Source organism: Ochotona curzoniae, unplaced genomic scaffold (assembly GCF_017591425.1).
Source record: "Ochotona curzoniae isolate NIBS_2020 unplaced genomic scaffold, NIBS_Ocur_1.0 scaffold_4505, whole genome shotgun sequence".
In the NCBI taxonomy this organism is placed as follows: Eukaryota; Metazoa; Chordata; class Mammalia; order Lagomorpha; family Ochotonidae; genus Ochotona; species Ochotona curzoniae.
The window spans coordinates 29823064-29961109 of record NW_024467118.1 but is presented as its reverse complement, the minus strand read 5'-3'; the positions used below and the strand labels follow the sequence as shown (position 1 = coordinate 29961109).

General features: G+C 42.3%; 5 protein-coding genes across 5 annotated transcripts; 2 read left to right on the top strand and 3 right to left on the bottom strand.

Annotated features, from left to right (window-relative positions):
* Positions 1–2931: 2931 nt before the first annotated feature.
* On the bottom strand, positions 2932–7295 carry LOC121146781 (beta-defensin 130B-like). The gene is made up of 2 exons (XM_040966336.1): positions 7238–7295; positions 2932–3113 (listed from the first exon to the last, which is right to left on the bottom strand). Exons 1-2 carry the CDS (start codon positions 7293–7295, stop codon positions 2932–2934), a joined length of 240 nt encoding a protein of 79 aa, XP_040822270.1.
* Positions 7296–15859: 8564 nt separating this feature from the next.
* DEFB109B (defensin beta 109B) lies at positions 15860–19179 on the bottom strand. Its single transcript, XM_040966335.1, has 3 exons — positions 19162–19179; positions 16612–16627; positions 15860–16188 (listed from the first exon to the last, which is right to left on the bottom strand). The coding sequence occupies exons 1-3, from the start codon at positions 19177–19179 to the stop codon at positions 15983–15985; spliced, it is 240 nt and encodes a 79-aa protein (XP_040822269.1). The 3' UTR covers positions 15860–15982.
* A 25505-nt stretch (positions 19180–44684) lies between these two features.
* On the bottom strand, positions 44685–75321 carry SPATA18 (spermatogenesis associated 18). The gene is made up of 13 exons (XM_040966201.1): positions 75235–75321; positions 65355–65460; positions 65119–65234; positions 63622–63722; positions 58281–58376; positions 56465–56671; positions 54871–55195; positions 52806–52964; positions 51848–52023; positions 49826–49949; positions 47952–48035; positions 45130–45175; positions 44685–44849 (listed from the first exon to the last, which is right to left on the bottom strand). Exons 1-13 carry the CDS (start codon positions 75319–75321, stop codon positions 44842–44844), a joined length of 1635 nt encoding a protein of 544 aa, XP_040822135.1. The 3' UTR covers positions 44685–44841.
* A 6222-nt stretch (positions 75322–81543) lies between these two features.
* Positions 81544–95806, top strand: SGCB (sarcoglycan beta). Its single transcript, XM_040966226.1, has 6 exons — positions 81544–81591; positions 87052–87261; positions 90252–90437; positions 91449–91640; positions 91889–92020; positions 94457–95806. Exons 1-6 carry the CDS (start codon positions 81556–81558, stop codon positions 94658–94660), a joined length of 960 nt encoding a protein of 319 aa, XP_040822160.1. The 5' UTR covers positions 81544–81555; the 3' UTR covers positions 94661–95806.
* Positions 95807–100360: 4554 nt separating this feature from the next.
* Positions 100361–125696, top strand: LRRC66 (leucine rich repeat containing 66). Its single transcript, XM_040966334.1, has 4 exons — positions 100361–100844; positions 117683–117852; positions 122831–123020; positions 123916–125696. The coding sequence occupies exons 1-4, from the start codon at positions 100361–100363 to the stop codon at positions 125694–125696; spliced, it is 2625 nt and encodes an 874-aa protein (XP_040822268.1).
* Positions 125697–138046: the final 12350 nt, after the last annotated feature.

Genomic DNA, 138046 nt, shown 5'->3' with positions numbered 1-138046 from the left:
GTCTGTGCACCTGACATGGATATTCATGTAGAAACAACATGTTCATGTCAGTGCACATCAACCTATAGAAAAACTTAAAAACAGAATCCTAGAGAAAATGGATATGAACACATTTTCTTTTTTAAAAAGATTTATTTGTATTAGAAAGTAAGATATACAGAGAAGAGGAGAGACAGAGAGGAAGATCTTCCATCCGATGATTCACTTCCCATGTGAGCTGCAACGGCCGATGCTATGCCGATCCGAAGCCAAGATCCAGGAATTTCCTTCCAGGTCTCCCACATGGGTGCAGGGTCCCAAAGCTTTGGGCTGTCCTCAACTGCTTTCCCAGGCCACAAGCAGGGAGCTGGATGGGAAACAGAGCTGCCGGGATTAGAACTCGTACCCATGTGGGATCTCAGCACACGCAAAGTGAGGACGTTAGACACTGGGCTAACATGCTGGGCCCCAAACACATTTTCTGACAAGTCATGCCTTAAAAGGAAAAAAGCATAGTTGTTAGTTACTATGCCTTTAAATTATGGTTAATAAGTTTGAAAGTCATTTAGCACATGAACTATGTCCAAGAAATTGCCATCATCTGAGATTGTCATGTAGCTTTTCATATATCAAATTTTCTTTTTATTTCTGTTTGTTTCTCTTTTATTTCCCCCACTATTTAAGATGAGCAGTATTGCTTTTTTATAATGTACTTTAGTATGTACTTTATTTTCATATCATTTGGAATATTTGAGATATAAATTATATCAAGACTTTCAGAAAGGTCTGATTTATTTTATACGTTTTTGTATATTTGACATCAAGAAAGTTAAGTCTCACAATATTAACTTTGTGCGCAAGCATTATGTATAGACATGAAAAGTTTGAAACTTCACTGATAAATGAAGAAATACTCTTTTGTGTTTATGTGTTTGTAAAAGATGAGATTTCTTACAATCTCAGCCTTTTGGGCCACTGTGTATGCAATGATGATCCATTATGAATTTTGATTGTCACAAAACAGTTTGTCATGATATTTCAGATGGCCTCACTTACAAAGGTGAACACACAGACACACTGACAGAAGCATGCATTCATGCACTTTTCTATGTTGTTGTTTATTTAGTTTATCCATTCATTTTATTATTTTTGAGACAACATTATTTTTACATTTATTTATTTTTATTGAAAAGGCAGATTTCCAGAAAGAAAATGAGATGGAAAGATCTTTGATCCATTGGTTCACTCCCCAAAGGGTCTTCAATGGCCAGAGCTAAGCTGATCCAAACCCAGAAGCAAGGAGTTTCTCTGCGTCTCCTATACAGGTGCAGGATGCCAAAGATTTGCGCCATCCTCTACTGCTTTCCCGGGTCACAAGCAGGGAGCTGGATAGGATGTGCAGAAGCTGGGACACAAACTGGTGCCCATATACAGGAGGAGGATTAGCAAGTTGAGCTATCACGCTGAGTCTAAATAACATGTTTTTAACTTACATTATAGTGAAAGTGTTAATGCACATATAGATAAAGATTTCAATAAATAAAAGTAAAAAGACTGTAAGTCAACAGAAAAAATGGGCAGAGGCTATAAACAATGAACACATGGAAGTTTGTTCAATTTCACACATAGGAAGGTCATTTTGAAATGGAAATCATTCAGACAGTATTACATAATTCTTAGCAATTTGAAAGCAAAATCTCACAAAGCCCTGTTTTCCTGCAATGTTGATACACACATTTATTTATTCCTTTTCCCCCAGATTTAAAAACAGCTTAGCTTCCACATATGAAGAAGAGCATGTAGTATTTGTCTGACATTTGGTTTTCTGAACTAGTTTTTAAAATATGGTTGTCTTATACCTGAGTGGCTGTCATACCTGAGAGTTTTTGCTTGCAAAAATCTGTGTGTTGTTATTGTCTATTTTACTGTGTATAGTGGTTGATGAAATATTTTATCACGATTTTATATGCTACTCAAGTAAATAGCCCTTTTACAAGGTAAATAAACACCTTAATTTTTTTTTTTCATTTTTTTCCAGGGGCACAGGTTTGATGCCTCAGTTCAGTAACCACTTGAGATGTTCATATCCCATCACAGTGCCTGGCTCCACCTCTTGAGCTCCAGGTTCCTGCTAAGGTGCATCCTGGAAGGCAGCAGGTGCTCATGCACTGTGTTTTCTGCTACCCACGCGAGAGATCCCAACTGAGTTCCTGGTTCCTGTCCATGCCAACATTTGAGATTTCATCTAAGAAATAGAAGATTTCTGTCTCTTCATCTCTCTCTGCCTCTCATTCTCTGTCTATAAACTAAAAGAAAGTAAATTTTAAAATATTTAAAAGCATTTTTTTGTGATTTTAACCTTTCTAGTTTTTGTACTTTTGGTATTTTTATCTTTTTGAAGTTTTAAACATTCAGGATTATGGCATTTGAGAGTATCTTTTGAGAGTAGAGCCCAAATCCATGTGCCTAATTCTCAGGTGCAGAATTAGCAAGGCCATCTGGTTAGTGAATTTTAACCTATATTCTCCAAGGATACCTCCAGAAGTGATGAAAATGACACTTTCTCAGAGACAGATGAGAAGAGGATTGATATTCTACTTCAGACAGTTTGGTATGTCTACTTCAGGCACCACCTGCTATCATTTTACAGTATATTATGTTGCACATCTAAAAATTTTGCCTCTCTCATTTTTCTTACACACTCATCTATTGCATCCCTAACTTTAGAGTGTGAAGTTTTTCTAGTATCTAGTTTGTTCTCTGAGTTCTTGAAAGACCTGCATGTGCATCATGAAGAAATGCCCCCAAGATTTATAACCTGTGGAATTAGAACAATATTTATTTCCAGTTAAGAGACAAAAAAAAAAAAAAAAGAAAACTTAGTTTAGCAGAAGTCTGACTAATTTGTACATGGATTCTGATGTTTGAAGAGAGTTTACAGTCTGTCTCCATCTAATTGGATTTTCCTTTAGGAACTGGTGTTGCATATGGTTCGAATATCCACCATTTCCTGCAACATTTTTTTTCATGGTTACAGATGCCAATGGTGTCTTCCGTGGTGGTACATCCACCATCTTTGCAGAGTCCTTTCAAGTTAAGGCACTGTTTTTGTCCTGGAATAACACCAGTGTTTCCTGCACAGGAAGAGATTTAATAACATCATTAATTCATCATAAAATTACTAGAGGTCTCCTTATATCCATTGGTTCCCAAGAGGATAGTTTCAGGGTAGGAGATGACATTATCTGTTTGGAAGGACCAGACACTGGGACAAAAACAACGCCTTAAGCTACAGGCACTCTGAGCATTGTGGAGGGGCAGGCTGATTTCTAAAATGCTTTTTCAGCTACAGGAGTGTGTTTTACAACATGTGGAGCTGGTGCTTTCACTCAGACTGGGAAGGTGTCTTTGAGATGTTGTGGGAATGGCACAGCACTGATGGTTGTCTGACCCAGTGCCAACAGTGCCTCCATCAAGAAGTGCTTTGTCCTTCCTCTGCTCTGTCTGTGCTGGCATCAGTCCTTAGCATCGGGCCCTTGGTCTCATCTCTACCCCCTTTTAGGGAAAGCCTACCGATGCTCCAGACTGCAGATTTGTGTTATTCAATGGCCATTGTATACAGATGTACAATAGAATTCCCTTCACAGTCCAAAGGTGTTTTCCCTGAGTTTATCTGTATGTATTCGTCGTTCACTTGACCCTGACCAGTTCATAACTAGATGTGAGTGCAACAGGGTGGTTTCCTTGCTCTTCTCTTTCCAGCACAAGCAGGTTCATTGTTTCCACCGTGGACTTCAGGGAATGCTACTGAAGACAGACTTCTGCTTTTGCTTTTACTGGAAGTTAGTTTTCAAACTATCCTTTAATAGACCAACCCTGACTGGCTGCATTGTTGCCTAACTTCTATTCTTTGACTAAACATTTGATATATTTTTTAAATTTTGGCTCTAGATCTTTCTGTTGTTATTGTCATTGTGTGCTTAAATTAGACTCTCACTGTTGCATCTCTACTCTGTAGAAATATGCCATAACCACATACACTGGTACAAACCTTTGGAACTGAGTGTTCATAACCTGTGCAGGGCTGTGTTAGAAGCTTCAGCCCAGTGCAATCAGCTCTTTCATTTGTTATTGAGTCCTTAACCCAGAGTCTGAGCAACAAGAAAATGGCATGCCATTGGAGAAGGATAACACCTTGTAATCCTGCCTCTGTCTTCCCAGGCCTGTACTTGGAGACAAAATGCCTTTCAGGGCAAGAACTGGAGTCTCAGTAGTCAATTGTGGGAAACATTGAGGAAGCAGTACTGTCTCTGCAGAGAACGAGCTTCACGCTCAGCACCATAGCAGGCCTGCAGCCAGGAGCTGTTCTTTCCCCAGTAACTGTCAATGCAGTTAGAGCAACAGCTGGTAAGACGGTCAGGTTTTCCAATGTTAAAACCAAGGTTTATTAGAACTGAAAAATATAATAAGAAGTAGGGTGTAGCAGCAGAGAGGTATCCCGCGGAGAATGAAGTGGAATGTGTTAGTCTGTAACTGTGGAGAACTCATCTCTCCCCTAGCTGAGTAGAGACTCCTAACCATGTAGACTGCAAAAGTCCAGCCTTGCTACCTAGCCCTTGACCTCAGTATCATTCTCTCTACTTGGGAAATGCCTCTCGTGCGAATTCATCTAAGGAGACAATCTCTGAGGAGGAAGTCAGTGTTATAATCTCGTTTACACCGATGTCTGTGTGTACTCTCCCCGCCAAAACACTCGTTCAAGTCAGCAAAATGGTATCAAATGATCTGATTCATGAGGAAAGGTATTTCTAGATAATAATTTACTTTCAGATTTATTGGCACAAGAATAGACTTAAAAAAGCAATAGAAGAAACCAACTTTCCAAGAAATTTCAGAATTTATAATGGCATTTTGTAATAGTTACATATGCGGGGTAATGAGAGAAAAGGTACATATTTAACTATTGCTATTGGGAAAAGATACAGTTTGGGTGTTCACTTATTTAGCTGTGTCCCCATTCTACAGAAGGGAGAAAATAGAACTGCAATTAAATGGAATGTCATGTGGTATTACACCGATTTAATCTCTAACTGGGTATGCCTTCTCAGCATCACAACTCATGGAGTTACTAAACGCTGTGTGGTGGTGGGTAGGATTGGGGTGGAGATAGGTTCTTCTTGAAAATTCAACTAGGGCCTGGCACAGTAGCCTAGTGGCCAAAGTCCTTGCCTTGAACCTGCTGGGATCCCATATGGGTGCCGGTTCTATCCCAGGCGGCCCCATTTCCCATCCAGCTCTCTGCTTGTGGCCTGGGAAAGTAATCGAGAATGCCCCCAAATCTTAGGACCCTACACCCATGTGGGAGACCCAGAAGAGGCTCCTGGTTCCTGCTTTGGATTGATTCAGCTCCAGTCATTGTGGCCGCTTGGGGAGTGAACCATGGACAGAAGATCTTCCTTTCTCTTTCCTCCTCTCTGTGTATCTCACTTTCCAATAAATAAATAAATCTTTATACAAAGAAAATTCAACTAAAAAAATTAAATGGCAACCTTCTTCCCTCTGTATAACACAAAATTCAAGCTTTGTTCACTATGATTGTCTAAGTATTATACTCTCCTCCAAAATCAGGGGTCTAATGAATTAACTGAAGCGTTTTCTCATTCTTACCTCTTTATGCCAATACACTCAGCACAGGCATACACATACACAAATATATATATATCTCCACATATATGTATGAATAATATGGATGAATATTTATATCATAGGTATAGCATGCATTCTTTTTTGAGAGAAACAAGGATATATGAAGATATGTATTTGATCAATGATCCCTTAAAATTTATTTGACTCTTGGGTGATAAACCAATATTTTATATGGTTTCTAAAGAGAAATTTTCTTCATGGAACCAATGTTTGTTTTTATCTGATAGGATTTGCATGATCAGGTATGTAGGCATGGCTTCTCTTATCTAAAATGAAGATAATTTTTCATCATTAACATGACATCCTTTTTGCCTCGTTGTTACTACAAAGAATCCATAGTTGTGTCTTCTGACCAGGGCTGAGAACAAAATGACAATTCCATCAGCTCCTTTGGGAGGAAACAGCTGTATGTCAGGTGGACACCAAGATGCTCATCAATTAGGCCAAGATCAGACAAGAAATAACTTTGTATTTAATAGACTGAGAGATGAACCAAGGTTCAATAGTCACAGACGTTATTTAATGAAATTGAATATCCTACCCTTGACAGCAGAAAAAAGATTTTCTCTCTTTTTACCAGGATCCCAACTATATTTTCTTTTCATTTTCAAACTTCTGAATCATGGGCCCTTCTTAGATTGCAGCTCAGCTTCCAGAAATGCTACTTATGTCCTACTTAGTTTAGGCTTAAAATTTTGCCCTTGAAAAGTCACTTGTATACTTTTTTCCCAAGCTTTCCTGCTACCAAAATTGTATTGGTCTTAAACAACTTGATGTAGTATTTTCTTATAAGCTTTGTCTTATGTGCTTAACTCTTGCTCTTCATGAATATTCCTTACCAATTGACATTGTGAGCTTCCATACCCTGACCAAGCATGAGCCAACAGCTGTCATCCCCATTCTTCCTTTAGGAGAGTGGTCTTCTGGTGATGACTATGAGCTATTTGCCTTGTAGACTATAAATGGTAAGTGGCATCCCAAAGCTTTTAGACCTATTTGTATTTGAACCCCATTCCCTAATCATTTAGCTCTTGGATCCTTTTCTATGTTGAAATTCCTTAAATGGCTTCCTAATTTTGACCTCTAGTTCTAAAGGAGATGACTGAAGTGGATATTTAGCAAAATAGTTAAGGTGTCATTTGGGATGTGCCCATCCCATATTGGATTGCCTAGGCTCACACCTTGGTTATGCCTCAAATTCCAGAATCCTGCTAATACATATCCTGCAATGTAGCAAATGATTGTTCCTGTAATTGTGTCCCTGCTACCTTCATGGAATGCCCAGATTGAGTTTTGGGCTCCAAGCTTTCATCTGTCCAAGCTACAAACTCTTGTAGGCATTCAGGGAATGAACGAGTAGATGGAAGATCTCTGTCTCTCTACCTTCCAAATAAAATATGAAGAATTAATATTTTTAAATAAACAAGATGATTGTCAAACTTCTGAATTCCTAAAGCTATGCACTAGGGTCTGAGTTACAGTGACCAAGGTAGAACTGAGCATCCTAGTAGACCTTTAAGACACCTACCTCTACAATCATGTGCCATCTTACCTTTTGGTATTATAGTCACAAGCAGGAGGAGAACAGAAATGAGGGAAAAGAGTCTCATGGTTGAGTGCTCAGTAGAGTGGAGTATGATTAGGGATGGTAGAGTGGATCTTTTATTTACTTCTGGGGGCCTGGGCTTCCTCTTGGTTAGTGAAGCTTAACAAATAAAGAAATGAAATAGCTTCCGTTGGAATATTCCCAAACCTTGTAGTTTCTAAATTTGGTGACAAATTAACTCAATGAAAGGAAACCAGGTGGCTAACCCTTTCCTTTTTTTCTCTTATACTTTCACCAGAGATCAGTACTGTTAGTTTCCTATTGAACCGGGCCAAAAATTAAAGACATGCTGGTACAGAAAAATGAAGTCCTGGTTATCAAAAATACTCTGACTTGTACGAGTACACTCTCACAATTCAGGATTTTCCACAACAGGGATAAGATAATATAAGATAATTGTCTGGAGCCCATTGATAGATAGAGAATCCATGTTCTCTATTAAGCTATTTCTAAATAAGGAGGCAAATATCACATGTATATAACATTTTTAATGGTGTCTGGAACGCAAATGCACTCCATTTATACTGCAAATTAATGCAAGAGGACTTCAAACATTCCTGAATAAAAGGAGTTAAAAGATAGTACTTTTTTTATTAATTACATTGCATTACGTGACACAGTTTCATAGGCTCTGGGATTCCCCCCATCCCTCCTCTAACCCTCCCCCCATGGTGGATTCCTCCACATTGTTGCAGTAGTACAGTTCAAATTCAGTCAAGATTCTTTCATTGCAAGCATATACCAAGCATAGAGTCCAACATCTTATTGTCCAGATAAATTCAATGGTTTCTTGGGGAGACCATCTCTGGTCTGAAGGCAGAGCTGGCAGAATATCATCCCGATCAATTAAAAGCCACAACATAACATCAATAACAATTTACAACATTACAGAATTAATTGACATGGTATTGAGTAACCAATATGTTAAAAATAAATGCAAGTTCTTAACCACATCCTTGACTAATTCATTGACGTTTCAATTTTAGTTTATATACAACCGGCTTCTATACAACTTAAAATGGCTATAGGGTACTATTCAGCTGTCTCGTGTCTATTTTCATTTTAGTATTTAGGAGTTTATAGTGTTGAAGCATAATTTTGCTGAACTTGACAGATTTTATGATAGTCTAAACTGGGTTATAACTCAAACAAAGCATATGTCAACAGTTGAGGTGCAGAACAGTTTTAGGAGGGGTGTGCAGAGAAAACTTCAATACCTTAGTGAGGAGTAACTGATCCTTGTGTCCTACCTAGTGAGGTATGTGTGAGTCCACGCTGATTATTTCCTGTCTGGTTCTAAGCTTTCCTTGTTGTTCTCTATCTATTCTAATTTTTTGTTGTTTTTTTGGGGGGAGGTGGGGGGCCTACAGAGTGAACCTGATGGTCGTTGCAAGAGAGGATGGGGAGCCAAAGTTGGAACTAAGTAAGAAACAGAGAAAGCTCCTCTCCTGAGTCTTGAAGGAAGTTTATTGTTCTTCTGTTTATGGGGACCGCTCAGGACTCCTGGCTGTTGTTCCAATGACATTAGATCCTGTGAGGAAGGATCTGGGCTTCTTCCATCCCTTGTGGGAATTCCAATAGGGAATGGATGACCTCAGAGTTCTTGGCCTAGGAGGGCACTCCAATTCCCTGTGATCTCTTTGGCAGTTGGGATATAGTCCTTGGTGCCCATACTGATAGTCCTTGGTGAGGATCCGGGAGTCTCCAGGGTTAAGATACAAGCCTCTTCCTGTCCTCCTGTTCCACTCTGAGGTCCCCTCCTTCTCTGTGCATATGACCCACTGTTAAGAGGCTGTCAGGATTGTTCTTGATCCCACTGTATGTCTTTATAGTTTTTGTTAATGTCTAATGCAGATTTGAGTCTGCTGCCTGTAAGTTACCTGTTACAATCTTGATAGATTATACTTAACATCATCCTCACATACTCTAAGTGGAAGATTTCTCTGCTCTCCTGACCCATTGTGGAATAACATAGGATATTAAAAGTATATCAGGCTTTTCAGTTCTTTGATGTAGATCATAAGCAGTCTGTCTCTCATTGGTTACATCACAACATCTTATTGCATGTGATATAGGCCGTTAGAGGGTGTAATAATATTACAATTTACAGATATCATTTTTAGGATTGACGTCATTTCATCTTAAATTAAGGCAAACATGTGGTATCTAACCTTTTGGGATTGCACATTTCCCTTAGCATAATCGTTTCCAATTCGGCCCATTTGGCTACGAAGAAATGCATTTCATTTTTTAAATATTGGAGAGTATTCCATAGAGTAGATGAACGATAGTTTTCTTATCCAGTCTTCTGTTGATGGACATTTTGGCTGCTTCCAAGTTTTTGCAATTATTGATTGTGCTGCTATGAACATTTTTTTACATGGCATTTTCCAGATCTTTTGGCTCTGCTTGCTCCTTAAGATCACTCCCCAGGTGGCTGCAATGGTTGGAGCTGAGCTGACCCAAAGCCAGGAGCCAGGGACTTCTTCCAGGTCTCCCACATGGGTGCAGGATCCTAAGGACTTGGGCCATCCTCCACTGCTTTCCCAGGCTACAAGCAGGGAGCTGGATTGGAAGTGGAACAGCTGAGACACAAATTACAATCCATATGGGATCCAGACACTTAGAAGGTGAGAATTTAGCCTTAGGCTATCACGCCTGAACTTCATTAATTCTTTGGCTTTCATTACAGAGGTAAGGGGATGGGAACTGCAGTTCATATGGATTTCTGGTAAGGATGGAGAGGGTCAGGATGGGAAGGAGGGGTGAGTGAGATGTGTTTGTGGTAATGGGGGAGGGAGAGGGTGCACGATGGTCTCAGATGCCACCTTGGAGGCCTCGGTTGAAGGAGGGGTAGGGACAGCATATCCTTGAAGTGTTACTTGAGCGGTCGTTGTATAAGAGGTGACATATTCCACCTGTCCTCACCAAGGCTTTTCTTTGTTCTGTCTGTATAAGTTCTAAGGTTTATAGCTAGCTAGTCCATGTCTGCTTCCGCCTGTTCACAAGCCTGTAAAATAAAATCCCTCTTCTCCCGTTTCCATATGCAGTTAAAAGAAGCCACATAGCCTCGTCCCTATTTTGCTTAATATTTCTTCTGCCAGTGGCTTACTTAATGGCTTAACAGGCTTAACAGTGTCTTATGTAATGGCTTAAGGTTGTGCAGTAAAGCCACTGGGGACAGCTATCATGCAGACATTTGCTGTGACTTCATCCTAAGCACAATTCTACTACAGTGGTCACTGAGAAATTCCTCATTTCCAGTTGACACTGCTTCAGCATGGTCTCTTCTGTCCACATTCCTACCAACATTCTAATCACCATTGCTTAAACAATTCCTCAGAATGAAATTCAAGATGGCAGTCCAACGCTTGCTTCCTCCTCTGTCAAGAAAGCCCAAAGCTGCTGAGTCTGCAAGTGAGTGTTTGAGCAGGAGGGGCTGAGGCTGTGGCAGCATGGCAGGAGCACTGCGGCTCACCAGTGGCAGCATGGCTGCAAGGAGACAGGAGAAAGGGGAACAAAGAGAGAGGAGGTGTGCGCAAGAGCATGAGCCCATGATAAAATCTCTTCACTCAAGCAGTCCTCCTGAGAAGAATCCAACTACCACAGACTAACAGCTGGACCAGGGAACACTCCCTGCAAAACTTGGGGCTCCTCGACTTCAGAGAAGGAACTTGGCACAATTTCCTCCTGCACCACTTAGGACAGAGACCATGTCAGCGCCTCTCAGGGAGGCAATCTCTTGAGAGGGGACTGCTGTGCTAGAAGACAGAAGCCAAGTGAATCCAAAGACATTCCTAGAAAGGTAGACTAAGTCCCAAGGGTCCAACTGGGCAAAACAGGTCAATGGTGACTTCAGAACTCTAACCCATATACCACTCTGCACTCTACACAATGGCAATACACCATTGGAGCAAGGTAGCTGGCATAGACAACCCCTAGGACTCTGGAAATAAGCAATTTCATCCCTTGAGAATTGGAGAATTGGAGATCATCAAAACCTTGGGACCCTGCACCCACATATGAGACCCGGAGGCTCATGGCTTCTGGCTTCAGATCAGCTCAGGTCTGGTTGTTGAGGCCAACTGGGGAGTGAACCAACAGATGGAAAAATCTTTTTGTATCTCCTGTTTGTATATTTGATTTTCCAATAAAAATAAATATATTTTTTTAAAGAATTGAATGTCATCCTCTTGCCCATTGCCTCTCTTTCCTCAACCACTTGAAAACTGCAGGTTGTGGCTTGGTTCCTGTGCATCTGCCTAGTTTACTTATAGAGGCTTAAAGTTCTCTGCACACCTGGGACAGGTCTCCTGGTGGGACTGGAGGGTGAATCACAGAGTGTGTTGATGCTCCAGATGGTGCACATATCTGGGTGGATGAGCTGAGTTCTCTGACAAGTGAATCAGCTGGTTCAGTTTGGTACAGGAAAAAGCTGGGAAACAGAACACATCAGTTGGCGTCCACATCCATGTCACTCCATCCCCACTTACAGTAATCAGAGATGCTATACGACGCTCATCCTGGGGAATCTGGTCTCTTGCCTCTCCCACAAAGAATGGCCAGAGCTCCCAGTCCACCCAAGTGCATGGCCCAGGAGCTCTGCTGTAAGCCATACAAGCTCCATTTAGCTCTCTAACACCTAGCTTATCTGGACTCACAACTGGGCTCTCTGGGTTGAGTGTAATCCTACACTATAACTTGCTGGGGTCTCTGGCCCAGGATGTTTGTGCCCTGTCCAAGCTCAGTGTAGGGTCAGGGTTTTGAGCTCCAACTCTCTTATGGAAGCTACCAGAGTTTGAGAGCCTCTGTTCCCTTGATACTTGGTCCAAAAGTGGTTGTATCCAACCCAACACAGTGATCAGCACACAAGACAGCTTGCCTTGCTGTTATAAGAGCCAAACTCACTTTCAGAGATCCAGCCACTCTCTCAGACAGTATCTCTTAGGTCCCACTTTCTCTACCCAGAATTCAGGCAACTCACAGCTCTGGATCCAGCCAGCAGTTGGAATCTCTAGGTCCACCAAGTTGCTGGAGCCAGCACTGATTTTGAAATGCCAGTGCCTGACTTGGATGCTGCCTGGGAACCTATGTGCCAGGTATACCCACAGTACCAGCCAGGCCTCCTCCCAACACTTGAGAAGCTCATCAAACTAGGTCCTCCCTTGAGAGATGGCTGGAAATCTGTGCATTAGGAGTCTCCGTGTCGACGCTGAGCCACAGAAATAGCCCAGATTCCCGTTACGGGCACCTTCCACTTTGCAAATAAAAGCATGGGAAGAGAACGCTATAAATATCACCACAGCTAAAGCGGAAACACTCTTCCAAACCAGTATCCAGAAGTACACCCAGAAATAAAGCCTTCAATCAACAGAAAGCATCCCCTAAAAAGGACAGAAGCAAGAGAGCTCATTGATGCTCCCCTTCTCTTCCAGCTCCCACCGGACCCCACTTCAAATTTTTTTGTAGTTAAAAATTTTTGTTGTCCCTTAGTTTACCTTTATACATTTTACAAATTATTTTGCAGGGTTTTTCTTTAGCATTTTGTTGCATTAACTTCAGATATGCACATTACATACACATATTGCATTGTTTTTCCTTGAATAGACACTAGTCATAATGTAGGGAAAGGAAAGTATATTGTCATTTATATGATATGATTCAGTGAGGAAATGCTTATAATACCTACCAGATGATGTAGCATCCACACAAGTTTTATACTCTATATTAACTTCCACAAATAAAGGATGATACTTGCCTTTCTGAGTCTGGTTTATTCATGGTTCATAAGGACATTTAGGTCCATCTAATTGTGTTGCAAATGTCAGAATATCATTCTGTTTCATGACTGAATAACAGCCCTTTATGTGTATAAATTACATTTTCTTTTTGCAAACAGCTGCTGGACATCTGGGTTGGTTCCCGATATTTACTGTTCCGAATTGACCTGCTATAAACATGGGAATGCAAACATCTTCATATGTTGATTTTACTTACTGTGGATATATTTCCAGGAGGGATATAGCTGAGTCATATGATAGATCTATTTTTAGTTTTTCTGAGATGTCTATACAGTTTTCTATAATAGCCGTACCAATTTGCCTTCCTATCAACAATATACCAGTGTACTCTTTTCTCCACAACGTCTCTAGCATTTGCTGTTTTTGATACTTGAATAACAGCCATTCTCACTGGAATGAGGTGACAGCTCACTGTAGTTTGCATTATTGTTGTTGTTTTTATTCTTATTATTTTTCCATGATGGCTAGTGAGCTTGAATATTATTTAATGTGGCTGCTGGGCACTTGTATTGTGTTTATTTAAACACGTATTTATTTGAAAGGCAGAGTTGGAGAGAGGGAGGGGGAGAGACAGGGAGAATCTTCCATCTCTTGGTTCACTTTTCAAATGGCCATGACAACAGGGTTTGGGCCAGGCCAAATCCAGGAGGCAGGAGCTGTATATGGGTTTGCCACGTGGATGCAGGGGCCTAAGGACTTGAGCCACCTCCTGCTGTTTTTCTAGGTACATTAGCAAGAAGCTATCTCAGAAGTAGAACAGCTGGGACTCAAACCACTGCAGGCAGTGGTTTAACCTACTGTTTCATAATACCAGTATTTTTTCCTTTTGAAAAATTTTTGCTCAATCCTTTGCTCATTTCGTAGCTGTATAACTTGCTTTCTTGTTGACTTTCTTCGGTTTCTTACGTATTCTGGATAATAGTCCTTTATTGTTTGTGTGACTTGTAAATATGGTTTCCCATCATGTCAGTTGTCTCTTCATTTTGTTAATTATTTCCTCACTGTGCAGAAGCTAATTAGTCTGACATAGTCCTATTTATTTTTTGCTTTTATGGGTACTTTTAGGGTCACATACAAAAGGTCTTTGTTAGGATATTGTCTTACAATTTCCCCTGCATTTTTTCTTTAGAAACTTGATGACTTCGGGTCTTAAGTTTAGATTCCTTCTTTTTAAAATTTGTTTATTTGAAAGAGGGAGAACAAGAGGGAGGGAGGGAGACATCACTCTGCAAATGGCCCCAAATGGCCAGGGTTGGGTCAAACAGAAGTTAGGACCCAGCAGTTTGTTACAGCTCTCCCTTGTGTGTGTAGCAGGAGCCCAATACTTGGATCACCTTTCTGCTGCTCTTCCCAGGCCATTAGCATGGAGACAGATGGTAATGGAGCAACTGGGAACAGAACCAGTGCCCATATGGGATGCAAATGTCACAGATGGTACTTCTGTTATGTCCTAATACTGGCCCCTTAACTTTAGACTCTTGATCTATTTTGATTTTATTTTTTTGGTAGGGTATAGCTCAAGAATATTGTCTCCAACCTCTGCATGAGTAAATACAATTTTTCCAATATCATTTGTTGGAGAGACTGTACTTTCTCCAGAGAATGAGTTTAGCTTGTTGTTGAAAATTAGTTGGATTAAATGTGTGGATATATTTTTGTGGTTCCTACTGGTATACAAGCCTATATTTGTATGAGAACCTGGCTGCTTTGATTATAACAGCCTTGTAGTATGTCTTGAAATCTCTCATGATTCTTTTGCATTTTATTAAGGTTAATTTAGCTAATTTGAGATCCTTTGTTTATCCATATGGATGTTAGGATTGTTTTTCTAGTTCTGCAAAGAATTTTCTTGGGATTCTGAAGGGGAGTGCAGGAAATTTGTACAATTTTTGGGGGGAAATATGGGCATTTTGATTATATTAATTCTTCCAATGTGTGAATATGAGCGATTTTTCCATCTTTATGCTCCTTCTTTAATATTCTATAATTTTCATAGTAGAAATCTTTCACATCCTTGATTAATTTTTATCAAAGTTATTTAAAATTTTTTTGGAGCTATTGTTTTTTTTTAAAAAAAGATTTATTTTATTCTTATGTGAAAGGCAGATGTACAGAGAAAAGCATAGACGCATCCAAAGAGTTCTTCCAGCTAGTGGTCACTCCTCCAATGATCACAACAGCCAGAACTGAACTTATCTGTAGCCGGGAACTTCTAGGTCTTCCAGTAGATGCGGGGCCCAAAGATTTGAGCAACCCTCCACTGCTTTCCCAGGCCATAAGCAGGGAGTTGAGTTGAAAGTGGAGCAGCCAGGACACCAACTAGCACCCATACAGGATACTGGCATGGCAGACAGGATTTGCCTGCTGTGCCACCATGCTGGCCCCAAAGCTATTGTTAATGGATCTGCCTGAGTGATACCGGGGCTGGTGGTAGCAATAGTTGTGCTTTTATCTTCATGTAGCTACAGTCTTGAATGCTTCCCACTATTCAACTATCTGCTCTGTGTCTGTGTAACTGTATTTTTATACAATTTTATTATCACCACAACTTTTAATGTTAATCTCTTGAGGGTTTGTGAAAATCTGAAAAAAGTTTATTTAAATTCTTGAGATAGCATATCTTTATGTCATCATCAAAGGCTTAACACTCCACTAAGAGTTCAATGAAAGTACAAAGACTATGTTAGAAATCAGTAGGATTTCTTCCTTTAAAGATATTGTTTGATTTTTCAAATGAATCCAGAAATGGCATCTGGGTTGATCTGAAATCAATATTCATTTACTTTTATTGACAATGGAAAAGAGAAACTGATTATGAAGCCAGAAGAGTTTAATATGTATGTTCTAGTGCTAGTTGCAAAGAATTTTTCAATGGGTGTTTTTCTGTGTTTCATTTCAACCTTCCCTTTAAGGGTTCTTGATAATCTGAAAAGATTACTGGCGTTGGAATGGGCATTTGAATCCACCACATCCTACAGCATTTCCACCTTCTTCGGCAGCCACCAATTTCATCTTCTGTTACTTTGCAGCTGTCCCTTCGGCACACGCCAGACAAATTGTAACAATGGTTTTCAGCAGCACCCATGCCACTTCTTACTGCAGAAAAGAGTCAGTAAGAACAAACTGTAAAAACCTTAAACTCTCTTAAGCATGAGAATAGAATAATTCTGGTATGAGCATTTTTATAAGGCAAAAAAGAAAAGAAAAGCAAGAGAAAGCTGCTCCATCACTGACTCTGTGTTCATTCTGTTTCTTCTTTGCCCAACTGACCAAGCACTGACAAACTCTTTTAACTTCCTTACAAATTCTTCCCATGTCTAATTTAGGCTTCAAAAGGAACTTTGGTAAATATCAAACTGAAATAGTAAGGGTGTGGATGATTTATCTGTCCTAAATACAAAGAGTTTTTCATTCCTTTATTTGTTTATTTGGATTTGTGACTCTCCTGCCATTTTCTTTGTACTTTGCATAAAACAATGAAAAATGGCTGAAACTTCTCTGACTTTAAGGGGAACTTACAGTCCTTGTTGAAAACCTAATGACACAAACATGGATGGAGAATTCAGAAAATGTAATTCCTTGGAGCAAAACAATGCAATATCAGCTAAGAGGTTAATACCAGAAATACACAAGAATCCTAGATTGAGTTCTAGTCTGGCCTTGGCCAATCTGTGCCAGGCATTTGAAAGGATGCATAAATTCAACAGGAATTTGAGAAAATAAAGTATTGCGTATTTTTAAATTGCCAAGGGAATATAAAGTGTCACCACCACCAAAAAAAGAAGTGAAAATATGTGAAAAAGCACAGAAGTTAATTAACCCGACTTAGTCACTCCACAATACGTAACTATACGAAGGCATGATGTACCCAATACACATATAAAATTTTTTCTTGATCAGTTAAGTAAACAACTTTTAAAAAAGAATGTTTAACTTATAGTATACTAACACCACAATCAAATGAAAGAGTCTTTTCCCAGGAGACCTTCACTCTACCCCTAGCTAAATGCATAGAGAGAGAGAGAGAGAATGCACTGAAAAAGATAAAAGAATAAACATTTTAGAAGAATTATTAGCCATCTGGATCACTAAGGGGGCTAAATCAAAGCAGCTGCCACATTACATTATGAAATTTCAGATTATCCTCATTTACAAGCTATACATTATCTTGACCCTGTATTTTACTTCACTTTGTTGTTTTTAAAAGGTATTCCTCTTCCAGTGTCCTCTAAGAGCACAGGTCTCATATCAGCTCTTGCTTTTGCTGTTCCATATGGCCACAATGATTTCACAGAAGCATTTGCTTAGCTTTTCATTTTCATCATTCTGATGAGACTCAACTCAAAGACTCATAACATTTTCCATCCATGCTAATCAACACCTTTTCCAGACCAAATAACCTCTTTATTGATTGCTTCCTTTGGCTGTTCAAAAGCGTTTTGTTTGATAGAATCTCATGAGTCTAGTCTTGCTTTGGCTATCTGTGATTTGGGAGTCATAATAAAATCTCATTGCTCAGGATAATGCAACAGAGTTTTCTTCTATGCTTTTGCCACACATTTCAGTCAGAGCTCACAGCGAAGCCCGTAACCCATTTTGCATTCATTTTTGGATATACCAAAAGAGTCCACATTTACTCTTCTATATCTGAACATTCCATCTTCTCAGAATCACATATTGGAGAAATGGTTTGTTCTTCATTGTGTGTTCCTGGCATCTTTGTTGAAAATAAATGGACACTGTCTGTACAGATTCATTTATGAGTTCTCAATTCTGCTCCATTACTCTATGTGTGTGCTTTTATATCAGCACCAGGCTGTTTTGATTACTACAGCTTTGTAGTTGATTGCGGGGGGGCGGGGGGGAGGGTGTAATTCCTGTATGTGTTCTTTTTTTATTTTGTAAATTAGGGATCTTTTGTGACTATATATGACCTAGAGGTGCCTTTTTCTAATTCTGTGAAAAATGCAACTGGAATTTTGATAAGAATTGCATTGAATTTGTAGCTCCTTTTTGTGTGTTTCTTGGAGTTTTTCTTACACATGATGTGTTTTTCTATATATCCACATCTTTTATTTTTTTCACCAACATTTTATATTTTTCAGTGTATGGATATTTGTCCTCTTTTACTAAATTCATTCTTGAGTATTTTTTATAGCTAGTATAAATAAGATTATTCTCTTGGATTGTTTTAAAATTAGAACACTCATATATAACAAAAGTTACTTATTTTTGTACATTGATTTTGCATCTTGCAGCTCTACTAAATTAATTTTTTCTTTCTTTTTAATTATATAAATTCCATTTTTGAAAATTTTTACATATTTGATTAGGGTGTGAAGGGTCAAGGGCTAGAGGAAAGTGGGTGAGACCATTGTTTTCATATTCTCTTTTTTTCCTTCCTGTATCTGAGTAGAGGGGAGGGATAAGGAGAGAAGCCACGCCCAGCCTTTCAACTGTCCCAGAGTCTCCGATGTGGGGCATGCTCTGAGGGTCCTGCTCAAGTGATTTTGATATTCAACAGTTTTGTGTTGCTCCTGATCTTATCACTCCAACCACGATGAAATCTCTCCAGAATCCACTGGCTGACATAGTCTACCTCAGTCTCCATTTGCCCAGGTACTCACTGCCAGCTCTTGGCTAGGGTAGTTGATTGATTTGTTCCGTCCTCCATCCTCTGTTATGGTACCATGTGTCCTCTGCAGGCTCCAGTGTACTGCCATATCCTCCATGTGCACCTGGATATGCTGTCCACTGCTCCATCTAAGCCACTGAGAAGGCCCAGCTCTGACACATACATTCCACAGTCAGACCATTGGAAATTACAGTTTTCTCTACGGTTGGGGTTCTGAGTCCAGCGGTTCAGTTGGGGGGGATTTCCAAAGAAACTTCATCTGAGGTGATCTCAGACCTGATTCTTGTGTGTGCATGTCAATACAGGGTCTGGCACAGTCTGTTGCCCAAATTAGCCTACATGCACACTGTTAGTTGCAATTGCTGGGTAGTTTTCTCCAGCCCTGTCTTTTACATAAACCTATGGGTATTTTAGTCCAGCCCGATCCTACTCACCAAACACTCGAACCCCATGCAAACCAGTGGGAGTTGTAGCCTAATCAGAGTGGCCCACAATAACCCCTATTAGGCCCACCTCCTGCCCTGGTTCCTGTGCTTGCCAGCATGTACAGCAGACTGGTCCTGTCTGTCCCACATCCCATTTAGCTCTCATACATTTCAATGTGCATTGAAGCCCAGTTCAACCCAACCAGCTCCACTATCCAGCCCACACACATGCTGGTTGGTGCCACTCTCTGTCTAGCCACACCCACCGCAGTCCTGGTTCTCATTCTCACCAGTTAGAGTGGCAACCCAAGAGAGAAGGGGCCACTGTTTCTCTACATGGTCCACTCCCAATCCCAGATCTTGCACTCTCCAGGTGGTACTGCAGTTTAGCTCGACAGCTTTCCAACCAAACCTCACCCACTCTGGTTTATGCATGTACCAGTAGGAACAGTCAACCCAGCCTGGCTTTTCCCCAATCCAGCTCACATGCAGGCCAACACGTGTTGTAGTCCTGCCCAACCTGATCTGCCCCCAATTCCAGCTCTCTCACACTCACCAGAGGGAATAATGGCCCAGCAGGGGATCTCTTTGCAACCTCCCCTAATGGATTCGCCCATTTCCCCCCAGGTCTCACATGTGCTGGTTGGATGCTGTGGCCCAATCTGTTATGGCTTGCCTCAGCTCGACATTTGCCAGTGGGTGTTGTAGCCTGACCTAACCTGGCACACCCACAATTCCAGCTCGTGCTGGTGGGGACAACAGCCTAGCCAACCAAGCCAGCTCCCAGTCCTGGCCCTAGTGTGAACTGGCTGGTATTGCAGCCTGATTTGTCCTGACTCACACCCCATTCTGGCTTTCAGATTTGCCAGCGGGTGATATGAACTGGCCCACGCTGGCTTGCCCCCAAATTGAACCAAATGTATATCTGTGGATACCATTACCTGGCTTGGTCTGGACTGCTCCCCAGCTTGGTTCTTAAACTCACCTGCAGAGACTATGTTCTGACAGAGGAGTTGCCCAGGCTCCTCCATCAGAACCTCTCTCAATACCAGATCTTGTGCATCTTACTGGTGAGTCCAAGGGCCAGCTCTATTTAGTCTACCTCTTGTCCTAGTAGAAACAGTGGCCTTCCCTGACTGGCCCAGCCCATCTGGCTGTTACTATGGGTGCTACAGCCTAGCCAAGCCCGGTCCACATCTAGACACAGTTTATGTATGGCTCAGAAGGGACAGAGACCTAGCCCAGCCCATCCTACACCAATCTTGATTCTTATGTGCTTCCAATAGGTGCTGGAGTCTAGCCCAGTCTTGCACATCCCAGACCCAGTCCCTACTTTTGCCAATGGACACTATAGCCATGTCCAGACCAGACCACAGCCCGACTCCAGCTCTTTCACTCACCAGTGGGACCCACAATCCAGCCAGTGTGTTCTCTTAACTCCCCAACCAGACCTGTTCCCAGCCATAGATCTCATGTATGCCAATGCTTTCTCTGACCCAGTTTGGCATAGTCCCTCCCTTCTCTTGGCCTTTGCCTTTGGATGCTGCAGCCTGGCTTGACCCAGCCTGCTCCAAGTCCCAACTCTCACTGATGGATGCTGGGAAACTGGCCCCTTCTCAATCTGCTCTTATCTCTGGCTCATACAACTCAGTAGGTGTGGCAGCCTGGCCTGGCATGACCTGTATTCCATCCTGGTTTCTGCAGTTGCCAGTGGGCTATGGTTTGCTCGGCTTTGCCCAGCCCACCCCCTTTCAAAACCAGCTCACACACTTGCCGACAGATGGAGCTACTCTGCCCAGCTTACCCAACACTGAGGCCTGGACTACATGCTTATCAGCAGGAACTATGACCCACTGGGGGAGTTTCCCACATTTTCCTGGCTTGGGCTATTCCCAGACCCAATGTCATGCATGTCAGCAGGTTCTTGACCCTTACCCAACATGGCTTGTCCCATCTGTGCCATCCTTTGTATGAGCTGGTGCAGCCCAGCCTGCCCCACACCTATGAGGATGTTCATGGATGCCAGGCCTGTGCCACTGTTTGGGAGGCTGAGAGAATCTCCACTTCCTCCCGTCAGAGGAGCTGGAGTCGAGTAGAGTAATGTGGTCTGAGAGCAGGGCAAGGAGGCCAATGCCCATGTCTTCAGACACTAAATGTGGAGCAGCCACTGCCTGAGGCTGGGCAAAGAACAGGAAAGAGAACTATTTAACTGCAGGGGTGTCAACAGGGAGTTAAGGGTACAGGTGCACTAAGAAAACTCGAAGGCACAATAGTCACAACATTCTGTGGGGAGAGAAATGGCGCAACCAGGTCTGTCAAGGAAATCATGAGTTTGATTTTTGATATACTACTTTTCAGAATGCAAGCTCAAGTAGAGCTGCCAATCATGCCACTAGATAATTCCTTAGCAGCGTGGAGTTCAGCAAAGAGGTTCATTTAAAAGGACAAGTCTGGCTGTGAATTCCCAAGAATAGATGTACAGAGAGAAAAGAAGAGAAACAGAAGCTTTGTCCTCTAAAGAGGAGGGGAAAACACAGGGAACTGAGGAAGTATCTCCAGTCAAATATGCTTATAGGCAACTGATGCCATACAAAATCAAATGAAAAAATGTCTGATACATGGGGTGGCCACTGTTGTCCCATGACTGTAATAGGTACAGGAAGGTTGCAAGAAGAAATGACCATTGGATCCAGCACCATAGAGATTAGAGATGACTTTAATGAAGTAAGTCTTAGCAGCAGAGTAGGAGAATGGAGAGAATGCCTAATTAGAATGTGCGGGAGAATGAAAGGAATCGCAGACAATTGCTTTAAGGCATTTTGATGTAAAGTGGAACAAAGCAAATCAGTGAGAGTAGGCATCAGAAGAAAACCAAAAAAATAATTTTGTTCTTAAGATTAGAGAAGTAGGCCTGGCACAGTAGCCTAACAGCTAAAGTCCTCACCTTGCACACTCTGGGATTCCCATATGGGTGCTGGTTCACGTCCCAGCATTTATGCTTCCCCTCCAGCTCCTTGTTGTGGCCTGGGAAAGCAGTGAAGGATGGCACAAAGCTTTGGGACCCTGCATATGTGTGGGAGATTTGGAAGAGGCTCCTGGCTTTGGATCAGCTCAGCTCCAGCCGTTGCGTCCACGTGGGGAACGAATCATTGGACAGAAGATCTTCCTGTCTGTCTCTTCTCCTCTCTGCATATCTGACTTGTCAATAAAAAGAAATAATCCTTAAAAAAAAATTAGAGAAGTAGGGCCTGGCATGATTCAATCTGTTTCTCCTCCTCTCGCAAGGATCAACATCCCATATGGGCACTAATTTGTGCCGCAGCTGCTCCACTTCCCATTCAGCTCCCTGCTTATGGCCTGGGAAAGCAGTTGAGGACAGCCCAAAGCCTTTGGACCCTTCAACCACGTGGGAACCCGGAAGAAGCTCCAGGCTCCTGGCTTTGGATCAGCTCAGTTCCAAACATTGAGGCCACCTGGGGAGTCAACCAATGAATGGGTGATCTTTCTCTCTGTCTTTCCTTCTCTGGAAAACTGTCTTTCCAACATTAAAAAAAATACAACAAATCTTTTAAAAATTAAAATAAAATAGCATATTTTTATGTTGCTGGTAACAATCTAGGAGAAATGAAAATAAATAGTGGACTGCTACAGAGAAGTTCCAACTATACAAGAAAGGATGGAATATAAATAGTATAGAAATTTTAATGTATATGTATTTAAATTTTCTGTAACTCCCTGGAACTTCTGCAGGATGTCAACCTAATATATTCTGAAATGCTTATTCTAAGCATCTTTTTCTGAGCAATATCATCACATCATAAAGTGAACTGATGTTTTAAAATAACATTTTTCTTTGTTAATCTTTATTATACTTGTATTTTATCTCATTTTTCAATATATATTTCTCTATATTTGTGATTTATCAATTGTATCTCTCAACCAGTTTTAGGTTATGCCTATTTTTCTGAAGTCTCAAGTAACAATCTTAGCCCATGAAATTTCACTCAATATTTTTTTGTATCCATAGTTATGTGTTATTCATTCTTGTGCTATGAACCTGTATTATATGTAACCATCTCATTTTTGGTGATTTTACTCAATACTGCTTCACGTAACCAAAGTCCGATTCTCTGTCTAGATCTTGGCTTCAAGTTGCAAGCCATCTGTTGTATATAACCACATCCCATTGTGATTTCTTCTGCAGAGTACGATGTTGTTTGCGTGTGCTTTGACCACTGCCTCAAAAAGGATGATTTCCTTCCAACTGTAACTCCATGTTACAAAGCAACTACTCTTTAACTTTTCATTTATTTCAAATAATCACTCAAATGTTTCAAATCTCATCGTAAGACTCACTCAGCACGGGCCTGTTAATGGGTTTTAATCAAGCTCTTCTGATTAGTGAGTGAATATGGTAACAGAAGTTGCTATAGTATGATACTCAGAAACGTAGCAAACAAATGTTTATGCCCTACCAAGGCACACCAAGATACATAATCAGGATGTGATCTTATTGGGCAGTTTGGTTAATGACAATGGAATGTCCTTTTTTTTTTCCTATGTTTTTCTGTTACAATTTCAATGAGCCTGATATTAAGTTTCTGAACCCATAAGACTTATTCCAAAAACTTGTCCTACCAGCCAGATAGCTTTCCAAACTATGGACCCATATATTTAGCCACCAACTTACCTGGGGGTAGGAGAGTCAAAAAGAGAATTAGAGTGTAGAGAAAGAAATGACATTTCATGGCTGATGGGCCAGTGAAGAGAAGAGGCATTCCCCTGGTTTGGGCAAGATAAATACAAGGCCATTTGTGATGATATTTATGAACTCGTACTTTGTCCTTGACTAATAGAGCCTAACAAAAAAGAGAATAAATTGCTCTCTTACAGGAAATTTTTGTGGACACAAAAGTACATAAATGTAGAGACAGCTTAACGGATGAGAAAGCAGAGAGTTAATGATGTGCATTTCCCCAAGATTCAGAATATGCTTCTTATTATTGCTCTCTTCTGTATTTTCTGTATACACAAGCACCAATCCTGGATCATACTTCATTACATCTCTGTGTTAGGCAATGTTCTTATTGGAACTGAAAAACAATGAAACATTTTATAAGTCTATGGTAGTTAAACAATATGCTACCACAAGACTAATGGGTCACTGAAGAAAATAAAAAATAAAATAATTTTCTCAAAACAAAGGAAAGTAAAAGCAAAGTATCAAAGCTGTAGGATAAGGTAAAGCAATATTAAGAGGGAAGCTGATAGCAATTGAGTTTGTGTTTAAACAGAAATATCTGAAATAAAGTAACTAATCATTCATCTCAAAATAAGAACAAACTAAATCCCAAATTAGCAAAAGATGAGAAATAACATGGTTTGCAGCAGAAAGAAATGAAATTAAAACTAGAAACTATCAATAAAATTTTAAAAATTGGTTTTCTGAGAAAAAGCCAGATAGACATATGTTTAGCTAAACTAAAAAAAAAAAGAAAAGAAAAGAAAAAAACATGTGCATAAATAGAATTAAAGTTGGAAAAGGGGCTATTATAACTGACATCACAGAAATAATAAAGAAGTCTAAGCAGACCTATAATGTGTACAAGACTGAAGCAATAATTAAAAACCTCTCACCAAATAAAAGTTCAGGACCTAGGGGCTCACTAGTGAATTTCACAAAGTATTTAAAGAGGAATTGATTCTAATACTTTTCAAACTATTTCAAAATTTTGGACAGGATGGAACTCGACCAACTTCTTTAACAAGGCTGGATCGATCTATTACCAAAACCAAATAAAGGCACAAAACATAAAGAAAACTGCAGCCCAATATACATAGATGCAAAAATTTCAAGAAAATACTGGCAAACCAAATATAGTGCTACATATAGAAGATTATACGTCATGGTCAAGTGGAATTCAGCCCAGAGATATAAGGGTGATTCAACATCCAGAAATCAGTAAATGCTAAATCACACAAAAAGAATGAAGAACAAAAACTCTGAGTTCATCTCAAAGGATATGAGTCATCTGATTGGGTTCAGCACTCCTTCATGATTAAAAAAAGCCTGCATTAATTAGTTGCACAAGGAAAGTGCCTCAAATTTATAAAGGCTGTAGAATACTAATCAACAACTAGATTGGATTGCTAGAATTGATAAACCAATTCAGCAAAGCCACAGGTTACAAAATCAATATACAAAATAACCTGCTTTCTTTGCCCTACTACCAAATTACATGGGAATTGTGATATAGCAAATATAATGCATTTGCTATTACCCAGAGTGTCTAACATATTAATAATTCTTTTAAAATAAAATTTTATTAGTTTTTATTTTACTTATTTTTATTATTATCATTTTATGATACAGTTCCATAGACCCTGGGATCGCCCTTATCACCTCCCCAATTTCCTACCTCCTCAATGAGTTCCCCTATATATTACTAAAGTATAGTTCTTCATACACAATCATATGTCCATCATTGCTGGCATGGACAATGGCAGAGAGTCCAGCATCCAATTGTCAAGATATAGTAAACAGTTTCAGTGGAAGTCTATCTTTGGAAGTAAAGATGCATACTGCATTGTATCCTCACATCTGGATATGATAGTCTCCATTATACAGTTACTATACATCCCCTTAAGTGAAAAGCCACAAAACAAAATTAACAATAGGAAGAAAAGAAATTAACAACACCATGAAGTTAAATAACATGCTACTGATTTACTAATGTGTTGCTGAAGAAATGAAAAAGAAAATCAAGAACCTTCTTGAAGAAAACGATCCCACTATTTGATCTATGAATCATTGAAGAATTTAACCAGAAGAAAGTGTTTTGAAGAGATGAAACCAACAAAAAACATCAAAATTCACGATATATAGTTTCCACTGATCTTTGTTGGTGAAATGTGTCTCCTGTAGGCAACAAGTAGATGGGTTTTGTTTAACATAAAATTAAAATAGCAAACATTAAAATTTGACTTATTTATTTCAAATCATCTACTTTAAAGACACTATTTATTTATGAATTTGTGAACCAAAGGGAGAGAGGGAGAGAACCTGACTCTGAGAAACAGAAAAAATCCTACCTGACGTTCACTTTGTAGATGCCTACAATGGCTGGGCCTTGGCGAGGGCCAGGGCTGAAGTCAGGAACCCGGAACTAATTGAGATCTACTGTGTTTGTGCCAGAAATACAATAACTTTGACATCATGCCTCCCAGGGTCTGCATTCACAGGAAACTGGAATCAGAAAGCAGAGGTGAGAATTTAATCCAGGAATTTGATGTGGGACATAGGCTCTTAAAAACTTATTTCTTTTGATTGATTGCAAAGACTGGAATTTCAGCACAACTTTAAAGAGTGGTTGCTCAATGGAAATCCTTAATGTTTTCTTCTTACATTTCATCTTCATACCTGGAACATAATGGTTTACAGTGGTCTGAAGTATGTTTTCAGCAAGGCAAGTATATGCACATTACTATTCCAGTGTGAGGTGTGTCACAAAGGTGAGGGAAGCTTGGAAGTCACAATAAAGTAGACAGATTACAGAACATAATTATTGCCAAAATATTTGAAATGAACTGAATAAAATTCTCCATTATTGTATGTAATAATACTAAGTACTATGTAAGAGTAACATCTGCTTATCTGAATAGTAAATGAGAATCCACAGTATTCTAATTTTTTGCTTTATTTACAAAAAGTTTTACTTCATTTATTTTAAAATCAGAATTATTGAGAAGGGGAATCGGCAAGGAAGAGAGAGAGATATCCTGGTGCATTCCACAAATGGCCACACATGCTAGAGCTGGACCAGGCACAAGCTAAAAGCCAGAACCCTGGAACCTGGAACTCCCATTCTGGTCTCCCACACACACATGGCCATCTTCTTAGCATTTGGGCCATCCTCCACTGTTTTCCCAGGCACATTAACAAGAAGTTGGATCAGAAATGAAGTGGCTAGGATTCAAACGATAAGAGATGCTGATATCGCAGATGGCAATTTAACCCAATTTACTACAACACTGGTTCCTACTTTCAATTTTATATTCTTCATGGTTAAGAATGTCCTTGGGGCCCGTTGCAGTAGCCTACCAGCTGAGGTCCTTGCCTTGTACACACTGGGATCCCATGCAGGCACCGGTTCTAATCCCAACAGCCCAACTCCCCATTCAGCTTCCTGCTTGTGTCCGGGGGAAGCAGTGGAGGATGGCCTAAAGCCTTGGGACCCTACACCCATGTGGGAGACCCAGAGGAGGTTCCTGGCTTTGATTTAACGCATGTGGCCTCTTGAGGAGTGAGTCAATGGACAGAAGATCTTCCTCTCTGTCTCTCCTCCTCTCTGTGCATCTCATTTTCCAATAAAAAAAATAAATAAATCTTAAAAAAGAATGTCCTTGAATTATCTTAAAGCTATCTTATTTACATTTTGATGTTTTACTAAATTCTAGTCACATTTCATTGTGATCAAAAGTACATATCTATGCTTTTTTTTTAAGAAGAAGCTGTTGAGGATATTGAGAATAATAAAACAATCAATTCTTTATGTTCTATATCAAATAAAAATGCCATTATGTCTCATATTTCTAGTGTTTAAAGTTGAACTTAAGTCTTCTAACTTTCACCTTGCAAATTGTTGCTTCAAGTCCTCTGTGGTTTGAATGTATGTTTGACCACCTTGGTGGGTTATAAATGATGAAATGTGAAATGGAGTGTGCGTTCTTCTTGGTCCATTATCCACTGGGTACCCAGGCCTGTCATCCTACATGTTTATAGGATGGAGTAGTAACAGCATCAGCAACAGAGAAGTGGAGCCTATCACAGGAGTGTCTAACATTTCAAGTGATCACACTTATTTTTTGAAGCACAGATGTTTTAAGTGAGTCTGTTATAAACTCATTTGTAGTTCCTTTGATAACTTTTTATTTAGTAGATAATACAGTAAAATACAGCAATAAATGTGCAACTAATGGAAAGGATTATGCCAGGCAAAGCCACCATCAGCATTTCTCAGTGACAGTCCTATTAATATTTTGTGTCAGGTATTTCTTTGGGTATTTGTTCTGTGCATTTTATGGTGTTTAGCACTATCCATTCTCTTTACCTGTCAGATGCCAGTATCACATTCCTAGACGAACAACAGAAAACACTTCAGACATTGCTAATTTTGTGTTGGGGTCAACCATCTTTATCTGAAGCCCCTGGTCTACAGAAGCTACATCTTCATCCAAGATTTCTTTTTCTATTCATTTGGACTACTCATTAGGGATTAGGCTGAACTTTAATATGATCGTGTTACAACCAGAAAAAGTTGGGGTAATGACTGTATCAGAATCAGGGTCAAATGGACTCTTCCTTATTATGCAGTAATCTGGGCTCAGATTCTGTACTTTGTACTGTAGGGGAGCATCATGTAGAAGTGTTTTCTGCATGATTAAACCACCCCCAGGTTGTTACCTGTCTCTGTAGTTATGCCAGACCTCAGAGTACAGGACGGTTATGGGGGAGAAAGCAGTGGTGATTCCGGAAGGCCATGTTCTGAGGAATATAGCAAATACTTGTGCGTAAATCATGTCATTGTATTCAAGCTGGGTAAGAAGAAAGTGTAAGCTGTTAGGAGTCAGACAAAGGGCAGGTGTGGAGCAGTGGGTAACTGCCATTTGGGCCTGTATCCCAGTTGAGTCCTAGCTAATCTACTTTGATCAAGCACCGTGTGAGATAGACAGTAGGATGCTCAAGCTTAGCCTCCTGTGACCCAAATGAGAGTGTTTCTCTTTTTATCATTTTGCCTTTCAAGTACATGAAAATAAACAAATAAAAAATATCAAATAAAGGGAATAGCAAAACCTTAACACTGGAAGAGTGCTGATATTTTGTCTTATTTTTTTCAGATTTATTGAGATATGCTTTGCATACACACAGTGACATTTATTCATGAAAATTTGCATACATTTCTATGGCTCGAGTAGTATACACATTCATAAACAATGTATATGATGGTTCTATTCTCTCTAAAATTTTCAAAGCATCTCCAGTAGGAGGTACAGGCAGCATCCTTCATGTTGTTTTCACTATTCTATGATTAAATGGATTATAGGTCAAAAGAATTGCTAGACATTGTTACTATATAGCAGCAGAGATGTGGAGCATAGAAGTAGATTCTCAAGATATTTGAAAAAAAGAACTTGTTGAAACAAGAACAACTGCTAGCAGTTTTTAGGCTTTCAGACATCTTGAGAGATGTATGTAACACCTCACCTCACTTGGTAAACTGACTAAACCTTGGGCTCATAGTGGCCTATCATTGTCAAGGTTGAGATGCTTTGCCTTTATTGCCGTGGCATAATGTGGAGGAGAGAACCCAATAATATCTCATAGAGATAGGAGTGTTTCTCTTGTGTGAGCTCTACAACTCTCCCAAACTGTATTACCTAGGGAGGCCCAGAAGATTCTTCCTTCTTCATTCAATTATTGAAAAACATACTGGTGGGTAGTGCCTACCTCCTTAAGAACCTCTTTGCAGATCAGCAAAGACCATGCTTGAGGCTGTCTCTCTGATTTCAGCAATAACTGAATCTTAGAGCACTGGATCCTAGCGTATTAGAGGGACAGGTAGTTGATTGGAGCCACAAAAGACATTGTGTCCATGAATAATAGAAGGTTTCTACAGGTGATCAGCATAATTTGACCCAATGAGAATTATGGCAATGGCTAATTGATCGAGGAAAGAAATAGGAAAGAAATAGATGGGAAGCATTTTATAGTATGTCTTAACATGGAAGGAAAGCCTTGTGTGGGAAGTCAAAATCATAACTGAGGTCTCCATTGCACAGAGTCACAGCCATTTATCTCATTTCCAGACCTATATTCTTAGTCACAGACTGAAAGACCTTTGATTACCGGAAGTATATCGTGTACTCATTGCTCTAACCAGTCTCCAAATACACCTGCAAACACTTACTAGAGTGACTGTGCACTGGGGAAAAGGAAATGTCCAGACTTTAAGGGGTTAATAAATATTGTCTTTGCATGGTTGGAAATTTCTAGGAACCCAAAGTGGAGTGTAGGCTGTCACTATGGAGGTCATTGTTGGCAGTTGGCAGATGGGTTCTGCTGGGTCCAGATAATCATAAATGATGTGGTGGTTATTCCCTCAGCTCCTAACTATGTGATTGGAATGGATGTGCTAACAATTGGGAGAATCTCAGTTGTTCACTGACCCACATGTCAAGAGCCATTATGGAAGGAGAGCTAAGTTTAGATCCCTCATTCTTCCACTCTATTTCATGACTGTAAAGCAAAACTAACACCAAAGCCCTGAGGGATTTCAGATATTTACACCACAAAAAAGGCCTAAAAGAAGCAGGTGTGAAGACATCAAGTATATTGCCATTTAACTTACCAGCTTGACCAGCACAGAAATCAGATGGACCTTTAACTGTGGACGGTCATAAACATAATCAAGAAATGATTCAGTTCCAGGTGCTACCCCACACATAGAATCTTTACTAAATGAATCTCCACACGTTTCTGGAAATTGGTATGCAGATGTTGACCTAATTCCTGCTTCTCCCTGCAATTCTCAAGTGCTTCTGGAGATTTTAGCTGGAAGGACCAGTGGTGCACTTTCACAATGTTACTTCACAGTTCTGTCAATTTCCTTTCACTTGGTGATAATACTCTCCACAGAGATGGAGATTCTTTGGTACTCCACAAGACATTGCACTCCTCAACAACACTGACAAAGTTTGCTAATTAGATCTATTGGACCAGAAAAAATAATAGACAAGACGTGGGCAAGACACAATATGAGCACTTAATAAGCACTAAAACATACAACAAAATTTAGGATGGGAGCTGAACCACAAATAATCAGCTACTCAATGAAGTTTCTAGAGGTCCCATGGTTACTAACATGATTACTGTCAATACTACACTGTGTCAATTGAGAGGTAATGGAATAACACTGCAGAAGGAAAAGTGTTTGCTCCTTAATGCAGGGTACTTGTCCCCCAGAGTCCTGCAGCATGTGGCCATAGTCCATTCAAGCTACTGCAGAGAAAGAAGCTTCCCAAACATCCAGCTCCTACACACACCTAGGTCTCACTCCATGCAGTGCCTGGAGCACCCACGCCTGTTGGCTGTGGTAGCTTCCTAGTGGATTGTTTCTAATAAGACACCTCCAGATGAACATTTGTTGCTGATCTCCTAGAGGACAGCTAGTCATCCACACCTGGGGACAGAATTCCAAATTACATTGATGCAGTGCCACGGAAATTCTCTGGCCATCTAGTAAGCTATATCTGTACTCTCTTCAAGCAGATCTTAATCTAGGAATTGGGAGTTAGTAGGAAATAAATGTTTTACGTATCTTTTTTGCTATGCTTAGCTATCCAATGTGTTTGGGTTTTTTAAAAATGTAAGCCAGAATGACTTCCATGTTGTCTTTTGTCTCTGTCATATCGATTTAGACTGTGGTTTAATTCTTTTCAAATATTGAAGTAGAGAAGTAGGAACCAGAGAAAATGTAAATAAAACTAGGAGGAAAATAGCAAGCATAAAGGAATATCAAATATTGTGAATCAGTTAATCATTCATTGGTTCATAATTGCAATGTTGAACTATAAGTAATTTGAGAGGTAATTTTGTGCACAATAAAGATGTCTAGTTCAAAGCAAAATAATTGTGAATAAAAGAGAACCAAAAGAAAACTTTCTGCAATGGTGGAACTGAGTATGAATCTGTAAGAAGGAGCAGCATGATAATAAGATAAGAATAGCATTCACTGTGAGGATCTCCATGTACTTGTTTGCTATGATTTGGAAATTATTTATCGCCTTGAACTCATATAGGAGCCAATCTTTGAAGTCTTAGGCAAATGATACTCAGAGATTGGAAATGTAATCCACTTGTGCTGTTTGGAGGTGGCGCTTTGGGGAAATAATCAGGTTAGGTTCGATCATTAGGGTGGATCCCCCATGAGTGAACTGCACTGGCTTTATAAGGAGAGGGAGAGAAACCACACAGTTACACACATGTTCCTGCCCAACTAGGATACATTTCAGGAGCATTTTCACAAGAGCCTGTACAATTGTGTTTGGACTTTGTACCTCCAGAACCGTGAGCCAAAAATCAAACACTTCTTTTTTAAGTAATCCACCTCATGTATTGTGGGATAATAATAGGAGAGTACCTATGACTTGCTGAGCATTTTTCTCTTCCAGACAGATGCTTACTTAACGCAAGGAATAAGAAATATTCATTGCAAAAGTAAATTAAAAGGTTAGTTACTGATCTAACGTCAAGAATAACATTAATAAAAAGTTGGCACTTCAACAAAAGTTGAGTGGGTTGGAATGTGTGTGAGTCTCTGAGATTTTGAGTATGGTGTTTTGAATTCTGAGATTTCATGGTATCCATGTAGCACAAATTAACATATCATTTTGCCAAATCAGAAATTTTGGGCAACAAAAGTCAATTATTGTATCTTTAAATATCCTGATTTGATACTCTGGGATCCACAATTTTACACACAGAACTCTGTCAGTGAAAATCTCTGTACACAAAGCAACTAAAACTGTGTTAAAGTGAAATGAAATGGCAACGTGTGGAAAACATTCAATAGATACTGGAGACAGAATAATATCCACAGTCAAATTTGCCCATATTCTCACTAAGGAAATCTATTAATATGCCACCTTTTATGGCAAAAGGAAGCTGAGGTTGCAGGTGGGGGTATGGCTGCTCATAAACTGAGTTTAAGGCAGGGAAATTATCTTGGACTATCCAGGTTGTGTCCAGTGTGATCACCTGAGTCCTTACAAAATGGAAAAGGAAGGCTGACTGGTAGTGAAGGCTGAGGGATGTGAAATCAGACCACATGCTGCCCTATGGGCTGTTCCTTTATGAGCAGGGAGACCACTGCAATGGCAGAGTGCATCTTGACGACACCATAGGGTAGTAAGTAGTAGTCGTCTCCCCAAAGGCAGATTGTACAATTTCCTCACTTCACCTAAAGTTAAGTTCAACCAAGTGTTCCTGCAGCCAGACAGGAGAATGAGATGTATAAAGAAGCAAACATTAATCAGGCGATAATAAGGAGAAAAAAAAGAGGTTTCAATACGAGCTTTGTGTTTACTAGTTTTGCTTTATTATTTCTTGAGATGGAATTCAAGAGAGGAAAAAAAAAATAGAAAGGAGATAAAGTCCAAACAGAAATAAAGAGAAATATGGGAGAGAGACACACACACAGAGAGAGAAAGAATACGAGAATGAAAATTCATGAAAACTGCAGGCCAGCAGACTTCAGGTCTTGGGCGCACTCTCAATTCTTGGTTGTTTCCCCAGTGGCAGGCAGCAAGGTCTATTATTCAAGCATCTTCCAATGTGGATTTCTGTTTTGATGCAGAACCTCCGGCAAGAGCCATCTGGGCGCTCACAGATTTCCCTCAAGTTGCATCTGACTGCACACAGAAGTGAGTTATTGCAATTGTTTATTAATATCCCTTAAAGGCGGTAGCCTAGTGGCTAAAGTCCTTACCTTGTATGCGCCGGGATCCCATATGGGTGCTGGTTCTAATCCCGGCAGCCCTGCTTTCCATGCAGATCCCTACTTGTGGTCTTGGAAAGCAGTAGAGGCTCTCCCAAAGCCTTGGGACCCTGTACTCACGTAGGAGACCTGGAAGAGGCTCTTGGCTTCAGATCAGCACAACAGCCACTGAGGCTGCTAGGGGAGTGAACCATCGGACAGAAGATCTTCCTTTCTGTCTCTCCTCCTTTCTGTATATCTAACTTTGCAATGAAAATAAATCTTAAAAAAAGAAGAAAGAAAATACTCCTGAAATTTTAATTACATGTAGCTGGAGACAGTGTCAGAAAACATTACTGTGTGAATTTTTTGCTGTTGTTATTTGATTTTTAAAATAATTTTAAGAAGAAGACTTTAAAATCTGATGTTACTCAAAGATTGTATTTTGGGCATTCTTGAAAAAGTCTGACAATATTGGGTGTCATTATGTAACAAGAGGCTGGAGCAGAGTTCATTTACTTCTCTTACTCTTTATTATCTCCTAAACTAATGGCAGAGAATGGTTTTCTTTAACATCATGGCTTTTACTCGTGATTTTCCTAGAGTAAAAGAAAGCTTTTAGAGAAAAATATGTCCTTGATAGATATACAGACAGCAAACAAAGATATGGAATATATTGCATAAACCTAGGAGAGAACTTCCAAAAGTTTATGAAAAAAAAAACTAATTTAAAATACATGTTGATTCGGGGCAAAAAAAAAAAAAATCAAAAGCCAAACATTTTTTACATAGCACATTTTCCATGGACATTTTGAAGGTTCTTCATTTATGTTAGATTATAATTTTATCTTTGAAAATTGGAACTAAACTGTAAATCTAGAAGAGGACTTTTCAAGGAAATTGGGAAGCAGGATTTTTTCTGCAAAAGGGAACAATATTCTTATATTCCATAAGCAAATATGCTGGTGTTTGTTACATCCTCTTGCTTCATTCTCATATTCCTCTGTCTCTGGCACTGGTCTTTGAGGTCGCAGCCTTGCTCTAGGAACCACTTCACACATTAAATGTAACTAGTCAACTACTACATTTGCACAGGCTTCATTTATCCTTGGCTAAATTTGGCTTATTGCATCTAGAAGGGTGAACTGAGATTATTATAACTGGCATGTGGCTGCAATGTGTGCCAAATCGCTCTTGAATCTCCCTCTGTCATGAATCTTGTATCATTGTACTATGCTTATTGATTCCTCGTGTCATCACATTTCTTGATGATGAATTCCTTGTGGGCATGAATAACATCTTATTCTTCTCTGTGCATACACACACTTACGTGAACACACACACAATTACCAGAATTCAGTTCATGCCTTAGTGTGTAATATTCAATAAATATACAATCTAATTACTTCTTCATTCCTTGACATGCTTGCATAGAAATATGCTGTTACTCTCCATTCATGTGTCCTGGAACTAGTTATGTGAGATATTTTGCTACAGGGGACTATGACGAACATTAAATTTTCAAATCAGAAAGTTGTGCTGTAAAATCTTCACATGCTATTGCTCATTTGTAAGAATTCAAGTCGCATTTAAAAGTCTTGACTAACGATCCTTGTACACTACACAATGTGGGCACAGTTATTTCTACCTGCTTTAGAAACAAAAGAGAGTGGCCAGTGCAATTGTTCAATTGTCTAATTCTCGGTCTGCAAACATTGGTATCCCATTTGGCTTCAATTCATGTTCCAGTCACGCCACTTCCCACTCAGCTCCCTGCTTATAGCCTGGAAAAGCAGTAGAGGATGGCCCAAAGCCTTGGGACCCTGTACCCATGTCAGAGTCCCCCAAAAAGCTCCTGTTTTCAGATTGGCTAAACATTGAACAGGATAGTTTATCTAATAACTAACAGGATAGTTTGACTAATCACTTACCAAATGGATGAGAAAACGAGTGGCGGGGATATGAAGTAACTTGCACAAGACACATAATGATCTAGTGAAGGAGGTGACAGGAACAGGCTGAAGTTTGTGTCCAAACTCCATTCTGCTTTCTCCTCCTTCCTCTTCTCTGCACCTTGCACTGCTCTCTCCAGTTTTCCTCCAAAAATAACTGCAATGTCCACCAAAAGACTGAGCATTGTTGCTTGGTAAACTTAAGAGTTTGATGAAAAAAAAAATCTACTAAAAGCACCTAGACTCAGTCAATATGGGCTTTTACTTAGCAAAAATTTTAAAAATTATTCTTCCTTTACAAAACAAGAGAGCATTTTCAAGGTGATCTATGAAATGTTCAATGGATCTCTTACATGTTGGCTCTTTCCAGTGGTGGCTTCATATGCTGGTGTAGCTTAACTGTAGCCTTGGGATATAGCTCCAAATCAGCCTTTCACTCACTCTAAAACCCACGTGCAGTGTCGGAATAATACACAAACATACACTTATCAAAGGAAAGGTGCAGATGAAGACCTTACATCAGCAGCTCACTTTTTGTGCTAAACTTAGGACATCCTTACAGAGCTTGCTCCAATAGTCATATCCCTTGAGGCTTAGTGCCTAGGTTTTCTGCTATCTTTTAAACACATGCTCTTTATCTCATAGCTCTCGCTAAAGATGTATTTCCTTCATCTTGTGGCAGAGTTTGATTTTAGGGACTTACTTTCTCATAGGCTACATGGAGTGACTGACCCATGTGTTCTGTGGAGTTGAGGGTCTCTGTATGTTTCTGTTCTTTGTACACCTGTTTCCTAACAAAGGCCAAAAATACACTGAATTGTCAAAATATCTAATGTACTGAACTGGTATTCAGCTTCAATTCCCTTTCCCATTTCAATCTCTCCATGTTACTCTTTCAATTAGTTTGCCTGAAAAAAAAAAAATTAGAATTTCTTTACATCCTTTCTCTCATCCCTAAACCTGAAAGACTACATACGCATTCATTAGTCCCTCAAAACTCAGGTATAGAAAGTGTCCTTCTACAAAAATAAGTTATAGCAAAAAAAGTAGTTTCTGAAAACATTAGTTTTCCACATTATCGTATGTGCCTATGATCACTGCCCCACTATTCACAACTTTAAGATTCTGAATTCTCAGAAAAAAAAAATAGGTGAAACATTCCAACTGATACAGAGCAATCATTTCTTATTCTTCCAAAGCTTTACACATCCAGGAATTCTAAGAAACATCCTGATCTGTTATGGCTGTCTGGCCACCACTCCAAAGTATGTCTGTGAGGATGACTTATCCGCATGTGATTCACATTTTCATGCTGAATGTAGGAGGAAACTCTATTGCAGGTCATCCTTGATGACTGTGCTTTAGTTCTACAATAGATTAGACACAAAAGGAAAGAGGTACATATAGGGGTTGGGATGGAGCTTTAAAGGCCAAGGCCAAGGGCCAACAGTTTTGAGTGCAATGTGCTGCACATTCCAATTAAATACACTTTTATTGATGTAGTAAAGAAGATATCAAGCACTTGGAAACATCCTGGCCTTCATTCCATATAAATGATACCTGCTATGGAGAAATTACGAGTCAGGTGGCTGCAGTCTCTCAGCCTAGGGGTCTTCTAAGTTTCTCTTTGGCACCCTCTTTCAGGAGCAAGAAATGGCGATCTTGCTTTGAATACTGGATCCCCCACAAGATCTCTGAACAATCTTCCTTCAGTGTTGATGTTGTTACCTGGTAGAACTTGGCTCATGAAGATGAGGACCACAGTTATGAAGGCTGAATAAAGAAGAAAGTTTGGCTTCATTTCCAAGAGACAAAGACTTCCGTCCGGGGTTCTAGTATTAGTGGAATGTCTTGGGATAATAGGTTCCCTTCTGAACCTCATTAGGGGTAGTCATTGTCAGAAGTCTCCTGTATTTGTGGAAGGACTCCGTGGGAAGACTGGGTGTTCAGTTTTGCTGGACGCTCAGTTCTCTTGAAGCATGAAAGTGCACAGTTTTGACCAGCAAACCTTGTTAAATGGGAACATACTCTGCAAAACTTTTGGCAACAGATCAAAGTCAATGAGCCAGTAGACATCTTTATTAAGTTAAAAATAAATTGACTATGTTGAGAAACAGTTGATTTGTTCAGTGACCAGATATTTAGTGAGTGAGTCCTTCAGATAAGCATCCTACTCACTACTAGTCAGAATTCCCAAAGTGCTTTGCTTACAGTATAGTGCTTCTCTCACTGTTTGAATGTGTAAGCTTCTTGCTTGCCAGAATCAGGGGGCATTCTTCAGAGGCAAGGAAGCAACTGAATGGTTATCCATTTATTCCCAAATCCTCTTTAAGTGGAATAACTCAAAAGGAGTTCTGCACTTGAATTCAAAATCCTTAGATGTATTAGCAGTTAGATGTATGGATTTAGGAACATTTTCCTCTTTAAATCTTATTAGTATGTGCACACACAAAAATACACATGAAAAGATATATCCCTCTTTCTGTTATTAACCTACCAAGATTTTAAAGAACCATTTTATTTTTTTTAAATTTATTACATTTTATTATGTGACACAGTTGTAGGTACTGGGATTCCCCCCATCCCTCCCCCACCCCTCCCCCCATGGTGGAATCCTCCACCTTGCTGCATTGCCACAGTTCAAGTTCAGTTGGGGTTCTTTCATTGCAAGCTTATATCAAGCACAGGGACCAGCATCTTATTGTCCAGATAAGTTCAACAGCTTTTTGTGGGGACCACTTTAAAAAAATATTTGAGGGCTCAGCTTGATGGCTCAGTGGCTAAATCCTCTCCTTGCATGCGCTGAGACCCCCATATGGGTGCCAGTTGGTGTCCTGGCTGCTCCACTGCCCATCCTGCTTGTGGCCTGGGAAATGAGGAGAGGACAGCCCAAAGTCTTGGGAACCTAAACCCATGTAGGAGACACAGATGAGGCTCCTAACTCTTGGCTTTGGGTCAGCTCAGCTTTGGCCATTGAGGCCACTTGGGGAGTGAGCCAATGGATGGAAGCACTGTCTCTCTGTCTCCTCTCTGTAAATCTGTCTTCCCAATAAAAGTAAGCAAATCTTTAAAAAGTAGTGAAGAGATCACATTCCTATATGATAATGTGCTCAAAGTAATCAGTCATAAGGAAATGAGAAAGACATAATGAGATCATTTCAAACTCTAAATAGCAAAAGCAGTAAATACTGTTTTGAAAAAAATGTAAAGAGAATACTAACATTGAGAAAGGGAACCCTTGAACACTATTGGTGAGAAAGTAAATTATTGGTGCTAAAACATAACACAATATAGAGGTTGCTGAAACACTAAACAGAACTAATTTGTGGTCCAGCAAAGCAAAGGGAATTGAAATGGGAATTTTTATATCTGCATATCTGCATCTCTTTGTCCACAGCAGTATTTATTCACAGTAGCCAAGATGTAGCAGTAACTTAAATGTCTGAATGGGTAAATAGATCAAAGAAATGCAGTATTTGCCTACAATTGTATCTTATTTCATCTAAAAAGTAACGAAATCCTGTCTTTTGTAAACAGAACTGGATAGCATTATGCTATGTAAAAGAAGAAAAATGAAGATAAAAGCATACTGTGTGGGCTCATTGTTATCTGAAACCTAACATAGTCAAACTCTTAGATTTAGAGCGTGGAATGGTGTTTTCTGAAAGTTCCAGTGTGGAAAAAATTGGTAAGTGTGCTTAAAAGGTACCAAGTTTCAGTTATACAAGATAAATAACATCTGGAGCTCTAGCTAACAGCATAGTACCTATACCTGGAAATACTACATGATTAATAAAATGATTAAAGGGCCAGTGTTGTGCTATAGTTTGTTAAACTATCGTCCATGATGCTAGAATCCCATTTGTGTAGCAGTGGGAGTCTTGACTGCATCACTTCCAGTCCAACTTTCTGTTGATGCGCCAGGAAAGGAACAGAAGATGTTCACATACTTGGGCCCCTGGCACCCACATGAAAGACCCAGCTGGAGTTCCAGGATCCAGGTTTGGCCTGGCGTCATGCTGACATCAGTGCATTGAAGATCTGTCTCTCTCTCTTCTCTCCCTCCCTCCCTCCCTCCCTCCCTCACTATAACTATGTCTTTCAAATACATATTTCAAAAATATCTATTTTAATTGGAAAGGTAGATTTACAGAGAAGGAGAAACAGAAAGAAAGGTCTTTTGTCCACTGGTTTCAGGATCTGAAGCCTGGAGCCAAGAGTTTCTTCCAGGTTTCTCATGTGGATTCAGGGTCCCAAGGCTGTGGGCCAACTTCCACTGCTTTCCCAGGCCACAAACAAGGTGGACAGGAAGCAGAGCAGCCAAGACATGAACCGGTGTTTCCAGTGCTTGCAAGGGGAGGATTAGCTAATTGAGCCATCACATCAGGCCCTCTCTTGACTATTTCTATAACTTCTTTGGAGACAAGTTCATGCAGATTCTTTATCCACTTTTGAATTTATTTGTTTGTTTATTTATTACTGCAGAGTTACACGACAACACTGTATATTTTGGATGTTAACCTCTTATCAGTTCTCTTTTCCCTTGTTCTGGGGAGATTGCATCTTCATTTTATTAACGGTTTAGTGTACAGAAGCTTGCTAGTTGATATAATTATACTTGTTTTTCTTTTGTTTCATATGCTTTGGTGTCATCATCCATGTGGAAACTAAAGTATTTGCTTGGAATAAACCTAGAAGACTGTGAAATGGAGACCTGACAGAGTTTGCACCATGTGAAATACTGATATTTGAAGAATCTTGAAAATTGTAGAACATTATGAAAGAAATATCTGTACATCCTATTACATTCTTAAGAGTAAAAGGCTACATATAAAATATTTACTACCAAACTGCCTTGTATCTCAGTAAGAACTCTTTGGTCAACATGACTCTTGTATTGAGTTGCTTAAGGATTTTTTAAGTTCTTTTTTTTTTTTTCCTAGCAGAGAAACTACATTTAATCACGATCAAATACTTAAATCCTTTTATTAAGTACACTGACATAGCTATCAACATTTCACCCTTGCTATCACACTATTAGTATTTTGTGCCTGGACATTCTTCATAAATTTATTTGAATTTATGGAAAACAGTAATATCAGGGATTAAGTTGTCAATTTTATCTCAATGATGGCTTTTTACAAATATTCCCCAGTTGGACTCTCCCAGACGGAGTGTCCCTCCACTTACTAAGCAACACTGCCACCTTGGGGCTAACTCCATTTATTTCTCAGGGAAACTACTGTCAAACTATAAGGTCCTTGAAAACATTCATGGGGAAATGGAACTGAGAACTAAGTATATTTTGCTGTTAAAATGTTAAAAACAAAACAAAACAAAACTGCAGTTTTTCAGGGTACACATTTTTCATGAATTTTTCATCATCTGGTTAGTTTCCAAAGTTGGAGGTGATTAACAGGCCTCACATTTGCCTAGAGCATCATTTGACAACATCAGCAAATGCTTCTGAAATGCACAGTGAGCCATCAAGTAACACATTCCCATTCTAACTGCAGGCTTGTCACGAGGAGAGCTGGACCAACCATATGACTCTAAATTTATCACCTATGCTAAAAGATAGGAGTAAACAGACAGAATTACAGCACCCTAGTCCCAGCAATCCAATGCCAGAAAGCAGTAGCCAGATGATCTGATTTGTTCAGGGCTACTGAGATCATCTCACACTTGTCCAATTACTATGTTTTAGATCATATTTGCATGCATCATATCAATTGTATCCCTAAAATTATGGCTTGTTATAATGAAATAAGCCAGTACCATACCCATTGATCTCATTCACTGGTTGTCTGCCAGACATAAGAAGGAGATCACCGTCCATTTTGGTAAGCAATGGTCAGGGCTTGGCAGGTATCAAGGCCATGCTGACATCAGTGGGTGGTTTTAGATCCGAAATTGTGTCATTACATTTCATTGTGGAATAAGAAAATGAGATTCTGCTTTACTTCCAGTATTAAGGCCAACACACTTCAGTTCTTTGGCATTTCAATGGTATATTTGGACTTAGATTCCAATAAAAAGCTCCCTGAGGCTGGTGCAGTGGCATAGCCAGCTAATTTTTTGCCATTGGCACTAGCATCTTATACGGGATCCAGTTTGCATTCCAGCTGCTCCACTTCCCAATCCAGTTTCCTGCATAAGGCCTCGGCAAGCAACACCACCTGGGAGACTTGGAAGGAACTCCTGACTCTTGGCTTCGGTTTGGTGCAGCTTTGGTCATTGAAGCCATTTGGGAAGTGAACCAGCATATGGAAGATCTCTCCCTCTCTTTGTTTCTCCTTCTGTCTCTGTAACTCTGACTTTCCAAGTAAAATAAATCTAAAACAAACAAACAAAAAAAAAACCTAGGCAGAGGAACCTATCTAGGCCAGGAAAGAATTGTTCCTGATAATTCTACATTAAAGGCACTACTTAAGTCATATTAAAAAGAAAACTCCCTAACATCTTAGTCTTCATTATAGACATAAAATTTTTCTGAGCAATACCACCAAGAAATCTTCCACTCAGCCCAAACCATAGAATGCTACTAGCAGTCATCTGTCCTGTGAGAAAGTGTATGTGGGCTATCCAAAAATGAGTAAGAGTGGTCTTCAAAGTGCCCTGTTACCTGGAGAGACAGCAGGAGAGGCACACAGCCATGGTATACAAGGTGTCTGTACTATTAAGTATCATCCTCCCTTCTCGCCCTCAACACTCAACAATCTTAGATGAGAGGCACAAAAAATGTGTGTCAAAGGACGGAGTTATTCACCTGCAGGTGCCATTATAGGCTTACTTTCCCTTGTGTACTTCACCATAATATTCATATCCTATTCCCTTTTATAGATTTTATACAAATATTAGCTTCATACAAATTAATGTACTTAAATCATTTTATTGGTGTGTACCATTTTCTCTTTTAAACTTGCTATACTTCTTATTTGAAGCTTCTCACTTTGGAATGCTTTTAAAATTATAAAACAAAAATTGTGGAGTTTTACAAAGAGACCCCATTTCCCCCACACCCAGCATCCCTTATTATTAACGTGTTGAACCCCAAATATTTGTAGCAATCTACAAATCACAGCCAACTTACCCTAACTTCTTACTACAAACTTCCTCTATGATTCCATTTCTTCCGTCAGATTGGCTCTTCACAACAGAATCACAAAAGGATGCAACTGGATGTAACGTTAAACTCATAGAAGGCGGGACAAATCCCGCTGCCTGGCCCTCAGCCAGCCGGCCAGCCGCCATCTTGTGACCGCCTAACATACACGTGGGGTCGTCCGCTCCCCACAGTAGGCATTCCAATATTTGATGAGATTTTAGACATGACCTTTTAACATATAACATACACAACTCAGAGTAACTATTACATAGTTTTAAAACATGCTGAATTTTCCAGAAATGCAATTGCTGTGTAAATCAAGGCAAGACTAAGAATTGCCCATTGCTTCAGAAAGGTCTGGACAGCGTTAATGCTGTGATCTTCCGTTGCCAAAACAATATTCATTGATCTGATTTGTAGTTGGTGATTCTACATGGAGTTATATTAAGGATATATTAAGGATTTTGTACTGAAATGCATTTTTTTTAAAGAATCGCTTTCCTTTTTTTTCTGCTTTAATGTTATAATTATGGTATTCACTGTTGAAATGATACATGCATATAGATTAACTTCAACTTTTATTTCTGGAAATTCAGAGTATTTGAGTATAGGAAGCAGTGAACCTGTGCAGGATTCAGAGAACCAGCAATTTCATCCAACCTGCTCATTTTGCAATGGAACTGGGCTCAAGAGAGGTGAAGTAACTTATCAAGGCTACAAAGCCAACTAACGACCACACTGGGACTAGGAGTTATCCAGGCACCTAGCATGCTCCTTCCGCTCCTTCCACCACTTTACATGGCCTCAAACGGATGAAGACAAACACGTCCAGAAGGAGAAAAATTAAACTCACACCTCTCAGTATGAGTTGTCACCACTAGATTTGAAGGGCAGGGACCAAGTAGGTCCCCATCTTCCTCCCATTTAGGCACAAAATTTTTATAAAAGCTTGTTTGTTTTTCACCTGAAAGGCCTCAGGTGCTGATTTTGGCAATACACTTTTTCAAACTGAGCCATGGCCAAGTCAGGGTTTCACTGCAAGAGGTCTCCAGAGGGAACAGTCATTTGTAAGGCTTGCATGTAAAGCTGGTTTGAAGGTGACAAACAAGGCAGGAACAGCACTTATCTCAGGAAAGCAGCACTTTGTATTCTTATCTAGAATGTGTACTTTTGAGTGCATTTGACAGTGAGCAAATCAAGGGATACATTCTCAAGTTGTAGTCAATAAATGGGCCCCCTCTTGAGTTTAGGGATTTTGGTCAGATAGCCCCTACGAGGTCTGATCTGCAAACAAGTAGGCAAAATAGGTACAGGGCATGTCCCTGACAACTTTGTGTTTAATGCCTGCATTACAACAGTATGAAACATTGCCAGAAAATAAACAGGAAATGATGAGCCTTTGTCTAAAACCTGGCTTCTAATCAAATTACTGCCTCACAACAATGAAGAAGGAAAATTCTCTCAACTGAGTAGCTTCAACATTAAATACTCAACCAAATCAGGCACTCTCTAGAACAGCAAGGCGAGCTAACCAGCATGATTTTCTTTAGTTACCATCTTCTGCATTTAGACTTAATTCGCTGCTATCCACAGAACTTCTCCAATCTTTGAGTAGGGCTATCATCCAAAGCTTAAAAGGGAGTTTAAAAACCCAATATTGGTTTCACAGTAATAGCTGATGCCAACAATTATAACATTTATGGTTAACCTGGGAACTAATTTGTCCTTTCTCCTGGACTCAAAGACTTTCCATGTTTGCTCACAGAATTGCTTTCAAAGAGCCTGGTTAGTTCAGCATAGAAGTCTAGAACCTTCATAATGGATTTTGCTTCAAATGAATATGATCCTAAACACCTATGCAATCATTTTTATGAAATTAATGCAATTTGTATCTATAAAATATAAAATGAAATGCAATGTATCTACAGTTACAAATGCGCTAAGCCAAAGCATTTAACTGTCTCTGTGGAGTGGTACACAGAATTGCCTTTTCACATTAAGGTAAGTGAGGACGGAGGCAGATAAGGCGGGTAGATGGAGACTGCAGATGTTGGTTGTGATGGTGGACTGTGCCAAAGGAGCACATCTGGTGGCTTTAAAACCCTAGGGAGAAAGACACATAGCTCATTATTCTGGCTCCTTCCTTAGATTTTCTTTTGTATACACCTAAAAGAAAGCAGATGCTTGAGCTAGGCTTACAGCCATAAAACCTTACAACTAGAATATTCTCCTACAGATTTACTAAGGAATGACCAGCAAAGGGGGCCCAGGGCTGCAAGGTGTGGGTATGGGGAAAGAATGCTTTTTAAAAAGCAAACATTCATTTGGGTGCACAATGTGAAAACCACAAAAGAACCAGATCCATTGGTACCATCTCACTTACTTGGCAATGTACATCGTATTGGAGAAGGGCTCCGACTTCGAGATAACTGGAAAACACAAAAATGAGATGTGAATGGTGGAGCTCAAGGGATGAATCCTTCTGAAATGTTTTTTCCTAAAGTCTCAGAGGCACTCCAGAACTATGATTTTTTTTCCCCCAGGGTTGACCACAGTGATGTCATCAATGTTCATTAGAGTAAATCGAAACACAGTTTGTTTTGAATCATCTTATTGATAAAAGTTGGTGCAACGGCTTAGGAGCAGCCATATCGAATAAAGTGCTTTGTAGGAAACAATACTTAACTCTTAGAGCTATATCTCTGGTGAATTTATCATAAATTATTCCAGGTGTCCAAAGCTCTGCCCTGTTAAGGTTCCCAGCAGCCAGAAAAGAGCCATTTTTTCAGATCTTGCCTTTACTTTCACCAAGTGAGAAGCCCCACAGGCACTGTCATGTCAGTTAGAGCTCAGAAATAACCAGCTGCCAGTACTGTGCTGGCTCGGGCTTTCAAACCCTTTAGTTAAACAGATGCTGATGAAGATGGAATTTGTTCTGGATGAATTGGGATCTCAAAAATTCCCAAACCAGACCAACCAAAAACACTTGTCTTGGATTTTGCTTGTACCCAGTTTCACTGTGGGGTGAGAATGATGAGATGAGAAAGCTGGCTTACCCTTGAGAAAAAAAAAAATAGAAACTTGTTGGTCCTCTCTTACACAGAAGGAAAGAGAGGCAGAGCGGGCCCAGATAAGTGCAAGGACTGAGCAAGCGACACTGCCACAGACAAGCCTTCCCCTAACAATCCTCACTCAGTGTGCCCCAGGGTTGAGCACATGGAGCCTAACACCACTCTTTCTTCCAGTAGGCCATTTCCTCTCAGAATGGCAAGAACTGTGACTCCCCTAGGATACTGTTCCCAACATTTCTTTTTTATTTATCAGTTTACTAAATATACTATCCTATTTGAAAATTGGGATCATTAAGCTACTATAAGATCTCAAAGAGAAAAAGGACTGTTAAAGGCATGTCTTCCCCACTTCGTTAGTAATTCCCATGCCTTTTCCTCCACTTTAATATGCCTCTCCAATTCCCTGGACCCTAGAAATCCTACCCTTTCTCAAACACTAAATCATACACCAAGGCCCTTCCCGCACTGTCAGACTCAGAAGCAACCTCTGGCTCCTATGCTGGCTACATAGCATTGTGTCACAAGGTGGACTTCATCGTTACTTACAGACTGGACCCCATTCAGTTCATTTCTCTCCTCCTATACTGTCATTCACTCAGGAAAGAGAATCTCTTTTAGTTATTTTTTCATCCTTCCCAAACCCTACCTCCAGCACTTACAGAAGGCATGCTTGAGAAGCAGCACAATGACAGAGCCTATTGAACTCAGTAAGAATGGCTAGTCTTCCTAACCCCAGGACTTTGTTGCTTATCTCAGGTTTTGTTTTGGTGAGGTCTTGCAACTTTATGCAGCTGCGCTGCTGGAGACAATTTTGTAGAAGTTTAGGGTTGCCATACATGGCTCTCCTCCACCTCTCTCTCTTCAACCCAGATGAAGAAATGTTTAAAGAATTTTCAGAAGAGGAACAATGGCTTGTTAGCCTATATAACACCTACATGTCTTGGTCTAGCCAAAAGGCATTGACTAAATATTGGTATTGGAATAAACCAATAGTGATGATTCATAATAATTTGAGGGATATTATTAGAATTAACACATACAGAAATTAATCTTATCTTTTCCTACTATAAAGTTGGGAGAAATGAATTCCTGAAATGTACTTCATAAAGTTCAGACCATCTTCTATGTCAATCAGTGGATTTTTCAAAGCCCTCATAGTGCTTGGAGTGGCAAGATTGACAACGATTCATAACTGTTGCAATATCAAAACCACTTGAGCAAGAACCTCAGCGCATGCCCTACATCCGGGACCTGGGGAGGGTGGGAAATTGGGCGGGCCTTCTCCCTTAAACAACCTCCTTTAAACATGAAGGTAACAATATGGAAAACATACTAGTATTATCCACTTTCATGTAGCCCTTGAACCTTCTTACCCTAATTAACTATGTAAAGAATGTCAAAATAAAATTTTATAAAAAATTAAAAAAAAAAAAGTTCAGACCATCTGAGCAATTTCTCCAAATTTTCACAATAATTTCTACAGAAACCAGGGTCTTGTCCACATTGTGTATTTAGAAGACTATCTGGGCCCACTGCAACGGTTGTGATTAAATCCTTGCCTTGCCCATGCAAGCATTCCATATGGGTGCCAGATCATGTCCCAACTACTCCACTTCCCAGCCAGCTCCATGCTTATGGCCTGGAAAAGCAATAGAGATGGCCCAAAGTCTTGTGACTCCAGACATGGGAGACCTGGAAGTAGTTCCTGGCTCCTGGATTCAGAATGATTCAGCTCCGACTATCATGGCCACTTGGGGAGTGAACCAGCAGATGGAAGATCTTTCTGTCTTTCCTTCTCTCTGTGGATCTGTCTTTCCAATAAAACAGATAATTTTTTAAAAAGGACTATCTGATCTTTAATAGTGCATTCCATCCAAAGACAGAAATAAAATTATAAAATAAATTCTATTATTTTTTTAAAGTAATTTGTGCAAAAACATCTCTATTTCACTCATTCCAGTCTAATGAACTCCTTAGCCCACAGTAGTTTGACCATCATTTGGTGGTTAATGTTATTGCAGAAGGTTCTTTTCTACTTATCAATTCATAATCACTTTCTTATAGGTGACTATTAAAGCAAACAAAATATTGACCTCAGGAAGTTTTGGATAAAAATGATTAGACAGCTATGTACCGTGCTTAGACCAATACGGCTGCGAGGACAGACTGGACTCAAACTCCTGCTTCGACACCGAGTTACAGACCGTACGGAATTCCACTGGAAAAAAAAGAGAGGGCAAGGTAAATGGTCAGGAGTCTGGGGAAGTTCAGATAGCTTAAGGCAACAGGCAGATCCCACGAATGACCAGTTCTACTGATGAGATCATAATACTTGCCCATTCCTGACCAGCTTGTAAGCTCCCTTCCATTCCTAGAACTGCCTAGTATCTGGCAATGACTTAGGGAACTTCACCCATACAATCTCTCCTCCAATGAACTAGAGAATATTAGGTTCCTGGACCTAGTGAAATTGATTCTATGAGTAAGCTGCTAAGAATTTGTGTTTGAGCTTTCAGGCATTGGAGAATGTAAGCTCTGTGTGGCAAGGGATTTTTGTGGGTTTTATTGATTGCAAAAAATTCCTCACCCTTAAACACAGTGCTTGGGTCCTAAGTAATGGCTACACAGATAGGTATCACTGAATAAAATAAATGAAACACAATTTTTGCCCATCTACTCTCAAAAACTCTATGAGCTAAAATCAGATTTGCATAATGAGAGTTTCTTAATGGACAGTGATGGTTGTAAGGGCAAAAAAAATGTTTTGTGAGATCATTCACTATGCAGCACCTGTAATGATCAGAGCTACAAAATCCAATTCTAAGGACTTCATAGGACAGCAATTTTTGTTATGATAGTATTCGCTGGGGATTTTTAAACTGCAAAAATTCTCTGTTGCCATTTTTGAAAAGAAAGGACTCGCCTTCAATGTAAGTGGGCTGAGCTGCCACTCAGCAGCTCCTCCATTCACCCGTTCTAGGGGAACAAGGACAGAAAGCAGCCAGAGTGGCTTTACTCCACACTACAGGACTTCACTTCAGAACTGATTTTTTCTTTCTAGGAAATGTAATCATAAAAATGACACAATACAAACTATAGGGCCAGCATTTTGGAGTAGCAGGTAAAATTGCCTGTTGCAATGATGGCATCCCACAAGGGTGCCAGTTGGAGTACTGGTTATTCTATTTCTTATTCTGCTTCTTGCTAGTGAACCTGGGAAAGCAGCCAAGTGGTTGGGCTCCTTTTTCCACAACCTGGAAGAAGCTTCCAGCTCCTGACTTCCATCTGGCTCAGACCTGTACATTGCAGTCATTTAGGAAGTGACCCAAAAGATGGAGGGTCCCTACCTTTATCTCTCTCTCTTTGTAACCCTGTCTTTCAAATAAAATCAATCTTTAACAATAACAAAAGAGAATTTCCAAGCACTCATTCCACCAATTCCAGCCCCACTCCCCCAGGCACATCAACACACACACAACCACACACACACACACACAACCCTAAAATTCCACTTAAAGACACCTCAACTGTTTAACATTTCTAAAGTATTCCATAACCAATGTATATAAGAAGCAACTTTCAAAGCTGATTGGCTCTTCTCTCTCCATCTTCTCAACCCTCTTTGCCTCCCCCCTCCTCTCCCTATACATCATTCCAAGGAGAGAAAAATGGCACATTCAGTTTCCCAAAACGGAGAATTGGCAGCAAAATTTTGACAAATGGTTTCCCGATAGTAAGTCACTTTTCAATGCTTAGAATTACCAAAAGCCTGTATCCTACAAAGCCACCAATGGAGTTATCACTAGCAGCAAATGATGCAGAATTGTGGGAAAATCAAAGGGGGAAATACTATTATTTCTCAGACCATCTGCTTCCCCTCCTTGGTATGAACTATTATCAAACCAACTCTTTATGAATTTCCTTTATAGAATCTCCGGGTTTATAAATGTTCTCGAACTTGTGAATCAAACACTTGGGTTGAATTGTCACTATGCAAGGCCAGCGTACAAAAGCCCCTCTCCTGGTGACAGCTTCTCCCTTCATGATGACACAGTCGTTCTCCATGAGTGCAGGCCACACATGATACAAAACCAGTGGAGCTGTGAAATCGGAGTCATAGCTGCGGCGGTACCTGGTGCAAAGAGGCAAGCAGTAAGAACGGAAGGGTAGGCCACTGCCATTATGTAGCATGTTGGGGGGGGTGGGGAGCGGACAGGAGACATCATTACATTACACCCAAACCTAGATGAACATGACTGTGGGCCTTCAGAATAGGAACCAGTGGTATTTAAGCCCCAGCATGGACGTTGGGACCAAGGCTATCACTCCAGTTTATTCTTATTTTCAGGATCACAAGAACTACAATTCAGGAAACATCTGGAGACATAAATTATGTGAAGCCTGTAAGATTCCTACCAAATCTCGCACACTATCCCTCTGAACAAAATAAAAGAAACACAGGTGGATAATAAACAAGTAGGTGGACTGGAGACTGGCTCAATGATCATATCTAAAGAGGGAAGAATAATGAGTCAATGGGAATCTGAATGATGACGAGAGCTCCCTCTTAATGCAGTGATGTCAAGTTTATCAATAACTTGTTATAAATGTAGAACATGTGCTCAAAGGTGGGGGCAGATAGCAAAAGAAGAAATTATAACAAATAACAGTACCAAAAAAAACTTCAACACCTCAGTAGGTTGGAACAATAAGCTGGAGCTAATAACAAAAACTCCAGTGTGAACACACTTAAAATCTTGAAGTTGAGTCTAAGAAGTATTTAGCTGCCCAAAATATGACTTAGTCACAGTACAAGTAAGACCATAATAGATTTAAGTTGTACTTAAAATGAGTCAAGAGTGTTATAAAGCAGGAAGTAGGAAAAAAAGATAAGAAGAGAAAGAAAGGAAGGAAGAATGGAAAGAAAGGAGGATAGGGAATGGAAGGAAAAAGAAAGGGAGGAGGGAAAGAGGGAGACAAAGTGAAATGGAGGAACGGAGGGAGGAAGAAAAGGAGAAGGGAAGAGAGAGGGAAGAAAGAAGTAGAAGGCAGGTATTCAGCCTAGCAGTGAAGACACCAGTTTCAAATGTTGTCCCACACTGGAGAAGCTGGGCTTCATTCCCAGCTCAGTTTTGTCTTTGTGCTAATGCAGATCCTGGAGGCAGTGGTGATGGCTCAGGTAACTCAACTGGATAAGCGAAAGTCCAATGTCTGTAAATGTGCAGGCTCCATAAACTAAAACAGGTGAGTGCTTCAGAGTGGCACTGTCTATCCTCCATAAGAGAAAGCAGTAAAGGCAGGAGGATTAAGATAATGTCTTCTTTTAGGTAACCAACAGGATTCATACATTGTCCTAACATCTAGCTCTTCCATGAGTGGATGCATGCTGACAGCAGTGAACAGGGAGAAACCAGAAAGATTAACGACAAGAAAATATGATGCATTACACTGAACCAGAAAGCCCATCATTGTGCTTTATCATCAAGTGTGCAGGGATGCTAGGCGCCCTCCAGCCCATAATTCTATGACCTGAACAGAGACCCAGACTAACACTTCCTGAGTATTAGGAATGCATAAAACCCCAAGATCCTTCTGAAAACCTTCAGTGTCTCTCCCTCTCTCAAGAAGGACCCCCTTCTCCTGCCCTCTTCTGGGAGAAGTCTTCTCTTTCCCTCTTCTTTCCACACTCACCTGATCACTTTCACAAATAAAGCTTCTCTGTCTTAAAAAAAAGTAATAAAATGTGATATACAATTGTATTTACACATAATATTTCTTTATATAAAAAAGGTTTCGAGCAGTTTTGGGGTACTCATTAATTCTTCCCAAAGATGATGTGCTCAATGGCAAATGGCACTAGGAGAGGGCTCTGCCATGTAATGGAGGGGAGCACACTGCAGGGCCTAGCAAGCACATGACATCTATTGCTCTCCCCACTCACAGCTCCTTTCCATAAGCAATGCCCAGAGAATGGAGACAAGACCAGGCACTAATAAGGCATCCCTTAGTGTCTTCTCCAGTGTTTCTTACTTGCAATCATTAAAAATCTCTCCATCTGCCCCAAATGCAATATCCAGAGGTGGTTCTAAAGACTGCATGGCAAACGCGATGCAGCATATCTCCTGGATGAAGTCGCTGAGGAGGCAGAAGTCTACCTCAGGAGGGAATGAAATCTTGGGGTTGACATTCATGGCTCGGATCACATCCTGAAAAACAAGAGATGGCATTGTCTTGTTACCAACTGTTGACAAGATACTCCAGCACCCTAGGGATGTTCTGATTGATGGGGAGAAGGCACATGAGTGAACCCAACATGCGCAACATGCCCAACATGCTCAAAGGAGAAGGATGCTGCCACTCAACAGGACAGAAGAAAACACCAGAGCACCAACACTGGAGGCCAGGGACACGCCTCTAGAAGATCCAGGCAACAAAATCACCTGGGACTTTGTGTATTACTTTCTTTTCTGTTCTGGTTAAGTGGATATGGTATACCAAAACAAAACTCTGATGTGTTCATAGCCCTTAAAAATTACCAAGAATGTGACAAGTATTGCCCTAAGCAAATGACCCGCCCGCTTTCTCTCAATAATTTCACCAGGTAATGACCACAGCTGTTTCCACTTAAAGGTTAGCTTACAAAGGCACAGATAAATTAAGCAAATGTGTGAAGTCACACAGCAGGCATGTGGCAGGGTCAGGATGTGATGCACATTTTCTCAAAATCCTTGCTCTGAAGCACCACGGCATTCTGTCTCCCAGTTTAACTATAGAATAGAACTCCAAGGCTCAGAACTTTTTTCTTCCTGTTAAAATGTCCAAGAAAGAGCCGACAATGACCAGCCCCGCTAGGGAATCGGTTGCTTCTCCTTTCTTGCCTCCCATCACATAGAAACAATACTAAGTACTGCAATGGTTCCTGAGTTCTCAACACCCAGAGGAGACACCAGCAGTGGGAGGAAGCCCTCCCGAGAGATCCCACACTCACGTTCACACTGCTTTGGGAGTCGTAGAGATCAAGATGACAAATGATGTAGTCTGAGACAATATTCTCAAAGTCATTCGACCCCGCGTAGGACGGGGTCAGTGACTTCCGCACACGGATCTTGAAATGTCTGAAAGCCATTTTAGCTACATGGAATGCCTCCTGCGTGTAAAAACACAGCACATTTGTTCAGTGGCAAGAGGTGGGGAAAGAGGTCCAATGCAAGGAATCAGAAAGAATAAAAAATTCAACAACATATTGGTCTCTTGACAACTAAATGAACTTGATCAAAAGTATTTTATTCTAGGAGAAAATACATTTTGAAAAATACATAAACACATCCAGTAGTCCTCCCTTCCCCATGGGTTCAGTTACCTATAGTCAATTGTGGCTCAAAATTCTACTATAGTGCAATGATAAAATATGATTTTAAAACACTGAGAGAGCACATATGAAGAACTTTCTATTGCTTTCTATTGCTATTGTTGTTAATCTCTTGGTGTGTCTCTTTTATAAATTAAGCCTCATTGTTGGTATATATGTGTATACATGAAAGCACGTTACATGCACAGGGCTCAGTGTTTTCAGTGATTTCAGGTGCTCATTGGAACATCACCTTCACAAATAAGGAGACCCCACTGGCTATGACAATTCACACTCACTGATTTCAAGATAACTCACCTCTGCTCTGGTACTTCTGTGTGCAAGTGGTGGGACAGGGCAGAGATTCAAGGAAATAAATCCTCTGCTTGGAAGGCTTCTTATTTCACAAGAAATAAGAGCAACACATTTGTATTTTGTAAATACATAACAAGTCAGGTATGCTTTCTTGCATATATTAACTCCAGAAACTTTCATCCTTTTTATGCAACAGGCATTAGGAAAACTCAACTGTGCCTGAAAGAGCAGAGCTCTGATTTCAGGGTTCTAACCAGTTCAATGAATAATCAATGAGATGGCATAAGGACCTAGGAATGGTGAGCTGCTTTGTCTAAAGACCCAAGTAGGGTCCCGGAACGGTAGTCTAGCAGCTAAAATCCTCATCTTGAAAGTGCCAGGATCCCATATGGGCACCAGTTCTAATCCCAGCAGCCCCGCTTCCCATCCACCTTTCTGCTTGTGGCCTAGGAAAGCAGTCAAGGGCGGCCCAAAGCCATTGGACCCTGTAGCCATGTCGGAGACCCAGAAGAAGCTCCTGGTTCTGGTTCTTGGTTTCGGATGAGCTCAGCTCCAGCCATTGTGATCATTTGGGGAGTGAATCAGCAAATGGAAGTTTTGCTTTGTAAATCAGGATTATATTTGAGTACTTTAAAAAAAAAGTTGGGTTTGTTTTTTTTTTAAATTTATGAGAATGAAAGTGAGCTCTCACCCACTGGTTTATTCACAAATGCCTACAGCTGCCAAAGCCAGGAGCTGGGACCTCAGCCCAAGGCTCAGCCCAAGGGAGCCAACCAGCTGAGCTGTCGGTGCTGCCTCCCTGACATGACTGCAGGAACTAGAGTGGGAATCAAACTCTGGAGTCCTCACTGGTGGGCTAAACTACATCCCTTGGATTCTTAGTTTAGGGTGATGGCCTTAGCGATCACTCTTAAACGGAAGAGTTAACACAACCACAATCATGATTTTCTTTCCCTCTAAGACTTGAAAGAAACCAAGTGATCATTCCTAGCAAAACAAACAAAAACGTCTGTGTGTGTGTGTATGTGTGCGTGTGTGTGTGTGCACACGCACACACGAATGTGCCCACATAAGACAAAAGGTGCAAAGCAATTTCAACTTCATAGACACCCACTGGAGATGGCCATCTGTTTACAGGTCCTTCTTCAACAAATGTCTGGTAAATATAAGTAACGCGTGAAGGAGTGCAGTGTTGTTGACCGTGAAAAATGACTCGTCGCCAAATATTTGCGATAGAAGGAAAGAAGGGAGGCAAAGCAAAGTCAGGGAATCTGTGCTGCTCTCTTCCTTTGGAGACCTCCGGATCTCCCACCACACCGTTGTCCCCTCCACTGCCCCCCAGTGGGTCTGAAGCTCCCGGGGACCAACCGGGCGACAGATGCACACGTACCACGGTGGCGATGTAGATGATTCGCTGCACCATATCCGCTTTGTCGATGCAGCGCCGCAGCAAGCCTTGCGCATCCAGGCGGGCCTGGGAATAGGCATCGCTGAAGCGAGAAAGGAGGGCTGCTTTGCGCGCCACACTGGACAGCTTGGCCCGGTTGGGCGACGGGCTCCTGATTTTGGCGACTGCGGCAGAGGGACTGGCAGACCGGCTGCGACTCTGGCTGCGGCTCTGGCTTCGGCTCTGGCTGCGGCTCTGGCTGCGGCTCTGGATCTGGCTCTGGCTGCGGCTGCGAGCGTTGGGGCTAGGAGACCGGCTCCTGTCCGACCTGTCGGTGAGCAAAAATCAGCCAGAAACCGCCCCCCCACCTCCCTGTGGTTTCTGGATTCGGGTTCTCCTCCCCGCAGAAATAGCAAAGAACCCTGAATTTCAACTGCAAACAAGAATAACTCCGTGGCTGCGTGGTGGCTTAGGATTTGTAAAGTACTTGCACTCATGCAGAACTTCCAGTTAGCCTTTAAACAACTCTGGGAGACTGCTCACTTCACAGAGAGGAGTCAAGGTCAGAGAGGCTCATGGGCTCATCCTGGGGTAACTCAGCTAGCAAGAGCCAGATGTATAGGAGAAACCAGCCTTTAGTACTGCTTACCCTGAGCTCACTGACCAACACTGCACACAAGCACATCCCATGGGCTTTGTAGTTGGTGTAAAATGGAATAGACAGACTGAACAAGGCAAAGCAGATACTTGTTCTCATCCAGTTCCACCACATCACACCAATAGGATCCCTGCAACACATCCCCTCCTTGTGCCTTAGCTTTTACAAACATAACTGTTGTCCTGTTTTGGGGTTTGGGGATGAAGGGCCAGGACAACTAATGCTTACAGAAGCACTTGATGAAAGTTGTACTCTTAAACTAAAAACTATATTTCCACCAAATATGCAAAGTCTATTTGTATTACACCAAGTGCAAAGTAAGTTATCAGACTAGCTGGTTCAAAGGAAAAGTTCCCCTCCACTCCCAACCCCACCCCCAAAAGGGAAATTTTTGCAATGAAACTATGAGATCAAAGACCATGCAAAGCAGAGCAGCGCTGTGCTATGGAGGCAGTCAAGAGCAGGTTGGTTTGGGCAAACTTTCATTAATGCTGTTTGCCAATGCCCACAGTGCAGAGGCCCCTCACAGAAAGGCCAAACAAGGGAAATAGCCTGCCATCAAACAGACGGAGAGAGAACTCCAAGGCCTCGAAAGGAGGTTCCTGCTATGGAACATTATTTCCACATGGGCACCACTTGCTTTGCAGACTCCCACAAGCCTGTTTCAAATGAAAGAACCTCCCTCCTATTTCTCAGCCCACGATTAATAGGTGCCCAAGTACTGGCAACCCAGGAGGTGTCTTCTCTCTCCCTGGGAGAGTCCAGGTGAAGAAAAACAATTCCCTTATGACTCAAACGTCCCATGTTGTTGGGGCCTGGGGTACTATTTTCCTGTTTCTTTTCCTTCCCAGTTCAGACTTTTGCCATTAAGTTGGGGGTGGGGGGAAGGCGGGGTAGAGGGAATGCTTAAATGAGACGATCTGTAAGAATTTGTCAGACCTTCCTTGGAGATTGGCTTTCTCAGCAGACAGCACGGCTATCTCGTCCTTCAGGGTTCGGAGCTGTTTCTCATAGTCAGAAATCACATCTGTGTCCTGCTCTTCTGGGCTCCGCCTGGAGGCCCGTGGTTCAGATTTCCGCTGTTCAGAGCGCCTGGGCTCTGAGCTCCTGTGGCGAGCATCCTCCTGGGCTTGAAGAGATTTAAGCCTGAAGAGGAGAAAGACAGAGAGGGGAGGAGGGGGCAGGATAGAGATGACATAGAGAAAAGAAGAGGTGGTGGAGGAGGAGGAGGAAGGAAAGGAAGGGAAGGGAGGTAAGGAAGAAGCAGCAGTAACAATCACTGTAAGACTTCACACTTGGAAAGCTACTGGCGATGCTTATTGCTACATGTGATGGAAACAGGAACACATTAGCATGGAGGAGAAGTTCCAGGGCCAGGGCGCCACTCCACATGCCTGCACTGGAAAGGAAACTCAGGACGATTCTCTAGTGAAAGCAGAATAACCTTCGGGTCCTATAGTTGTTTCTCACTATCCTGATACTAACTACACACAATTCCAAAAACGTATGCCCTTCAGATCCTAGTCTAGAAGCTAGCCTAAGGCATCATCTCCCAGCCTCACCAACACTTCAGTCCTCTCAGTAAATAGAATACGGAGGAAATGATGATGGAAATGGAACCACATCCACAAGACTAGCTGGAAGTGTGGACTATGAAAATGGTGCAGCACAGAAACAAACAAACAAAAAAAACTCTGCAGCCTCCTCCAGTTACAAGAAGCATGTCCACTGGGTAGGTAGAAATCAAAGCCAAAAGAAGAGAACATGCTGTGATGAAAATAACAGTGATCTAAACAAACTGGAACGGAAGGAAGTAGAATTATAAAATTCACAGCAGAGTTAAAAACTACATCAGAATTGGGCCAGAATAGAACCGATGTCATAAGAAATTAGTAAATGAAATAATCAATGAACCAAATAGAAAGAAAGGAACTAAACCAAGGTGCCTGAGTATTCCTGAAAAAAGTCAGAACTGGAGCAGTGTGTACGTAATATGTGTAAAATATACTTACCATTTGGTTTTTTGGGGGTGGGGGAATGAAATTACTATCAAGGAGTGTTTAAAAGGATCATTGTTTACTTTTTCCTTCTAGCAATTTAGCTTTAGGGAATAAATTAAAATTGAAGATTTTCCCCCAAATTATCCCAAAGCTATTCTCAATGTTGAAAATTAGTATCTAAGTAAATATTCCATGTTTGATAAACAGCCAAGTAATAAAATATAATGGGTTTATTTAAAACTAAGTCTGCAGGACAATTGTCTTACTGAAAATAGGAAAACTACATTTTTTTTTAAACCCCTAGTTGTACACTTATGTACTTTATCTTAAATCTGAGTGAACCTTGGAAAATTCATGGAAAAACTGTATTAAAAAAATACACAAGTTTCGAAAATATTTTGTGCCAGATGCACTATTTATCTTTTAATTCCATTTCCTAAGAACTTTTTGTAGTAGTCTCACATTTTAAAATCTATTTTACTGAGAAGGACTGTTGCATGGTAAGAGCAACTGACACCAGAATTAAGAGAGCTTTCAGATTTCTTTATACTGTGTTGTACTTTCTATAGTACCTAGACACCATTGCTGCCGTAAGAAAAATACATGAAACAGTAATTGAGAATCCTGTCTCTTTTTCTCTTTGTGAGCAGACTCTTTCATATTGTAATAAAGCATCAAAAAAAAAAAAAACCCAAAAAGCTAAGTTCAACAATTAATCAGCAGGCTGCAAAAACCCTGCCAGTTTTTTTCCTTACTGCTTTTTTAGCTGATTTATTTCCTCCTCTGCAGCCAAAAGGGATATGGCCGATCTGTTCTTGGTTTCTTCCAGATTCCTTTCTGTTTCAGTCCGACTGTAAGAGAAATCAGTAACTAAAGACAGATTTTTTTCAAAATTGGCAGTCCTTCTGAATTGGTTCTTTCGAGAATTTTTGGCATGTGATAGAAGCTAAAGATAAATAAGATCAAATTGAAGGCCCCAACATTCAAATTGTATGGCAAATGTTATGGTGGAGTTGTATACCAAACCATGCTTTCATCCTTTGCTCAATGTCAAGCACATGTTATAGAGCTATTACCCTCTAAAAGACTATGACATAATTATTAGTGTTAGAATGTAAGAGAACAAAGAACTATACCATATTCCTCTTTCTTGTCCTCCTAATCTCAATGTACAATTACACCAGATTCCTGGCCTGCCTTTGTCCAGAAACCCTCCATTTTTTTTTTTTTTTTACAATATACCAGTACCTATTGTCATTCATTGTACTGTAGAGCTGCTTTTGACTTCTTCTCACAGGTTTCCTAAACGTTAAAAAAAAAGAAGAAGAAGAAGAAAAATTAGTCACCTACCTGTAGAGAAAGTTCTCCACCCCCGACTACCAAGCATTTGATGTTGCCTGCCTCTGCATTCCTCAATTTTCTGAGCAAAATTCCCTTTTGTCTACATAGGTTGACATTGTTTCAAGGATGCTCCTCACTGTCCGTTAGTTGTACTCAACCATACGCTTTCTTTGGGTCTATCTAAACTTCAGAACAAATGGACATGGAAAGGATGGCATGGATGAAAACCAACAGCCCCTAAGGCAGTTGTCTCAGCTAGCAAACAGAGGCATCGGGGGTCACTAAACGTTTCCTGGCTTCTCTGAGCTGGCCTGCCTAGGAAATCCAGTGCTCCTCATGACTGCTGTCCTGAGGTCGGGAGGCAAGTCACCACCCCCCTCCTCTCCTTCTCTTTGGGTGAAAAAACAGTAGAAGGTAAAACACAGGCATCTTCACCTACAGACGGAGGCAAATTGAGAAGTTCATGGGCTAACAATATCTCTGTCAGTCTGTAGATTCCCAACCAACAGACACAGTGAATTCCACCCAGGTTCTCACCCACCTGTCTGAAGCAAAGCTGTGCCCCCTCGCCCTCAGCTTCATCCACATGCATCTCACTGCATCCACAATGGTTTAATTTATTTTTTTTCTTTATTTTTGACAATCTTTACATAGTTGATTAGGGCACAAAAGGTCAAGGGCTACAGAAAAGTGGGTAAAACTATTGTTTCCACATTATTACTTTTTTTTCTGTATCTGGGGTAAAGGAGGAAGGGTTTTATTTGATTTGTTTCTGCCCCAAGCAGTTCAGACAGTACCTGTCACATGGTAGAGTTTTTTTTTTAATGAAAAGTAAATGCATGGATGAATGAATACAATCAGATGACTAAAGGCTAAAGGAAAACCGAGTAGCAACAGTGTCACAATATGACTACTGGAGGTTGAAAGCAACCGAGCTGGATTTAACTCAAATGTGAACACAATATGACTTTTAAGAAGGAAAAAACCATAGAATATGAAAAAGGAAAGAAAACAGACTGAGCGAGGAAGGGGCCAACAGGAATGAGGAGGAAGTTTAACTTTTCCCCAATACATGCATAAATGTGAGAGCACATGCATGTAAGAAGCAAACACATGTGCCAATGTCACACACCTGGACGCCATGCAGGGAGGAAGATGAAGCACACTCATGTGCCCAGAACTGTGCTTTTAAACCAGGCTAGCCCTTTATTTAAGTGTTTTGCTATAAGCTTATTCACTCACTAAGCAGATCGTTAAGAATTTACGGGGACCACACGTGATGCTCAGTGCTGGCAACACAGCAACAACAACACAGGGACAGAGCATGCTCCCTTCCAGGCGTTCATGGGAACGGAGTAAAAAGATAAGCCTATTTTGATGCAAAAATTTGAAATCAATACATGATTTTGAGTTTGTTTGTTTTTTTCATATTCTCCACTTTCCATGAGGCTCTTGAAGCACCCTCCTACAAAATTCATACAGCAAATTCTTTGGAGCTTCCAGTCTAATTGGGGTGACATCATAAAATTGCAAAAGCAAGTTCAGTTTCTAAAGTTCCCAATGGTGGCAAGTGCTATTTTGAGCAAATTCTACTGCTGTGAAAGAGAATTAAAGGGGACAGGAATTTATGGTGGCCACAGAGAGACTCTGGGAAAGTTGTCATTAAGCTGAAAACTAAAACAGCATAAAGAGCCAGCCACACAAAGAGTGAGCCGAGGAAAGTTCTCTCAGGCCAGTGGAAGAACACGGGCAAAAGCCTCATGGTCAGGAAGGAGACAGTGATGGAGTGAGGGGAGCTGCACAGAATGCAGAGTCCGTGCTAGCCCAGGAAGGACACTGTGAGAGCCCTGAAAAGGAACACAGAAGTTTTCCTCTAGTTATAACAGAATATAAATAGCTTTTAAACTGGGAAGTTAATTGATACAGCAAAAATAAACATGGTTTCTAAGTGGAAAATGGATTGTAGTTGAGCAAGAACAGAAGCAAGAAAGCTGGTTGGAAGGCAACCAGGTCAAGACATTTCAGAACCCCCTTAGGGTAGGGGGTAATGGAATAAAAAGAAAAGGGACAAGTGTGAGGGATGCATCAGAGGTAGATTTAGCTGGATGTTCTAATAGGTTAGATAGAAGAATGAGGAAAAATGAGCTCCAGTCCAGAGGCACCGAATCTGCCAGTCCTTCCTTGTCCGGGGTGTCATCCAGCTAGGGTAGTCCTACCCCTGTCCTTGCTATTATTGGAATTTGTACCTGTGGAACTGAGTCAGAACCTAACCAGTCTCCATAAGGGTAGGCATGGGGTACATCCTTTGGAGGGCCATTCATTCATTCCACAGTAGGTAGTATTGTGGACTTAAGAAACATGCAGGCAGAGGAACAGAGAGCTGACTGCCACAGAATATGAGGAGCAGACTCCTGTCACTTGTGAAGCCATACATTTTAGAAATAGAATAAGAACTATGGGTAGGCTAAAACAAAATTCAAGAATCCAGGAGAAGCTGCAAGCCCTGTCATGTATGCAACTTTCAAATGCTTCTGGGAGTGGGAGGAGTATGGCTAGACAGGGTACACACATAACTGAAAACCCCAATAGGGCAGAAGGCATGCAAGAGGGTACGTGTGTGTTCCCAAAACTGTTCATGCAAATTTTCTGCTTGGATTTATTTTCAAAGATAAAAGCATGCCTGTTTTCATAGTTTCTTGGTCCCTGGTGGTCTTATCTGAATAACAGTGCTGACTATAACAAGATAGGGCAGGGATTATTTCTGTCTCCAGCTAGTGATCAAAGACATCAGGACTCAGCAGCAAGTGGATAGGGTCCCCATCACCTGCAGTGACTGCCCCCAGGAAACCTCCCCAGATGAGGCACAGCTCAGGATCCAACATCAGAAGACACTAGAGCCCAGGTGGAGCCCAAACCAGTAAGAACCAGAGAGCAGAACAAGCCCTAAACCCCTCCCCTTCAGCACCATGGCTGGACACAAGCATCCCACCAGGAGCTGCCCATCTAAGGAAGGATGAGGACATTGGAGACCCCACAGCAGAGCTAAAACAGCACGTCAGGCAAACTCCCACTTGGGATTGGCTTAGCATTTACATGAAGCAACTAGAGTACTCCAAAAGAGATCATGGGGCCGTGAAGTGGCACTTTTAAGGATGTTACTCCCCCAAGTCCAAAAACAACCAGTATGAGTTGAAATGAACTGTAAAACTCAGAGAAATGTGCTTTTCTGCACAGTACAGTTGTAAATTTTGACTGTGGCAGGTAAACAACTCTCCATTGACTATGCAGCTGATTAAAAAATGAATGGGGCCCATTGCGGCAGCTGAGTGGCTGAAGTTCTCGTCTTGCATGCGCCAGGATCCTATATGGTTGCCCATTCATGTCCCAGTGGTCTAACTTCCCATCCAGCTCCCTGCTTGTGTCCTGCAAAAAAACTAAAGAGCAGCTGAAAGCCTCAGGACACTACACCCATATGGGAGACCCTGAAAAAGCTCCTGGCTTCAGATCAGCTCATCTCAGCTCCAGCCACTGCGGCTCTTAGGGAGTGAATCAGCAGACAGATCTTTCTGTCTGTCTCCTTTTCTGTAAACCTGACTTTCCAATGAAAAAAAAATTAACCTTAAATAGAAAAGAAAGATAAATGTGTGTGTGTGTGTGTAGGTGCAAGCACATACAAAAAAATACCAAAATGTTCATAGGGACGAGATGGACAATCTTCAACCTTACAGTTTTATTTATTAGATGCATTTAGAGAAGAACCTTCATGGTACTTTTATAATTAGTCAGAGCTAAATCAAGAGATATTTTCCATTACAGGAAAAAGAAGAAACTGCATCAGAGAACAAGTCAGAATGTCACACACTACTCTGACACAAGCCTTCTCTACTCAGAGTGGACTTCTTTGCTGTCCCAGTCACGTCGGTAGTGGAGCAGTGCTATGGCAGGAGAAACACCTCACTGATGGAATCTCATACATTTGTCTGACTTCTTTAAGTACAAACCCAAAGTCTGCAATTTTATTTGCAGTGATTCCTTAACCTGGCTGCCCTGGCTCACTCTTTCTTCATCTCACAAGGAAAACTCTCTCTGTCTCTTCCATTCTGCCTTTCAAATAAATATATAAATCTCTTTCTTAAAAAGATTTTTTAAAATTTGTATTGCAAAGGCAGACATACAGAGAGAAGGAGATACAGAGAGAAAGATCTTCTATCTGTTGATTCACTCCCCAAGTGGCCACAACGGCCAGAGCTGAGCCAATCTGAAGCCAGGAGCCAGGAGCTTCTTCCAGGTCCCCCACGTGGGTACAGAGTCCCAAGGCTTTGGCCGTCTTCTGCTGCTGTAAGGGAAGTGGAGCAGCTGGAATACAAACCAGTGCTCATATGGGATCCCAGTGGATGCAAGGTGAGAACTTTAGCCACTAAGCTATCGTGCGAGGCCCAATAGATGAATCTTTTCAAAAAAGAAAAGAAACTTCAACTGTCTTTAAGGAAAAAAACATTTTCTCCCAATCGTCAGATTTGCATCTGACCATCCTGTTTGTAAATATGCACTGATGATTGGATTATGGAAAAGTTGCTGCAGAAATGGAGCTGAGGGACCAAGGATCACAATACAGTATAGAAAATTCTGTCCCCAAACCAAAGATTCTCACAGCACACACACACACATTTCATTCCCAAATCTCTACATTTGACATGTAAGGCAAATGAACTGACAACAACACTTTTTGGAAAAGATAACTTGCATTCCTCTTACTCGTCTTGAATCTGAACACGGGTTGTGTTTAATTCATAGTCCAGTTGATAATCTCGATCCCGAGGACCCGAGTCTTTATGCCTCTCCCTATCGAATGTGTCCTGGAAGCACATATCAAGACATAGTCTGGGTTTAGGAAAAGACTTGGCTGAATTCCCAAAACATCAAAACATGCTAAGCAAACACCAGGTATAAAATAGCACATAGTGTATTACAATTACAACCAGTGTAATGCAGATGATGTTATTTTTGATTACATAAATCACAACAGGGGTTGCTCTGGGGAGTGGCATGAGGAATGCTCTGAAGTGATTGGAATGTTTTATATGTCAATGGCGGTATGAATTACATGACTACATGCAGCTGTCAAAATCTGCCAACTTGTGAATTTCATGCTACCTAAGGGTACTTCCAAAAAGTTCATGGGAAAAGAACTTGAAAGGTAAGTTTACATGGGACAGACATTTAGAATAGTGTTTCAGATGCCAGTTAAAATATCCACATTTCACACTAGAATATTTGGGTTGACACCAACTCTAGCTCCTAACTCCAGTTTCTGGCTAATGTTCACTCGGAGGCAACTGTGATGGCTCAAGTATATGGGCTACTGCCATTCATTTGGAGCACCTGGATTGAATTCCAGGCTCCAAACTTCAATCTGGCCCAGGCCTAGCCATTGTGAACATTGTGAAGTAAACCAGCAAATAGTTCACCAGCTGTCAATCTCTCTCCCTCTCTTTGCTTTTCAAATAACTTTTTTTTAAAAATTGATGAGGAGTCATCAAAAAGCTCATGAAAATGCAAATTATGAAAAACTTACACATGGACTTCAAATATTTTGCAGCAAAATAAACTTATCTCTTAATTTTATTTTCCACAAACTTTTACTAGTATGCTGGAATAATTCCTCATTGGAAAACATTGATTCGTGACTACTGGTCTATGGAGTGCTGACTTTCCACGTGTGAAGCCCTATTCACATTGTTTCTCAGACTTACCACTCCTAATATTCCCAGTGACTTTAGGAGATTAGCAAAATCATTGTGTCCATCCAGTGAATAAGGCAACTGAGACATAGAAGGTTAGATACATTCCCAGGGTCACAGAAGAGAGAGTGGCGTTCCGCCCTGTGACCCCCCCAGCAGGAGTCCTCCAGCCACTGCTTCCTAAGGCCCTCTTACTTAGAACTGTCCACTCTAAAAGCCTTCCTTTTAAGAAGGAATGTATGCAGATGCATATTAACATGTGTAATTACAGATACGCATGGTTTTGTTCATAGTAACACTGATACCTTTAAGCAAGGTTTGTGTTTTCTTCTTAGTTTGATCTTCAGCTGTTGGAAAACTCACTCTCTCCACGGACACCATCAGTGTTGATTGTGAAATATGATCCTATACTTCAGTCTACAGGAACTAAGCTTTCTTCCCATTTAGGAAGTTTCAATGAGTTTTATTTCTCTGTTTCAGAGAATCTGGAGTTAGCTTTGTGCACCCTTACCTGTAGAGAGGGCACCTTGCTGTCAACAGGTTTCCCCATGGAAGCAGCAGTGAAGGAAGCCTCCAGCCAAGGCAGAAGGCGGGACTTGATGGTTTCCACACCCTCATTATGTCCTCCTGGAACAGTACACACATCAAGTCAGCAAGGGAAGTTCAGCCTCACCCACTCTGGCAGAGGACACACACACACAAAGAGAAAGGAAGGGAGAACTATATGGAAACCATGGCCATTCTCACCTTCTTGGGCTGCTGTAGTAAGTATCCCAAAGAGTTGTCCCTGGACTTTGGCCACTTGTTCTATGAGCTCAAGGCAGAGGTTTAGATTCTGATCACATGAGTTGTTCTGTGAAGCCAAAATACAAACTATTAGTACAATCCTTCACCTGCGAAGAAGACAACAGCCTTGCTTGACTCAAGGCAGGTCTGGATCAGGTAGGTTACAAGCACAGTGACTACTGTGTGGTCAGCCAAAACCCGTGTCCCTTTGGCCCTGAACACATTCATTATCCCTGGCAGGTAGTTTGGCCATGTAACTGAGTTACAGTGAATGGGTCGGGAAGTGATGTGGCAGCATGACCATGACTGATGAAGAAGAAAGCCTCTTGGGTGATTCTCTTTCTCTCTCATCTTCTGCCACCACAATGTAGAGGACCCAGGGAACACGAGGGAGCCACAGCTTTCTAAGGTTGCCGAATGGACACTTGCATGCAACTTGTTTTTAAATAAAAAAATCTGGTTTGTGTGTGGTGAGCCGCCATTTCTTATAGTGATAGTGATACTCAATGGAATTTTGCAAAAATCCTTCTATAAACAGACTCTAGTAACACAATGAAATTTGTTGCCTAATTTATCTGCTTTATTCTTGTCCTCCAATCATATTTACTTTTTATATTGTATGTGAAAAGAGAACACTATTCCTTAAAAAAAAAAAAAGATTTACTTATTCATTTGAAAGGCAGAGCATCAGAGAGAAGGGCAAAGACAGACTGATCTTCCAGCCACAGATAGGTTTACTCCACAGGTACCTACAACATCCAAGGGCTGCACGGTGAGGATCCAAAACTTGGGCCATCACCTGCTGCCTTTCTGAGTACAATCGTAGAAAACTGAGTCTGAAACAGAGGATCTGGGACTTGAACCAGGAAACAGAAAACCATGCATCACAATGAATGAGTTATTAACAAAGCTCAATGACTCAACTGGCGAATTCCCTGCCTGCAAGTGCCAACATCCCATGTGGGTGTTGACTTATGTCCCCACTGCTCCACGTCCCATCCACTCCCTGCTTATGGCTGGTAAAGTAGTGGAGGATGCCCAAAGCCTTGGGACGCTGCACCCACAGCTCCCATCTTCAGACACACTCAGCTCCAGCTATTGTGGCTAACTGGGGAGTGAATCAGTGGATGGAAGCTCTTTCTCTCTCTCTCTCTCTCTCTCCTTTTCTCCATGAATCTGCCTTTCCAATAAAAATAAATAAATCTAAAAAAAAAAGTTATTCACATAACTTTTATTTAAATGTATAAGGGCTATCTATGCTATATGGCAAAGTAAAAGACATTGACTCCCATGGGTAAGTTTTAGAAGTATTGTCCTCAGGCTTGTGTGAGAATCACTCAGGTGGATGATACAAGCCACACAATTGATCCTTTAAACAGATTATCAATATTGGATTGAAGATGAGTGTGAACTAAGGCAGGAAAATCAAGATATACCATATCATAGGTATAGAATTTAAAACAAACTTCAAACATATACAGTAGCTTCACACAGATTGGAAAGTGAAAGGTAACAATAAAAAGGAATAAAATACTCAAGAATATTGTCACCAGCATTATTAGCATAAAAAACATATGTTCTTTTTTTTCTAAAAGATTTTATTTTTATTGGAAAGGCGGATATACAGAGAAGAGAATCCTCCGTCCGATGGTTCACTCCTCAAGTGAGCACAACGGCCGGCAGGGCCTGAACATATGCTCTTTCAAAGTTGCTAATCCACATGCAGCAGGCGTGGGCTACTATTCCTGACTACGAAAGTCAGGGCGGAAGAAATACTGAGTTTTGTTAGGCACCAAATTCTCTGGCCTGAATGAAGCTATTGTGTCTGTGAGGTTTTCTTATGCTACTACAGATATTTTTGCAACTAAGTTCTCTTGACTCCTGCCCTAACGCATCCTAGAAGCTGGCTCTCCTAACTATGTAAGAAACAAAGGGTGCTTGAATAAGATCAATGAGAGCAGGAGGGAGGAGGGAGGGGCTACCTTGAGAGCTTCTGTAGGCATAGAATCCTTGGGGCTCAATGAGCACATTTGTGAGGCCTGATGAAGGGAAGAACTACATTTTCAGAGGAACCCATAGATGGGAATGTGATGCCATTACCCAACCTGAGGCCACAAGAGGAAGACCAGCAACACAGAAGCCAGCTGGTTCTGCTTGGTTTGCATGGGTTAGTGGTCCCTCAGCAGCATCCACATGGACCCGTCCAAGGTCATCAGGTCAGGAGCTCTGGAACCAGATCTGGGTGTCACCAGGATTGGAAAGGTGGCTGAAGACACAAAACCTGATATGTCCATTGCTGAAGAAATATCAAGAGGATAAGGACTGAGGAAAATTTGGATTTGGCTGACCATGGGGAGGCCTCTAGTGCCCACTCTGGGATCACTGAGAGCAGAAAGTTGTGGGGAGAGGGGGGTTCCACATTTCTCCATACTGCACTGGGTTGGAGGAGCAAATGGGAGTAGAAGAGGCAAGAAAGACAGATTACTTTTTCAGGAAGTTTCATAGTTTGGGGAAAGGAACATAACAACAGCTTTGTCCCTAAAACTGGCCCCCTATTCTGCACCATGGTTGACTTTACTGTAACAACTTACCTCAACAACAAAAATTTCAAATCAAAATACCAAATTTTAGATATAAAAAAAGACTATGTACATTCTCAACAGCTCAGCCAAGTTGCTCTTCAGGTTTCTCAGGTAGAACTTTTGGTGTCATAACCCATAGTTAATATTCTTATTTTATTTCTTTCACTATGTACCCTCCTTAAACAGTGACAGTACTGACATTAACAAGCTTTTCCAAGTGGAAAATAAAGACAAATTAAAAAGCTAACAGTGCCCCTCTTAAAAACAAAATACTCTGCTTTGAATCTTTGGCAGCCACAACTTCGTCATTAGTAACTGGCAGAAAGGAAAAGATAATTGTAAATGTTCAATACACTCTTACCCACACTCTCGGCTCCCTTGCAATTAGGTTGGAGCCAAGAGAAGCTGGTGGAAGTGAATGTTGTGTGCAATTTAAGGGTAATGCAAGTTCTTGACTCTTTCTTCCCTGCTAATCCTCAAGGTCATGTGGCAACATGAAGGCCAAAGACAGTGAGCAACTGCCACCAAGGAGGAGCAGTGCTACCAGACTTTTCCTGGAGGAGAAAAAAAAAGGGGAGGGGGGCTCTACAGAGACACTGACATTTGAGGTTTTAATCATTCCCCTATCTTGGTCTGGCTAGCTCAGAGATAAAGGTCCTAAAAGGAAGGAAACATGTCCTCTGTAGGCTTACTATCCGGATTGAATGCTCAAAAACATAAAAGCGTGTTAACTAAGCAGCAGGGGTGAGGGTGGGCCAAGAGTCTGTTTGAACACACCATGGCAACATATCAGCCTTAACAACCTTCTGTACTGGAAACCAGGCATGTTCTGGCAAAGAGGAAGCTTCTATTCCAACCACAAAGATGTTTCAAAAGCAAACAGGACGCCTCCTTCAGATCTCCCTTCTGTACAGAGATCCTGAATGCACTCAGCACAAGTTTCAGAAATACACCAGAGAATTGTGTATTGTCAGAGAATGTCTTACATTACCACCTTCTTACCATTGCTACTCACAGACTGAATAACAAAAGCTTCTGGGATAGAACGTGCTGGTGTCTGTTATTTATGAAATGTAATCTTCTACCTTGGCAATGGGGTTATCAAGGATATAGTACGATTTCACCCCTTACTACTATAATCATATAGAATACCTACATTTTTAGAATAAAAAATCTCAGAGCATCTCATCCAGGTTAATTCCCTCATCTACAGGACCCTGGGGAGAAACAAAATGACCTCCTTTGGGATCTGCTTATATTGTCAGGTTAATTTCTCTTCTCAAATGAACATCTCTCTAAGGTGTACTTGCATAACCAGAAATCAGTTCTGTATAGAAGGTTATTTGAGCCTCTTGCACAATTGATCAATAAAATCATACAGACATTGTACTAGAAGTTCGGGCATTTGGGACAACATACACTTATGTGAACCTTAATGACCATTCTGAGTCTTTGCTCTTTTTTTTTTTTTTTTTTTTTTTTAGTCTTTGCTCTTATTCACTAAATGAACAGCTACATTACGAGAGGTTGCTTCATGTAATCTCTTTCCTAACATGCTTCTTGTCCCTACAGATCCCAATTTCCCCACTAACCACAGCACACGCACATACACAAGCACATCAGAAGTGATGGGAAAAATATCTGTCAAAAATTACTGAACAATGCACACCATGACGCTTGTAAGTGGCCTTTAACCTACCAGGTAGATGCTCAGTCACTACACTGATTCTGCATTCTTTTAATGACTGAAACAAAATGAACGGGCAATGTTTGCTGTTGTTCTTAGCATGTGTTTCTTGGGGCAGGCTCAAAAAATAGTCTTCCTTGGAAGTTCTTAAAAGTGATTTGGCCAGAAGCAGTCCTTTCTAGGACCTGGAAGGCTGTTGTTTGTTGTTTAAGATTGAAAACCAGCCAACAGAGGTGAGCATTTAGCCTAGAGGTTACAAGCCAGTAAAGATGCCTGCATCCCACTTTGGAGCACTGGGTTGGATTCCCAACCCAGACTCCAGACTCCAGCTTGAGGTTGGTGTGTGGCGTGGGAGAACAGAGTCCCCATCAGCTATGTGAGACAGAGTCCCCATCACCTATGTAAGAAACCTGAATTGTGTGCTGGCTCCAGGATCTGCCTTTGCCCAGCCCTGGCTGTTGCTGCCATTTAGAAAGAACTAGCAAATGAAAGTGCCTTCTTTCTCCATCTCTCAAATTATATACATATATAACACAAATATGTATATATAAGCCAGCAAGTAAACAAAAAAGGCTTTGGGATAAGCAATTACAGTATTCAAGAATTTACTGTCTCTAATATATTGGTGCATATGATGACCTATTCCAAAAACCCTGTGTTAAACATAAGAAATTGAAGATAGTAATAAACACTATAATTTAATGTCTTCTCCATATTTCCAAAGTACTTATGCACTGTGACCATAACATCTCAGATTCAAGTGTGGACTGAACAAAACTAGTACTCATTTATTTTTCCTTCTTCACAATTTCACAGGTGACTCATTAGTACCACAAATCTTGGCAATCTCGGCATTTTTCCTTATTAAGTTGATAACATCCAGCTTTTCATTTAAAGGAAGTAGTTGATAGTTTCTCTTTGGCATATATAAATGGCCAGTCTCACTACTCTCTGGGACCATGATTAAGTAAAATTAGGGATAGTCGAACATTCAAGCACTGCAATAGCATGACAGCTGTCTGACTATCAAGACTGCTCGTACGTGACTCTAAGCAGGCAGTGCCCCAGCACAGATACACCGCACAAAGGGATGAGTCACAGACAACGTAGAACGACATGAGATTTCATCATGCTCTGCAGAACACTGCACAAGTTAAAAAGTATAAATTGGGCCCTGGTGTGATAGCCTAGCCACTAAAGTCCTCTCCTTGCACATGCCGGGATCCCATATGGGTGCTGGTTCTAATCCTGGAGGCCCCGCTTCCCATCCAGCTCCTTGCTTGTGGCCTGGGAAAGCAGTCGAGGACGACCCAAAGCCTTGGGACCCTGCACCTGCATGGGAGACCCAGAAGAAGCTTCTGGCTCCTGGCTTTGGATCAGCTCAGCTTCAGCCATTGCAGCCACTTCGGGAGTGGATCATCAGATGGAAGATCTTCTCCTCCTCTCTGTATATCTGCCATTCCAATAAAAATAAATACATAGTTTTTTAAAAGTATGAACTGCTTATTTCTGGAATTTTCCATTTTTACTTGCAGCATAGGTAACCAAATCTGTTGAATGCAAAACTGTGGTTAATACACAACTACTGTCTAGAATACAATGAAGCAGACCCTATAGCACAGATAAAGACAACAGAGGGGTGTGATGGCAGAATTAAGGCAGAGGTGATGGGAATGGATAAGGAGATTACATGAGCGAGACACAGAAGAAAACTAAGGTTTGAGTGCTAATCCCATATAGCTAATAGGAAGAAAAAATTTATGTCTTAGAATTAATCTAAGTATTTCTCTTCCTTGCAAATAACTTCTTCCCAGGGGGAAGACTGTACTCACATTCCTAACTCTATAGGAACACTATGGCGTTTTCATTTGCTCAAGTTAATTAGAACTAAACCAATGTTGTCACAGAAAAACCAACTTTCCACAGCAAGCATAATTTGTTTTAAATAAGCAAATATGTTCCCTACAGCCAACATTTTAACAAATATTTGCCATAGCGAATATTCTTCATCTATGGTTTCAAGTCCCTGAAACTAAGTTTTTTGAAGTGTTCTGAGAGAGCATTTAGCAATTGATCAGAATTTAAACTAGGCATCACCAGCTTAAGATTCAGGGGAAGTTTGGATGTGCAACTTAGATTTTATGTTAAGAGATTGATAATTACTATCTCATCCTCTCTTTAACTACACAAATAATCTCTGCTAAAAGCACTTCCATCGTTGCACAAATACCCCAAAATGGAACCTGTGGCTTCAAGTTCCAGTGCAATTTTTAAATTATTTTTTACAAATCCATTCATTTTTATTTTATTTGAAATGCAGAGAGGAAAGGAAAGAGACAGAGGACAACCAGGGAGAGAAGGAGAGGGGGGAATTTTCCACCCACTGACTCTCCAAATCTGTAGATGCCGTCAATATTTAGGGTTGGTTCAGACTGAACACAGGAACCATGAGCTCAATCTGGGTCTCCCATGTGGGTGACAGGCATCCCACCATCTGAATCTATTTTTCTATGAGCCTTTATCTACCTCCTTCCAAGGTGCGCACTAGCAGGAAGCTGAATCGGAAACAGAGGAGCTGGGACGCACACCAAGCACTCCAACATGGGGGAGGGTGTCTCAGCCACTGTACTAGATACCCACTACTCAAAGCAATTTTCATAAAGACTGAGTTATGGGTCCTGAGTGAATCCTTTTAACTCTACACTGGATATGAAATTTTTTTTAAGAAGAATTAGTCAAAGAAACTGTGTGGCTTAACTCATTGTTAAGTAGTTGTTGATCATCTACCACTGTCAACTACTGTTCTATAGCACTGAGTAGCACAAGGCAGAAATTTCTGTCCTCTTCAGTTCACATTCCAGTGGAGGGAGTAGGGATTCTGATGAGAAAACAAATTACTGAATAAGTAAAAATTAATAGGTATAAGCATTGGGGCTGGTGTGTTGTAGCAGGTAAAACTCCCACCTGCAATATTGGTGTCCCAAATGGGTACTAATTTGAGTCCTACCTTATTTATACCTGATCCAGCTCCCCGCTAATGGCCTGGGAAAAGCAGCAGGTGACCCAAGTGTTTGGGCCTCTGTTACCCATGACAGAGATCTGAATAAAACTCCTGGATCCCACCTTTGGCATGGCCCAGCCCTGGCTGTTGTGGACATCTGGGGAGTGAACCAGTGGATGAAAGATATCTCTCTCTCTCTCTCTCTCTCTCTCTTTCTCTGTCTCTTTCTGAAAAAAAAAAAAAGTATTTTTTCAAAAAGATTTAGGTATTCTGGAAGAAGGAAAAGGAAACAGTGCATGTCCAGGTATGAGGCTGGGAGACTGTAATTATAAACAGGATGTGCAGGTGGACACCTCTTGGAAGATGACATTTACTTAAAGGCTTAACGGAGGTAAGAAAGCCATGGAGATAACATAATCAATTAAAAGCTTTTAACACAGACTAGCTAAGAGCAAAATGCCCTGAAACAGGAACACGGCTAGCTGGAACTGTGCTGGCCCAAACGGTGGCCACTAACTACACACGGTTCTTTGGGTTCAAATTGAACTGAAGTGAAACTAAAAACTCAGGTCCTCAGTGTGTACTCACCACATCTCAAGCGTCTAACAGGCCCCATCCTGGAACATGCAGGTGCAGAACATTCCCAAACCCAAGAAAAGCTCTGTGGGCAATACTCTCCAGGAACAGCCAGCAGACTAGGCAATGAGATCAGAGGTGATAAAGAGATACAGCCATGCATGACTCTGAAGATACGTGGGGAATCTTTGCCTTTCATGCTGAAACATTGGTCGAAGGTTGAAGGACTCACCTGAGGAGTAAGTTGATCTGATCTGACATGGAGACAACCCTCTCTGAGTTACTATTTTTGTAATAATCTAGACAAAATATGATTGAACAGGGACCTAGTAGTGGAAGTGGTGAAACTTTCCAGCTTCTGTATGGATTTTGAGGTTGGAACAGACATTTGCTGGTGGAAAGGATGCAGAATATGTCACAATGAAGAAAGTCAAATTGGGAAGGCGGTTTGTGTTTGGAGCCTGGGAAAGGCTACACTCGCTTGGACAATGACTGGCTTTTGACTTGATAACAGCACTCCGTACTGAGATTGTCCCATGGGCAATCCGGGAAGTGAAAGCTGGGATGAGAACTGTCTGCAGACAGATGCACTTTATCTGCATCGTGTATGAGGAAGCCTCCTATGTGACAGGGATGACAAAAGCCCCAGAAAAGTGGTGGAGACTGGAAAATGACCGCTAAGTCTGTGGCTGCGCGTGGGCATTCTCCATCTCTGCCAAGCAGTGGTACAAGCTGAAGCCACCGGGAAAGGGTCTCAACAAGAACAGGGCGATGAGAGGTCACCAATATGGGAAACTGGTCAAGTAGGTCCTTGTCCAGTACTTAGGAAGTTTCCAAACAATCACTTATTTTGTTCCAATCAAGTTCTAGTGTCATTTGTGTCAAAGCGACAAACAACATACTCTGTGAAATGCAGGATTTTGTTAGGCCACAGGTCAATACAAACAGGAATACAGATGTATGAGCATGTGTTCTTCTCAACACCCCGAAACCATGTAGAGCAAGTGGGGACTTCAAGTAGTGAGGGGAACTTAATCTTCTGTGATAGAGGTCATGGTTAACCTCACTGAATTATTCTCTTTGGAAATGTTCTTTAGAGGAGACAAAGTGAGGAAATGCCAGACACCAGTAAGGAAGGCTTAGAAGAAAACGGTCACTTGAGAGGGAGACCAGGAAAGTTCCAGCGGGTTCCTGGCAGCTAACAGCCAGAAACATACCCAGGCTCCAAAAACGTGAAGCCTGGAAAGAAACATCCCCCAGTGCAATCGCTGCCATCTCTCAGAAGAGGCTCTGAGACTCAAGGAGGGCAAACAGATCGCCCAGATTGTTCTATAATTGCTCTGGGCAGAACCAGACCCTGACATCCAGTTCACGCCTGTCAGGCCTACACCTGGGTCCAGCAGACCAGAGGTCAGAATTCACACCAATACTTTGGTGGGTGTGAGGGTCGTGGATTAATAAGACTCTCGGAGTGCTCTGAGATCACTGGCTCCTTACATATGTCCTGGCAACTGGATTTCTTCCATTTGCCTTGCTGTTGAAAATGTGCCGTGGGACCAGCACGAAACCGACCAAGTTAACATGCATTTAACTCACTGCTGGGTACCACTGCCTGGGTGTAGGTTTATAATATACCTATTCTAAGATGACCCCTGCACGGCCTTGGAGTGAAAGACTTGCAGAAAGGCTGGTGTTGAGTTCAACTAGTGTGTGGAGAACGACGAGAGCGAGGGGTGTGTGTTAGGCTCTGGTGGAGGGAGCAGCCAGACTGGTTGCAAATCGCCCACTTTCCCGTTGCTAGGGCCGACCGCGTCCTTGGTTACGGTGCAGCTTCCCTATCTGTAAGTACCTAGTGCTGTAAGCAATCACGCGCACCGGGTGTTTGCAAAGCGGCCGCCCGACGCAAACCTCTTTCCTCCCTTAAGAACTCCTCAGGCCAGAGTTATGCAGGGAACCACGCCTGGCGAGCCGCGGTGGCCTCCCGCCCCGACTCACGTTGTATTCCTTCATCCAGGACTCCAACTTTCCCTGCAACACCCGTAAAGATTCGTTGGAGACCAGCCTCCGCAGGTTTTCCGCCATTGCTCGCTTTTTGGCTCAGCCCGGCTCTGGAGATGGAGACCCGGAGGGGACGGGGCGGAGGGCTTCCTCAGGGCAGCGGGGTGGAAAAGCGGAGAGCCGGGGATCTTCCGGAGAGGCTCAGAGCGCCGCCGCGGGGTCCATCCTCCCCCTCGGGTGGGACCGGGCAGGGTTCGGGAAGCCGGGGGGAGGTGCCCTGGGCCGCAGCCGCAGCGCCTCATCCGCCGCCCGGCGCGGTCTCCTGGCTGCCCCGCCGCCGCCGCCCCCGGACCCGGCCATAAATACCCTCCCCGCCCTCCCTCACTCGGCGATTATTAAACAAACCTTGACGTGGGCGGGCCGGCTGCCGGGGACGCGCGCTGCCCCGCGTTGGGGCAACGCTCGGGCACCCCGCCCCCGCCGCGCCCTCCTCAGGCCCGCAGGCCCGGGGGTCGGGCCCCGCCAGGGCAGGGCCATGTCGCTGCTGCTGCTGCTGCTCCTTTTTATCCTCCTCCTCGTGCTGGTGTTGCTGATGGCCGAAGGCGAGGGCGCCCGAGCCACCGGGACTGGGGACTGGACCGCCAGCTTTCGGGCGCCGAGACCCCGGCTGGCGGCGGTGGCGAGATCGGCGGAGGGGCCTCGGCGGGCCGCGGCGCGGGCTGGGGGGCAGCCGGAGGCGTGTGGACCCGAGGCAACGCTAACTCCCTCAGGCGTCTTCGGTGAGCGTGCTGGGAAGCACTCTTGTTTGGGCCTTGCACTTCCGTGACCCTTCCTGGGTGATACCTGGGATCCTCTTGGGTGAAGTGTGCTGTAATTCAAGTTTCAACTCCTCCCCACTTGTATCTTTGGCTTTTTTTCCTTGACCTCCCTGGGTGGGTGTGCAGGACAGTAGCCTCCAGCTGCAGCCTGTTCACGAGGTTTCGTGTGCGGGTTTGGGTAAGTGGCCGGGCGTATTTGCGGGTAGTTTCGACTGCCAGGATGCCCTGGACGGCGTCATTGCGTTCTGCATTCTCTGGCTGGGACTTTGTCACAGTTCACACCTCCCCGTGGGGTGCTGTTAAGAAGAGTGCCCTGCGACTGCAGGCGCCAGTTAGAGCTGCCCCATGCTTCAGCCGTCATCTGACACAGAAGTAAGCCTTGTTCTATCTCTTGCCAAGTTATGCCCTGCCCATTGAAGCGATGGGCGTGTCGCAGAGCTTTCTGTCCCGCGAAGCTAAGTCTGGCCTGTTTCTTCCGGCATTTGACATTATATGAACCTTGCGTATTTCTGAGTAACAAAATTTAGTTTTCACCATGTGTTGTCCTAATGTCGTTTGAGGACAGGGATGGCACTGCCCATGAAGCAAAATGAAAAGAAAAGCTCAATGCTGATGGAATGCTCCCAGACCACAAAGCATGGATCGTATGCAGTAAACGTGTTATTATGATACAGTAATTGATAAATTGAAGTATTAAACAGTCGTTGAACTTTGTCTATTAGTATACAATATTTCCTGGGCGTATTTACATAATAAGGATGAAAGGGAAAGGAGAACAGTTCAGATTTCTTCATGTGGGATCAACAATTACATGTTAGTACAGGTCACTGGAACCCTTGAACAGTCCTGTTTACATATTCATGAAACCCAAACTGTGGCACATTAGAGCTTTTGTAAAACAAAGAGTAAATCCTCTTATTTGATGTTGTGGGCAACCTAACTGGCTGTTTTTTTGTTTTTTGTTTTTTGTTTTTTTTGGTTTTTTTATGATGTTCATAGAGTTGGTGAAGGTGGGAAGGATTGAGAATTGGGGGAGAATGAGTGAGATCATTGTTTCCAAACTCTCCTTCCTCTTCCTGCATATGGGGGAAGGAGGGAGACAAGGGGAGAAGCCACACCCAGCCTCCCAGCCTCCCCAGTATCTGGGGATGGGGAACCATCACCCTATGCCATCCCATGGTCCCTGGTTGTGGAGCACGCTCCGAGGGCTCTGCTCAAGCGGTTTTGGTAGTTCTGAAATGCTGTCGGATCTCCACTCCAAGGATGAAGAAATCCTTCCAAGGCCCATTGGTTGACATAGTCCACCTTAGGGTCTCCATTCGCCCAACTTAATGGGCTTGTAATGCTTGGCTTCATCAATCTGTACAACATGGACAATAGTTTCGTTTTTGTTCTTTTTTTTTAACTCTGTATGATTCTTACGAGACTGAGGTAATTCCTTTGAGGCATTCAGCACAGTATTTGGCACTTACTGTAGTAGGTGATATACGCTGTCGCTATTTTTAGGGCTGTAAATCACAGTATTGTACTTAATGAGGAAAACTGGATTGGAAATTATCTTTATCAACAGTGGGCAATGATTGAGCAAACCTGTCAATGAAATGTTGCTCACTAAATCATCTGTTTTTTGAAGAGCATTGAAAACCTAGGAATTCTCATTATTTGAGGATAAGTGAAAAAGCAGCACACTAATACGTCAAATTATGTAGTGTGTATTACTATTGGTGATTTTATACTTTGATTTTACACACTTCTACTATGAACTTGACTCAAAGTAAACTTGTTCTAAATCTGCAGTGGGTGTGTTCAGTATGAGCTGGGGATGTGACTATAAGGGTTAGTTTGTCTCTAGCAGGCTCTGCCCAAGCCCATGGTAGGCTCCTTTCCCTGCCATGAGGCTGCATCCCATCTAGAGACCACAGCCCATCAAGACCAGTGCAGCCTGGGAGTGGTACTGATCCCAAGCCTGCTGTGGTCTATCTGTTGCTGAGGGGACTCACTGCCAAACACTGACCCCACCAATCACTGGTAATGCCAGCTAGGCTGCTCAACCAGGGCCAAACAACTCCCCTGGACATGGAAACAGGTCCAAGTACACTGGCCTATGACCAAGGACCATCAGAATCTGCTCATTTCTGGTGTTTGTTGGAAGGGCACGAGGTCCCCAGACAGCCCAGTTACTGTCTGCCCACTGTTGTGGGAGGGGTGACAGAGCAGTACTCAGATACCAGGCAGACCCTAGGTTGCTCAATAACAGGTCCCGTGCACACCACATGAGAAGGTGATGCCAATGCATGCCAGAATGAGTACAGCTCTTCACATGACATTGGACAAGTCCAGAGATGGTCCACAGATGCTGGGCTGATTTCTGCGGCCCTTAGGTAGATGGCTTAGTGTGTGTACATATGTAGATTGTGTCTGGGGAGCAGTCAGCAGAGTATCTGGTTCAGCTACCATCTTGCTTCCACTTTTAGTATATCTAACCAAGACGGTGTTGATATGATGGTGCTAGGAGTCAACTGGATGCCAACATGATCACATCAAAGAATAGGCTAAGCAATTGATGCCCCATTTTTGAGCTTTCAGATGATGCTATGTGACATAAGTTTAGACTCTCCATACCTGCAGGAGTAAGTGGATATTCTTATAGGTGCCCTTCATGATAACTGCCTTCCATGAGGTATTTGGTGGGTGCTGAATAGCACTCATTTTTAGAGGAACACCAATCAGTTCACGTCACTGATTCTGGAAGGGTCCATGAGTTTCACATTATAAGCATGCAGTTAACATGGGTCAGATTTGATTCAAAAAGTAAGTTAACTTTTCCGTGGATATGAAAAAAGAAAATACCAGATTTTATTTGGGAAATATTTTGTTGTTCTAAGTTTATCCTACGGACTGTCCACTTAGCATTACATTGGAGAAGCTGAATGGACAGCAAACTTGAACATGGGCACAGCTGCTGTGCCTCACACTCTGCTTCCTATGCAGCCTCCAACATGCACCTTTCTTAATCTGTAAAATGAAAGTCATGGGCGAGATGAGCCTTCCGGCTCTCGCAGTGCTGACAATCTGAACACACCGCTCAGATTCAGGGCTCAGCAAACCGTGTTCTTTGCCACATTTTCACAGTTCATGTTGGGCCCAGCCTTAATTCTGACAGCATTAGCCAATCACCAAAAGTTAAGCTCTTTTCCCAAGTAAAATGAACTCCACTGAAATAATTCCTACTTCTAGCTCCAATAATTACAGGATTTTACTACAGTTGTACTTTTTTATGCATGTAAATCCACTTCAGACTGAGAAACTTGTCCTAACTCCTCTAACCTCTCAGATATCACCTCTGTTCCTCAGGCTTTCTCTCTCTCTGATGCTGTTCCCATCCTCATAAACATATGTATTTGTCTGCCTCTAATAAGCTTCTTAAAGAAAAAGGAAGAAGCTTATTCAGCAGGGCTTATGAGAAAAAAAAAAAAACTGAAGAAAGAGGGGCAGTGAAGAGAAGATGGGAAAAGAAGAAGGAAGACAATGATTGGCTACTTTATAGCTGATATTAAATCCCCATGAGGTAGATGGCAAATGCAACAGATGGTTGGTTGTCCTTGAAGTATTATCATTCTTCGTTAATGCCACGAGACATTTGCTCTAGAGGAGTGTGACAAACACCCAGATAGAATACACTTCCTCATGGTTCTTAATTTTGCCTATTCTGAATTTTGCCAATACTAGTCAACTGGAGATTTTTAATTTGGGATTTTTAAGAAACCAACAAAGACCAAATTGAATTCACTCCATGAAGTTAGTTATGTGTCCACAGTTCACAGCAAGTATAATCAGGAACAATAAGCTGCAAGGACATCCAAGGGGACCCTCATGTTGAGTTCCGGGCCTTCTTCACTGAGGAAAGTTGCAAACTTTCAGCTGGCAAGGCTTTAAGAATAGGCTGTACAGGGCTGGTGCTGTGGCACAGCTAGCTAAACTTCCACCTGCAGTGTCAGCATCCCATATGGTGCTGGCTCGTGTCCCTCCTATTCCACTTCTGATCCAACTCCCTGCTTGTGACCTGTGAAAGCAGCAAGGGATGGCTCAGTCCTTGGGCCCCTGCACCCACATGGGAGCTGTGGAAGAAGCCCCTGGCTTCTGGTTTTCACACAGCCTTTGAGCCCCTTGAGGGCATGACCAGCAGATGGGCGAACACTCTTTTCTATTTTTGTCTCCATCACTCCACCTTTCAAAAAGATGTAAAAGAGGGAAAGGAAGAAAGTACACAGAGACCGATGGCCAGTTAGGTACTGACAGCCAAAATCAGGAAAGAGGGCAGAGAGACTGGGGAGCACTGTGACAGAGGACCTGGTCTGGAGCTTCACAGCAATGTTCTGATACCAGGCAGAGAGCACAGCAAAAGAACTGTTCCAGTCATCGAAAAGCAAAAACCCATCTGATCCTAAAAGCTTTCACTGGCTGGACCCCAATGACTGCCCAGTTAGGGAGTTGGGGGGCTACGGTTCAACTCACGAAGAACACTTCCCACATCTTTTATTATTTAAATTTTTAAACATTTCTTTCATTTATTTTTTATTGGAAAGGCAGATTTACAGATTTATGGTTCACTCCTCACATGGCCACAATAGCCAGAGCTGAGCCGATCCAAAGCCAGAAGCCAGGAGCTTCTTCTGGGTCTCTCACGCAGGTGCAAGGTCTCAAGGCTTTGGACTGTCCTCCACTGCTTTCCCAGGCCACAGGCAGGGAGCTGGATGGGAAGTGGACTAGCCAGGACACAAACGGGTGCCCATATGAAGCTGTACCCATATGGCATGCCGGTTCATGCCAGAATTTAGCCATTAAACCATCGCACAGGCCCATTTTGGTTGCTGTTGGCTCCACTGCATAAAAAATAAGCAACCAAGCAAAATAAACACCTAACAGTATTACTGGATTGCGTGAAAACAGGCAATGGATTTGTGAGCAAGGTGTTTGCCATCTGGATGGTTCCCAGGGTGCAGTTAGTCCCCATTAAGTGGTTTCCCAATGGCACAACTCGTTAACATTATCCCCAATACCAAACGGAGAACTCCACCCTCAACATGGCAGTAAAAAGTAAAGAAGCAGTGCTCAGGTGCCTCGGAATCTTCCCCGGGGACTCCGCATTTTCAAGCTGTCAGCCACCTAGTTAGCTGGCAACTGTTCCCTTGGGTCCACGTTGACACCACCGTGGTCCTCGCCCGCGGGGAGGTTCCACATCATCCCGGACTCACGAAGCCGGGCGGCCGTGGCTGACAGCGCGTGGAGGACGCCCCGGCCGGGGACACTCAGCCCGCCGGGGGATGCCGCGCCGAGGGATGCCGCGCCGAGGGATGCCGCGCCGGGCAGCGCGCTCGGGCTCGCGGTCCCCAGGGCAGCGGCGGGGCGGGTTGTGCGCGCGGCCGTCCGCGCCCCCGCCGTGGCGCAGGCGCACGCTGGCCGGGGGCGGCGGGCACTGCCGGGCGCGGGGCGCGGGAAGATGGCGGCGGCGGCGGCGGCTGCGGCGGCCGAGCAGGTCTGTGAGCCCCGCGGCGCCCGGGCCTGCAGGAGCGGGGAGGTCGGGGGCTGTGGGCCGGGTCCGCGACAGTGCAGACCCCCGGAGAGCCGGGCGTGAGGACCGGCGGGCGGGGCGGGGCGGGGCAGCTGTCCGCCCCGGGGATGCTGGCCAGGGCCGGGCGGGACCCTGAGCGAGGGAGTCCGGGAGCGGGGACCCCGCCGCAGCCCTGAGCCTCCCTGGGTCCCTCGGAGGAGGTGAGAAGTCGTCGCCCCCCGAGGACCCCGGGACCACCATTCCAGCCCAGAGCCTGCGCCGGGACGTGCCTGGCCCGCGCTGCCAGCAAAGATGCAGATAAAAATAACCCTGGCCCCAGCCAAGAACCCTGCAACCTTTGGCTGGGTGTCAGCTGGTGGCCAATTCTGGTCTCTGCAATCCCTGGCTCAGGAATGGCCCGGGATTCCCTCCCCTTTGTGGGTTTTGGGAGTTTGAGTCACCAGTGTAAAATTATCTCCTGTCCAGTAGGTTTCAAGTCACTTTTCAAAAAGCTCTCTGAAGTACTTTCCTGATCTACTTGGTATACTTGTAACTTGGTAGTTTAAAAGACTTCCCAAGATCAAACTAACTTGTGCCTACATTTACAGTGTGTGAGGGTGGGTGGGTGAGAGAGACGGAATATGGGTGCACAATATAAACGTGCAAAGTGGCTTATTATCATAAAAGAAATTCTCATGATTTTCATGGGCTTCTTCACTGTTGCTGACCTTTCAAAGTAACTATGTGTTGATCATTTCTTTTATAGAAGTCTTACTAGTCATCGTTGTTGAAAAATATAATCTAGTTGGCCACATTGCGTGGAGTCTTTGCAGAGATCTTCCCCAGTAGATAATGAGCTGCATTGGAAGCCTTTTAGCTGTCCCCGGAGGATGCAAGTTCTGCCTCAAGGAGCTTAAAGTCAAACTGCAGAAAAATCAGGCAGATGGTAGACAAGATGCAGATGGGGAACAGCAGCCAGCAGAGAACTGGAAAGAGCTAAGGCTGCTGGGAGCTGGGAGATGAAAGTGGGGGCTGGGCAGCCCCAGGAGTGCACTCTCCCGCCATCTACGTCCTACCTGTTGGTCCTCAGGAAGTTCTCTTCTTTCTCAGACATGTAAGCTGGTCCCTTCCTGGTTCACACTTGTGTCCTGAACTGAGTTTTTCATAGGAAGTCTCAGATCCAGGAATATGCTCACCCCTGCCCCCCCGACCAGATCACCGTGAGTATGGTTGGCAGGGCTGCCGCAGGGGAGGGCCTTGGTAAAGCTAGGTGAAAAGCAGAGCTCAGGAGGGACCCACACATGGGGTGCCGCTCTGCTCCGTTGGGCTTGGTGTTTGAACAAGGAGCCTGGCAAGTGCTCTCTGCTGTGGAGCCCACAACTTGTGTGGCTGGGCTTGTCTTCCTGGGCCATGGCTAGGGTGGGGAACCTTTTACATGCCAAGGGCCATGTGGATATTTATAGCATCACTTGCTTGGGCCAAAGGAAATGATCAAGTTCAGGGTCAGCCTGTTGTAGATGTATGGCATCTTGAGGCCTGTTGGGGTGGCCTTGGCGATCTCATGGCCTGTGGACTGGATGTTCCCTAGCCCTGTCCCCAACCCTCCTGTCACACATCCAGACTCCAGGTCCTGTCAATCTCTTTCACTGTGTCTCACCAGTGTCGCCTTCCTTGCCAGTGCTGGTGCTCAGCCAGGCCCTCGTGGGGACTGCTTGAGGGAACTGCACTGGGCATCTCATTCTCTGGGCTCTTCTAGCCCAGCGTGTCTTCTTACTGGGGTGAATTGGATTGTTCCATTAACCCATTTTGGATACTCATTGGTCCCTATCATCTTCCAGGTATAATCTGTCATTTCTTATCATAGTTCTTGTGTCATTTACTGGTCCATAACCACATCTCTCATTTTTTTTTCATCTTCCCTACCAAAATTAGCTCGCCCAGAGATGACTTGTTCTCGAGGCTTCCCAGCTGTTCTGTCCTGAATGCCCCTCTCTGCGCCTTTGCCTGGTTAACAACTGTCTGCCCTCCAAGATTCCTCTCGTACCTCAGCTGTTGCCACGCCTTCCCTGAGTGCTCGGTTCTCTTAAGTGGAGCTGCATTGCACCGCTGCATCTCCTCAGGAACTGCTTGTGCTGGCAGGCTCTGTCCCGGTGACTGCACCTGTCATCTGTCTCCTCCATGAGCCGGGATGTGAGCTTCTTGAAGGAGGCCACACTCAGTGTGCTCCAGACTGCCAAGTTGGACATGCCACAGGCATCCTTCAAATGGATGAGTCCTAGGAGGGCTCCATTTCCCCTTCTCTCCTATATGTGGACTCATTCAAACTGTAGCTAAGATTTGTACGTTGTTCATCTGTTAACTAAGGCTGTCACTTACTGCCACCAGCTGAAACACAAAACTACAGATGCAAATTTAACATCTTCTGGTGTCAGTCCTCCTCTTGGAGGTTGTAGCCTTGTACAGTGTACAACCTACTCATATTCAGCAGCTTGTTTGATTACTAAACCTTATTACCTTACTTATCTTCCTTACTACCTCATGAATTTTAAAAGCCTAATCTGCTGTGTGACAATTCCAGGCTTTTTTTCTGCTGCCCCTGCCACCACATTAAGCCTCCTGTGGCAGACCAGGCATTTCACTGCACAGTTCAGGTGCCAGTGGTCTCACATTCCGGCTTCCTGCTACTGCAGACTCAGTGGGCAGGGGTGGCTCGGGTGATCCATTCCTGCCACCCTGGAGACCAGGATTGCATTCCCAGCTGCTGTGGGCATTTGCAGTCAAGCAGAGGACGGGAGTGCCCTCTTTCACTCGGCCTCTGTCTCTACCTCTTAAGTAAATACTCTAATAGCAGTGCCCTCCTCACTCCCTGTGGTCGGAGCCTGCCTGGTCCAGCCCTGATGCCTCTTGCTGTGAACCATGTCAAGTTTGAATGGAGCAAGCCCTGCCCTTTAAGGCAGTTCTTTTCTGCTTCTTTAAAGATCCTGCCCCACCCCATCCTGTGCAGCGTGGAGCTCTAGGTCTTCACCCCGCTTGGCTGCCCTACCCCTCTCCATCACCGCACAGTTAAGTCTGCCCCCACATTAAGGTGGGGGGAAAACACTAAGACACAGCTTTCCTCTGGCAGCTGATAATTCTTTTGCAGCCTTCTCTCTCCTTTTTTCCTCTGGCCTTGAATGTAGATGTGTATGAGCTGACCCCTTTGGGGACCTGTCTGCTCCCTCTGCAGGGCTTGACTGTGTAAGTGTGGGCCCCTTTGGGGACTTGTCTGTTCCCTCCTCACCCATCTGCTACTCAGAACTGGCATCTGAAGGCTTCACAGGTCCTCAGTCCTTGACAGGTCGCATTCAGCCACGGCATGCATCACTGGTGGCCTTGCCATCCTTTGCTTTCCCACTGTCGGGCCTCCTGTGCATGTCTGCCTCCCAGGGCTGACTCCTTGCCCTCACCCCTCTGTGAGCATCTGCATCCTCAGAGCTTGACTTCATCTCTGGGTCCAGGACCCCTGACTGTCTCGCCAGTCCCAGGTGACCGTCCTCCCGCTGCCTTTGAAGCAGTGGTGTTTCTCCTTCAGCTCATGTGTAACATATGGAGTTGTCTTCTCCCTCATTCCTCAGTAACTAGTCACAATTCAATAAACATGATAATGAATGGGGATTATATCCCATCCTGAAGCATCATTTTTAGTAGCTCTTTTTCCATCTTCTTTCTCTTCACCTCAGCCCTCCATTTGCCACAACGCCCCCAGCACCTATGCATGGCTGTTCTCTCCTTCCCAAGCTCCCACACCTCTAACATCCTGTATCTTACCCGCCAAGACCAATTCTCCCAGCAGAGCTGGATCACACTCCCTTCCGCCCATTTTCCTGATGACTCCAGGTTATCCTCTCTCCTTTGAACTTGGCAGCATGGATTCGCTGTGCTAAACACCAGGACAAACGGAGTACTTCTCACTGCATTGTTAACTCTTGACATCAACAGATCCCGTCTTGTAATGCCCAGAAGACAAGGATCCTGCCTTATACGTGTTACATACTCCTGTTTATAGTACTAGTGTTTTGGCATAAATGCTTAATATGAGTTTCTTCAGTAAGCAAGTTTTCTCAGAACTCTAAACATTTTATAAGTTGGACGTTAAATATTTTTGTTTATTCCTTTTTGTGTGTGAGAGTGATATATGAGATTACTACCTAAACTGTTTTAACTATAGTCCAGGTAAGAGGTCCTAACATTTTTCCAAAATTTTTCATTTGAAATTCAGAGTTACAGAGAAAAAGAGAGACAGATAGACTGACAGCCTCCCATATGCTAGTTCACTCTCCAAATGACCAGTGAGCAGGGCTGAGTCCTGCTGAAACCAGGGGCCCAGGTCCTAGCGTCCTCCTTTGCTGCTTTCTAGGGTGTAGTGGAAAGGAGATGGATTGGAAATGAAGCAGCCAAGACTGGAACCAGTACCCAAATGGGGTACCAGTATCATAGGCAAGTGGGTTAACCTACAGGGCCACGATTCTGGCCACTTGTTTCTCTTTACACCTAAGAGCTTTCTTTATATGGGCTTTATCAGTTGATATTTATTATACCAGAAATTAAAACAAAATGTTAAGACACAGGAATGTATAAGATGTGATGATGTCATCACATATGGTCATGTAGCTTTTGGAAAACTCCTTTGCACCTTCTTGAAGTTGAGAGTAAACCAAGAAATACTGCCTCAGTATTACTATAAAATCTATTTAACATGCCGACCCTGCAAAATGCACAACTGACCACACATCTCACCAACACATCTACACTTGAGAACTATTAGTTTGAGTAATATTAGCTTTTTAGTCAGTAGAATTACAAATAACAGATTGTGCCAGCATTCCAAATTCTTTTCCTACATATGATACATACATGTAAACAAAGTAATAAATCATTAATTGAAAAAAACAAGATTGTATACCGTATGGAGCACATGTCAACTCAGGCTGAAGCTGAGCTCTAGAACTGTTGAAAAACAAAGAGGGGAAATATGCTATCAGCTAGTCAGACAGCAGAGAGGGACAGAGAGATCTTCTATTTACTGGTTCATTCCCCAAATAGCCACAACAGTAGGGGCTGGACTGGGCTGAAGCCAAGAACCAGGAGCTTCCTGCATTCTCCAGTGTGGATGCAGGGGCCCAAGGACTTTGAGCCATCCTCCACTGCTTTCCCAGGCCATCCCCTGGGAGCAGGATTGGAAGTGGGGCAGCTGAAACTTGAACTGGCACCCATATGGGATGCCAACATCACAGGTGCCATGCTGACACCAGTCCTAGAGGGTTCTTCTCCGCTGTCCCTCTACGCACAGTGATGTCCTTACTTGGAGTCTGCAACTCAGTGTGACCTGCAGTTACAGCCAACACTTAGCAAACAGGTGTATCATCAACACTGACATAGCTCCATCGTGTTGTGCTTTGTCCTCAGCAAAGTTCCAATGGCCCCGTCAAGAAGTCCATGCGGGAGAAGGCTGTGGAGAGGCGGAACGTGAATAAAGAGCACAACAGTAACTTTAAGGCCGGATATATTCCCATTGATGAGGACCGACTCCATAAAACTGGGCTGCGGGGCAGAAAGGGCAACCTGGCCATTTGTGTGATCATCCTGCTCTTCATCCTGGCCGTCATCAACCTGATTGTGAGTGAGCAGCACAGAGCTCTCTGTGGCTCCCGGGGCTGGGGCTGAGGGGGTACCCTGTGCATCAGCCTCTTAAGGTCATGGACTTGTCTGTAGCCTTCACTGGGCCTTGCTTGTTTTCTGCTTTTTCATGCAAGTTTTATTTCCCATTGGATTTAATCAATACTTTATGCATAAAAATCATGCTATGTTAATATTTCCATGGTGTCGGATCATTTAGGAACAGATGTCAATAGCTTATCTTTTAATCAGGGTAGAGTTAATAGAAGAGAACATGGGATTTAATTGCCCTTGGCCTCTCTTAAAAGAAAGAAAAAAACAGAATCCTTTTTAATTTCATATCACTTTTCCTGCTTTTCCTGTTGCCTCTTCAGCTTGATTTTCAGCAGAAAAGCAGTGGTGCCTTTTCCGCTGCTGACAGTGGAGGGTGGCATCTCAACGTCCTCACTCCCTGATGTACAAGAAGGAACGAGCGTGGGAAGCTGATGCACACACGTGGCGCTCAAGGCCAGACAGGCTGCCTGTCTGAGGTCCCTCTTATTTCATAGAAGGCGGCTCCCTAGGCCAAGGCTGGGGCTGTGCGAGAGGTACCCAGCAGCCCTTGAGCCTGCAGGCCGACATTTCAGAGCAAGTAACCACTGGGCAGCCCAGGACTACTGATGACAACCATGGTTGCAGACATTCCAGTGTGGTTCTGTGTATGCCGTTTTTGACTTGTAATGTACTTAAGCCAGGCATTTGATGGGCTTCCAAAATGTCTTGTGTCTAATTCCTCATTCAGGAAGAAAATTAGGAGGGGCACATATTCTGGATTGATTTTGCAAATGTACTTCATCAGAGATGCCCAGTTCAGATAGCAGAACAAAAACTGTCTTTATCCTCCTCTCCACAAGCTCATGCCAGAGTGACAGAACCCCCCTGGAAGCCTAAGTGTGGGCTGCTTCCTCTCAGCACCACCCCCTCCCAACAAACTGGTGAAAACTCACCCAGTCTCCCTGACCCGGTCCCTGGCTGACAGCCTCCCTGTAGCGTGAGCTCCGAGCCAGGAGTCAGTGGCTTTGGAAGAAATCTCCAAGTCCTAAAAAATGAGAGACCCCAAACACAGAAAACCACACAGAAAACAAATTCAGGAAGATGGGGAAAATACAGTGAATTACAGAAATTCCCCCAAAAATAAATGTCTTGAAAAAATAAGAGGATATTATATCCATGAAACAAGAATAAGATGCCATTTAAAAGGAACAATTAAAGAACTCAGAAAAATGTGCCTACATAGAGACATGGATGGATAGATATACATAAAATGAATGCTATATATATATATGGATAGATGTATGGATAAATCAGTAAATAAATAGTAGATAAAACAAACTAATCCAGAAAGCTCAACAAATTTAAAAAACCTAGTGTAGGAGCTCTAACATGCTGTCAACAGGAGTTTCAGAAAGGGAAGACACGAGAGAGAAGGTTTTTAGATAAATTAAAATCTCCTAGAACGGATTGAAGATCGTCATTCTGTGTCTAGCATGGTGCATAAAAAAGAATTATGCTAAGGCTGTCAGTGTGGAAGTTAAGCAAGTCAGGACTGGGACAGGTGTTCTGGCCAGCACTTGAACTTCTCGCATTAGAGCACCTGGGCTGGACTCACCGCTCCACTGCTGATGGCAGCTTCCTGCTACTGCACACCTTGGCGCACTCGGTTCACTGGGTCCCTGCCACCCCATGGGAAACGTGGACTGGCACCCTAACTCCCTCCTGGCCATTTGCAGGTACTTGGCGATGAAAATACTCTCATCCCATTCTCTCCTCTCTCTCTGGCTCTGGCTCTTAAATAATTTTTTAAATTATTAACGTAAAAACCAGGAATATAAAAGACCTTAACCCTTCAGAGCAGAAATGGATTATATGTGATGAATATACATTCAGGTGTCACTGGCCCTTGCAGAAGCAGCCTGGGTCCTGGGGGGCAGTAAAGCAGGAACTTTGCATGTTCAGAAAGAACATAATTTCAAATCTAGAACTGTTCTCCTAGCCAGACCTTCAGCTGGATATGGAGGGTTCTAAAGACACATTTGTGTCTGCACCTAGCCAAAGTCCGAAAGTCCACCTTCTCATACTTTGTTTCTAAGCAAGCCACTGGAAGATTCACCTCCCAGGAAGAGGCAATAAGCCAAGGGAGGTGAAGAAAGGGAGATGGGAGACAGGGTATCCAGCACCAGAGGATGATGGGAGTGTGAAGGCCTAGACAGTGAAGTGGGCTGTGCAGGAGGCTTGGGGAGGCTCCCGTCTCCCCTGGCACAGGAACATAGGGGCTCCAGAAAACAACGTACTGGGAGGGATAGGACCGACTCATTTTCTGAGAAGACTGGACGTGGAACACTTTTTTTTTGAGGGATCTTACATTTGTATTGGAAGGCTTGACGTTTAGATTTTCCAAGAAACTCAGTGAGTTCAAGACAGGAATATTGAGCTCTGCAAAGCAGAGTGCACTGGCCCCAGAGCCCCGTGTCAGCTGCAGTGGGAAATGGCATGCACCTGGTCATAAGACTGAGCAGGATTTAACTGAGTTGTGAGACTGCAATTACCAGAAAAAAGGGGGTATAAATGTCCCCAAATTTTCATCTGCTAAAATAGAAAGTCACTAGTTACAATCTAAAATTAACAAGCAACGAAATAATACCATCCAAGTATTATTTAGACATAGAAAGAAAAATCTAGAAGAAATAGCTAGAATTACTGAAAGGGGTTGGCTCTGGGGAATAAAATGTAGACAAGGTAGAAGAAATATATTGTTTTAATTACCCCTGGTGCATCCTGTTAGCTGTTTTTGCATGATACTTTGATAAAAACAAAACTGGTTCTATGTAAAAGCAGAAAATCAATTGATATGTTCTAGGAAGTATTTCAACTTGGGGTCCCTGAGGTTTTCTATTTGTCTCCCACTTGTGTTGAATGTATGCTATCAACAGGGGGCTCACGTTGTTTTTCAGATAACACTTGTTATCTGGGCTGTGATTCGCATCGGGCCGAATGGCTGTGACAGCCTGGAATTCCACGAAAGCGGCCTGCTCCGCTTCAAGCAAGTGTCTGACATGGGGGTTATTCACCCTCTCTACAGGAGCACCGTGGGAGGAAGGAGGAATGAAAATTTGGTCATCACTGGCAACAACCAGCCTGTGAGTAACCCTGCTGCCTGAAGTCCAGCATGGGGAAGGCAGGGACAGGGGGCAGGGGATGGCATTAGAAGAAAAGTGTTTGCAAAAATCTACAGCTGGTGATTAGAAATTGACATTTTCCCTTAGAGGAAATTGATATGTTGCTGGTGTACATTCCTAAGCATGTATAATACTGACTGTGTAATAATTAAGTCATCAAGATTAAGTCACATGATTGGTCTTAGAATCAGTCAGAGTCAGCTGCTGACTTAATGCTGTAGGCATTGGTCCATAGGTGTGTTTTCTGTGACGGCTGTCCTTAGAGTCACAGAGGACACTATTTTCCTTCTGGGAAAGCCACTGAAGAATAACCTCTCCCTAGGAAAATGCCTGGATTTTCCAGGAATCTGGAAGATAACAAATCAGTCTAGGCAGTGGCTGCTGTAACAGGTTTTCAAGTGAGCAAAACCTCCAGGAAGCATCGTCACTGCTGCTCTGGCTATTGTGGGCCTTGAACTGGGTTCCCATCCACCCAGGCACTTGGGCAGGGCAGTTAAACAAGCAGAGAAGCCTTCATTTAATATTCAGAATTTTAATTAAGTAACCTGAGAGGCACAAAGAGACAGGCAGAGATTCCATCCTAGGCTGCCCCCGCTACCAGGAGCCAGGATCTCGGAGAGCAAGCCGGGGGCAGGGGGGGGAGGGGGAAGGCTGATCACCCCCCCCTCCCGGGCTGTGCATTAGCAGGAAGCTAGCCTGGGACACAAGCAAGGACTCAGTCCAGCACTCCAGCAGGGCTTGCGGGCATTCCAAGCAGTGCTGTGACTGCCACTGCGAAACGCCCGCCTCAGAGCCTTCGTTTTAGAAGGTTCTTCTGGGGGCAGAGGGGAGGGAAGGCACAGATACAGCATTTGGAGTTAGTCCATTATTGCAGTTTTTTAAAATGCTGCATTTTTTTTTTAAGATCACATTCTTTGTGAATTTTAGCCACAGTCTTTGAAAACACGTTCCCAGTAAGATGTTTTTCTGCAGATTGTTTTCCAGCAAGGGACAACAAAGCTCAGTGTGGAGAAGAACAAGACGTCCATTACGAGTGACATTGGTATGCAGTTCGTGGACCCAAGGACACAGAATGTCTTATTCAGCACAGACTACGAAACTCATGAGTTTCATTTGCCAAGTGGTGTGAAAAGTCTGAATGTTCAAAAAGCATCCACTGAAAGGGTATGACTTATGTTGTCTGCTTGGAAGGGAGAGCATTGTGGCAGGCGGCCTCACTGCTGTAAGCGGTGGGCAGATTGCTCAGGACTGGTTCTGGCTCTGTCTTTAGATTACTCACCAATTCATAAGTCATGTCTATCTCCATTTTAATGTCTGTAAGATGAACGAAAAACTTGCATTTCCTATGTCATATTTGAAACTTTTTGTTCATCTTAAAGTTCTTTTCAGTATTTTTTTTTAAACATTTTCAGATTACCAGCAATGCCACCAGTGATTTAAATATAAAAGTCGATGGGAGAGCTATTGTGCGTGGAAATGAAGGTGTTTTCATTATGGGCAAAACCATTGAGTTTCACATGGGCGGTAACATGGAGCTGAAGGCTGTGAGTATTATTTTAAGAGTTTAAGAGAATTATTAGGTCTTTAGATATTTAAATCCATGTGTGGAACATACAGTCGTTAAAAATGATGATGTAGCTGTATATTTTCTGTCTTGGAAATATATTAAAAATGGATTGTAGAGTGAAACAAAGATGCAAAACAGTTTGTGAAATATTGCATGTGTATTTTTCAGAACATATATATGTTTATAAAAACCTAGAAGTGTATATGAAAACACAACAAAATTTAGCAGTAGGCAGCAGGATCTCAGAGAATTGCACTTATTTCTGCTAGCTGGTATTTCCTAGATTTGAGGGTAGGCATAGAAATCGCTCGTATTTCTGCAGTGCCCTCTGCCCAGGGGAGGGGTGTTCCAAGGCTGCCCTCCTCCCACCAGGAGAAAGGATGTCTGAAAGATGTTTGCCTGTATTGTGGCTGTTAGAAGCACAGTTTTCTTTGTGCTCCCCACTTTCTATCTGAGCATTAACAGGTATCGAGCTTCGCATGAAGGAGCCATGAGCCCAGCACCGCTGTACTGCCATGCACATCTGGGCCAAGCATCTTTCATCAGAACACCTCGGGTGCTGCCGAGTGCTAACCCAACACCGACTCAGCTGGTCTAACCATGCTTTCTTCCTAAAACAAAAGCAAAGTAAAACCTTATCATAAGTCTCTCTTTCTTAAAGAAAGGAATCCAATTTCATCATTCTAAAACAACCAACTTTAAAATATTAAGTGGCTGTTTGGCTTTCGTCAACACATTTCCCTCTAAATCCTGCAACCCGCGCCTGGTTAGTAATGAAGAGCCTGCTGTGGGATCGCAGGGGAGCTCAGCAGCCAGGGTGAATGCTTTGTACACCATCACAGCGGGTCACCAAGGGCTGGTGCTGTCCACCTTCCAAAGCGCAGTGAATTACAGGAAACCATCAGCAAATTTCCGAACTCTTTTTTTTTTCCACTTGAAATGTCTTCTTCTGTTCTATCCTGTCAGTTTAACAAAGATTTAGCTGCTTTGAAGCAGGCATGCACACACTCAGTGGTTAACTGAGCTAGCCATTAAGAAAGAATCTTACCTGGAAAACACTCCTTGAGAAACCATTTTTAGAGAAAGTACAGCTAAATGACCACCAGGTGGCAGCAACGGAACAAAATTGGAACTCTAGTCCCTCAGGCATTGCAGCGGGAGCAGGCAACATTGCTGCTTAATCAGCCACTGCTCTTTACAACCAACTTTCTCTTGCTGCTTCAAATACTGCCTACACTGCTTCAACTTCTCCCCCGAAATGAGACTCATGCATCAAACTACCCACCTACCTTCTCTAGGGTGAACCCAGCAAATGTAATAAGTCTTAAATCTTAATGTCCTCCTTCACAGCACACAAGCATCCCTCCATGTCCCCATTGTGCACATGGGTGTCCCTCAGTCCTTATGGCTGTACCTCCCAAAGATGCCTAGAGTCGGATCATTTCCATGACTTCCACTACCATGCTGTACACCACCCTCACTGCTGATCTGGGCTGCAGGAGCAGCCTCCCCGTCAATGCCTGGTCCTTGTCGTCCGATACCACATGGCAGGCAGAGTGGACTTTTTAAAAGGATCCTGTCACTGCCCTATTTGGAACCCTCGAACTGGCTTCCCACCCATTTTGGAACACAATCAAGCGACCATTCCTCAGACACTGATGCCTCCTCACCAATGATCTCTTGGCTCCTCACCTATCTGTTGGTCCCCGCACTCTGCATCACCCACCCCAGTCTCTTCCCAGCGTGTGTCCCATGTGACAGTCCCACCCCATTGCAATACCAACACTGTGAGAGCTAGGACTGGGCCTGTGCTATTCTGCATCTGCAGCACCTAGAGGAGTGACTGTCCTTGGTCAGCACATACTGATCATCAGGCAGAAGAATGAAAGAAGAGAGAGAGAGTGTGTGTCCCTGAAGAGGAAGGCTTCTGAGCCTGACATGCAAGAACATTCCCGGGACAGTGGGCTGACAAAGCAGCTCTCCAGAGAGCGTCCTCTGGGTGCCTGCACATAAACACACACAGCTAGAACGTGTACTGTGTGTCACAGAAAGATTGGTGTTAAAGTTCACCCTGTCTAGGAGAAAAATAGTCTCATCATCACAGATTCACCATTAACTCTCTGTTACAACTCACAAAGGAAAATGACCCGAAATTTTATCACACTCAAATTTCAGACCCATTGAGGGAAGCCTTCTGGAACTGTAGCTAGTCACTGAGGAACAGACGGAAGTTGCGGCTGTGTTGACATGCGTTCAGCATAAACGGGGTCCGCTCCTCGAGTCTGGAGGCTGGCTTTGTTTGCCCTTGTCGCTATTGTTTTGGTCGTGGCTACTCTCACTGCAGAGTGAGTCCAGCCTGGTAACTAGACCCACTCCTGGAGGTTATTTAAACCTATCACATTTCTCCCAACAGGAAAACAGCATCATCCTCAATGGGACAGTGACGGTCAGCACAACCCGCCTGCCGAGTGCGTCCGGCACAGACCAGCTGGGCAGCAACGACTGGGTGCGTTACAAGCTCTGCATGTGCGCCGACGGCACCCTCTTCAAAGTGCAAGTCACCAGCCAGAACATGGGCTGCCAAACTGCCGACAATCCGTGCGGGAGCACGCACTAGGCGGCCCTCACAAGCCACTGCCGGGTTCCCAGTCAGACTGGGCCTTTTGTTACGCGGGTGCATGCGAACCCTCGTTTCTCCACAGCGTGCAAGAACTCAACTACGACAAACCTGAACTGCAGAGCGCGGCTCTGTCTGCCACGTGGTCACCGCATTTCACACTAGTTCTCAGAGAGTCTAATTCTTACACATTAAGTTGCACTGATCTGCCAAGGACCGTGCTCATGAGGAATCATGAGAAATGAATAGCATCAAAACTCATTTTCCAAGAGGTGTTTTTTTCAAACCCCACTCTGCTCTGTCTGAGGATAAAGGACGAAGCACCTGCTGAGCCCCACGTAGGTGAGCTTTCAGACCCCAACAGGGAGCAACCCCCACCCCCGAAACCATCACAAAACACGGTCAGCGTTTCCATCTGTGGCTTCGGGCTTCCAGAGGGAGAGCTGTAGGTTTTAGCACTTTGCCCTGAAGCCACATCTACATGCAAGAACTCAGCCTATGGGAGACGGTAAGAAACTGGATTGAAAGAAAAGACTCCATGATCGGATGTGTACTTAAAATAATGAGAACTGTTAAGTGTTCACAATGTGGTATAAACTAAAACACAATCTCAACATTAACTTCTGAGTCACAGTGAGAGATGTCACAGAGCACCTTGTGTGTAAGATGGCTGGTACCCACCACAACTCTGAGAACAGATGCTGTCAGCTCCCTTTATCCACAGAGCACTGGGAATCAGAGAAGTGAGGACATTTGCCTGCAATCATGTGGTCAATTCAGGTGACTGCAAATGCCATGTTGTTGCTATCCGCACCGAATTTTTCAGTTGTTACAACTCCAGAGGAACAAAGGCCAATTCAGACTTACCCAAACAAGTGGGAATCACAAAACAAATACGCTGATTCTATTAAAAATACTAGATCACATGTCAGATTAAAAATGACCAATCACTGTCACATTCTAAACCCTTTTGAGCTGATTATAAACTATCGTCCCAGGGACGGGCCTGCTTGTGGCTTACCCGAGTTCCCTAACCTTTAAGCCTTGCCCCCTGAAGTACCTGAATGGGTGCCAGGGAGATAGATATTTCTACCATCAGCTCTCCAGGCAACACAGTGCAAAGTGGGCAGACCGTGGGCCCAAACAAGGCCTGTGGGCTAGCAGGGGGCCTGGGTGTCGGGAAACACTGGAGACAGGAGGCTAACGTAGGTAACACAGGAAGTTGTCACTGGGTTTATCCATACCCTTGATGTCACTGTCCCATTGTAATTCTTTATAGTCCTCAAGCCTGTTGATTTTTAAAAATGTATTTCATATTTTATTGAAAAGAAACTGCAATAATTAAGGCATCCACAAGATCAGGGACTTGGATCTATCCCACCTTCTCTCATACCTCGACCCTCCCACCCTAGTCAGTGGTCCTCATGGGTGCGCATTCTTCTCAACTATGTGAACAACATCAAAAATAAAATTAAAAAAAAAAACAACAACAACAGGGACTTGGTATGCAGAGACGTACAGTAAGGCCTCCCCCTGCAGTCAGGTGCAACCATCAGGTGGTTCTGTCATGGTAGCGTTCCAATGGATAAGAAAATCAATCCAAACGCAATTCCTAGTCATTACTGTCAGAGTTCTGATAGAAAACCAAATACTTTAGAATTAATGCCAATAAATTATCCTGAATAAAAGTACAGTTTTAAAACAAAAAGTTATACCTAACCAAGTACAGTTTTTAAATGAATTATGACCTCTTAATGTTCCTGGTTGTAATGCTATCTGAACCCATTTGGATATATTTGGTATCATTTAGTATGTGATGGTACTCAACAGCCATAGTTGGAATTTTCATCTAGATACTTGGCCTATTTTTAAATTGTACATTTATTACTTGTCTGCTCTATTTAGATTTGGTTTTGAAAGTTTCCTTAAATAAATATTTTTCCAAAAACCACAGAACGCTATGTTAGAAAATATTATTGAAAGTAACTCATGAGACAATCTATTTTTACTGCTCTTTGAGAAACACATGTGTTTTTTTTGACGCATCTCCATTAAATGCTTTTGACCCAAGAGGGAATTTGAATGTCTTTCTAGAACTGGTTGGTAATAGGGAATTTAGGATACTTGACAGGAAGACCTTGCTTTTTCTCCCTGAAACACAAGCCATACCCCGAGCAGCAGCACACGGGCGCTTCCGCCATGTTCCACCCATTTCTACCCACGATCTCGGGTGATGCAGTGTGGCCTCGCAACTGCTCCTCACCGCCAGAATACTTCTCTGTCATCTGAAGACATTCCTTCTCCTGGTGTGTGTCCACTGTCCTGTCCTGCACGCCGGCAGCAGGAGCAGAGGCCCAGGAAGAGGTCGGTGACAAAGGCAGCCCCAGGATGAAAAAACAAGGGCAACAAATGGCATCTGTGTAATATCTTTTTAGACTGTAATGGACAGGTAGGAAAAATGCAAGGGACTTCCCAGCGTACAACATATTAAAATGGACTTACTGTAGTCTTTCTGCATTGTGATAATACATCCTGTGTGACAGCTTCAACAATGAAAAGTGGACATTCCGAATGAGTGGATTTAAAGAATTCTGTGGTGCTGAACTTAGCAAAGAAGATATCACTGAAATTCTGATCATTTTATTAATTGTTTTAAAAATATTGAGAGGGGCAAGGATTACAAATTGCATCGTAGAGAAAATGATTCAGCTTGCAACCTAAAGGTTCAGGAGTTTTATTTGTAGTCATAACTATTAATGCCTTCTACTCACAATAAAAGTTCTATGAACAGTCTGCTGTGAGTTCTTAATGGTTATACATTAACACATTGCTGCCTAGTCATGCGCACACGATGAGTCTGAGTGTGGCTCAGGAACGGGACTGTCGGGGTTTGTGTAAGCGCTGTGGAATCCCAGAAGTCCAAAGTGTACTTCCCCGCCAGGCTGTACCTCTGAAAGGCCTCTCTCCTGCACCTGCAGGAAATGGGCTCCCGGTGGCCACAGTGAGCTGGCCAACCGGAGGCCAGAGCCCGGAGATGCTGCTGTGAGGGCCTGTCGTAGGCCAGGCTCTGAGGCAGGCTGGGTGGAACCAACCAGGCGTGGGTCAGAAACCCCACCTGGTGGGACCCAGCCCCGGATCCACTGGGACGGCCGGCAGGACTGCAGGTATGCCTCCTGTGTGGTGGTTGCTTTTGTTCTGATGGGTCCTCTCCTTTCCTTGTATATAAGATCAACTCGGCGTTTCCCTTCTACTTTGCTTTTCTGTTTTGTTTTCCCTAAGACACACACTTCATACTGGACTTCAGTTTGTGTCCATTTTGATATTGACATTTACCTAATTATTCCCCATTTCCTCAGGAACTTTTTCTGGAGTTTCCAGTGGTGGCTAATTTGTATGTAAATGTCGATCATTTTTCTTTACAAATGAGTACGATTCTCTTGGAGGTATCCGATTACCCTCTGCTAGCTGTCTTGAGCTCTATTAGCTAATCTATAGATCTTGTCAACTTACAAAAAGCAGAGAGTACATTTTAAAATCATTTTTTTTCTCAGAAAAATCATTGATGTCAATACTGCCAAGTTGTGTACCTCTGCAGAGGGATGGTTTATTGTCGCTGCTGTCACAGTAGTTTGGTGTACCACTGCACATGTGAGGACCACAGCGTCCTCCAGAGAAGCATGTATCTTTTCCACTGGGCAAATTAATTCAATTTCTGGTATTTTCTAAGGAGCAAACTATAAAAACAAGTAACTGTTCCATGCCGTAGGGCACCTTAACAGTTCATGGCCACATGTGCCTGAATTTAGATGCCCTTCAAAATACGAGGGAACTGACCTTGCATGAAACAAGTTTAAAATTTACATCATAGATTTCATTCATGGAGACAGGGTATAGTGCCATGACAGAATACAGACTATTAAAATATGAAACATGGGTGTTTATACAGCACACATCTCAGTCCTAATCTTTGGGGGAAGTTCAAAACACACAAAGCAAGGCACTAACCATGCATGATACAGTATTCATGTTCAAACTCAAGGTTACCAACATTCACTCTTTACTAAAAGATTTCTGAAAATAAAAAAAAAAATTAGAGGCTAAAGCAGGAAAAGGAGGGTCTTAGGTGACAGGATACCTACAAGTTGGATTAAGAGGGTAAAAAATACACTTAACTTGGATCTTGGACTGAACTAAAGCAAATTGCTTATTTGGGATATCATATATATACTTAACATGCTAAAATTTGCTTTGTTTAGTCCCATTGGTTTTGCACAAAGTCACATCTTGCAAGTTGCTCCACACATTCTTATCAAACTAGTTCACAAGGTTAGCTAGCAAACACACAGCCTCCACTCGGGGACTTGGACTAGAGGCAATGTAAGGAGCCCATGGAGAATTCTGAATGAAGCAATGATCTGAGGGATAGTATGGGAAAATAATCCTCTGAAATGACCTAGGATGGTCAAGAAGGAACAGCCAGAGGCAGAGGCAGAAAAACCAGTTAAGCTATTCTAGGATCTCAGACTATAATGGTGGGAATGACACTAAGTACCCTTGGACCAGAAAGAAAGAGAGGGTTTATTTTAAACTGACATGTAGAATAATGTGGGGCCCAGTGCAATAGCCTTGTGGTTGAGGTCCTCATTTTGCATGCCCCAGATCCTTGTGTTCCAGCTGCTCTAGTTCCCATCCAGCTCCCTGTTTGTGGCCTGGGAAGGCAGTAGAGGACGGCCCAAAGCCTTGGGACCCTGCACTTGCTTGGGAGATCCAGAGGAAGCTCCTGGGTCCTGGCTTCAGATCAGATTGGCTGAGCCCTGGCCACTGTGGCCACCTGAGGAGTCAACGAGCAGATGGAAAATCTCTCTCCTTCTCTTTCCATAAGTCTGGCTTTTCAATAAAAAACAAATCTTTAGAATATATGATTAGCTTTATTCATGCTGGTTTTTAAATGGAATTTAAATCACAGAAACTACTCATTTACTTTGTCTTGTATGTGCAATTATCCCTTGTGATTTACATATAGTTTTAAAATTTTCAGTTGCTTCTCAAGAAAAATATTCTTGACGTCTATAACTTATTTCATTTTCCTGGTTCTGAGACAGAACCTCATTTTTATCATATTTATGCTGCATATATTTAAATGACGTAAGAGGTCACAAACACCACAGAACCAAACCCTGTACTTCTGGTTGTTAAAAAAAAAAAAAAAAAAAAGTTCAGTTCTTTGTGAGTTGATCTTTACATTCAGACCACACTGGAAGGTTCACAATGGAGCCAGGTGGATGTCATTCATGTAATGAATCACATGACTGACTACAGTGCTGTAGATAAGCATGAGACTTTGCTCCATACTAATGACTGGCAGAGAAAGGGAAGGTTGTGAGCTTGTGAGCTAGCTAAGTTTTCAGGCATTAGGAGGCAGACAGCCTGGTGGGTGGAGACCAGGAAAATAGCTGTGGTGGCAAAACCTGAGTGTGTATTTTCTAAAAATTCAGGGACATGGAACATCTTTTCTTTAAAACATGACAATATTTTATACTTTAGCCCTATCCCTCTGGGAGCTGGGTTTTAGTACCTCAGTTTCTAAGAAATCAGACACTGAAATCAGCAATCAAAGCAAAACAGAAAATGAAATCTACTTTGCTGTTCGTCTTTATGTAAGGGATTTTGAGTAAGTTCATTTTCCTTTTTCCAGGCATGATGAGAAGCCTCCATTTCAGAGTCACTGTCATAGTTCTAGGTCTTTGTTTTCCTGGGACAATGGCAAATCCAGCAGGGAACAGCGGCGGTCCTGTCGATTCTGGGTGCCAAGGCAATGAACACCTTCAGACCAATGGTTCCTTCCCTGGAGAACACGAGGGATTGCAAGCAACAGCCACAGTCGATGCCAGTTTCAATTTCTTCAGAGTTCTCTTACGTTCTCACATGAAACAAGAAGAGTGGAAAATCAAACACCTGGACCTCAGTAACAGTCTCATATCAGACATGACCTTAAGCTCTCTCCAGTATGCACCTGCTCTGGAAATACTAAACCTCAGCAACAATGCCATCTGTTCCATCTCATTGGATGCGCCCAGTCTTGCATCCTCACAGTTGACACGCCACAGAAGCAGCTTCAGAGATGGACTTCCATTTCTAAAGGTGCTAATTCTTCAACAAAATCAGCTTAGTGACACCCCCAAGGGTAAGTACAATTTTAGAAGATGAAGTAGAGGTTCAAAGTTGGGTGGTGTATTCTTAAGGATTTTATTTTTATTTCAAAGACAGAGTTACAGAGAGGAGAGACAGAGATATCCATCTTTTTTTCTGCTGGTTTGCTCCCCAAATGGCCATCAAGGCCAGAGCTAGGCCAGTCCAAAGCTAGGGACCAGGAGTTCTTCCAGATGTTCCACATGGGTGCAGGGGTCCAAGGACTTGAGCCATCATCTCTGCTGCTAAGACCATAATAAAAGAGCTTGAACAGAAGTGGAATAAACAGGACACAAATCAGTGCCCACATTGGATGCTGGTGCCACAGGCAAAGGCTTAGCCTACTATGCCATGGCACTGGCCCTGAGGTGGGTGTTTCATTTGGTAGTCTGGATGCCAAATACAGCCCCACATTCCACCTCAGGGGGCCTGGGTTCAAATCCTCAGTTCCATTTTTGATTCCAGCTTTGTGCTAATGTGCACCCTGGGAGGCAGGTGGTAATGGTTCAAGTACCCGTGTCCTTGCCAGCCTGGTGGGAAATACAGATTGATTTCTAGGCTTCTGGCTTTGACCTTGCCCAGTTTAGCTGTCGTGGGCATTTGGAAAGTGAATTAACAAATTAGAGGATGTACACACTCTAATAGTCCCTTTCTCCCCCTCTCTGCCTCTTTCACTAAGATGGAGATGACAGAAGAACAATGAACATACATAGAGTTAGTGTTTTATGTCAACAAGAATTTCATATTGTTTCTTTAGTTTGAAGCAAAACACTGAAAGTGAAGCAATTTGATCAGAACAAGTAAATTTAATTTCTTGGCAGAACTGGAAGTTATTATACACAGAACTCACAGTCAATGATATTTAATCTCTCATTTAGTATAATTCCCACCAATTTATATGGATTTTTCAAGAGACCCTAGGAAGTATTTAGTGCTAAGTTAAGATGCATGACTTTATCTACTAAATTACTTGTTAATACAGAAAACCACTGAGAAATAACTAATTCAGTTTTATTATATATGTAATAATTCAAATTAAATGTTGTTATATTTGATCGTCTTACAATACCTTTTGTTTACACTTATCTAGTTTTCATCCAAGTGTAGTCTAGAAGTTGGTTAATTTTATGTATTACTATGTAAGCTTTTGTATGATCAAATAAAGCTCAGATTGCCTGATCCCAGCTCCTAACATGATACTTCCCTTTGTCCTATTATCATGAATTCTGATCTATTCAAGGCTACACAATAGAATGTTTTTACTAATATGCCAAGTGTTATTTTGAAAATATTTCAAGTTCATGAAGCCAAATATGCTTTGCCTTTTAACATTCCAAAGCATTAGAACAGTCCGTTTCCTCACGTGCATTGATTCTTGTTTGGTGTTTGCTAAGCACCTCCTTTGTACAGCAACACAGTCCTTTAAAAATCAAAGCATCCAGGCAGTGTCTTCTTCCTCCATCCCAAGTAGGACATATTTGAGCTTTCTGACTTTCCAGTTCTTCCCTTTGGTACTTTTATTTTGGACTTTGCCTCAGGCTTCTGTCCTGAAGCATCATTTTGTCACTAACAGCTGGTGAGGAAATGACTGTTCAAGTTCCCATGTGAACAGAACTGTGTGAGGAAGTCCTGAGTATTTTCTCTCTGACCTCTTCCTTAAAGCAACATATAGTATTTTCAGTATGAAGTGTAGGTTGGTTGCATTTTATTTTGCGAATGCGAATGTAATTTCCTACTGTTCTTATTGCAAAAGGAATACATGTTATAGAATACCTAGGAATTGACATTAGCAGTAGAAAATTTTTAAAAATTCATATATTGCATATATTCCAAATTAATTTTTTATACCTATACCTACATTTTTTCCGAAACTGGATCATCTTTTAGATAATATTTCATGATTTATAATTTAATATCATGAAATATTTTTCAAATAATTATATGACTCAGCAATCTAATACATTTTTTAAATGAAGAGGTTTTTTTATATACATGTATTTCATAGTGTAATCCAACAATATTTAGGCTATTTCCATTTGAATGAACATCCTTACCAATGCCTTATCATAAGGCATTTTTAAACTAATAAGGCAGACATGAATCTCACTCCACAAATTCAAGTGTCCTAGTCAAACAAGCTTCTGTTTGAAACAATATATTAATTCTGAGCTTCCACTGAGGGGTTGGTTTGTACGGATACTTAATGTCCTCTGCCTTTCCCTACAACCTCTAATACCATTTATGCTGACAAAGCACCAAGGGCTCTGTGTGTGTGTGTGTGTAATCCCTCTCTTCAAAGCACGGAGGTTTTTGGAAAACACCACAACTGGCAGACTCACAGGTTCCCTGCCTTTTGTCCTATATCGTCCCTGAGACACAAACACAGTCTGCTTTCTACCTGAAGGGGAGAAAAAGAAAGGAGCAGGAGCAAAACACTAGCATTCCAAGACATTATTCCACCAGGGACTGGCACAGTGAATGGCACAAGCTGCTACTCCACCTGCAGCGCCAGCATCTCATATGGGTACTAGTGCATTTCCGTTCCAGCTCCCTGCTGATGGCCTGAGAAGGCAGCAAAGCATAACTCAAGTCTTTGGGTCCCTGTATCCACATGGAAGACCTGGCTCCCACCTTCAGCTCAGCTCAGCTCTGGATGTTGTGGCCATCCGGGGAATGAACCAGAGGATGGAAGGCATCTATCTGTCTCTCCCTGTATCTCACTATAACTCTGACTTCCAAGTGAAATAAATAAATATAGTTTTAAAAAAAAGATGTTATTCCGTCAGAAAAGTAGATAGAGAACTGTCAGCAGATTAATTCCCCAGAGCCAACTGATTGTTGGGTTTTATACAATTCCACTGAAGTACTAAATATCACATAAAGGCAGAAACAGGCCTGTGTTCCTTTTTCAAGTTAAAGTTGTGCCTCTCCAAATATCAGGAAATAATATTAAGTTTGCAAAGGAGAAAAAAAGTAAAATGTATGAATTTTATAACTGAAATACTATCAGGATTTCAGCAAATGAAATCATAGAGATGAATAAAACATCTGTCCAATGTAAGCCATATGCCTAATTGCATTTAATCCAGAGTCCTTTTACCCATGACATTTTGTCATTTGAATTGCTTTTCCAGAATCATCATAAACTGTCCATTTTTACTAGGTTGAGTATCCTCAGACAACCCACCATTTGAGATTCTCTGAGTGTGACTACCTCTCTCTTTGAAATTTAGTTTTGGATGGAAAAAGTTGGTGGGAGAGAGATGTGCTAGTGCCAACCCATACCTAGCCTTCATTTTGTTCCCCTTTACGGCTGGGTAATATAAGCTGTATTTAATTGTGAGAATTAAACGGAAATGTATCTCAACATAACAGTATTGAGCATAATAATTTATAGCAATCAACATATGTGAAAAGTACTTTGCCAACTTGTACTTTACAAATATTAGTTTTATTTACTTGCTTGGCGCTAATTGAGAGTAGTAGTGTACTTCAAAACAACTAATTATGTTTTGTCAAATTCTCAAGTTGTCCTTTAAAGATGTTAAACAGCCACTACAAATTATGGTCAATGGGGTAACTCCTAGAAAATCATGTGTGCCTGGTTCTACATTGGTGCCAAAACTCATCCAAAATCATAATAAATTAGAGCTGTCCTCATGATTTTAGATGGGTTATAAATGTGTTTATAAATGGTGAAAAAGTGGAAAAGCCAATGTTTTGTAAGGGTGAAATACCACACAGACCAACCCAAAGTCAGCTAATCTTTATCCTTAGTCATCTGTGACATCATCAATAAGCTTTGTGCTAGATAAACACCTAGGAGAGGTGCTGGCTAATGCAGTTTACAAAATGGGGAACCTGCATGATTTAACCTAAGTCACTGTAATGCTTTCTTCACATATTTTTCAGGTATAGTGTTAATAACTGAAAAATAACTTTTGAGCTGTTTCTCAACATGGGATCAGTCTGTGGTTAAACTGTCCCACCTTCACCAGCAATATTTTCAGAGTGCCCACTGGGTTGTCCGGTAAAGTATGCCTTACTGGCAATACAGTCAAACAAGATGACAGAGGGGCACACTAACCCACAGAGTTCCAGAATCCACGAGATACGTGTGTTCTAAATGAGAGGATGTAATATCTGAAATGTAATAACTGGTAATTTTTAAAGCATATAACCAGTATGTTATAAAAACAAAGGTGTTTTTCTCTTATTCATTGGGAATTACAATTTTCATCCTGTTTGTCACTGGCTCCTGGAAACACCCCACCAATAAAAGTTCGCAAAATAGGTACAGGTTCTAAAGAAACAAAACATATGTAGGGCATTGAACCAAGAAGTCTGGCTTACTTATATTTGGCCACAAGAAGAGCTGACCTATGACTAAACTATCCATAGTCATTCTGGACTCTAATGCCAAATTATCTTTGAACTGGAGGCATAACCCACAGATATCATTGTTTTGTGGGAAAGCACTGAATAATTTCATAGTCCAGAAAGAATGTTTAGTAATGTAATGCCCAGCATTCCCCCTGTGGCCTGTTTTCTAACAGACACTGAGATGTTTTGAAAATAACAAAACTGCCTCTGGTCAGTTCAGTGCAAAGGCTAATCACATTGTGCCTGTTGTGGTCTGCACGGTCCGTAAGTAATTCCATTTCTGCACAAGGATCTCCATAGTTTCCTTCCAATGTTCATCTCCTTTCCTGAAGCCCAGGACTACCCTCGGATGACAAGTTTCAGCCAACACTTCTGCCATTCATGTTTATGGATCATGTGGGAGGTCACTGTTCTTCCTTTCCCTGAGTGTTCTCACGTGTCCTCTGGCTGGAACACACTGACCTGTGACTCCATCACCACTATCACGGTTGTGAGTCGTCCAGCAATTTAAACGTTTCCTCAAGCCCCTTAGGGATCTGTCTTTCCCACCCATCCCCTTTCTGAACCCAGGCGGCTGCTGATCTCTTTGCTGTCTCTATAGACTCATTTGTATCGTCTAACATACAAAAGGACTCAAACAATATAAATCCCAGTTCCCAGCTGATGATAGTTCATATACTTTCCAACTCTATGATGGTGTGAAAGTGATACACATTTAGTAGAAATTGTAGTTTGCATTTTATATTTTGCATTTTTTTGGATAACAACATGGGGTCAGATTCTCGGGGTGTGGATTGGTGCGATGACGCCTGTTATCTCAGTGGTAAACAATCGAAACTCTAGGGGGCACCATGTGGCTAAGCTTTCACGTTCAGCAGGTTAGGTGTATTAATATTTTCAACTTATGATAGGCTTAACCCCATCATAAGTTGAGGAGAAACTACATATACTTTTCTTTTGGTTATGCTGTTTCTTTCTTTTAGCATAATTATTTTGATATGCTCCCAAATTATCATATATATGAAAACTGTTTCTTCTTATTGCTGAATGGGATCCCATTGCATGCATATTCATTAGCCTGCTGATGAACATTTAGGATTTTTTTTTTTTTGGCTACTAGAAATAAAGTGCTAGTTAAAGGGATGGGAAAAAACCATTAAATGTATACTAGTCAAAAAAAAAAAATGGAATCACTCCATTATTTCAGACAAACCAAACATTAGAACAAAGAAAATGATGCAATGTAAAGAAATTACTACATATCAACATGACTGTCATTCACAGAAGATGACATAATAATCCTAAACTTAAAATGCACCTAACAACAGACAATCAGTGTCTATGAGGGAAAAGCAGACAGACTTTATGGAGATACGGCCAACTCCACTATGCACTTGTAGACTTCTGTACCTTCTTATGAATCCTAGATGAGACATGCAAGTAATCAGTAAGAATGCCGTTGATGTAAATAGCACTAACACAATCAGCTTAATCAAATGCACACAGAATAATTCATCCAACAACAGAATATAAGAAATCTTCAAAATGTTCATGGAAAATGCAAATTATGAAAGAAACATGGATTTTTAAAAATGCACCAAAATAAACCTACTCTTTAATTCCATTTTGCTACAAACTCTTTGAAGTTTTTGTGCACAAACTCATAGGAATCATCCACCAAAATGGACCACATTCTGGTCTATAAAACACACTCAACACAGTGGAAAGAATAGAAATCAAAAAAGTAAACTCAGGTTACAGTGAATTTATACTAGAAACAAATAACAAAGAGACCTGGAAAACTCTTTAAATCTCCAGAAACTAAGCACAAATTTCTAAATAAGACATGGATTAGAAGATCTCATGATAAATTAAAAATATGTTGGGCTAAATGAGAATAAAAATGCAGCATTAAAACTTGTGGGATACAGCAACAGTACTGCTTAAAAGGAAATTCTAGCATTAAATTGCACATATTCAAGAATAAAAATTTTAAATTGCTAACCTAAGTTTTCACCCTATGAAATTAGAGGGGAAAACAGAGCTTTATAAACCAAAAACAAGCAGAAGAAATAATAACTAAAGCAGACTCCATCTACTCCCTTCATAAGAGCAAGAAGCCACGAATCTGATTGGAGAGATGAAAGAATGGCCATCACCACTATTCCCGTTGACATTTTAAAAATAATGAAGTCTCTGCGGCAACACATGCTTGCATTTTAATTGGGTAATTAACCTAGAATTAGAATGACTGCGTCATATGTTGGGCATATATTTTAACTTTTTAAGAAAGTGCAAAATTGTTGTGCAAAGTGGCTGTACCATTTTAAATTCCCATCAGTATTTTTTTTTTAATTTCAGTTGTTCTACATCCTCACCCACACCAAATATGGCTAGTTTTTTTTTTTCATGACAGCCTTAGGAATTAGTGTACAGTGGTCCATCGCTGTTTAATTTAGGTGTCCCTAAATGATATTGAACAGCTTCCTGTGTGCTTATTTGCCATTTTCTCTCAACAACATTGTGAATTTTTTCAAGGGAACTATAGTGTCCATATTTTGTCAGATTTACCTCTTTTACATTTTTTATGTTGTTTCAGATGAAATTATATATTTATATATATACTATTCAATTCCAATCTCAGATTGTGCATTACTATTAACCTTTTACCCTTAAGCCTTACCAAACTTGCTTCTTCATTTCCATCAGTTCCTAAAATTTTACAAGATATTCTATGAAAATGGTCATGGGTTCTGTAAACGAACTTCATTTCTTTTTTCCATTCTAGTTGCCTTTTTCTTGCCTTGTTGCACTGGCTAGAATCTTCCAATCCAGTGCTGACCAGAAGCAGTGAAAGTGATTTATTTCTAATTTTAGAAGGAGCACAACATCTTTCCCCCAGTGTGATGTTAGTTACAGGTTTTTCATTAAAAACTCTGAACTGGGTTAAAGACCTTCTCTGTATTCCTAACTTTGATCAGAATGTTTTATCTAGAAGAGATGTTACATTTTTATCATACAGGTTTTCTTTTCAGTCTGTTAATATGGAGAATCATATAAAATTTCTAAGATTAAAAAAAATTCCATTCCTTAGTCCCATCATGTATTATCTTTTTCCTACACTGTCAGATTCAATTTTTGCTATAATTTTGTTAAGATTTTTAGCATTTATAGTTATGAAGATTATTGGGTTGTTTCCTTGTGGTATCACTACCTAGCTCTGGTATCAGAGTAAGGTAGGCCTCAGAAAATGAACTGGAATATTTTCCTTCCTCTTCAGTTTTCTGGGAGATTATGCTTGCAACTGCTTTTCTTTCTTCCATAAATGTTTGGTTGGGTTCTCCAGTGAAGCTCTATAAACCTGGAGTCTTCCTTGTGGTAGGGCATTTAACTATAAGTTCAGTTTTTTAATAGGCTGTCAGGGAATCCAGACTCGCATTTTTTGAGCCTCGGATAATCTGTCTCTTTCAAGGAATTTGCCCATTTTATCTAAGCTGTCACACTCAGTGACATAAATTTGTTCACAATGTTCCACTGTAATTTAAATATCTATAGACTCTGGAGCAATGACATCTGTTTCATTTCTGCTTATGTGATGAGCCTATTTTTTTTTAAAGTAGTTCACTTAAAAGTATCAACATAATTTAATCACTATTTGTGTTACTTTTCCATTTTCTATTTGTTATTTCTTCTGAGACCTTTGTTATTTTTCTGCTCACATTCAATTTCAGTCACTCTTACAAGTTTCTTCAGAGAAACTAAGGTCATTGTTTTAAGACCTTTTTTGTTCTAATATAGGACTGGGTGCAATAAATTTCCCTCAAAATCTGCCTTGGCTGCATCTCATAAATCACAATATGTAGTATTTTTAATTTTCATTCAAGTCAGAAAGTTTTATTCCCCTTATGATTTCTTCTTTGTTCCATAAGTTTACTTAGAAGTATGTTATGAATTTCCAATTATTTATAGGCTTACCAGAGATCTTTGTTATTGGCCTCTAATTTAATGCCATCTTGGTTAAAGAACATATTTTCTGTGTCTTGAACTGTTTTATTACTTGTTTCATATCTCAAAGTATAGTCTGTATTGCTGGGTGGGATATTTTGTCATTAGTTGATGGAATTCTTTATATTTTCTTTTGTTTTGCTGGTTTACTGTTTACATGTTTTGTCAGTAGAGAATTATGCAGTTCTATCAGGTTTAGAGGTGGTAATTTTGTGTATAAGTTTGTGATTAACATGCATTTTTTTACATTTAAAAATATTTTATTTTGGTTTATGATATAGTTCTGTAGGCTCTCGGGTTGCCCATGCCCTTCCCCAAGGTCCCTCCCTCCCCCGCCCCCACCATTGATTTCCCCTTTAGTTTTACAATGGATGTCTTTCATGAACAATCACAAATCCATCATGCTGTTATTGAAGTGTTTCCTGACAATGCAGGCATGGACACTGTCAGACAGTCCATCCTCTTATTGTTACGATGTATTTCTTTCTTTCACTGGGAGTCTGTCTTTGGTCTGTTTGTATAGAGACATACAGCACTTTGTCTCCATATCTGAACATATCAGTCCCTGCTACATTTCCATTATATATCCCCTAAAATACAGAACCAGCGAGCACAGTCCACCATGGGGTGAAAATAATCAATTTTCATCAACATGAAGTTAACAAACATGCTACAAAAATAAAAAATGCATCACAAGAGTGGTGAAAACGGGAAACAACACCCTTCTTGTAGGAATAGATGCTAGTGCGTGACCCTTGTGGCACCGAAGGAATTACAGTTAAAAGTTACACCTTCATTACTCATGATATGTAGCAGAACAGTGTTGAAATGGACATGTACAATTTCAAGTGTTTGCAAGCGTTCCATTTCTTATGGATGATCGATTAATGAATCACAAGAACTTATTGGAAGAGACACAAATAACTAGGAAGTGCAAAAAAGATAAGATTTAAAGCAAAAACAGATTTGACACTACAAAACTGCAAACTAAAACAAGAAAGAGCCATTCCATAAGAAATAAGCAAACAACCCCTACTCATTCAGCACTGAGATTCCTGATGGACGTTATCTTCTATCAGAGCAAATATGTGGTATCTGATCTTTTTGGATTGGCTCATTTCCTTTAGCATAATGGTCTCCAATTCTTAATGAATAATCTTCTTGATCTTTATCCCTCATAATATTCTTTGAAGTCTGTTTTATATTAATATACCCACTTTGGTTTTGTTGTTATAATTTTTTTAAAAGATTTATCTATTTTTACTCAAAAGGCAGATTTTTAGAGAGAGAGACAAACAGACAGGTCTACTATTGCTAGCTCACTGCCAGGAGCTTCCTCCAGGTCTTGTACATGGGTGCAGGATGCCAAGGGCTTGGACCATCCTCCACTGCTTTTCTAGGCCTTAAGCAGAGAGCTGGAACAGAAGTGGAGCAGCTGGGATGGGAACTGGTGCCCATATAGACGCCAGCATTGCAGGCTGAGGGTTAGCTTGTTACATACCTCTGTGCCAGTTCCTCTACTTCTTTTTACAACGTTGTGGAGATACAGTTTTTTTTTAAAGATTTATTTTTTTTATTATTTTTTTATTGGAAAGGCGGATATACAGAGAGGAGAGACAGAGAGGAAGATCTTCACTCCCCAAGTGAGCACAACGGCCAATGCTATGCCGGTCCGAAGCCAGGAGCCTCTTCCGGGTCTCCCACGTGGGTGCAGGGTCCCAAGGCTTTGGGCCGTCCTCGACTGCTTTCCCGGGCCACAGGCAGGGAGCTGGATGGGAAGCGGGGCTGCCGGGATAGAACTGGCACCCATATGGGATCCCGGGTGTGCAAGGCGAGAACCTTAACCACTGCGCCACTGCGCCGGGCCCAAGATATAGTTTCAAACACAAAAATTCATTATTCTAAAGCGTAAAATTCAGTGGTCTTGAGCATATTCACAAAGTGATACACCTATTATCTAACTGTAAATTTTTATCACCCAGAAGATAAACCCCATGAACACTAGCAGGCAGTCTCCATTTATTTAATTCTGAAGGACAACATTATTAAGTATAATTGACATATAATAAACTGTACACATTGAAGTGTAACGCTTGATGCTTCTACATATGTGTAGACCTGTGAAGCCAGCAGCACACACAACAGTGAGTGTATCCATCACCCCCAAGCTTCCTCATACCCCGCAGTAATTCCATCCTTCTTTCCCTCATACCCAAGCTATCACTGATGTAATTTATGTCATTACACACTGTCACATTTCCTAGGGTTCATATAAGCACACCATGTACTGTGAGTATATGTACTTCTTTGGCATCATACATTGTGAGACTAATCTATTTGGGTACATGTATTACTCTTCCACATATTATCCCACTTGTTTTCTTTACTCACTAATGGGCACTTGATTGTTTCCAGTGTGGGGTTATTACCAAAAAAGCTGGTATAAAATTTACATGTAAATATATTTCCCTTATTCTTAACTGAACATGTGGCAATGGAAACCTAGGTCATATGGTACATGTAACTGTATGGTTAATTTTCATCTTTACATTTTGTTTTTAGGAAACTGTCAAGCAGTTTCCGAAGTGGCTGTAACATGGTTCCTCCACATTCTCAATGTCCTCACATCTTGGCCATTGGGATTAACAGATGACCAGTGCTGTCTCCTTGTGGTTTTAGTCTGCATGTTCTCTAACAAGGCTGAGCGTTTTTCATGTGACTTACTCGTGTTCCTTTGCTGAAGTGTCATCAAATCCTTATTTTAAAATTGGATTATGTGTTTTACTTTTGCTGAGTTTTGAGACTTTTAAAAATAGATATGCTGAATATAAGATAAATCCTTCACAAAGATTTTTCTCTTCCACTCTGTGGTTTGTCCTTTCATTCTCTTCCCAGTTCTCTTGAAAAACAGATGTTTTCTGTTTTGATGTCAAATTTAATTACTTTTAATTGATTAGATTTTTGCTGTCATACCTAAAACATTTTGCCTGATCCAGAGTCTCACAATTTCATGTTTTCTTTTAGGAGTGCCATAATTTGTAAGCACTACTTTAGATTTAACTTTTGCATAAAAGGTATGGATCCAGGTACTTTTATTTTCTTCTTTTGCACATAGATGTCCAATTATTCAAACATTTGTTTAAAAGTCTGCCTTTTGCTATCCTTTTAATAGTTAACCTCCATGGGATTTCATGAGTAATGGTCCTTTTTTTTTTTTTTTTTTAGGTATATATTTGTCTCTTGCTTTTTTCTACATACCGAAAAGTCCTTGCCTTTTCCTTGGGAAGTTATAGTTCAAATCTGCCAACCTCCATAAATTCTTCCATTTGTTACCTCTGCTTTTCCTTCTCCTCTTCCTCATTTTCTCCTTTAAAACAAACTGCGTTAACTATTTTAACTTTTTCTACCTTTTGATTGAACCTACTTTATCCCATTACCAGGCTATAATTAGCTATACTTCTCTGTGGCTTGTTACCATATGATGGGTTGCTTTTGGAGTCTCTAACACATATCCTAATATCACAGTCCATTCCGATGTGATATTACACTGCTTGCTGATAACATAAGAACCTTACAATAGTATTATTCCATTTTCTTATTCTGAACTTTTACAAGTGTTGGCATACATTTATGTATTATAAATTGCACAGAACATTTCTCCTATTTTTACTTTAAATGTTTGATTACCTTTGAAAGACATTTAAATAAGAAAAAAATCTGTATTAAGTCACACAGTTACCATTTCTAGAACTCTGTATTCTTTTGTGAAGATCCAGACTTCCATATGTTTTCATTTTTCTTCCAATTAAAGGACTTCCTTTAACATTCCTAGTTTGGACCTACTGCTGATGAGTTCTTTCAAGTCTTAGTAATCTGAAAAAGGTCTTTATTTATGTTTCATTTTAAAAATATATTCCTACTTATCAAAGAATCCTTACTAATTAGTAGTTTACATTGCTAGTCCACTGTATTTAATTTTTACTATTCCAGTAAGAAATCTGCTCTTACTCTTATCTCTGTTCCTTTATAGAGAATCCCTAACATATTCAATTTAAAATTTTAGTTAGATTCCTTATTAGTATTAAGTTACAATTTTTTCTTTGCTTTTACTCTCAGAAAACAGCTTCTCCTAGGTCCAACTCCACCAAGCTCTTCTTTGCATATGTTCCTACTCCAAACATAATGAAAATCCCAGACTTTTTCAGGCAGATTACCCTTTATTCCAACTGGAATTTGCTGTGTGGGGGATCAGAATATGGTGTGCAGTTGAGCTCTGGACTTCGGTGAGGTCAGATTACTTTATCAGGAGCTCTTCTCAGGAAACCTTGAACTCAACACCCCAGGCCCACCTGCCATCAGGGCCATAGGGTGTATGCCCTGGGATTTTTACTGACCAGAACTGGTAAATCAGATCTAATGCTAGCTGTCCACAGTTTCCACCTTCATCTTCATCCTGACATCATCCCATCATATCCTAGGGTAATACATCAGCACTTACAACATTTGGTGCAACATAATTCACTTGCAGTGACCTGAGGCTAATCTCACCCAACAACAGATAGTTGAAATAAGAAAAACCTTTCAGCAGCCGAGGGCAATTCTAATCCTACTCTTGCACAGTTTACCACTGCCCCTGTACAGACTGGGCCTTTGGTAAACTGAGGTGACCATTTGGTACAAGTCTGTTCCACATGTCCCTCCTTTGGACCAGATGGCCAGCCAGCCCAGGCTTTTTCTGAGGCCCTGGCACGAGCCAGCAGACCAAGTCTTCGTACACACATTCTGAATCCTTGCTAACAGTTGTGCTGATATTCCATCGACCACAGCAAGCCACATAGTCAGACTTAATTCAGTGGGATGAGCAAGTAAATATCCCTTGAATTAGCTCCTTGATGCAAACAACTAAACAACCCCCAATACCTTCAGCAAACACTGTGTGCCACGGCCCAGGCCATCCTTCTACCCAGAGTTCTCCTCTCAGCCTTTTTCTTTTTCTAACCTCAAGCTCAAAGCCCAGCTTTTTTTGTGAGACTTTATTCCTGCTCTATGTACCAAGTTAGACAAGTCCTTAACTTAGCTGAACCCAGGTTGGTTTTTAAAATTTTTTTTTCATTTATAAAATGGTGATAACCCCAAGGGTTTTGTGAAGATTAAAACGAGATAATCTATGAAATGCTCAGAGCTAACAACAATATAATAAAGTTTAAAAATAACTCCTTCCTGGGCCCAGTGTGGTAGCCTAAGGGTTAAAGTCCTCATTTTGCATGCATCAGGATCCTATGTGGGTCCTGGTTCACATCGCAGCTGCCCCCCTTCCCATCCAGCTCCCTGCTTGTAGCCTGGGAAAGCAGTGGAGGAAGGCCCAAGGTCTTGGGACCCTACACCCATGTGGGAGACCTAGAAGAAGCTCCTAGCTGCTGGCTTCGGATCAGCTCAGTTCTGGCCATTATAGCCACTTGGGGAGTGGGTCAGCAGATAGAAGATCTTTCCCCTGTGTCTCTCCTCTCTGTAAATCTGACTTTCCATTTAAAAAAACCAAATCTTTAAAATAATAATAAGAATCCTTTCCCTCACTTCAAAGCTAGCCCTGATATTTCCCTCCACTGAGCTCCTGTGGTACTTACGCAATTCAATTAAACACTAAGATACTTTAGGAACCTTCATTTCACATCTCTGCATGGAACAAGTAGGTACCGTGAAAATGTTCAGAAAGTTACAGCTGCTTTCACACTGGTCTCTTTATCTCATTTTCTTTCATAGCCCCTTGTGTTTGCAGATTGCAACATATAATAGAATTATTATCTACAGAGCAACATCTTTCATCCAAGGGTTATATTCAAAATATTTAACAATTGACCTTCAACCCTCAGCCTTCAGTTAGACAACTCCTGGCTACAATACTGCATCAGCATCATGAGGATTATAAGGCTGTGTGAATAGACATGGTCCAGGGCAATGGGGCAACACACTGGACTTGGGCAATGGCTTTTTATAAGCCGACAAAGAAATATTTCTTACTCTTATGCCAGCTGAATATTAGCATTTATTCTCTCCAAGTTTTGCAAGCACATAGTAATCTTGATCTTTTCCATTTTTCATAGAAACTTGAATACAATGAAATCACACTCTTCTACAAGCTAATTCTATGCACCCCTCTCATCTAAAGCAGACAGTCCTTGTTTGGCTACAGCCAACTAGTGTCACTAACAGTTGGAACTTCCAAGAGAACAGAAAAGGCAGATTTCTGTATTGGCTCTTTATTTGGGGGTCAACAATTTCCAAATCTCTGTGAGGCAAACAGTGTGACCGTGGGTCTATTGGGTCTCTGCTGTATACCAGGTATGGCAGGTGCTCAAACGTGTGAATGATACTCTGAGGAGAATCGTTCATCTTATGGACATGCAGGCAGAGCGATAAGTGGTAATTTTATAGTGGGTGCTGCATGTGATGGACTACTTTGTGTAACTGGCAACCTTTTCTTCTGTGTCTCATCACTGACCAAATTCAAGTCCTTAAGGGTGAAGGTTCTGTGCTATGCTTGTCCCCAGTACAAAGTGCCTTACTGTTAATATTTGGGTTAGTTTATTGCCCTAATGGCTTCTTGCTTCATTTGTACAACTAAAATGACCATGTGACAATATAAACAGGGCAATAATTTCTATTAAATCATCACCTCTCTGCATAATCAGACTTATAAGTACCTTGCAGACAGTAGGAATAAACCCTTCTAGAAACGAACCAGGGCGCTTCTTTGTAGTAGCTGGTTAAAGACACAGCCCACATGCAAGAAGAGAGCACAAAAAAAATGTAAATATGCAGGCACTTCTTTCAGAGACCCATATGGGAAATCAAATTTGGGATTATGTTGTGACTGCCACCTCACGCTCAACATTTGATTATTTTCAGTGCCAAACAACCTTCCTGGTATCTCAGGAATCAATTGAAATACAAAAGCAAGGAACAAAAGTCAATGCAGTGACATAGTTGAAGAAAAAAATTCTAGGTCTAACTTAATTACCATAAAAAATACAATAGCCACAATATCAGAAAGTAAGAAAATACAATAAAGATATGGCTATAAAATAAGAAAAATCTCAAAACTAGAAGAATTCATCCATGTAACAAAGCATCACAACAACTTTTTTCTCTATTACCATAACAACATTAGTTAGTTTTTCCCACGGTGTAATCAAATATTGACTTTAATCAAGGGCAGAATTTTAATCGCTGCTTATAATTTAAAAGTAGCACATGCTCATTGAAATAAAGAATTCAAATGAGTCTCATGTTGGCCAACTTTTCCTTATTTAACAAAATACCTGAGATAAGCTACTTAGGAAGCAAAGAAGTTAATCTAACTCAAGGTCTTGGCTGTCCCAGGACACGATGCCTACTGTCAGCTATGCTCTCAGGGAGACCCCTCTCAGCTGTATCACATCTTAGCAGGTGGCAGGGGCAGAGTCCCTGGGATAAATGATCACATCCTGATGCAGGAAGCCAGAGACTGCCTGCAGCCAGTCTCAGGCTTTTTATTTCTTTTAATTTTTAAATTTTATTTTTATTTGAAAGGCACAGAGACAGAGAAGGTAAGACAGATCTTCCATCCACTGATTCACTCTCCAAATGGCTGCAACAGCCAAGCCAGGGCCAGACCAAACCCAGGAGACAGAAGCTTCTTCTGGGTCTTCCATGTAGGTGAAAGGGTCCAAGGATTTGGGCCATCCTTTGCTGCCTTCCCAGGAAGAAAGTGGATGAGAAATGAGTATCTGGGATTTGAGTGGGTGCCCATGTGGGAAGCCAGCATACAATCAGAGGCTTAACCTGCTACCCCATGTTGCCTTCCCAATCTCAGGCTTTTATCAAATCCTTAGAACTAAAGATTGCCCCACAAGAAAGGCCCTAATACCTTTGGAGGGCATGTCTTCCACTGACCAACTGACATCCCATGAGGCCCTATCTTCCAAAAATTCCATGCTATCTCCCAACTCCGCCAGCCTTGGAACTAATCTTCCAACACATGAATTTTGGGGGACATCCAAGCATACCCCAATCAGTGTATACATTTAAAAAAAGTTTCCTTACACATCCCTGCCCATCTGCCTTGACCAGCCTACTCCAAAGTGTAACTGTTTCCAACAGTTTGCCATCTCCTTCTTAATCTTTCTTCTGCTCACTCAGAACGTTGGTGTATGTTGGCATATGCGCTTTTTCCACAGACCACTGGAATTAAGCTCCACAGTGTTCTGCAGCTTTCTCCTTCCTGCTCAGTCCAGTCTGCCTGTTGATCTGCACTAAGACCACCTGGTATTGGCACAGCTTTAATAAACCATGCTTTAACACTTTTCCCAATGCAGAACCATTAATGTTGTCTCTTTTTAACCATTACAGTCAATGCTGTAGTAATAGCACCAGTTTATAATGTATTTTACTTTCTACTTTCAACAGGATTATGGAAATTGAAGTCACTGCAGAGTCTGGATCTTTCATTCAACAGGATATTGCAAATTGGGTTTTCTGATTTCCACAACTGCCTGCAATTGAAGAACCTCTATTTAAAGAGCAACAAGATATTCAAAATACATCCTGATGCCTTCAAGGACGTAAAAAACCTACAGGTTCTAAAACTATTTATGTAATATTTCAAGTATCAAACATAGTATCAGTGACATGAGGAAAATATAACCATTGCAGAGTTCCTTTGTGTCCAGCTGTATTAGCTATTAATTAAAAAAAAAAAACTAAGTGTATTTTAAGATCTCACAAAGAATTTAAGTATCTTTCCTTGCCTAAAACTTAAAAGGCCACAGTAATGGACATGAATTGAACTAAAAAAATACTACTCAGTAGCAAGAACTGGCAACATTATTTTTTTCTAAATCAAATTAAATCACATTCCAAGTTTTCACTTACCACTTGGCAAGAAATTAAATCTGAGTTGTAAGGCCACCTCCTTAAAGTGTAAGACCAGAGGTCTCAGGGCTTTTAGGCAAACTGGTACACCCCTGGGCCCATGGTAAGGCACTCCTACACAAGATGCAGTGGGACTTGAAAGGCCAGTGAGTGCCCTGTGGCTTCTGTGTCAGAGGTTGGCATGGGATAACAGAAATTACAATGATAACAGCTCATGCTCATAGAGCTTACCACATGCCACATACAGTTCTAAACTCCAGAGGCAAATTGGGAGGACATCATGTCACATTTTGGAGCCAGAGGGCCTGGTGCTCAGCATATTGTTGCTGTACATCTCCCTTTAAATCCTGGCTCCTGGGAAGGAAAGGAACCCCAAGGCCCTGCCCTGGGTCTGGCTGCTTCAGCCCCTGTTTTCCAAGCACTGTCCCGCATACCCCATCCCCTTCAACAGGATCTTGTAAGACCCCCCCCCCCCGCAACCTCCTTTGGCCTACAGTGTGGCACCAAAAAGTGTTTTGGGACAGTCTTTAGTCCCTACCTCCATTAACTCCCCCATCACACACCCTCCAATTTTGTTTTCAGCCAGCATCTTCAATGGAAATAAAATATGAGCCACACATGTAATTGTATATTAATAGTTAGGTTTAAAAAGTAAAAATAAGCAGGTAAATTTCATTTTGGCAACATATTATTTAACCTAACACACTCAAAGATCACTTGTTACACACAGAATCAGTATAAAAATTAATGAAGTGTTTACATTTCACACTGAGTCCTCAACACCTGATACCTGATTTACACTGACCCTGCACAATCCACTGTGGCACACCCATGGTCTAATTGCTCAGCAATTTCATGTGGCTAATAGCACTGCAATACCCAGGCTACCGCCCATGCTGTGTGCAGTGCTGGCCAAGTTAACTGCAAGACAAAGGCCCACCTCCTGCCCTATGTATTCTGATGGCTCCCTGAACCCCTTCTCTGGACAAGTGGGGAGGGCAGGGAAGCAGGGGTGAGTTATGGCACCTCCATTGCCTCGGGTTCAACCTGAGTGCTGCCATCTGCCACTCTCATGACCCTGAGCGAGTTACCAAGTCTCTCTGTGCCTTGGTAGTGTCATCTCCTAGAGTTTGATGAGAAGTGCTTCAACAGATGTCCAGTGCCCAGGGCAGTACATGGAATTTTGTAGGATCTTTGTCAGAGTTCACTGCATATAGAAACTCTAACGTGTTCACAGTGAGTCTGCTTTTCCTAACATACACAATCTGATGATGCCATTCCTCAGCTGAAACTCTTCCAGGAGTTCACAGTCAGGGGCTTGGTTCCCGTTGCCTGTCAGCCTCACTTGGAGCCACTCTCCCTCTGCTCCCTTCTTTCCTGCTGTTCTTGTCACCACAAACCCTCCTCATGTTGACCCTTGGCCTAGCACCATCTAATCCCTCCAGCTTTTGTTTAAATATCACCTCCTCAAGGAGGCCTTCCCTGGGCTTCAGAATGAATCAAGTCCCACTTCGACACACTTAGCACATGCTCTACCTGTTGCCTCAACATCCCTAACTCACAGCATTTCATCTTCAGTCATGGCCATTGGCTCCTCTGCTTCCTGAGCCCTTTCAACTAAACAGCAAGCTCTGTGAGGGCTCCTAGCAACTTTGTTTCACTTTCCAGTGCTGGAGCATGCACCCAGCATCTAATACATGTGTAAAATACTTGTCACATAAACAAAGGGATGAATGAACAAATGACGAGCATGGATAGGGGTTTATTTATCTACTGCTGTTGAACAACTTACTATAAATCCAATTACTTAAAACCACACATACATAAAGTATGCTGCAATTTCTATCAGTCAAGAATCCAGACCTGGCTTAGCTGGAGCCTTTGCTTCAGGGCCTCTAAAGAGGCCGCAGTCAGAGTGTTAGCAAGGCTGGTGTCTTGTCTGCCAAGCTGGCAAAGGACTCCCCTCCCAGCCTTCTCAGTTAAATGCAGGATTCGGTTCCCTATCTGGCTGCTAGACCAATAAGGTCCTCGCTTTTGTGCCCTGTGGGCTTTTCCAATATGGTAGATTGCTCCAGGGCCAACCAGGGACAGAGCATGGCAGGATCATTGCCATTTTCGTGCAATGCATCATCAAAGAGACATCACATTGCTTTTGCAGGAGTCTGTTGGCAGGAGGCTAATCTCTGGTCTTGTCCACACCCAAGGGGAAGAGAGTGTTCCATGACATGTGTACTCCCAGGGAGGTAACTGGATGCTTGAGTTACTGCCTGCCACAGCAGTGATCACAGCAGATGGAAGTACTCCTTGGTTCACCATAAGTAGGTTGGAATTTGTCTGAAATCCCATTTGGGATACCACATTCTGACTATATTTATATATGTCACTTGCCCTATGTTTTTTAAAATTTTATTTGCTCTTTTATCACACCATATGAGACTTCTGTAGTTTCCAGGGAATAGATGCAAGAAGCAAAACCAAAAATCAGCTCTGAGAGTGTTTTAAAAACAGCTATAAATTTCAAGTCACTGCAAGTGCCCAGAATCATGCAATTTCTCTTTCTTTATGATCTACTCTACATGGCTGGCAAGAATTCTAAGAACTAGTCTTGGAATATAATGAACATATTTGGTATCAGAAAGCCAAATATCAAAATGGATGTTGTTTTTCTTCTAGGAGATGAATTTAATATTTGTACTATTCTATGTTCCTTCCCATGTGGGAATCTTTTTAAAGCTGGAAAGCTTTTTCAAAGCATAAATTCATTACTGAGCTTAAGTGGAATAAAATAAGTTTCACCGACATTCCAAATTAGCATTTCTTTTCCTAATTGCCCCACTCTTCCTAGATACAGTAATTTGTGGAGCAGTATTACATGGTTCTTCCAGTCTTTCCGTGACAAACACCCTTTCAAATGCTAGTAGCTGGGTACTCCTTTAGCCAAATTGGACTAAGGAATTTCATCCTTTCTCGGAAATTATTCCTCCTGAATCATTTCATTAATCTATCTTTCCTCCGGTTTTGTTTTCAGCTCCATAATTTGTAACATAATAAGATGTTGGGTTGAAAAAAAAGTCACTATGCACTAAAAACAAAATAACTACCAGAAAATCATCAGAATATTTCAATTTGTAGCTACAGCTCTGAGGTTCCCAAGGAAGCCACTTCTCTTGGGCAAGACAAGGCCCAAGCACAGTGTTTGTTCTTCCCTATCCAAACTCTCCTACTTTCTATTTTTTGCTTCATTCCTTCAAGAGTGAGGATTGTTGGCTACTCAATACCGGAAAGATCACCCTCACTTCCTGAACTCAACAAAAAGCTGTGCTTCTAAAGTCACAGTGTCATCTCTTGCAACTTTATATAACCCAAGATGTAAATGCTGATTTTTCTTTCTTTTTTTTTTTTTTAAGCCAACTGGCCTTGATAACATTCAGCCTTTCTGGTTTCCATCCATAGTCCTATTTTTGTTTTAAAGGAAGGATTGCACTTTCTCTTTTGTGATTGTTCTCCTCCTAAAAACTCCACTTACACAACTCTGCAAACTCCATGCCCCCCACTCTGGTGCCACACATTCCAGATTTCTTCCACTGATGCTTCCTTTACTCTAGTGCAGTGGAGACACACAGCTGAGAACCAGATCAGATCTAATTCTAACATTCCTGTCCAACATATATTAAGAACCTGTTGTGTACCAGGCCCCCATGCTAGAGTCTAATGTAGGCTATACTAATACGGCTTTAGCCAAGTTTCCTCATCTGTGAAAAGAAGGAAAATGAAGTTGTTGGGAGGGTTAGCAAAAACATACTCAAGCTGCCAGGAGAGTTCCTGATATCCAACAGTGGCACCCAGAGAAAAAGCAGCCATACTTCCCAACAGCCACCTGTTACTGCTACGTCCAACGCCAGCAGTCCCTGCTCTGCATCTCCAGAACCATGAAGCCCTTCTGTTCCCTGCCTTTCCCTTTTGTTTCTTGTTAGATTAGAGGAAGCAATCATCATCCTGTATATACTGAATAGTTGTGGATGCAAACAAATACATGACAACCTTTGACAGAATATTGCATGCAAAAAGAAAAAAAAAAACCACTTTGCTACTTTTGGGCAACCACAATTCTTCTGTGTTCTGTGTTTCAACATCCTATTTCTTGCACACGCTCAAGGTCACAGAGTTTCCAGAAATTCTAGACCTGTTAGCCCATTCTTGGTCTTGATCACACCAAAGTGTAGGTTTTATTCAGCTGTACAAATTATGACTCATAGAAACAAGTAAGGGAAAATGACAGAACACCTAATATAGGAACCATACTTTAAAACTTGCACATATAATGTATCCTTTTAACAGCCCTTAGACTCTCATAAAGATAAACAATTTACCAAGACTCAGGGTATCTGGGGGAAAGGCAGCAACTTAAATCCAGCATTCTGACTCTCAGACCAATGCTAAAATTGCAACAGAGTAGTCCAAAAGTTCATGGGAAATGAGTGTATTCCAACAAAACAATGCATGGATTTCAAAATTATTTTGCACCAAAATAAATACATCTTAATTTTTTTTCCTTCAACTTTTAAAATCACCCTTATATAATGCCTCCATAGAAATGTAAACAATAGCTTTCTGTAACTCATTTATCTTGCCTCTAAATGTCTTTATTCTCAGAGACTCCTCAATCTGTTTCTTCCTTAACAGGTCTTAGACCTCAGCAACAACGCTCTGACCGCTATCCTTCCCATGATGGTCATGGCTCTGGAACTCCCCCAGCTGAATGCTGACTTGGCTAATAACCTGTGGCAGTGTGATCAGAGTGTGACCCTCTTCCAAAATTCCCTCTCCGAATCCTGGAGGGCAAAGTGGGGTGTGATCTGCAACAAATCTACAGGTAAATCAGTGGCACCTCCTCTTTCTGAGTCCTTTCATTTGAACTGTAAGACAAGCATCCACAAACACATGCCACATTTGAAACACCGGTAGTCCCACTTAAAGCAGGCGTGCTGGGCCCTTGTGTCAGCCCCTGTGACACTAGGTAATTCCACAGTCATTGGTATCTTGCTGTTTTCCTTAGGTCACCAAGTTACTAAAAAAACAACTGGATTAAGTTCAGAAAAGAAATTTTGCTAAGAGGCAATTTTACCCTGATGGCCCAACATGGCAGCATTTTATTCCTATCCTTAACCAGCAAGTGATGAAACAAATTACCTTTAAAAATGGAAACATCATTACTTTAAATGACTGTTCACCCTCTGGAAATGTGATCCCACCTACATGCAAAGCAAACCTACTCATTTCAAAAGTGTTATTCTCCTTTGATTTGTTTCTCACCCCTCTCCCAGAGTTCTAGAAACTGTTATTGATGTTGGACGTTCTTAGAAGGTTTTCCACTTTTTGTCTGGTTTTCACTATTAGATATCTTGGTTAAATTCCAAACTCCTAATTGGGAAAAAAGACAACAAAAACCTCTTTTTACAAATGAGTGTTATCCTCTGCTCCATTCAGGACTACCCAAAAGTAGAAAACTTGGCTTTGCTTTTTCAGGGCCAGAAAAAAATCCATGGAAAGTGAGGTCTGCATGCTGGCAGACACACGTGTTTCGCTCCCTCATAAAAGCCACACGTGGCAGCCAGGCACACACAGAGCCCAACCTTTACGTACACAGCGTTGGCAGTGGACGCGAAAGAACAAGGGAACGAAAGCCCATGGACTTTACAAGGTTCCCCATACACACTTTGGAAACTCAGGGTCTGCTCACCTGTGTGTTTTTCCTCCCACACTTGCAGGAACTGAGGAGGCACCTGAGGAGACGCCTCAAGGCCGGACTTCCACGGCGCTGCTCCTTCCTCCCACGGAACTCCATCACGTGGAACACCAACAAGGGCGCCAAGCGGAGCAGCGACGAACCGGCATGCCTCGTCCCACTCCCGGCAGGCATGCGCACCAGAGCTCTGGCGTCAGCGAGGAGCGGAAATGGCCGCCCAGAAGGGTTAGGGCTGCCCGGGACGTGCAGGCCTCTGACAGACAGGAGGAGAACGAGGAGCACCAGGACCTGGTCCTGGCCGTGTGCCTGTCGGTGTTCATCACGTTTGTCGTGGCTTTCTGTCTGGGGGCCCTCACGAGGCCCTATGTTGACAAACTGTGGCTACACGCATGCCGGAACAGGAGCCCTGGCCCAGCCAGTACCTACACGAATGAGGGTTTCTATGATGACGCAGTGGCTGCCAGGGACATAGAGCAGCACTCCAGGACGGAGCAGCAGCAATCGGTTCACAATCCAAACCTCTATGAGAACCAGGAAGATTTCTTGGAGACACAGCCAAACACATACCTCACCGTCCTTCCTGACAGAACCCTGGGGAGGAGCAACTGGCGGAGCTCAGAACCACATGGGGATAGCAACACCGGGGCCGGAAATACATATGACAGGGTGCTTCTGACTGGCAGTGTCTCCCGGGACGTCAATCAGCAAGTCACCTCAGGAGCACCACAGCCCGTCTACGCGAATGATTTTCCTGGGGATTTCAACCATGAAAGTGTGGCCCAGGAGTGTCTGCCCACGGGGCGCTCGGTGGGCAATGCTTCAGTAGCTGGCACGCCACAAATGCTGTCCAGCTCCACTCACGATGTGAATGGATCAGGCCAACCACTCTCAAAAGAAAAGCCAGTTACTGCCTCTCAAATGCTCACACACACCAATGCCCAGAGGACTGCGGAGAATCACGAGAGGGGAAGTACTGAACAGTTACCTTCAGGAATCCCAGGCTTTCCAGTGGAATTCTCTAAGGAAACGCAACTGAGCTCTGACAGGAACTGGCTGAGCACACAGCAGATCCCGGTTGCAGAGGCTGGTGCCAAAGCAGATCTTTCACTCTATTACAGTGGGGTCACCCACAGTGACCCAGAAGGCACAGACCCTCCCGACTTTCCTCCAAGATGGGGCTGTGGCGAGGGTGTCACTCCTGCCAATGAGGAGCCATTGCAGAAATATGCTCATTTTGACCCTCAGTACAAGTTAGAAAGTGACTACGACTCTGATGAAGGGTCTTTGTTCACTCTCAGTTCAACAAGCTCAGAAGGCGCAAGAGATGTGGCTGAAGAGGAAACCCCTGGGGAGGAATGCTGTGGGGTCAGTGGGCCCCTGCAGGACAAGAGCTCAGGAGTTAGCAGGGAAAATATTACATCAGAAGGAAGTCTTGAGGATGCCACCACCTCCCAAAAGTTTCTGAGGAACTATGAGAATCACAAAGATCATTTCGAAAAACTTCCGATTTCCTGTCCAGACTCTGGTTTGGGTAACATTCATCTGGAAAGTGTCTCTGATACCCATAGATTTGAAAATCCACTAGCGTTGCCCAGCTCGCTGGGTGGCAGTCCTGTGAGTGGTGAGGTTTCAAGTACAGTCCATTATGGTTATGACATAGCTCCTCAGCCTGAGGCAGTAGAGTGGCATTACTCACTTAAAGACCTCATATTTTCAAATGCTGGAGTTCCCTCAGATCCTGAGCAGGGTGACTACCATGAAATAGACAAAAAGGAGAATATGAAACTTTCTTTCAGGGAGTAGACACAGCTCAAAAAGATACTCCTTTCCAGGTCACCACTTAAGACTTTAACAACAAAATCCTCAAGGAGATGACATGGATTCCAGCCAGATGAAAGCTGAGACAAATGTGAGGTCTGTACATCCACTTGAAGATTATGATCCCAGGAAGACTAAAAGCCAAGCACAGTTGTTAAAATCCAATGGGGATAAATCTGTTTCTCAGTGTCTCAGTAATAAAATGAGGAAAATATGGTGAAGACAATTCTAATAGCAAAGCTTTATTTTTATTTTGCAAGAACTTGCACATCAAACCATTCATTAAGAACACAAGAACAGCGCAGTGATGGAGACTGTGATGAATATTCATAGGATCTGGTGTGTTTAGAAGATGATTTTAAGTTGCATACTGAGATGCAGACCCATAGCAGCCTGGTGGGAGTGGTTCTCTCTGTCAGGAAAAGCTCTACTGCAACCAAAACAAGGATCTCACCTTGCTATCAGAGGAACTCCAGGGACATTTTTGGTAACATGAAGTACTTGTGTAAAAATGCTGAACAGATTTGAATGAATTCTGCACAAAGACTGGCACGGTGTTCTGGAAGCTGAACTGCAAAAGTGAAAGTGAAAGGGTTCAAGGAAATTCTAAATATTTTTTAGAACATGATCTTAAAAGAGGAACCATTTCCTAAAAAGAAATGTAAATTTAAAACTTTTAGAAGTCTTTTCTGTGCAAGAGAAAGGTATTCTGCTGTTATCCCTGACTAACTGTTCCTTGATGTGACACTCCAAGCTGAGCTCTTAGAAGCTGGGTTCCTCTGTTTGTCTTTATACTCCTCTGACATTTTCCTTTTTCTCTTCCTGCCAGTTTTTTTCTGTTTGCCTTCTAAAAGACCAGTGTTAGAGTTTGAATTAGAGTTGTCTCCCCAAATGGCGCAGGCATTAAACCCCCCAGTCTTATGTTAATGTTACAGAGAGGGTAAAAACTTCATGCAAGTATGATGTCTAAAGATAAGGAGTAGCTAAACAATGCCAAACACTGTAGAGGTTTCCACTGATGAAGACTCCTGATTCCACAGTGAGTGGCAATTGGAGGTTACTGGTGACCTCTACTGGCTCAGGTTAAAGAATGGAGAGCTAAAGCCTGCCATTGCACCGAGACAGAATGGAGTGGAGTCACTGACCATTGCTTGGAGGAGCTTCCTATGAGGAAGACAAGGCCTTTCTAAAGCTGCACATGAAACCTGTATCCAGGCCATTGCCTCTGTTGCTTATGCCCAAGATGCTCTTTCCAATTCCCACCTAAACAAGCCCCTTTAGCTGGCTTGCTCATACTTAGATCTGAATTTTTCTGTTGCTCCCTCAGCAAAAACTTCTGGAACCCCAGACTAAAGTTAAAGTTCCCTATTATCAACTGTATGATTATTTAGCATTGCTCTGAACATAAGTTAGCTTATCACAGATAAAATTACATAAAACGATTTGTATGATTATCGGCTAATGTCTTGTTTTCCCATTCTATACAATAAACTCCATGAGAATAAACACGTACAGCTGTCTCTTCAAGGTCTGGAATTTTTCCAGTTTCTAATACATGCATTTACTGAATAAATCAATGCCTGAGCAAACTCTTCAGCATAGCAACCAATGACATCTATGAACTGGCTCTGCTCATCATCCAACTTGTAATTTACTGGACACTGCTCTATTCCTGACTGGCAGAGTGTAAACCAGTGGTACCACACTGCTTGCAGTTAGAAACACATTGGAGTATGCCATTCCACTTGGCCTTGGCACATATTTCTATCTGCTTTGTGCCTGGATTTCCAGACTGCACATTTGACCTTTCAGTTAAGCCCTAGCTTATCGACCTGGAATTATCTACTCTCCTTTCAAGACTAAATTTGCAGGTTATCTCTTCTGAAAGTCTTTCTTGACCAAGCATTCCACACCTGCAGAGACAGCCACTTCTCCTCCTCCCGCTGGGTCTCCACTGTGCTCTGTGTTTGTGAAAGCAGAAGGTTCACATGGCTTGATTGAGACCTACTAGGCTCTTACACTGGCAAACTCCCAACTCCTAAGTGAAATTTAGTCCCCACATGGAATCCAGACTGGGAAAGTCACCTTACACTTAGCAGTTATTTCATAAAAAGAAAATTTACTTTCTTTTTGACCAGTACAAGGAAAACGCATTTATACAAGTTTTAATATTTTCCTTTTGGACCAGACTTCTAAAGAAAGCTTCTGGTAGCACAGCATAAACATCAGAGGTGTTGCTGTTAAGCAGCTCTGTTTCTCAGTAAGCCCTTGGATTCTTGTAAAAATGAATTTTTAAAACCCTGCACAATATGCCTGTTGTAAACTTTGCTGAGATTGCTCATGTGAGTGAGATTTAAGAATTGATGCTTCCTGACTTTCAGGATAACTCACCTCGAGGTTTGTTCCCATACTGCCTTCAAAGTTAAACTACCGGGGATCCGGTGCAGTAGCCTACCAGCTAAAGTCCTCACCTTGAATGCGCCAGGATCCCATACGGGTGCCGGTTCTAATCCCAGCCGTTTCCCATCCAGCTCCCTGCTTGTGGCAGGGAAAGCAGTGGAGAACGGGCCCAAAACCTTGGGACCCTGCTCCCACATGGGAAACCTGAAAGAGGCTCCTGCCTTCAGATTGGCTCAGCACTGACCATTGTGGCCACTTGGGGAGTGAATCATCGGACAGAAATCTTCCACTCTGTCTCTCCACCTCCCTGCATATCTGACTTTGAAATAAATAAATATTTTAAAAATATTTAAGCCACTTAAATTCTATAGAGTTTCTTTGTCCCACTTTTGTTCTTGTCTTAATTCCGTTCATTTCAGTATGTCTCTAGTTATTATGACCTCTGAGACATGTTTTATTTTTCATTAAGACAATCTTTTTTACTTTCTTTAGCAGGGTAACTCGAATACGTGTTTTAAACCAGTCTAGCAATACTACATCTGCATATAGTAGCCAAAGAAACCTCTTTTTTAAAGTCTTATATAATTTACCTTGATGTATTTCTAAAACCATTAAATACCTGGGCTAATGGATGCAAGCTCAAAATACAAGACTATATACACCCAGAAGAGAAATAAGTGCCAACTATGCACTACCTTTTGAATGTTATATCTTAAGATCTCTTTAGGTTCAAAAACATTTTGGATTTTCAGATCCACACACTGCCCCTCCCCAGCCCTACCCCAAGTCCTCTAGAATGATCCAGGGTGTGAGATCTGGGGCTCTGTCTCTCTCCCAGGAAGCCTTTAATAAGGTCTTTTCAGTGACAGTGCTGTGTGAGGGGGAAATCAGGGGAGAAACCAAGAATAATTATAAATAATTGTCAAAGCCACTAAACAGTAAATGCATGCAAAGAGGGTGTACTCACATTTCTAGCCTATTTAAAAGACAAAAATCCACTCTACCCAAGCACTTTCAGACCCAAGATGAGAGAAGCACTTTTACGTCTTGAGAAAGAAGTTTTGATGCATGCTATTAGTTCTTCACACGAGATTAACATGTCATCAAATAAGTGGCAGGCCACAGACATATTGGAAGAGGTTACATGAACTGGTACACCAATCAAGGCAAAGAGTACCATCTTTCTGATGCTTGAGAATTCTGTATTCATGAGAATATATACAGAACTATAAAATTGCACCAACCTTAGTATATTTTTTCAAACTGACACTTTCATGTCTTGCTATTGCCTGAAAATTCTAGAAAATGCAGGCAATGAAAATGTTACTGAATTTGAAATGCTTGGGGCCTCTATTAATAATTTAGTAAGTAACGGGGATTCTTCCCTTGTCATATAGACAAGGACGTTCCACGCTACCAGGACATGAAACATTCTCAGTCATTAGCTGACATGTATTTTATCTGCCTATAAATATGCGTGTATCTGTAGTCCAGAAGCTCTTCCTATCATTAAATATAAATGACATTCATTAAAAAAAAATACAACCAAATACAACCAAATCTAACAGTTACTATTTGAAAAGAATATTTTCATTACTATCATTATTTGGATAACATTAACTTATTTCATAACACCAAACATTTAAATTAATATCTTAATCACAATTTTTGTTTCATTTTCTAATGCTCAAGGTTATCACAACTGATCCCAAAAGATTGCCCCTTTCAGCTGGTCTTTCTCCAGTCAGGCAATAAATGTCCTAAGTCAATCTAAAATATGACCCCAAGGGTGAAATCGGATCCTCTCCAACGAGCCTTGTTTGATTCAGAGGAGAAGAAATTGTTTAGGGTTTTCTACAGTAATGTGAAATTTATACTACTTTAAAGAATCATGTACTTTTGCAAAAACACCCACTAAAAACCATTGGGCTTAAAGGGCAAAGTCAGGCAGACCACACAAAAGGTATTCAATCTTGTAACCAGAGCACCAAAAAAAAAAAAAAAAAAAAAAAAAACACCACCACCAACAACAAAAAAACAATCATTGGTACCTTGGGTCTCACCTTGGATGGCCCAAGCAGGCCTCCAAGAGTCACTTGAGGCAATAACTGCAGAGGTTAAAAATTCACATAAACCACAGGGTGAAAATCCTGGCCACAGTCTAGTTAGAACAGAGCTCAGGGTGCCAGGCCGCCAGTGCACAATGAGAAAGCTTGGATGCAGGAGCCAAGAATGCTCCCCAGAGAGCGAGTTACAGACATTCATCTTCGATTTTTAGAAATTACAGCTGAAGGACGCTTGTGCCCATAGAGCAGCTGAGGTCTGAGATTTTCCCTTTCTTGCTGAAAGTTGTCATTCTACTCCTGCTCTTCCAGCTCTCCTTGCCTAAGGGGGAAAAAATCTGCTATGCTCCAACACAACTTGTAGGGTGGACTGAGGGCAGTTTTTAATGGCAGAGAAATTAACTCACAATATAGAATCATGCTGTGTAAAACCACCCATCTCTTGCCTCTTAGTACATAAAAAGTACTTAGGGAGTTGAAGGTTCTTCTTCTACCTTTTGGAATCTGAGTTAGCTATGGCTGCTTTAACCAATAGAGAGAATATTGCAGCATTGATATGTGGGGCTTGGAGATTGTCATGAAAAGCTACACTGTTTATGCCTGGGTATCTTGAACTATGCGTTGTGATTGAGGGTAGCCATCACATTTAAAAGTCCGTCGTACTGTAGGCAAGCCTGAGCTAACCATGTGGATAAGTCACGAGGACAGAAATGTGTTTGGCTTGACTCCCAGTTACCCTAAGCATTCTATGGCAGAAAGACATTTGAGTAAAGAAGGTTAATTCAGCTACAGCTAATACTTGATTGCAACTTAAAGTCCAAAATAATTGCAATTCAGTTGAACCCATCAGCCCCTTTAACAACAAGAAATGATTGTTTCAAGCCACTTAAGGGGTTTGTTTGAAGGTAGTTAACCAGAAGATGGAAGATACAGTGTACTGAGTGTAACAAGTAGACAGGAGGAGGCAAGATAGGGTATTGGTTTTGTGTTGGAGTTGGGGGACTATTGTTGGACAGTTTTAGAGGTACAGCTGGAAAAGATCATGGCATAGATGAGTGCACATTTACGCTTTCAAATTTTAGATTTGCTGTATGGCAGACCTACTATAAACCTTAGTCCCTATTCCAAACTTTAACTTTTCTTTTATAATCTGCCAAGTCACAGAACTATTTATAACTTAAGGTCAGCCTCTTCAATAAACAGTGTTGAGGAAACAAATGCAACCCCATTTGTCTATTTTTTGCTGTTGCCATCTGTATTTTTTGAGGTTTGTCCAAGAAATCATTGTCCAGATCAATGTCTTAGAGCCTCTCTGTCGTGCTTCCTTCCACCCTTTACATTAGCTTTACAGTGCTGGAACAGGCATGAGATTAGAGCCATGGCTTTGGCTGGGTTTTCGTTCATGAGGGTACCAGCAGCAACAAGAGAGCAGCAACAAGGGCAGGCACACAAAAATGAAAGGTCCATCCCACCTAAGAGACAACTGTAAGGATAGGATCCACACTGACAGCTGGTCAACCCCAATGTCTGCCACATAATGAAAACAGAACCAATACTTGTCAAACATAGGGTGGAGGAAAGAAAGGAGGCAGGGAGGAATAGGGGAGGAAATTCTGGAACACTGAGACACAGTGGATCTTTAAATCTAGGTTAATCCCACATTCCACCTGGATGTACCACCACCTCTTTCCACACCACTGGCTTGCTACAGAAGCAGCAAATTGTCCCGCAGGGTGACCTACTTTCTGGATCTGGCTGACTGCTTCCCCATGGTGTCATTTATTCGCTGGCATTCCTGCTGTCTCTGTGCCAAAGACTCATATTTCTAGATTGGTTTCCCAAGACTATTCCACCCACCCTTCAAGAATCAGCTCAAAAGCTGATCATGTCTTTGCAAAGCCTCTACCAATTGTTTCAGCTTCTCTCCATGTTCCCCAAACACCAACCATGGACGTCTAGCTAGCCTTTGTTTCGTTCAGTCTTATACCAGCTCATGGGTGTGATACAGCTCTATCTTGGTGGAAGAAAGACTCTCTGGTGTTGGAACCTGAGAAATAATGCTAATAATTATTCAGAGAATACAAATGGACTTCTCCCCCAATCCCTCTTTCCCTCTTTCTCCTCCCCAATTGCATTATTATGATTTCTAGAAGTTTCCAGAAAGTGGATCAATGAAACCAGACAGAAGGGCCCATCGTTTCAACCAAAATTAGACTGTCAGTCAACAAATGGTATAAGATTAGTAAGTTTAAATGCTTAAGCTCACCCCACTGGTCCTAGTTTCCAACAGAAATCCACTTAGATATCTCCCATAGTGGACAGCTAGTCTTGGTTCCTATGCCCAACTGTCCCACCCCTGTGGACTTGATCACTCGCCAGGGAAATCCCAGCCCTCAAGGAGACTGGCAACTCCTTGAAGAAACAGGAGCCTGTGGCAGCAGATGCACAGCCTGGCATCCTAACAGCACCTCTCAGCTGCAAGCCTGGTGCTGTCCAATTCCTGGGCTTTGCTCTATGCTTCCCCTTGCTCCAGCCTGTCTTTTCTGCCCTTCCAAGAATAGCCCTGCAGAGCCAGTTTTAAAGATCACTCCCTCCGCGTCCGCATCTCCTGTGATTCCTCCTCAATCTCCAGAAAGTCTTTCCTTCGGATTTCTTGGAGCATACACTGTTCCAGGTAGCAGAGAACCCCCACACCCACAAGAGCAGGAACAGCAGGGCCATTTGTCGCTCGTTTTCTTTGCAACATCTGCAGTGTGTTTCTTCTGAAATGGTTCCTGTGCAAGATGCCCTCAACCCAGCTCACATAAGCCCTGTAACACTGAGCCTGGCCTCCTGGCCCACCACCAGTTCTTTAGGTAACCCTACATTTGCAGGCCTGGCTTTCAGCTGGAAGGTCTGGGTAGGGCAAGAGATCTTGAAGAGAAAGACTACCCCAAGTGGCTGTAGCCCATTTACCAAGCCAGCGGGTCAGGCAGCAGTGCCACCAGCTCCAATGGAGAAACACCACAGGGGATCAGCTGAGCTTGCGTTTCTGATCAATGACAAATACCAGGCTCCTATTTGGACCTTTTTATGCTAAAGTGTTATTCATTGTTGGGGAATTCAGATTCAACTGAGGGACTCTGGCAATCCTATTTTAAATATTCCAGTAAAATGAATGGTGAGAAAAAAGGTCTCCCATGCAATGTGTAGGAAAGCCACACAGTTCTAGCAAGGGCAGAGAAGGGTGAAAGTGGTAGGGCTAGGTTTGCTGCAGCAAAGGCGGGATTAGGAATCTTTTATTTTCTGGATGAGACATTCAGCACATACCACCCATGCCTGCATAACAGCCTCCACTAACACCAAGGCAATGATTTACAAAAAAATAACAACTGGAAATCCACTCACATTCAGATCTAGGGGTAGAAAGCCCAGAATGGCCAGTCCTGCCGGCAGCCAAGAGAAAACCAAATAAAATCCAACGCAATGCTGGCAAGAGCATGACCCCACAAGGACACCAAGAGGCAGTTACAGGGAACGTGGATGAGGTCTGAGATCACAGTGTCAACCAGAGACAGCCTTCCAGTGGGGAGACAATTCTCACCACTTGCTCACACACCCCTCCCCTATCCACTAACCTCAAGCCTTCAGGATGCATCAGTGTTTGCTGCAACTGATTCAGCAACCTGGGAGAAATTGCCTTCAGCTAACTCCACAAACACCAGGATTATCACTGTGGGTTGCTAAGTCATACATGCACATGCATGGAAATGCTCCTGTATTTATCACCCAATTCACCCAAATACCTCCAGTGTGCAAAACTACTGTGCAAACCAGGAGATGGAATATGGGGTAAGAAAGGAGCCAGGGGATTAAAAAGGAGGTCAGGGGTCAAGGCTAGTAGCCCCACATAGTTCTGCCCTCATAGAGCTTAGAATTTAGTAGGGGTTGATTCACCAAGGCGAACTTCCTGTACTATCAGTTCCATGCTCTGGCAGGAAGGGTTGGAGCAGGAAGAGAAGGAATGAGAGATGAGGGAGGTGGGAAGTTTGCATGCAAGACGTTTACCTGTATTCAACAGTAATTTAGGGATTTGTCAAGAAGAAACACCAGTTGTTGTTGAGCCCATACGTCTAAATAATAGATGTTAAACTGCATTCAGAAGTACCAAACTGTAATGGGATATGGCCTTATGTGGGTCAGCAGAGGAAAATCAATCTGCAAATTCATAAACAAGATTTTATTTACATTTGCTTATGAAGACCCAACCACTTAGGACTGCCTGAATCGAGAGATGGAAGTGCATGGAAATGTTATCTCTCAGTATGCCATGTTATAAACTCATATGTGGGCAAACTTCAGTGCACAGGAGAGAAAGAAAATATGTATTTATTTTTCTGAAAATAAGACTACTATGAAACAAAAATACGAAGTGTTTCATATTTTTTTTCCTTTTTACAATTGTGAGTTCTGGCCCAGGAGTGAATATACAAATGATTCTCTGAGATTCTCCATTAAAGCATAGCAGGAAATCTACACTGGACTGGGTCACTGCTAAGTAACTGATTACAGAAAACCTGGTTCAGCTTTGATCGTGGCCCCCAGCACCTGGCGCCACAACAGCCGGTGCCTCCTTCTCACCAAAGTCCCTGCCAGCTGGTTTCCTTGTGACACTATCTCAACTACGATGGTTCTTCTTTGACCCACAACATGCCAGCTGATGCCACTCTGGAGCCTTCATGTTTATTCTGTCCACCATAGAATGTGGTTTTCATTGTCCCCACCACAGTTTCCTTGGGAAACAAAGATCCTTAGCCCATGGATGTTCAACCTGTCTAAACAGAGTTCCGCCTTATGCTGTTCTATCATTTTTGGCTGTTTCTTATCTTCCCATTGCCTCAAACAATCAACAAAACTACTGTTTATGGAAGTGTTTCCTTGCGTCTTGTGTATCTTCCCAATAGGGAAAAAAAATCTGATTTTTCTGGGTCATTGCATCAATTCCTGGATTTTGGAAGGTATCTGGAGAAAGTAGTTACTCAGTAAATAGTTACTGACCTGGAAGGCACATTTGTATTCCAGGCAAACCAAGCAGAAATAGAGCTTCCCAGCATATTAGTATTAGAAAGGACATGTCTCAGGGACAGGCAAAAGGCCCCAGACTGGTCATTCCCAGAAAGGCATTTGATCCCCTCTCAGAATGACTTGATGTGATTGCTTGGAAAGCATTTCGTGTTTCAGAATATTAAAAAAGTAAAAGGAGAATGTTCACTATGCCTCTTAGTGTACCTTGTTCTGAGGATAAAGCTTTCACAAGACTTCAGTAAAAAAAGGCTCCAAGCCCCTGCTCTATCACAACTTGCATCATTTAAAGACAGTAGTCTTGGCCCTACTTCTGTCTGGTTGGTTGGTTGGTTGGTTGGTTGGTTGGTTGATTGGTTTTTGCGGTGTGTATGTGTTTTTCCAACTGAAAGGCAGATTTACAGAAAGAAGGTCTTCCATCCACTGGTTCATTCCCCAAATGGCTACAATGGCCAGGATGAAACCAGGAGCGAAGACTTCATCCAGGTGTCCCACATGAGTGCTGTTATGTTTTAGACACACTTGAAGTTCTTCAAGTTCTTACGCACAGCTAATTCCCACAACCAAGACCTCTTTACATGATTCGTTTGTCATGAGCCAAAATACCAGACACAATGAGGTATTAGGAGGTCCTTTATTCCAGCAGGGTAGGAATGGGAACAGGGGTGGAAGGAGAGAAAACTAGAAGGGACATGTCTCCTGCCATAGTGGCAGGATGGGGACTGCCAGGGCAGGAGAAGCAGGCAAGATAGAGGACAGGGGAGAGCTAGGTAAAAAGGGGAGGGGAAGAGCAGAGAAGGGAAGGGGACACACGGGGAGGCTCATTTATACAAAACAGGTGAGTCTGCAAGGTGTGGGGAGCATGGGGGATTGGTTGGGAGGAAGAGCTGTGGACGGGCCCCAAGGGACTGGTGACTGAGACTATCTAAGCCACAAATAGATGGGTGGGGTCTCAGGGGAGGGGCTGCGAGAGATTGTTGGATGGGATTCTCAGGGAAGAGGCCACGAGGTTACAGGTCACTGGCGGATAACCGGAACAATGTGAATTTTGTGAGCAGTAGGAAAGGGGAAGCAGGAAGTGAAGCCAGGTCCAAGATGGGATGTTCAAATCACTCCTCACAAGTGCAGAATCCAAGGGACTTGGGTCATCCTCCACTGCCTTCCCAGACTGTTAGCAGGGAGCTGGATGAGAAGTGGAGCAGCAGAACTTGAACCCATGACCAACTGAGTGACTGGAGTTGCAGGTAGTGGTTTAATCCATTGCACGACAACATCAGCCCCTGTCCTAGAGCAAGCAGTGAGTTTACCCAGTTCTCTTGGTGCAGCAGCTCAGTCTGTAAACCTGGGATGGCAGGCACAGGTTGCCCAGGGAGACACCCCCAGGCATCTACAGTAAGACCTTCAGTGTGTCTTATGTTCATAAAAAAAAAAACTTCCCAGAGGAGTGTGCATGGCCCTTGGGGTCAAGAAATAACCTTGCAAACCTTAGAAGGCAGACAAGCAATCATTTTATCTTCCTTTCAATGCTCTGTCCAAGCTTGCATCAAATCTCAGGCCAGGTGCTCCAGAGCTGGGAAGCTGAGAAATGAATGTTTCTGGAAATGGTGAGCTCTGCTGCTTTATACATATGCAGACTGAATCTCAGCCCTGGACACAAGCCGCCTACCATGTGAAAACTCACAGATGCTGTGAGTCAGTCCGCTGTCCAAGTTTTTCACGGAAACCTTGCCAGATGCTCACAAGCAGGCTTGGAGCAGGGTGACAATGGTTTGCTTTCTGGCCAAGGAAAACCAACTACAGAGTCTACACAGAGCCTGCTCTCTGTCTGGGCTGAGATGTTTCCTCACACTTCAGGCTGTTTCCTGCAAACACAACTCCGAGAAGTGGCCAGCAGCCACGGCAGGATCACAAAGGGCCCTGAGATCCAGTCTTAGAAGATCTGGCCGAAAGTGGAGTCCATGGCACTCAGAGGACCTTGTGTCTGCTCAGTGCTACCCTGGCCACAGGCTCACATTTGAGGACAGAATGTTGGGAACCAACCCAGTGGAGGGTTGCAGAAAGGCAGGAGGGAGATGTCCTTCCCTAATACAATGGGAGGGATGTGGATTCAAGGAGGCTGAACGATGCTGAGGGAGTCACCTAGGATGCTGGGACAGGGTGGGGCGCTGAGGTGACCATCTGCCCTGCATGGCAGTGTGGACTTCTGCCTCAGTGGTACCCATGGTGAGGGAAGTGGCAGCTGGGAGTGAGTATCCACATATCATTCCTCTGGAGTAAGCCTCAGACCCAGAAGATTCTGCAGTGATCCAGCAGGATTCTGGCCTGACTTCTCAGATCCCGTGCTCCTAGGCCCCTTCTTAGGGCTGCTCCAGCCATGTAGGCCTCTTTCATCTCTGCCTCAAGCCAGCTGTACACCCCTGCCTGAAAACTTACATATTCATGCACCCTACTTCCTAGATCTTCCCAATTGCTTTGTGTTTGGTTCCTCACCTGTAAATTGGAGGCAAAGAGACAGAGACAGATAGAGATCTTCCATTTACTGGTTCATTCCCCCAAAAGCCTGCCAGGGTTGGGCCTGGGTTGGGCAGCAAGGAGCTGGATCTCTATCCAGGGCTCCCGTGAGGGTGGTGGGAACTTACCTCCTTGAACCAACCCTGCTGTCTTCCAAGAGCTGCTTTAGCAGCAACCTTTTTTGTTACAAAGGGCAACACCAGGCTCAGAGAAGTGTACCTAAAGCAACCAGCACATTATATGTGCTAGAATGCAGTCCAAAGCCTTTCCCAACAGCCTGCCCCATTATTCATGCATATC

Coding starts and splice junctions, on each gene's coding strand:
- LOC121146781 (XM_040966336.1), bottom strand. CDS start 7,295: ATGAGACTCTTTTCCCTCATTTCTGTTCTCCTCCTGCTTGTGACTATA. Junction 3,114..7,237: donor TGTGACTATAATACCAAAAG/GTAAGATGGCAC, acceptor CTTCCTGTGCAG/GAAACACTGGTGTTATTCCA.
- SPATA18 (XM_040966201.1), bottom strand. CDS start 75,321: ATGGCGGAAAACCTGCGGAGGCTGGTCTCCAACGAATCTTTACGGGTG. Junction 63,723..65,118: donor GCAAGGTGCCCTCTCTACAG/GTAAGGGTGCAC, acceptor ATGTGCTTCCAG/GACACATTCGATAGGGAGAG. Junction 48,036..49,825: donor TCACCAGGAGAGGGGCTTTT/GTACGCTGGCCT, acceptor TTTTTTTTCCAG/TGGAATTCCGTACGGTCTGT.
- SGCB (XM_040966226.1), top strand. CDS start 81,556: ATGGCGGCGGCGGCGGCGGCTGCGGCGGCCGAGCAG. Junction 87,262..90,251: donor TGGCCGTCATCAACCTGATT/GTGAGTGAGCAG, acceptor GTTGTTTTTCAG/ATAACACTTGTTATCTGGGC. Junction 91,641..91,888: donor AAAAAGCATCCACTGAAAGG/GTATGACTTATG, acceptor AAACATTTTCAG/ATTACCAGCAATGCCACCAG.
- LRRC66 (XM_040966334.1), top strand. CDS start 100,361: ATGAGAAGCCTCCATTTCAGAGTCACTGTCATAGTTCTAGGTCTTTGT. Junction 100,845..117,682: donor GCTTAGTGACACCCCCAAGG/GTAAGTACAATT, acceptor TACTTTCAACAG/GATTATGGAAATTGAAGTCA. Junction 123,021..123,915: donor GATCTGCAACAAATCTACAG/GTAAATCAGTGG, acceptor CCACACTTGCAG/GAACTGAGGAGGCACCTGAG.